The sequence below is a fragment of the Bombyx mori genome, chromosome 27 (genome assembly GCF_030269925.1).
Source record: "Bombyx mori chromosome 27, ASM3026992v2".
Lineage (NCBI taxonomy): Eukaryota > Metazoa > Arthropoda > Insecta > Lepidoptera > Bombycidae > Bombyx > Bombyx mori.
The window spans coordinates 9,180,690-9,291,294 of record NC_085133.1 but is presented as its reverse complement, the minus strand read 5'-3'; the positions used below and the strand labels follow the sequence as shown (position 1 = coordinate 9,291,294).

The window sequence follows — 110,605 nt, the reverse complement described above, 5'->3', positions numbered from 1 at the left end:
CACCCACCTTGAGATATAAGTTCTAAGGGTCTCAGTATAGTTACAACGGTTGCCTCACCCTTCAAACCGAAACGCATTACTGTTTCACGGCAGAAATAGGCAGGCTAGTGGTACCTATCTGCGCGGACTCACAAGAGGTCCTACCACCAGTAAAATGCATTAACCGGTGAACGAGCTCACGACCCGCTTGCTGTTAAGTGGTTACCGGAGCTCATAGACATCAACAATACTGCTATGTACCTAGAGAAATGAGTTTAAAGTCTCAGTTCTTTACCACGGCTGCCCTATTCTTTAAAGCAGAGCGTATTACTGCTTTGTGGCAAAAATAGGCAGGGTGGTGTTACGAGGACGCCCACCACTAGTAATAAGATACCACAGATGCAAATGCCTAAGTTTTAGTTTCAGTTATGCTTCGGTTGGCCTGTGCCATGGTTGTGGGATAACATTCGGTCTATCAACGACGTGTCAACATCAAAAACAATCAATCGATTTTATAATCGTATTTTTAAGCCCATCTATTTTTATTCCACGTTTAATTTTCCATTTCATTGGAACTCAATTCAAGTTTTTGGCAACGAAAATACGCAGGTTTTTCTTGAAGATTGTTAACTTCTCAACCGTGACCGCTCAGCTGTGATCCAAGATCAAGGACTTCTGTACTATAAATACAAAGTGAGAGACTGAAGTACTTTTACTGTATAAAAACAAGAATTTATTATTTAACTTTGATGATGATGGAATTTTTTTATTGGATTAGGAGATAAACGGGCCCAATCACATATCTGGCATTAATCAGTAAAAGTATTACGGCCACTATTCTCTCAATTATAGTCGTAAAAGGATATGATAAACGATGTAATGGAATATGAACCCAATGTTTTGAGAAGAGTAGCCTACACCTCCTACAAGTGGTCAGGAGCTATTTACACTACCCACCTACAGCACAGAAAACAAACACAGAACTACATAATATGTAAAAATAAAGAAGCGGGTATATAATCATTATTATGTGATTGATTTAATCTGCGTTGTGGATTATGGATAAAATTCATAAGCCAGTCGCATCCAAAATGTGGTCATGAGCACATGTATTGATTGCAATTCGCAATAAATACATAATAATTATTTTCATAAGATTTATTTTTCAAATAACAAATAAATAAATAAATTAAGTTAACAATAATATTTTACATGGTAAACTTCAAGCCACTGATAGCAAGTTCAAGTTCATTGTAATTAGTGCATTTATTGACAGTCCAGTCTTTGGTCATTGTTTTGCAATATTACGAACGCGGACTGTCAAGTCAATGTTGAATTGTCAATTTTTTGTCGTGTGTCAGTGTCGTCCGACTCACAGTCGGTCAGTGTACAACGGTTGAGCAGAACGTTCGTCCGTCGCTTGCGCACAAGCAATTTGCATGAAATCGCGTTTATTCAATTACAAATTATCTTATTACGGACGTTCGGCCCTTGTGTGTTCTGAACTGTTGTGTTGATACTAAGAAGATGGCTGTTCTAACGATCTGATTCGTAAATTGTTATAGAAAAAATTGTTTTAAAGTCAACGGTCTGTGTCTGTTATTTGCTAAGCTTACTTTTGTTTTGTTATTATTTTCGAAGAGCACTAAAGAATTCTCAAAATGAAGTCGATAGAGAATAAAGAAGAGGGATCGGACGAAGAATCGGGACTGGGATACCAGAACACATTGGTGAGTATTCGTGACTTTCTAATTTCCAGAATAGCTCAGACTAACCGAGCGCTGTTAGATCACCTAGGTTTCGTTGTCGGTGCAAGAAGACGATGGTTATGGTAGCGTAACGCGACGGGTTTCATTCATAAATCTCGTATTTTAAAGATTTAATTAAGTTAAAATATCGACTAAACTTTAACTATTTAGTAAGAGCAAAGCTCAAGAGGTGTATCGATATTATAATAATAATATAATAGATAAATTAACTTAAAACAGTCCGCGACTACGTAAGTATCGAAAACTTCGGAATAAAGACAGTAAAAATGCAAGATTAAACCATAAAAGTGCTTTTCATTCTATTATTTTATATTAAATATAACATTGTTAACATCAGTGTTGTGTAAAATATTTTTATTGATATAAGTAGGCACAAAAATAATTTGGTCAACTTACTATAAATTATTATAAAATTATAATTACTATTGTAAACTAACAGACTTAGATATTTTAATCTTTACGTATAGATTTCAAATGATTAACCTTTAGTGCATATGTTTATTATTAAGGGTACAATTAATATGAGGATTCTAATTCAGTTTGTTGTCAGCCTTATTAAGTTGCTATGAAACAAGTATAATGTAAACACAAAAAGAGCTCAAAAAAAGATTATCATGCATTGGCTACATTTTGGCTACATTATACACAAATAATTCAAACTAATAAATCAAATGAAATGTATTATCACTATCCCCACAAATATATAAATATAAAATTAAATTATCTAATATTTTATTCATTTAAATTATTTCTAATATTTTCTAAGATTTCAGTTAAAATTTATGAGATATTTAATTAAAACTGGGCAGGAATATGAAATAAATTGCCTAAAATAATTCTAAAATCTTTGAAATTCTTGAAAGAAATTCTAGGGTGCATAAAAAAGCTGTTATTTTAGAGTTTTTTTTATGCCGTTTACGGTTTCTACATGACAAAAATTAACTCCTGCTTATTTTATTAATTTCATAATTTTCAGTTACGCTTAACAACAATTTCTACTTCAATCGATTTTAAGGTTTTTAGTGAGTCGGCACAAGTAGCAACCAGCAGCCTGCCTACCGTGAATCATGCTTTCCTGTATGAAAGATGGCATATCTGTTATATATTAGTATTAAGGTAGGTAGTGACATATTATGGATATATATGTATGGATTCCACTAGCCACTTTTTACCAGAAGAACAGTCATCGGTCATTAATCTGACAAAATTTGTCTGGAGTAATTCATCATATACAGCTTCTCATAAACCACAGTACTATGCGTAGACTCAAAAACTAATAAAGCGATTTTTTTAATTGTTTTTTCTTATTCTGAACCTTACCATACATCTGTTGTTAAGGGGTAATAGACATCACTATGTCAATGCCGCCACCTACCTTGAGACATGGGCTTAAGTTTTAGCTAAGTTGAATCTAAGTATGTATAGTAAAACAGGTCTCTCATGTCCCAAATCGATACGCTATAGCTGCTTCATCAAAGAGATTTTAAGGATGTGGGATGTTCTACCGCGACTAGTTACGAAAGTTATTTTTTTTTTGAGTGTGCAATGAGTTTTGTCCGGTAGGCTGTGCCCTCTTTATACCCTCTCTCTTACTAACTACGCCCATGCGTGTAGCACGTGTTTTCTATAAAAAAAATGGTATTTCCTAACTCAAGATTTGACCTATGCCAGAATTCACGTCTCTAAATACGAGGACATCAGGTTTTTTTTTTATTGCTCAGATGGTTGCACGAGCTCACAGCCCACCTGGTGTTAAGTGGTTACTGGAGCCCATAGACATCCACAACGTAAATGCGGCGCCCACCTTGAGATATAAGTTCTGTCTCAAGTATAGTTAACAACGGCTGCCCCACCCTTCAAACCGAAACGCATTACTGCTTCACGGCAGAAATAGGCAGGGTGGTGGTACACACCCGCGCGGACTCACAAAAGGTCCAACCACCAGTAAGAAACCAGGCTCACCAGGTTTCTTACTCATTAGGTCGCGGACGTTTCAAGCTACATTTAGTATTTCCGAATTAAATTTCTATTTGCGCTCACTAATTTCCTTCTTGTTTTGATCAAAACTATACGGCCATGCTTTATAACATAGACAAACCTATAGCTTAGCTTCGTAAAATGTTTTGATAGTTTCTTTGAAAATAGAACGTACTCATGAATAATTTAATTGAATAGAAGATTAACAAATTAAATCGATTCGTTAGCGTAGTGGAAATTCTTGGAAGTGCCTGTTTTTACGTTAATGTATCCCATTGTATATTTAAATTTAAGTCTACACATATCTATTATTTCATGTTATATAACATGAAATAATAGATTAAAGCAAAAGTTAGTTCATTAAGCAAATTATTTTATTCAATGAACTATATCTGGTGGTAGGACCTCTTGTGAGTCCGCGCGGATAGGTACCACCACCCTGCCTATTTCTGCCGTGAAGCAGTAATGCGTTTCGGCTTGAAGGGTGGGGCAGCCGTTGTAACTATACTGAGACCCTTAGAACTTATATCTCAAGGTGGGTGGCGCATTTACGTTGTAGATGTCTATGGGCTCCAGTAACCACTTAACACCAGGTGGGCTGTGAGCTCGTCCAACCATCAAAGCAATAAAAAAAATTTAAAAAAAATGTATTATTCTATATTTTAAGATAACTTTCCGTATATAAAAATTCCGAACAATATTTGGACTGTCCATCTATGGAGCTAAAACTTGGATCGGGCAAACTTAAGACCGCGGCGTATTGGGCGAGTATGAAAAAAGATGTTGCTATTATGAGGATTATCGGTAATCGAAGGCAAGCTCTTCCACCGAGCGGTTATCATTTCATTTCATTTATCTATTTATGTACACACAAAAAAGAAGACAGTACAGAGTAATAGGAAAATTATGTACAAAGGCACTGTTTATTTCTTTAAAAAATCTCTTCCAGCAGACCTGCGAGAGGATTATGAGAATAATAATTAAAAGTGATGAGTGTGTGTAGAACAGCTAAAATAATAAATACAACATTAGAATTATAGTAATGCACCTACACATAGCAAATATTATTTAACTTGAATACAAAATATTATAAGTAACACAGTACAGTAACACGGTTGTCATTGTTGAGTAGAACAACGCTCGAGATTGGACCTAAAGTCCACCAGTAAATATATGCAGTCGACATTAGTGAGACATTTCGCGAAAGTGGAATGACACGAGAACCCTCTCATCATGGCCGCCGGTAACTGCATTCCCGATCCTGCGGACCAAATCACGTCATTTCGGATCCTCTTGATCCACTAACGGTGCTTTTAAGTACCTCAAGCACCGGTCATCGTTCTCGTCAAACCCGTCGCTTGCGACGAAGGGCTCAGCGAGTAAACTAACCCACAGACACAGCCCACTGAGTTTCTCGCCGGATCTGCTCTGTGGGTCGCGTTTCCGATCCGATGGTAGATTCTGGCGAAGCACCGCTCTTACTAGGGCTGGTGTTAGCAAATTTGCCAGGCTAAGCCCCGTGAGCTCATCTACTGGTTCGGTGCATCTGGCATAGCACCACGAAGTTACTAGAATGGGTAGGCAAAAAAAATGTATTAAAATACGTTAAAATAAATATATTAAAGTAATTTTAATATAATTATATTAAAGTAACTAGCGACACGCCCTCGCTTCGCTTCGGAAACATTAAATTTTCTTATTGATAGCTGAGTCCTGCGATGTAACCCGCGGTTATTGTCGTACCGCGGGTGAAGCCGCGAGGCGAAGCTAGTCTAAAGAAAGTTACCTAAGTTACTCCTTATATCATCAGCTACCTATCAGTGAAAGTCCCGTCAAAATCGGTCCAGCCGTTCCAGAGATTAGCCGGAACAAACAGACAGACAGACAAAAATTGTAAAAAATGTTATTTTGGTGTATGTACCGTATATATATTCATATGCATATATTAAAATGCGTTTCGGTTTGAAGGGTGGGGCAGCCGTTGTAACTATACTGAGATCTTAAAAAACTCATATCTCAAGGTGGGTGGTGGCATTTACGTAGTAGATGTTTATGGGCTCCGGTAATCACTTAAAACCATGTGGGCTGAGAGCTCATCCACCTATCTCTGCAATAAAAAAAAAAATCATTTCACGTTTAGGTAAAATTAATTAGACGATCCTTCACACACCAAAATGTTTTCGGTCAATTAAAGTTTTTATCAAACTGCACTTTGTACGGATTCATTGTTTGTTTGTTTGTTGCATTTAATATTTACAAGACGACAAATTAAAATTGTCAATGTTTCCTTTTATCTAATATGTTCGTTTAATTTTATATTATAACCAGCTGTACCCGTCCGCTTCGCTGGGCATTTAAAATTAACATTATTATTTCTCACTCCCCACAAACATTCTCATCATTAACGCCCCCGCAACTGGTGTAGGGAGTCCAACGCTCATATAAATATTAGCCTATCCATTAAGTACATGTATTTTCTACGTGGACACCAAATTTCAAGTCAATCGGATGAATGGTTCAATAGTTATAACGGAACATCCGTAAAAACCACTGTAGATTTATATATTAGTATAGATTAAACTTTACTGGTGGTATGATGTTTTGTTTCGTCTCTCCTATCTTCTCCGGTTCTGGGGTGGGCGACCTCAGGAGTGGTCTGATGGGACGTTTAACCTTTGATCATCGATGTCCCTCGCTTCTGTAGGAAGTAGGCCTAAGGCGCCGCACTCCTCTTTCCAATTTTTTTTATGATGAAACGTATTATTAAGCCGCACGATTCAATACCATAATCCTGCCTATTCCAGCCGTATAACAATGCTAATTTTTTTATTTTTTTTTATTGCTTAGACAAACTCACAGTTTGAGCGCATTGACGTTCTGATATTTGCGGGCTCTTAACCACTTAACACAATGTAGGCCGTGAGCTGGGTCAGCCATCTACGTCATACGCCGCGCTTTTGTAATTCATCCCCACTTTTAGCGATATCTCACACAGATGGCTTCTTTGTAATAATGCGGAAGAGATGTGTGTCGTTATTGCATCGAGCGCGTGACAGTGGCAGCAGTCTTCTGAATCGGTAACCGTAGTCGTCGAACCCGGCAAAGAGTTCGACGTGCAACCTAACCTAAACATTAGCCCGCTAAGTTTCTCGCCGGGTCTTCTCAGCGGGTTGCGATTTTGATCCGGTAGTAGATTCATTCGCGAAGCAGCTGCCCTTGAGTTGATAGGTCTCCTTCGGAGGCGCTCGGGCAGTTGTTAGCAAAACCCAACCCGCCTGGCTGAGCCTCTACTCGCCCACCTGTCCTGGTGAAACTGGAAAGGCCTCCGAGCCACCAGTTATACTTCAAACATTTAAAAAAGTCTTCTGAACATCATATCGAGCAGGATCGTGTGACTGCTAGTCAATAGCCTTTGCAACGGGCACTTATGAAAGACTCAAAGAATGTATGTCTTTTGCAGAGAAAAAAAACGTAATGCGTGACGTCATCTTAATTCTAATTCTATAAACAAAAAAGACATATTGTAATACGTCCCTACTAAAATATATATTTGTTCTGAACTCGAGGGCATATAGCTCTGTATTAAGGATTTCGTTCAATAACACGTATACTGTATTATGTAATGCTCTATCTTATCAGAAGTCGATAGATAAAATCATAGGAAGCGTAATTTTCAGTGTTACGGTCGCATTTTGTTTGTGAAATATCATGCGTAACGAAATCTTTGAATGTGCGTTCTCTGTTGAAGAGCTTACAGCGTTTACCTCATGATAAATGAGGCTAAAGATACCAGAAAGCGAATTCCGCTGCTCTTGGGGCTTGAGGTCTACGTTTTAATTGCATGAGAATAGTGTGGAACCTTTCAATCGAGAGGCACAGATGCGGTCCGCGCTGTGACCCTGCCCGCCTCGTCTTAATAATTCTCATACGAGCTTCGGAAGCGGATTGATAAGCGGCTTCAACTTTTACTAGATCCAACATGTCCTTTTCCCCTTATTTCCCCTACCTATTCACAGGTAGCCTAAGAGGCTATTCCAGCTACACCGGGACGGGTAGGTGAGCTCACGTGCTCAATATGAGACAATTTGCTAACACTAGCCCGTTTTTTTAACGCTAGGGAATCCATTTACGTATACCCGCGCCGAAAGCTAACACTCGCCCTAGCAAGAGCAGTGCTTCGCAGAATCTACCAGCGGATCGGAATTACGACCCACTCAGAAGACCCGGCGAGAAACTCAGTGGGCAATATACCTCACCTACAGATTACAACGCATAGCCGGAAGATAATTGCTTCCAAACCAAAAACACTTCATATCGGAATGCCTGCTTCGTGGTACATACTCGTATATGTAGAGATCCCATTCCACGAAGCCCTCCATGGGGCCAATGATCGAAGGCGCTGAAGGGACATTACAAGGAATAGAACCCTGTCGAAATATGATGGTCGCTACCCTCAGCAGTGAGGAAACGACGCCAGGAGGAAGCCTGCTCCTAGTGTTAGAGCTGAAGACGTCTAATGCAAGGGTTATTGGATCTGATGGAACTAGCACATAATATACCATATGATTAAGTACAGAAACAATACGCATAAAAGTTTTTAAATTCAGATGGCACAATTGTAAGGTACAAGTTGATTCAATGTTAAGGCCATAGAGTTCAGTGTCGCACAAAAAATATATTCAATTACATATTCAACTCGGAAAAACAAATCCGCATAACAATCGCGATGTTGATTGTTGATAATGTATAAAACAAAGATAAAACTCATAATAATATATGCTGTCCCTGTCTTTTCAAAATGAGAAGAGAGAGAGAGACGTATTACGTATCGAAATCAGCTGATTTCTACGCAATGTAAAATGTGATACATCTCACAATCGTACAGTCTTAACTTTAACTTAACAGTCGTTTACTGGTGGTAGGACCTCTGAAGTCCGCACGGGTAGGTACCACCACCCCGCCTATTTCTGCCGTGAAACAGTAATGCGTTTCGGTTTGAAGGGTGGGGCAGCCGTTGGAACTATATTGAGACATTAGAACTTATATCTCAAGGCGTGTGGCGCATTTACGTTGTAGATGTCTATGGGCTCCAGTAACCACTTAACACCAGGTGGGCTGTGAGCTCGTCCACCCATCTAAGCAATAAAAAAAATATAAGCAATAAAATGTCCTTATGTTGTTTCTTGTTTGCGGATTGTTTTTTAATTTTTTTTTGTTTCTATGCTTTTGTTTCTGTAATGTTTTTAATTTGTTTATATTGATAAGGACCTTAAATTGGCTTTTTGTTTCTATTATTTGTTATATTATTATACTATGTTAGTTGACTGTTGGTTCTCCTTGTGTTAAATAAAAAAAAAAAAACAGTATATAGCTCACGGACACTTGGATTTATTCTGAAAATACTCTGTTATTGAGTAACTTTTAAGTAACTGCTATTATTAAGTAACTTTATTTACTAGTGGTCCCACAGTAGTCGAAATTCGAGTTTAATCAATTGAAATTTTATATTTAAACATTATTATGGTTCTATTGTCAAATACTATTAGGTATACTTAAATGATATAATCACAGATTTCGCCAAAACTACAGTATACATAAATAATAATGAAGACAAACAATATTCATCTATTCTCAATTTGACCACAGACTTAAAACACTAACAAAAGTTTGACAATAATTGACAATAAACAAAGAGTATTTATATATATATGTGTTGTGTCAAATACATGGTAGTGTGTGTAATGTTTTCTTTAATGATTTAATGTATCTTTTATGCATTATTTAAAAAAAAATATTAGCATTGTGCGCTTCTTTTCTATATTCTCTATAAGTGTGGAAAATTTCATGCTCCTCCGTCCGCGCAATTTTCGTAAAAAGGGATACAAAGTTTTTGCTTCACGTATTAATATATATGTCGGCACTCGTCAGGGATGGCTGAGCGGTAGGTTCCGTCATCGCTCGTATTCGATTGAACTCAGTTTAGTCAATAAAACTTTCCAATAATAATTATTGAAACTCAACACACACAACTTTCACAATGTCAGGGTAAACCGACAGTTTCGTTGCATATGCCGACAGACCGACTGACCGACTGACTGACTGACTGACACTCACTGACTGAGACGGACGGAATTACTGTCTGACACGGAATGCCACGACTCTGTCCACGTACCGCCATTTTATACTGTGGCGTTACGGAGTCTACCCTTCGTTTTGTGATATTTATCAAAACAACATTTCATCATTTAAAATAATAATCAAAACCACCGTCTTAATATTACTAAAGTCGTTATCCACGACAACTAAAGTCGTTATCCACGACAACTAAAGTCGTTATCCACGACACGGCCATTCTGACATGTCACACGTCCCTGTGTGACGCTCCTGCAAGGAAAACAACCTTCTGCAATATCTAACAGGTTTCGTCTCGGCCACTCCTGATACATTCACGATTGAGGATTGGGGTTCGTTTCATTACAAACCATAACGTTAGCTTTCAACAAGATCTTTAACAGACTATGTTAACCTGTGTGAGTAGATAACTTAATTAATCAACTATTCGTGACACACTATACAACTGAAAAATTTCATTAATGCTCAATAAGCATTAGAAACCCGAGTTATTACAAAACAACTCAATCTGAGCAGTATTTCATCAGTATTATGTATCAACCACAAACTATCGTTACAATTACTTCCATCTAGTGAGAGTAACTCATGCCACCTATATCGAGTGACGATAACCCAATTCAAGTGCCACCTCCATCGAGTAGCTCTTGACTACTTATTGCCTCCATCCGGCAAATAAGTGGGACCTCCATCCGGTACCCAACTTCAACACAAAACACTAATGCCTCCATCCGGCACGCAAGTGGAACTTCCATCCAGTACCCACTTCAACCATAAAACACATCGCAATGCCTCCATCCGGTAATAAAACGAACACATCACCTAAATCGAGCGAGGTGTTCAATTACCAGTCATAAATAACACTGAATACTGTTCTTTACTAATCACACAAAATAGGACAACAAAATCCTTACTTTAATCAGTCAGTTGTATCGTGGTCATTTGATCCTACATCTTCTACATCACTAGTGTCAACAAAATCATATAGAACGCTCCTGGCCTGGCTGCCGGTGCAGCTAGTGACATTACCACCCACATTATCATTAAAACAAATGATAAAACCAATACACATCACTTCACAATATAGAGTCAAGGTCATTAGTAGACCAACACAACAATAGTCTCCATTGAGACCCAGGTCTCCGCTGTACCAATCGATGGAGATACTCTCACCTCACTGATCAGTCTCGTCAGTAGCACTACTTAGAGGCAACCCTATGTAATCATAGGTTCTATTACCAGTTAAAGCAATCTGTCTTCATTTCAACAAAATTCAACATCGAATTTTACTAAATTTCCAATGTTCTGGTCTCGTCAAAGTTAATCTCTTACTTTCAGTATCATTTTAAGTAAAAACCTTTTGGGATATGGCACGCGAACTATAAAGAATTCGAAGGGGCTCGCCTTTGTTATTCTTATGGTAGAACAATTTAAAAAAAACAAAATGTGTGCAATTCACACGTGGTAGAAGTGAAACCTTCCAAAATTAAAATACTATTATCCTAAACGTCTTAAGTAAATGTAAAATTTTGTCATTAGTAAATAATTGTAAGGTAGCGCCCTCTGTGAATTGATATTTTAATTTCACGTATAATCCTAAATTAAAATTCACTACAAGAGCTTTCATACACACGTTAGTATTAAAAAATCTCACAGATGGCGCTGTATTAAATAGTATGTTGTATATTTCTGTCTCATTCTTTGCTGGCTTCATCCTACACATTTTTGTATTTGTGTCTCTTACCTGTCGTTTTTTTTTTTTTTTCGTTGCATCCGGTTTGAAATCACAACGATTCTAAAGAAGTTTTCACTTCAAAAGATGTACGGCTTCTAGCACTTCTTGTCAAGAACAATTCCATGAGCTCATCGCGAGCTTGGTCATCAATAACGCAAGTCTGGGCTTCGAATAAGGACACTAGATTTAAGAGTTCTATTTCGCTGAATGCTCAATCTCACTGAACCGATTAAAACAACTATCAGGTAGTACATGACATACAATAGGTAAGCAATAAACCATCGCATAGGATTTGTTCCGTACATATTTGAGTCAAAACAACAGAAACCTTTTATGAGAACCATCGTATAAAATTGCTGAATTATGAAGCTACTACTAATAGATTTCTTGACAAGAGAGCATTCGGCACCAGAATCCAAATAAAAATAATACGACTCACCAGATTGTTCTTATTTACCAAAAATACCGATATTACGCAGCTACCGGCACGTCGCTCCGCTCGGCCGGTGAATAGTTGACCCATCGAGCGCCGACAGACTGTGCTTGCGTCCCATATCTCGTATTGGCTGCAGCAATCACGTGTTGATTGCGACATGGTCTTCCTGATTGTACATGTCCTCGTGTGATGGTTAACCTACAATCAAAAACATCCACGAGAACACTTGTTCCGCTCGATCACTCCTGACTACACTTTACGACTTATCGGAAACTTTAAAGTCATCAAAGCTTTAAACTGTTTTAATACCATTTTAACCAAATCAAACAATAGGGTATACAAAGTTCACTATTCAGCAGTCAGAGCACGTACCACAGTCGTTCATCAAACTTCAAATTTACTCTGTACAAATCAGGCATAGCTTACAGGAACTCAGATCAAACAAAACTTCCGAGTAAAAATATCTAACGCCACGGCTCTCCAGCCGACCAGCAATCGCAATTGCCCTCATGATGCGCATCCACCGCGTGGATCGCCCGTGTGCATCACCCGCTGACTACACACGATGGTCTTTACAGACCCCGACCTCCGCCAGAGCCAAACGCGCACCGCGCACCCACGGACTACTTGAGTTGCCTCAAGAGACACCGATTTCTACCGGGCTACGACTACGTAATAGCTACTGGTACGGTCGAACACAATACGGCCGATAGACTATCCTTACTCGAGTTTTCACCACAATTTAAGCTTGCTCTTCATCATTATCATTTACATCAACCTCGACTGGTATGTGTCATGCTGGCATTTTTCTTAGCCTATCATGTGGGTATTTGTAAGTACGTTTTGAATTCAAAGCTTTCAATGTGTAACGGTCACCATCCAATACTTCAACTACTTTAAGCGGCCCTTTAAACTTCGTATCTAATTTCGTTTGATTACGCTCTTCGATTTAATGTGTGGACGAGCTCACAGCCCACCTTGTGTTAAATGGTTACTGGAACCCATAGACATCCACAGCGTAAACGTACCACACACCTCGAGATAGAAGTTCTAAGGTCTCAGTATATTTATAACCGCTGTCCCACCCTTCAAACCGAAATACACCATTGCTTCACGGCAGAAATAGGCAGGGTGATGGTACCCGTGCGGTCGACGGCACTATACGGAGCACCCGTCTGGTGCCACGTCCTTACCCACGAGAACGTCACCGCGCTGCGACGCCGGCAGCGCGCGATCGCAGTCAGAGTCATTCAAGGATACCCCACAGTCTCCTACGAGGCGGCGCGCCCTAGCGCAAGTGCAGCCGGAGCGCGGGGGCTCCAATCTCGGCAGTCCGTGCTGGAGGCGTGGTCTCGTCGTTTGGCGGACCCGTCGGCCGGCCTCCGTACCGTCGAGGCGATCTGCCCGGTTCTCGCGGACTGGGTGGGCCGCGACCGCGGAAGTCTCACCTCCGGCTACCTGTGCAGACTCACAAGACATTTTACCACCATGCAAACTTCTTACCGCAACAAATCTTACCAGCCACCACGCAAACTACAATTTTACGGGTTCCACCTCTCCTACACGATGTTACTCCCACACTGAGGAAGCCAACCGCGAACACTTGTCAAGCACGCACAAGCACGCACTTCACCGGAAAAACCTGCATCCGCCAGCGGAACCCGAACACCGCCGCATCGCCAGACACGAACGCACCGGACGTCTTATCTTACAGGTCACGACGACTTCAGATGTGTCAATTTTTCTTCCCCACGGAAACTTGCTTGCTTTCTTGTTTGCTTGCTTGCTGGAGCCCGAAGTCATCGAACGTGTAGTGTTATTGGTATTGAATCTAGTAGATTCTAAAATTTCAGCGACAATTCACAGTCTCATGTCCTGGTTTACTGCACTAGTGCCATGTAACTCTAGCAGAAGTCAGCCGCTTAAAATAATTCTTGTCGGAACTACCCACTCGTCATGACAGATCCATTATTGCGTTCGAAGTTTCACTTGAGATTTGCACTTGCCTTAATTTCTTGCAATAGCTTGTTACGTGTTGTATTTCCGCTAGTAAATGCCATGTGATGAAGTCGAGTCAAACTGGGCAACATGAGCCAGAACGTAAGATGTGACGATTTCTTCGTGGCTCAGATCTTCCATCGAGGTAACAGAGACGTTATTACACGACTTACGTATGCTGCATTCACGCTCTTGTGGCGTACCACTACTAGTATTCTGATCTGCATCATGTTTTTTTGCTGTACTTCGAACATGTTCAAACACGTCACGCCAGTGAGAGTAGAGTCCTGATCCCACTTCTGATGTCGGCACTCGTCAGGGATGGCTGAGCGGTAGGTTCCGTCATCGCTCGTATTCGATTGAACTCAGTTTAGTCAATAAAACTTTCCAATAATAATTATTGAAACTCAACACACACAACTTTCACAATGACAGGGTAAACCGACAGTTTCGTTGCATATGCCGACAGACCGACTGACCGACTGACTGACTGACAGAGACTCACTGACTGAGACGGACGGAATTACTGTCTGACACGGAATGCCACGACTCTGTCCACGTACCGCCATTTTATACTGTGGCGTTACGGAGTCTACCCTTCGTTTTGTGATATTTATCAAAACAACATTTCATCATTTAAAATAATAATCAAAACCACCGTCTTAATATTACTAAAGTCGTTATCCACGACAACTAAAGTCGTTATCCACGACATATAGATATAGGGCGCAGCTCGCAAAAAATAATAATTAAGACGAGGAACTCAAAATTACAAATACAATCCTTTCCCTAACAACGTAAGCAATCGTATGCAATCGATCAAACTATAAATCATATCTGCTGATACAAGTGTGTACATTTCTACGTGAACAAAATTATACACAAGTAAATATCGAATTGACGATCTTCGAATGTCAATCTATGTCATAATATCTGAACTGCAAGATAGTGTTTTTGTCGGCTAAAACGGCTACCTGAATTTCCTGTTTGATAGTTGACATTAAATAAATTTAATACGCTTCGAATTATGTAATCACGGAATGTGTGTGTATATTTTTGGCACGATCCCAAACAACAATCCCAACATTGAAGTCGTCGTGGCCTAACGGATAAGACGTCCGGTGCATTCGTGTTGAAGCGATGCACCGGTGTTCGAATCCCGCATGCGGGTACCAATTTTTCTAATGAAATACGTACTTAACAATTGTTCACGATTGACTTCTACGGTGAAGGAATAACATCGTGTAATAAAAATGAAACCCGCAAAATTATAATTTGTGTAATTACTGGTGGTAGGACCTCTTGTGAGTCCGCGCAGGTGGGTACCACCACCCTGCCTATTTCTGCCGTGAAGCAGTAATGCGTTTCGGTTTGAACAGTAGGGCAGCCGTTGTAACTATACTTGAGATCTTAGAACTTATATCTCAAGGTGGGTGGCGCATTTACGTTGTAGATGTTTATGGGCTCCAGTAGCCACTTATACCAGGTGGGCTGTAAGCTCGTCCACCCATCTAAGCAATAAAAAAAAATCTACCTGAATTTCCTGTTTGATAGTTGACATTAAATAAATTTAATACGCTTATAAGTAATCACGGAACATGTGTGTATATTTTTGGCACGATCCCAAACAACATTAAATTCCTTACCCTTTTTTTTCTACATATTCGCTGGTAGCCTAAGAGACTATTCCAGGGCAGAAAATTAGCTCACGGACTATACCTATCTGAGAGAATTTGCTAACACTAGCCTCAGCAAGAGCAGTGCTTCGCAGAATCTACCACCGGATCGGATTCGCGACCCCTTGCTTGCCCGTTCATAGGTTAACACATCGGTTAACGAATGTTTGTACAACAAGGCGTATTCCAAAATTACCCATTCATTTTAGAATATGCACATTCTTTAATACCACTTCATAGGAGTGGAACACAGCTCGCTGAGTTTCTCGCCAGATCTTCTCAGTGGGTCGCGATTCTGATCCGGTAGTAGTCATTCGCGGAGCAGCTGCTCATGAGTTGTTAGGTCTCCTTTGGAGGCGCTCGACGAGGCGAGGACGAGCTCTCAGCCCACTGATGTTAAGTGGTTATTGGAGCCCATAGACATCTACAACGTAAACGCGCCACCCACCTTCAGATATAAGTTCTAAGGTCTCAATATAGTAACAACGGCTGCCCCACCCTTCAAACCGAAACGCATTACTGCTTCGCGGCAGAAATAGGCAGGGTGGCGGTACCTACCCGCGCGGACTCACAAGACGTCCTACTACCAGTAATGTAAAAACGTGTATGAAATAAAAGGCTTTTTATTTATTTATTTATTTATATAAACCTGCGGGATTAGAATCCCGGTGTAGATGTGTGTATGGCATCACTCGATACGAGCTAGCTGGGCCCATGAACTAGATCCCGACGACATCCAAACTGACTTGGAATCATTAAAGTTTCCATTAAATCTAAAACGAAATTGTGCCCGCGGTCGGATTAGCATATCTTATCCTTTTTGCTATCATCCAAATAAATATCTTGCGCGATAACGTCACAGTCGAGAGATAAAAAGGATTAAACTTATCACTTATCTGTCCTTACTAGAACATTGTGGTTTTTTTTTTTTTTTATTGCCTTTGTAGGCAGACGAGCGTACGGCCCACCTGATGGTAAGTGGTTACCGTCGCCCATGGACTTCAGCAATGCCAAGAGCAGAGCCAAGCCGCTGCCTACTGCTTAATACTCTCCACAAGCCTCGTTTGAAGAAGGACATGTCATAGTGCTCGGGAAACACCGTGGAGGTGAGCTCATTCCATAGCCGGATGGTACGTGGCAAAAAAGACCTCTGGAAATGCACTGTGGATGACCGCAGTGGCTCCAGGTAGTATGGATGAACTCTACTCCGGTGACGGGCGGTGCGATGGTAAAAACGAGACGTTGGTTGTGTGTTACTGTTCCAACCTATACAAATGTTATCGCCTTTAATGTTCCGAAGTAGTGATGTTTTTCTTTTTAGTGGATCAACATGATACCGCTAGTATTCCACAGTATGCGTTAGGAGCAGTAGGATATAATATAATAATCTATATATTAATACGTGAAGCAAAAACTTCGTACCCCTTTTTACGAAAATTGCGCGGAGGGAGGAGTATGAAATTTCCCACACTTGGAATATAGAGAAGGAGTGCAGAATCTTAATATTTTTTTTAAATTATGCATAAATACATTAAATCAATAAAAAAACATTACACACACTACCATGTATTTGACACACACACGCATGCACACTATCTGTTTATTGTCAAACTTTTCTTATTGCTTATAGTCTGTGCTCAAATTGAGAATAGATTAAATATTGTTTGTCCCAGTAAGAGACTAAAAAAAAAATAGGGGCGTTGTGTAGAGGCTTGGGAGGCGATTTGTAATTTCATCTAGGAGGACTCTTAGACACCAACTGAGCTCTCGCTATGGTGGTTTTTAAGTTGGTTAAAAAATGGAGGCGCTCAAAAATAATTCAAATTCTCAAGTCAATAGTCGATCTCAGTGAATTCAGTAGACAAAATAAGTTTAGGAATCCCTGCATTAAGCTCTATGATTCAAGTTTGACCTCATGTCTCAAGGTGGACGGTGACATTCTCGTTGTGATGTCCATGTGCCGAGAGCCACTTAACACTAAAGCCCCTTGTTCGTTGACGTTAAACCGAGTCAAGAACTCAAGGTCTCACCGCTTATTCCTCCCGCATTAGGAGGAGAAATATCACATCCCCGATCACCCTCTTCGGCCAACCTACACCCTGGACCAGGAAGCTCAAGTACCTGGGAGTCACCCTGGATGCATCCATGACATTCCGCCCGCATATAAAAACAACATAATTCTTCCCTTTCCTTATAGTGTTTTAAGGAATTTTAAAATAGACAGTGGCGTTTTTAATAGGCAAGACACACCCACAAAAACGTACAATGGTTTGATAATTATTGTGTTAGTCAAATTAATTCATATAACGCTTCCATTTGTCCCCGGAATCAAATCGATGCATTGTTCAATTATGACATTCGACAGATCGGAGGTTAAGCCCTGAATAACAAAATATTGCAAAAGGAAATTTTTGAACAGGAACCAAAGGTCTTAAGAGTTAATATGTGTTTAATATGTGCACTACGTTTGATTTGGCGTATTCGTCATTTCGGACGTGGTGCTGTGAAGGTTTTTTTTATGATAGTTCCCGGAAGATCTAACCTAACTAAACAAGATATAAACGCGAAATTATAAGTTTTGTTGGCCAATGTTCTTGGTTATTGGCCGGTCACCGAAGACATGTCAGTAATTGCTTTGACACAAAGAAGACCTCAGTTTGACAGGTGCCACAAACACGTCGATATCTAAATTAAAATCCTACTGTATTCAACCGGTGGTAGAGTTAACATGGTTATTTATATTTTGACATTCAACAAGTGTGTTATACTGACATCTAAGTTGAAATAAATGATTTTGAATTTGAATTTGAATTTAAGTCAACGCGCCAATGTCGAAACCGTTTTCGTCCAGATTATAATTTCGGCGCGCACTGCGGTACCGTAGGTCTGGTGTAGCCGGTGTGGTGGGCTATTATTAAAACATATGTACGCTCCGAAGGAATTCCGATGAGGGGACAAGCTTAACGAAATTTCAATTATGTAAGTACCAAAAAAGAACAAAAATCCCCCAAATTCTCTTATAACACGGTACTTCTTTAGAAGTCGTCGTGGCCTAACGGATAAGACGTCCGGTGCATTCGTGTTGAGCGATGCACCGGTGTTCGAATCCCGCAGGCGGGTACCAATTTTTCTAATGAAATACGTACTCAACAAATGTTCACGATTGACTTCCACGGTGAAGAAATAATATCGTGTAATAAAAATCAAACCCGCAAAATTATAATTTCCGTAATTACTGGTTGTAGGACCTCTTGTGAGTCCGCACGGGTAAGTACCACCACTCTGCCTATTTCTGCCGTGAATCAGTAATGCGTTTCGGTTTGAAGGGTGGGACAGCCGTTGTAACTATAATTGAGACCTTAGAACTTATATCTCAAGGTGGGTGGCGCATTTACGTAGATGTCTATGGGCTCCAGTAACCACTTAACACCAAGTGGGCTGTGAGCTCGTCCACTCACCTAAGCAATAAAAAAAAATAAAAAAAAGAATTCTACAAAACGATCACGAGATTTTTTATTTTTTAATTTAGATTAGAAAATGACATTATGCACTATGAACTCACAATATGTGGGAATAATCGAAATTTTACTGCTTATTTTTCACGTATAATAGGTAAAAAATACATACAGGGACAGTTGAGATGTTTCGTTTAGAAAAAATTATGCTCTCCTGTTTGTACTAGCTTCTAGTGTCAAATAACATGGTTTCGCAATATGGGACTTTGTAGGAACGTATCTACCATGCTACAGAAGGGCTACTTGTGTTTGAACTTGTCTGACTCGGTGATGCATTAAGCCTTCGTCAAACAGAACGCGTACTTAGCGCCGCGTACTTAACGTCGCGCTCTTCAAATTGACTAGATGAGTCTAACGCTCCTTGACGCAACGCATTCGCCAAATCATAGTGCCTTTCGATAGCAGTGTGAAAATTTAAAAGTATTAAGAAATCGAGTGATTCAGATGTGGCATTGTATAAGCATGGGTATTTTCTAACTATTTATATAATTTTTTCGGGCATTATCTAGTATTTTAATACAAATTCACTCGGACGCAAAAATAAAATTTGTAAAAAATTACAACGCCTGACGTCAAAGCGTCCTAACGCCGCGACAGAGCGCTGCGTACTTATAGCGCTGTGGGAACTATGTGATGGTATCATACCGTAGTAGTACAACACATCTCGGCGTCATAGCGCGGCGTTAGCTTAGCGCTCTGACGCCCGCTAAGTACGCGTTCTGTTTGACGAAGCCTTTAGTAAGCGCCTCTGATTGTGGGTCGAAAGTCGAACGTTCGATTCTTAAATCGGGCGAACGTTCGTTTGATTAACGGATTTGCTTGCATATATATATGTATATATATTTTATATTTCATGATATGGAGTATTTGAGGGTGAATGAAACAATAAAAGACTTAATTGAGTTTTCTGTTATATGTATAACAAGAAAACAAACCTTAACCTCTTTTAAAATTAATATTAAAAATTAAACAGTATTAATAACTGACGTCACTTTTATTGAAGGTTAATTATATAACGGCGCAACACTACTGTTTACTTGAATGGAATCCGTTGCACGTCGAACTCTTTGTCGAGTTCGACGAGTACGGTTACCGGGGTCCCTAAGCCTGCTAGTGTTAGAGTTGAAGGCGTCTAATGCAAAGGTTATCAGGATTCGGGGAGTAGGCGGCAACAATAAGGCGATTATTATAACGCATAGCTTATCGAAGTACCGTTCCGACGCTGAATTCATGAATTTCCGGATTGATTCGAGGCCCCGGTCGTCGTGTATGTCAACATTCCTCCCGAACCACCGAGCTCCAACCGGAGTAGGTTAGCGCCTGTAAAAGCGGGACTGTAGGGATTGGAGGGTGTCTATTATAGAAGAAGTGCGGGCCACGTGAGCGAACACCACACACACGTGAGTCATGACGTGGACTTATCCTTTAGACCAAGAAGACGACAATATCGTTATCAATTTGGCTACAAATTAAGCGCGCAAATTACCGCATAATTCATATTCATATTCAAAGTGAGTAATACACGTTTGTTCGCTAATTGTTTTAATTTCATTTAAAATTACTGTGTTTTTAGTAATTTAATAGAAATAATAATAACACACCCACACACACACAGTCACACACGATTATCTGACCCCAAACTAGGATTCCTTGTATTAAACATACATACGTTTAATTAAATATTAGAACGAACTTGTTCATCACACGAATGTTTGCCCGATAGTCGAACCCACGACTTTCCTTCCAGCAATTTTTGAAGTCGTCGTGGCCTAACGGATAAAACGTCCGATGCATTCGTGTTGAGTGATGCACCGGTGTTCGAATCTCGGGCGGGTAGCAGATACCTTATATATTAGGTTCGGCCCACCTACCCGAAAAAAAACCCTTAGACTATAAAACATTAGGTAGGGAACCAAAAGAACTAAGAAGAAAAATGTGGATTGTTCAATTATGTTTTGGACGGAGCTTCATTCCATAATTCATCATCATCATAATTCGCCTGCCCTTCTCCCAGTCACCTGGGGTCGGCACAACATGTTTTGTTCTTCCATACTCCTCTATCATATACCATTTCTTCGCTCACTCCTCTCTTACACATATCGTCTTTCACGAAATCTATCCATTTTTTCTTAGGTCTACCTCTTCTACACTTCCATACGTTCTACAATTCGATAGACCGATTTCTTAAAACTAATAAAAAAGTTACACCTCAATCTCGTCTCAGCGTCTACGGCAAAAAATGCTAATCGTTCCATTAATTTGGATTAGGATTTCGACGTGAGACGTCTTCAACTCGTTTTGCCAATCTATACATATAAATAAAATTGGAGTGTCTGTTTGTAATATTGAAATAACCGCTTTTTACTACACGCATATGAATATATATTTACGGTACATACACTAAAATAACATTTTTTACAATTTTTGTCTGTCTGTGTGTTTGTTCCGGCTAATCTCTGGAACGGCTGGACCGATTATGACGGGACTTTCACTGACAGGTAGCTGATGATATAAGGAGTAACTTAGGCTACTTTTTTTAGACTAGCTTTGCCCCGCGGCGTCACCCGCGGTACGACAATAACCGCGGGTAACATCGCGGGACTCAACTATCAATAATAAAATTTAATGTTTCCGAAGCGAAGCGAGGGCGGGTCGCTAGTCTTACATAAAATAAATTGGACTTAAGTAAAAATTCAAATTGTTTTCAATTATTTTTCGTTCAGCAAAATCATTCATTAGATTTAACAGCGCGTTATAAATCATAAAAATCCGAAAATTTATTTTAACCAGTCTTTCGAGGTTTTTTTTTTTCTCCTTTTTTTTCTTTTATCGACGTAACAAAAAAATGGAACACGTTTTCTCGTTGAAGTTTTAATAATTTTATTAACGTATAATTAAAAGATTTATCTAATCACCATCGTAACACGTGATACTACTTACCATAAATTAATTAATGTGAGATTTTCATATATTCACGTTTAGTTTTTGCACATTTCCTTTTAAAGCTTTTTTTTTCCCTACCTTAGCTGATAGTCTTGAGAGGCTATTTCAGCGTAACCGTGGCTAGTAGGTGAGCTCACGGGGCACAAACCTGATGACGTTGCTAACACGAACCCTAGCAAGAGCCGTGCTTCGCAGAATCTACCACCGCGACGCTACCACCGCGACACCGCAAGCGACGGGTTCGACGAGAACGGTGACCGGTGCTTGAAGTACCTAGAAGCACCGTTAGTGGATCGGGAGGATCCGAGATGACGTGTTTTGGCGTTTCGACGTCGACTGCTTTCCATTCTGTCCGCAGGATCGGGAATGTAGTTACCGGCGGCCACGATGAGAGGGTTCTCGTGTCGTGCCGCTTTATCGAAATGCTTTTAAAGCGAGTTTGAAATGAACAAGGGAATCCCCTTGGGAATTCTCTTGTTGTCCCCTATTGAGTCCCCTTGGGGAACAAGGGAATTTTTCTATTCTCTACAGATTTTCGGTTGCCGTTCAATTTGATGTTGGTAACTATAAGCCTTGCGTTCTTTTGGCTGTTGCTGTTAGTTGAAATCACGACCTGGTGTTCGGATACTGAAACCAACAAATAGAGGGAAAGAGACAGAGAGAGAACATACTTTATTGCACACTAAACACAATTAATATTAAACAACAGTCAATTACTGGTCTTAGGACCTATTGTGAGTCCGCACGGGTAGGTACCACCAACCTGCCTATTTCTGCCGAGAAGCAGTAATGCGTTTCGGTTTGAAGGGCGGGGTAGCTGTTGTACTGTTAAAAGTGAGACCTTAGAACTTATATCTCAAGGTGGGTGCCGGCATTTACGTTATCGATGTCTATGGACTCCGATCGCCACTTAAACACCAGGTGGGTCGTGAACTCGTCCACCAATCTTTTTTTCTATTTTTATTGCTTAGATGTGTGCATCTAAGCAATATATAATAATAAAATAGTGGAGACAGAGAGTATGATGGTAACCAAAGTTGCCAAGAATAATACCAATGCAATTAAGTATGCTGGGAAACAAGAATGTAGCGCAAACTCACCTGTGATCAGCGTTTTCGATCCTAGCGTTCAAGTTAGCGCCCCTATAATGTCTGGTTTTTAAAGCGTAAGCGTGATTGGCTCGTTCACCCATTTAAGCAATGAAAACAAATAAATAAAAACTTGAGACTATCTAAATACATATTTCTTACCTTTGAGCTTACTACGGGCAAAGGACGCTTAAAAAAATCGGTTGTCTGTAAAGTTGGTTTATTGACGATAGTTGAACGTGACAACGTCATAAGAAAATACTGATGGAATGGTTTCATTTTTCAAAAGAATATTTTAATTATATTTGTTTGATAGATATTTTGTATGGACAATTGTCACCACATTCACTTTTCACTGAACTTCATACTTGACGAAAACATGTAAATGTATTATTGTATAGCAGCTGTCCACGCGGATGCATCGCTCAATCAAGTAGGAGAGAGACAGATGTCGAACGCTGCCGAACGCGGAGGCCGTTTGTGCCTCTTTGTCGCTCGTTGCGCGCTCTCGCTTGCACTTCAAGCCTTAAATGGAACGCCTCAATGAGTCATGTTTTTTCGTGTGTGCAGCCGGCTCCATCGAATTATAAGACGTCACATCAAAAAGTGCATATCAAAGTTGACGGCATCACTTATCCGCGATCAATGAGCTAGTTTCGCCAGACTGCCGTCGAGTAGAATATTTGTGCTACGTAAGATCTGAATCGAGATGTGGTCATTGTGGTACGCGTCCCAAACGGCAAGGAGTGTGCTTAATGGGTAATTGTTTGCTCGTTTGATGCCTGGGGGAATGTCTTGTATGTTTCCGTTGCTACATACGACACGACAATAATGTTCTCGACTGAAGCTTACTACGTTCGATTACTTGTTATTTATGTTCATATTTAATCAAGGTATCAGATTGTTCTTTTAAATCTATTAATAATAATGCAATGACTTCAAGTATATTTTAAGAGTTCTTAATGCGATCTTTAGTTTTAATCAGTTCTTGATATTTCGTCGTTGTTGCAAGCGACAATAACGACATTTAGACCGAAGACTGCGGGTAGGATGTTAAGAGCAAACAAACCTTATTTCTAGTCCATTTTTGGGCGTTACCACTAATACTCGATAGCTCGCTCCGAAATATAGCGTGTCTAATTCTTGTGTCTTTTTTTTCCTACCTCTTCACTGGTAGCGTAAGAGGCTATTCTAGCTTCCCCCGGACGGGTAGGTGAGCTCACGGGCTCGACCTTAGAGTTTGCTAGCACTAGCCCTAGCAAGAGCAGCGCCTCGCAGAACCACCGGATCGTAACCGCGACCCACTGAGAAGATCCGGCGAGAAACTTAGTATGCTCGTGTCGTGTCATACAATGTAAGTCAATTCCTCAACCGGTATTGAAGAGCAACTGTGCGACGATTATTTCCGCACGTCATTGTTCACGGGTCCCAGGTGACGTTCCACCTGTCAGCTTAGGGCTCCTAAACTGTCTTCACGTATGAGGAAAACCTTGCATTCATTTGTTATGCGTGTTTAATCGAGAATCACGTTCGATTTCGAATTGTAAAATGAGTTGTTTTGGTTAAGGGTAAACTGTAAGATTATCGTCACTCCATTTTTTTTCCTTGCCTTGAGAGGCTATTTCAGCTTCTGCTTGACGTGTAGGTGAGCTCACGCGGCTCAAACCGGGAGTGTTGCTAACACTGGCCCTAGCAAGAGCAGTGCTTCGCAGAATCTATCACCGGATCGGAAACGCGACCCACTGAAAAGATCCGGCGAGAAACTCAGTGGGCTGTGTCTATGGGTTAACTCACTCGTCGAACCCTTCGTCGCAAGCGGCGGGTTCGACGAGGACGGTGACCGGAAAAACTAAGTCACTCCAACGTACTGTTAGGTTATGCCAGTCATTTTACTATTGTTTTTTTTTTTTTGGACTTCTACCTTCTTGTACGTAGTCACGTAATCTTTCAACTATGCGCGTTTGATAACAAAGCATATCACACACGAGCTAGCTACTTAATTGCGTATGTGAACTAGAAACCGCGTTTCATTGCTGAAAATTTCCATGAAATTAATTATTATTGTCCATCTTCACATGTGAACAGAGATAGTGAACCGTTTTTTCAGACGAACAATCTCGCGGATCAATTGACGATCACAGCCTTAATTTAAGTGCTAATTACATTGGCATAAAGGCTGTCCTACCCGCAAAACGCAAGGCTGCTAAGCTGCCTTATATAAAAATGCACTACCAGTGTGTGTTATTTATTTACACTCATTTGAATGCCGTATTAGGCAAATGAACAATGATATACGACCCACGCGATGGAAAAACGGTCACTGCTGGACAATGGTGGACAACGGTAATGGTAGATTCAGGGGCATGCTTACCGCTGCTTATCCTGAAATATTAAATTGAATCTTCATTTAAAAGCCATGCCGAAAGGCTTAGCAAATAACATTGGTTGGAAAATGGGCGGTGGGAATCTCTTTTCGTAGCTAGAGTAATCAGATATTCAGATCTAGTAATATCAAATGACCCTGTCTAGGCAGATAGACAGCACTCTGTACTAGTGAACAGACTGCCCGTCTTGTAAGTTGACGCGTTGAAACCTGTTGCTCCCAAGTCCTATCAGAGTAGTGACTCAACGAGGGTATCATTGTTGGGTTTTAAAAGTACGCTCAAAAGCTGTTGTATGGGCATTAGATAAAATGATTATCTAGTAGTTTATTGGCGTTCAACAGCTATACTCCTACATACCACTGCGCAGAAAGACAAAATTGCATCCCGGCCCAAAAAAGTCACGATTCAATGCCAGTTTCTGTCTTTTTTTTCTTTTTTATATTGCTTAGACAGGTGGACGAGCTCACAGCCCACCCGGTGTTAAGTGGTTAGTGGAAGCCCATAGACATCTACAACGTAAATGCGCCACCCACCTTGAGATATAAGTTCCAAGGTCTCAGTATCTACCTACCTGTACCTACCCGCGCGGACTTACAAGAGGTCCTACCACCAGTAACAAAAACCTGTCTTGACTACCAAGAGACATTCTATTCAGTGAAAAAAATATTTCTTCATTACTAGTTTTTCGATGCGAACTATTATTTTGATTGGACAAATAAATAAACCTTTGTGTTTTTTCCGTTTTGTAATTAATAAATCTAGTTTTCATTTCTTAACTAGGAAATGATAAACGTTACTCAAGCCGAAGATCACAATAGCGCGGAGACGAAGTAAACTATGTCTTTAGTTACATCGACGATTGAAATGTAATTGTTAGAGTATCGATTGTGATCACGCAAACCCGTGTTCCGGAGTGACTTACACCATAAGTGTTAATGGTGTTTTATATGGTATCCAATTGTGGGGTATCGCGTCAAACTCAAATATTGAAATTCTTTTTTTTTATTGTTTAGATAGGTGGACGAGCTCATGTCCCACCTGGTGTTAATGGTCACTGGAGCACATAGACATCTACAACTTAAATTCCGCTACCTTGAGACATGAGTTGTAAGGTCTCACTTTTAACAGTACAACGGCTGCCCCGCCATTCAAACCGAAACGCATTGATGCTTCACGGCAGAAATAGACAGGGTGGTGGTACCTACCCGTGCGGACTCACAAGACGTCCTACCACCAGTAAGTCAAATCCTTCGAAGGTTTCAATCAAAAACGCTCAGAATTATAGTGAACGCACCATGGTATGTTATAAATGAAGGAATCCAGTGTGATCTTGCCATAAGAAAAGTCAAAGATGAAATAATTCATAGAGATTCCTTCAGAGAGAAAACCTTCTCTGAAAGATTAGAAGCCCAACCAAATAACTTTGCTAAGCGTTTAATGGGCAACCGAAATAACTACAAGAAGGCCAGAAGAAGAGTGCTTCAAGATCTACTAGTCCCACTGTAGGCACAGCCCATGAAATTGTTTTTCTCAAAACTACGGTTGAATGTCTAACGACAGATTACGGTATAAAAAAAAAAGGCGATTAATAAAAAACAATCCCCTGAAAATTTCACATTTACGTTGTTACTGATCGTAGATTATAAGGACGGGTGGGTGCCGCCATTTTAGCGCGAAACGGTCATTGGTTAGAAGGTAAGAGCGCTTTTCTATACTAATCTATACTAATATATAAATCTACAGTGGTTTTTACGGATGTTCCGTTATAACTACTGAGCCATGCATCCGATCGACTTGAAACTTGGTATCCATGTAGAAAATACATGTACTTAATGGATAGGCTAATATTTATATGAGTGTTGGACCCCCTGCACCAGTTGTGGGGGCGTTAATGATGAGAATCTTTGTGAGACTGAGAAATAATAATGTTAATTTTAAATGCCCAACGAAGCGAGCGGGTACAGCTGGTACTATATAACTGTAATTTCAAACTCGTGTCTCCAGAGAGGTTTACGAACCACATACACGGCGGACCCTGACCTCCTCTATCCAATTAGTGCCAAATAAATAGAATAACAAAAGGATGTCTAACAAATAAATCGATATGGTAACGCAAAAATCACGTGAACCACTCGATCACTTCGCAATTATCGCCATATTAGTGTTGGGCAAGTCGATAAATATTAATATTATCGACGTTGGAGGACGTCGGACAAGAGTATTGGTTAAGGCTCTTTTAGAATGTTAAAAAGAAACGTACATATATTTTTTTTATTAATACATACTACTATAATAACTGAACACGTGTTATTAAGAAAATCCAAAAAAAAAATTTGGCCTTTTGCTATTTCGAAATTTAAAGTTTATTGTAATGAAAAATTAGAAGATACACAGAAATAAGAAACAGAAAAAGTTCTTCTCTGTGATACGCGTTACAATGGATTTATGTGGGTAGGAGAATAGGAGGACAGCTGGTTGTAATACTCGCCATGGTGCGTCGACCCCACATAACATGGCAAAAAGGCAAGATCAAGAAGAATATTAGTTGACCCATCCATATTATATAAATATACGAACAAAAATTAAGTTACTTTGGTTATAACTATTGTACAATGTAAGTTTCAATTTCAAGATCAGTCAAACTCGCAACAAACAAAAAATGGTTGGCGTGCAAATTGATGCAGCGTGAAAGAAGTGAAACTTCTTTTGTGGTATGTAGTATTATGGTAACCTTAATTTTTCGCCCTTAAATCAAATTTCTCTTGTCATAGGGAATGCTATGTATAAGAGAAATGACCTAGCTCCTTTAGCTTTGTCCTTTCCCTCTGTCCACGGTCAAGTGGTTAGCGAGACGCTCTGTCTATTTTCTCACTCTCGCTCTTCCTAAATTATATCTTTTCTCGCTAACCGTAACGAATCTGTCGCGAGTTACGCGCCTAGAGAAGTTTCACTTCAAAAAGGTAGCACCAAGCCTTTTTAATTTTAGGTCTTAAAGTCGGCCTGTTTATGTCGCGAATAAAACCTGCGGTTCAATTTCGAAGACCGAACAACTATTGAGTTTTCAATTTTGTATTTCATGAGAGGCAGCGGTATTAGTGCCTAAGGTCTCCCGTATATACAAGAAAAAATCTAATATTAATTTAATGACTACTATAATTTATAGTAGGTGGTAATAAACGACCTGTTGCAATAGGAACTGAAGTGTGTAAAAGCTGTAATCCTTTGGATGTTATTTCCTAAAACACTCTTAATAGTTAAATCCACGCGGGCAGTATCGCAAAATAATTACGATCTCTCAGGAGAGTCCTACTGTTTAAAATATAGATATAGCTCGTAGAATAAGTACTTACTGAAGGATTAGCCAATTAAATGAACAATGCTTTCAAAACAAAGGTGAATATGATGTGAAGATCTCCAACGATTCCAAACAGTCCTTTATATAACGCGTCCTTACAACGACCTATGGTATAATGACGATGCCTTTTTCTTTGGAGGCAGAAGCGATAGTCAGTAAGATAGTGACGTCACAATCGAAGCCAGCCGGAGCGCTAGTTAAGTTTTCAGATTTTCAGTTGGCGATGCGCGGGAGCGTCTCGCTTAGTCGATTAGTTGATGTGAACCGGCCGAACGTATCGCGGACCGGACTGTTTGCCGTAAAATACGAAAAACAAAAAAACAAAACAAAAAATACTCTCCCACGAAACACAATAGCTTTTAGGTAAAACAATAAAACAATTGCGTCTAAAATTTTATTTGACTTTCGGAGATTTTTTTCAAATTTCATTTAAATTCTGTGATTAAAAAAAAGTGTATCTCGGATACATACGTGAAATGAATATTTGATTTATTAAAACATCGACCGACCTACTTATACGATCGTTTTCCGCAGATACAGCAAAAAATAATAATAGTGGCGAGTAAGTTTTGTTTATTTTATCGAATACTCATAATATATCGACATATCGAAAAATCGCTTCACTAAAAGTGTTAGAATGAAGCTCAAAAGACAGACCCTGGTTTCGGGAGACACTTCCGAAGAGGAGATCGGACATAATTATCTGAGTACTTTGGTAAGTTTTCCATAGATCATTTTATTCGTTGATAATATAAACACACTAATATTAGAAGAATATAAATTCCATTATATTCCATATAAATGAACACCAGATCACTGAAACAATTAAAATGGCAAAATAAATAAATTAAATAGCTCACGGAAGAAAATGTATGTCAAACAACATTAGTTTATTTTGGTAACTTGAATATTTTTAAATCTTCATTTAGAAGCATAAGATATCCATGATCGGAACTATAAAAATTGGACATTGAATGTTCTTTCGAATCTCCTATCTATTTGTAGCGTCGGTTGTAAAAATCTTTATCACTGTTATCGGCTTAGAGTATTTCTATAATTTTTGTATTATATAGTATTTCACAAAGATTTCGCATTACTTAAATAACCACCTTAAAAATATAATAAAGCGCTGGCCAAAAATATATAAAAGTGATTTTTGCAAAAAAGTAATTCTCAATCTTACTGCTCTAAAATCGTGTATCAAGAAATCGGGTTTGATATCTGGAATGTAACTTTTTGGGGTATTTTGTATGATGTATATCACTAAGTGGGTGCGACAAGCTGACGGCTCACCAGTTTTTAACTAATCACTGAATCGAATGGAAATCAAAACATGAAGGCCCTTATTAATTTTTAGACGAAGCCTCGATTTTATTGTGGAACATTTTGTTACGTCTTTCAAACAGGAAACATTATTGTTTTACGGCATTATAGAAGTTCAAATTCAATTCAAATTCAAAATCATTTATTTCAACTTGGATGTCATCAAAAACACACTTGTTGAATGTCAAAATGTAAAAGAAAATGTTAACTCTACCACCGGTTCCAAAAAAAGCCACAGTCCTGAGAAGAACCGGCGAAACAAACTCAGCGGGTTTTTTTTTTTTTTGGATTTTATCAAATATTTTCTCACTCAAGAAGTAAAACTCACTGATAATTTAGCAAATATACATTCCCATTCAATAATTATAGAAAAAAAACATTGCTTTATTAGATTAAGTTAGTGCTAGCGTTCTGGTTGTCTATGGCATTGTTGAAGGTTATAAAAACAAAAATTCGCGGGTTTTTTTTTTAGATATTAGGTAATTTTACTTATCTGAAATTAAACCTGATTGATTAAGCATAGTAGTACGTATGCATCCACAACTGGGGTAAATACTTTAAATGTATAAAAGGTGTATTTCGTAAGATCATTTATTTTACTAGGTCATGTCGACTAAAATTCATAATATTAAGTGTTCGTATAGTGACTGACGTATTGTAAAACGCCTTGGAGAATTGTGGAATTATATTCGTAAACGAATTCTTATCATTTGTCCTCTTTTGTATCTATATATTAATACGTGAAGCAAAAACTTTGTATCCCTTTTTACGAAAATTGCGGGGACGGAGGAGTATGAAATTTTCCACACTTATAGAGAATATAGAGAAGAAGTGCACAATGCCAATATTTTTTTTAAATAATGCATAAAAGATACATTAAATCAATAAAGAAAACATTACACACACTACATACCGTTTATTTGACGCACACACGCATGCATACTATTTATTGTCAAACTTTTGTTCTTGACGTCTGTGGTCAAATTGAGAATAGATTAAATATTGTTTGTCTTTATTAATATTTTTTTATAGTGTAGCTTTAGCGAAATTTGTGATTATAGAAGTATAAAATACAATCATAATAGTGTACAAACTTACAATTCAAATTAATTATAGTCGAATTTCGACTACTGCGGGACCTCTAGTTTATATAAATAAGAAATCAACTGCAATTAATTTCGAAGGGTTCTGTAGTGAGAGTGAAAGTTATTTGCTGTTTTTCAATGTAATGTTCCCACGTAATCTATGTAATAATATCACGTTCAACCTAAAAAAAATTAATGTTAAAATGGAAGTTTTGTTGAAATTTTGTTGTTCACATACTTAAAATACGGCAGAAAACGTACGATCGATCAAAACGCCTAAAATGATTAGTGAGGCTAGATCATTTTCAATTTAAAAGTGAGCTACGACTATTTTCGGATACCTAAATAGAAGGTTGTCCATGCGATGGACCGGACAAGTCAAGTCGGCAGTTGGTGGTTTTTTGCATGAGTGTACCAGGCTCAACACAAACCGGGAGAAGTAGCGATAGCTCGTGAGGCGCATAACATCTGCCCACAGCAATGATACTGAATGACGACTTTTTTTTTCCTACCTAAGCTGATAGCCTTGAGATGCTATTTCGGCGTAACCTTAACTAGTAGGTGAGCTCATGGGGATCAAAGCTGACGACGTTGCTAACACGAAACCTAGCAAGAGCTATGCTTCGCAGAATCTACCACCGGATTGGAAACGCGACCCACTGAGAAGAACCGGCGAGAAACTCAGTGGGCTGTGTCTGAGGGTTAATTTACTCGTCGAGCCCTTCGTCGCAAGCAACGTGTTCGACGAGAACGATGACCGATGTGACGACCACGACCGCTCTGACAAGAGTGATATGAAAAAGAAAGGAAAGAATTTCGTAACCATAGTAAATAACATCAGAATTCACAAAAAAGGTTTTTTGTATAAAATATCCTCAAATTAAGCAAGTTTAGCCTCGTTAGAGGAGGTCGCCAAACAATTCGCACCAATATGAAACTTTCATTGTATTATATCATAACGTCTGTTCCACCACTCACCTAAAGTAGGCGTCACGAATAGATCCCACTTTATGGTACAAAAACATAGAAATTTGTGCAAATTCCCACACACGAGTTCAACGCACCCACCGCCTTCCGTCAGTATTTGATCACATTGGTAGCAATGTGATGATTTTTTTTTTTGAAGGAAACAGTCACGTTTGTAAACAAATAAACGTGGACAATAATTTCCTTGTGGTTTGCGTCAGTCGACGAATTTCGGTACGGGGCCTGTAGGGAACCGGTTTGGTGTCATGAGAGACCCGAGATATTTATGTGTTTTTTTGCGCAATCCCATCAGTGAGTTATTATTGAATACCTTTTTAGTTGGTTCTTTCGTATAGTCTAGTCTGTTTAGGTAATACTTGATTTGAATCGTAGGTGGTGGATAGATGAGCTAACCTAGAACACAGTCGAAGTCTCAATCTGTTTAAGAGATGTCCCAGTTTTTTTAACTACCCGCCCAAAACATCCTACCACCACCTTACTTTAGAATGTAATTGTCCAGTTTCTATTGCATCTTAAACAATGATTAGCAAATCGGCACACATGTTACTTGCCTAACTGAAAGAGATCCATCATGAAAATCTCAAGCTATGCAAGAACCAATACTGACAGCTTCCAAGTTAAACTTTCACGATTATATAGTACTAATATGTTGTTGAAATCCCTATTTTGTGTGGATAATCAAATTTTCTGAACTAAACTCCCGTTGTTGCACCTTACCAAGCTTTCCCGAGGGCATTCTGAAAAAGGGCAAAGGCGTCACGGTATTGTCTGAGAATGACGTTCCAATGATTCAAACAACCTTGAGCACTCGTCGTGACAGCCTAATTTCTCTTCAATTATAACTCGCGAATCGAATCCTGCAGACCGTACCATACTAAATTACCCTAATTACCAATTTGTACGTTTAGATTTCATGTGATGATTATTGATTCTGCTTCAATTCGTACTTAATTATTGTAATGATAATGATCCTTTTGTAGCTATGATTGATTGAACACGTTGAGTAAACTGAATAAGACTAAAGCCGATCACTTTGACTGGAAAAGTCCCAAGTCATCGTGACTATACCGGTTGGATATAGATTGGTTTTTCATTAGCTTTAGTTGACTGGCTGACGATTATCTGTGTACCGTTGTCTGATCTTGATTGATATTTGGAACAAACGTCAAACTTATTGGAAAAGAGGCTGTATTGTTCTTTTGATCGGTGGCTGTTTAGCAGGTCGGGATCCGTAGACATGTTGTTACTAGTTAGGTAACTTCGAAAAAATCTTCCTGCTTCTTATTCCGTACTTCTTGTCGCACCATTCTGGGTAGGTCTTCTGAATATGCATCAAATGCAGCTCTATTAGTAAAATTTCTGGTGAAAGATAACAGACATAAGGATTTCTATACTTCATATAGACGGATAGATGCGGACGAACCTGTTGATTCCCTTTTGTTGTGAAGGGATATTCATCATCTTCGTACATTACATATCTTATCACCTTATCGTCGAAGGTCTGCACGTATTTCCTGTAGATTTTTTTAACGCAAATCTGAAAATATTGAAACCATTCGGTATTTCAATTTACATGGTTTTGGGGGACTTATACCGTAGCGATAGGCAGTGGCTTGGCTAACATTACCGTCGTCCGTGAACGTCAGTGATGATGAGACGGTCTGTATGCATGTCTGCCTTCAGAGGCAATATTTTGCGCCTTTTTTTTATTTCTAAGGTATACTTAGATAGGTGGACGAGTTCACAGCCCACCTGGTGTTAAGTGGTTACTGGAGCCCATAAACATCTACAACGTAAATACGCCACCCACCTTGAGATATAAGTTCTAAGGTCTCAGTATGGTTACAATGGCTGCCCGACCCTTCAAACCGAAACGCATTACTGATTCACGGCAGAAATAGGCGGTACCTACCCGTGCGGACTCACAAGAGGTCCTACCACCAGTAATTACGCAAATGAAAATTTGCGGGTTTGATATTTATTACACGATGTTATTCCTTCACCGTGGAAGTCAATCGTGAACATTTGTTGAGTACGTATTTCATTAGAAAAATTGGTACCCGCCTGCGCGATGCGTACACCGTTGCATCGCTAGATACTAATGCACAGGATGTCTTATCCTGTAGGCCATGACGACTTGAACTACTATTTTATTTATTTTATTCTGCTGAGACCAAGATGGAGTAAGGCCCGTCTATCAAAGTCGGTCAGTTCAACTTGTCAACATTTATTAATTATATTTCCTACAAGGATACTGAATATTCCCAAGGTACATATTGTCTTTACCAAGATAATAATCATGTGATCCCTCCGACCTGCGAGTCACTGTACTCATCAATTAACATTGTATGTTTATGTTCTATTAATAATTATCAGTTATCAGTGTTTATTTTCTGCGGCGATTCCTTTTGCATTGTAGCGCTTTTTAAAATATTTTTATTGCACTAAATGGGCCGTCGATAGAGTCCAGACGTCACTCAGTTTTGGATATCAGAGGGGCGTGCACAAATGACTATCGGAAAAGTATTCGTATCGCTATCAAGTTTTTTTTTATTTATTGCTACATGGGTGGACGCGTTCACAGCCCACCTGGTGTTAAGTGGTTACTGGAGCCCATAGACATCTACAACGTAAATACGCCACCCATCTTGAGATATAAGTTCTAAGGTCTCAAGTATAGTTACAGTTACAACGGCTGCCCTACCCTTCAAGCCGAAACGCATTACTGCATCACGGCAAAAATAGGCAGGGTGGTAGTACTTACCCGCGCGGACTTACAAGAGGTCCTACCACCAGTAATTACGCAAATTATAATTTTGCGGGTTTGATTTTTATTACACGATGTTATTCCTTCACCGTGGAAGCCAATCGTGAACATTTGTTGAGTACGTATTTCATTAGAAAAATTGGTACCCGCCTCGAATTCGAACACCGGTGCATCGCTTCAACACGAATGCACCGGACGTCTTATCCTTTAGGCCACGACGACTTCAAGTATAGTTACAGGATAGGATCTATAGTATTGAAACAGCGCCCCTATCGTCCTTGAAAAGGATTAATTTCAGCAGCACAAATGAAGTTAATTACTTATACTCATAATCGTGAGTACGAAAATTGTTTCGACATGCGGTAACATTAATCTCGAAGGCTGACTATCGAGTGCTACCGTCTAATATAACGATCCGTTTTCGTATCGAGAACTCGATACATTTACGTTACGAATTCGATAGATTTTCGCGCTTGACGTTCAGTGTGCTTAGTGCGAGTTTTTTAACGTTCTCGATAGCGTAAAAGTTAACTCATATTTGTATGGAATGGGATCGTTTGCGTACAATACCCTCAGACACAGCCCACTGAGTTTCTCGCCGGATCTTCTCAGTGGGTCGCGTTTCCGATCCGGTGGTAGATTCTGCGTAGCACGGCTCTTGCTAGGGTTCGTGTTAGAAACGTCATCAGGTTTGAGCCCCGTGAGCTCACCTATCAGTTAAGGCGACGCTGATATAGCCTCTCAAGGCTATCAGCTTAGGAAGAAAAAAAAATGCGTACATTTGCCGCTACCGGGGCACTGTTACAATTGCATACAAAATTGGCTTAACTTTTACGCTATCGAGAAACTCGCACTAAACACACTAGCCCGTGTTATCTAACGCATGGCTTCTACGCGGCTGAGTTAGACGGTATCCATCATATTGTGTCAAATTTTCATGACGTCATGGAAGTCGTTCGTGAAATACGTGATACGTATTAGATAAAATTTGGTTTACAATATTTTGTAACTCTAGAAAACAGATAAAAGCCGAATATTAATCGAATCGCCATTTTGATGTCTATTAAAGTCACATAAGACGGGGCAGCGAGTTCTTTTGCTTATGTCTTCTCAAAAAAAAAAAATCGCTCTCATTTCCGCAATGTATGGCATATTTTAGAGAGAATAATTTTTTTATCACAACATTATCAATTTAACAACATTTTATAATTTAAAATAATAATCAAAACAATGTCTTAATATTGCTTAAGTCGTTATCCACGACACATACATATATGTATACAGTTCACACGCATTAAGTGAGAAAATTTCAGAAGTATGTATCTCATTCTCTCGCAGGCTAAATCTTATATAAAAGTGTTGGATTTTTTTTAGTGTCGCTATGAAGAGTCACTCACGTTGCAAGTCGGTACTAAAGACAATTCAAAAATTAATGAAGCTAAATAACTTAAAAATTAAGGGATAGTTTTTTAAAGTTTCAAAAAGTACATTAGAGTACATTTATAAGAAAATAGCCTTTTTTTCAATTTTTTTTATTGCTTATATGGGTGGATATTTATATCAGCGACGCACTCCACCGGGCTGCAGGGCGGGATTGATGGAGACAGTTGGTTGACGAAATCGGACGGAGTCACGATCCTCAGTCCACCTGGTGTGAAGTGGTTACTGGAGCCTATGGACATCTACAACGTAAATGCGCCACCCACCTTGAGATATAAGTTCTAAGATCTCAGTATAGTTACAACGGCTGCCCCACCCTTCAAACCGAAACGCATTACTGCTTCACGGCAGAAATAGGCAGGGTGGTGGTACCTACCCGCGCGGACTCACAAGAGGTCCTACCAAAAGCTTAAGGATATGATAACTTTATATTGTATGCTATAAATATTTGCTATAGTGCTATTAAGAACAAAAAACAAACAAGGGTATATAAGTTTGTATGGTCTAAAACAAGCTGCGATTTACTATGAAATCTTCAAGTATAATTTAATTATATTATTTAATTATACCACCGGGCTGCAGGGCGGGATCGATGGAGACAGTTGGTTGACGAAATCGGACGGAGTCACGATCCTCAGCATTGAGGAACCGATCGAAGAGAGAGAGAGAGAGATACTATTTTAATGTTTCGGCGTGCATGACATTCATTGAAACACGTTTGTTATAATATGATGAATTGCTGGAGGTAGGGGATCTTGTGAGACTGATCGCCTAAGTAGCACCCCCTTGCCTATTTCTGCCATGAAACTCGTCAAAAGCAAAAATAAAAAAGTAAAACTGCCATCAGGACCGACTATATTTATCCTACCTATTCGTTATGGTTCTGGTTTAGCGGGGTATTCCGTAGGATAGCTCACTCTAACCGGCGCCATCTAGGCGGGCTTCGGATAGCCTGCCGACCGAAAGGGCTGGTGGTCGTGGCGCCGACGACCGCCAGACCGGCGTCCCGAGGGGGAGGGTGATAGGAGAGATGTGCTCCGCACTAAACGCTTCACTTTCCCCCCTCTGCCTCTTCATGAGTTCTGTCTCATGCGAGGTTTGGACGTTGGTTGTTGAGCGACAGGAGGTTTTAGTCAGTTCGACTCTGACATGCCCCGCCCTCCATCCCCAGTGGAGGGTGAAAGACCGGCGATTTCCTCCTGACCAAAAAAAAAAACCTATTCGTTAGTGGTTTAAGGAACTATTCCAGCTACGTCTAGACGACCTCACGGGCTCAACCTGAGAGAAATTACTAACACTCGCCCTAGCAAGAGCAGTGCTTCTCAGAATCTACCACCGTATCGGAATCGCAACCCACTGAGAAGATCCGACGAGAAACTCAGACTATGTCTATGGATTAGTTCGCTCTGTTATATCTCTGTACTGAACCCTAAAATGCTGATACCCTCGAACCGCTGACTAGACGGTCCGAGGTGGAGACTAGAGGAGACCGGAGAACAGTCAGTAGAGAGTGGACTGCTTTAGAATACGGATGTGACTGCCGGGGTTCCTCTGAGAGTTACGTATATCATCCATATCCATTTATTTATTATAAAAAAAAGAACACAATATTCCTAACCTAAAAGTACATATTATTATCCGCAACATGCTTCGTCAGATTACAGAAATAAAGTTATCAGCAACATGCTTCGTCAAAAAGTACAATACTTACTTTCAGCTGCAAGCGTCGTCATATTGTATAAATCAAATAAAATAGTTCGTATCCTAAAAGTTTCATTTTTAAAAACGACCTCAGAGTAAATTCCCATAACAGCTCGACGAACTCTTCGTCGTAGTCGACGTGTTCAGGACAGACCCGAACACTTAGCTACGAGGCATTTTATGTCATAAGACACGTATCCTTAAATTCGAAAATGTACTTGGTAATTCAATTAAATAGCTGGAAGAATTCAACTGTGCAACTAATTTGTAAACGTCTGAGTCATGTGTTAGGGTTGGGAGTAACAAAAAAAAATAGTACACCCCTGCGTTCGTATTAACTGATAGGTCGTATTATAAGTACTCAAGCGTAGTTAGTTACCACTATAGTATTATTTTATGTTCGATTTTGGTCAGTCGCAGGCATAATTAACTATCAATATATACAAAATGGACATGTAGCGAGAATGTCTGACAGTAGGTGAAAGGAAATGCCCACTAGGCAAGAGAGAGAAGGAAGGGGAGAGCCTTAGCCCGCTGGGAAGATGTACTGTAAAGTACGGCTGGCATAAACTGGCATTTCATAGCACAAGACAGACAAAAAATGGCCATCTTTGGAGGAGCTCTTTGCCCAGACCGGGATTTCTTTTTAATCTATTATGCTAATAATTATTTTAATACACGTACTTATGTTACTAAAATAATTTAAGCTAACTTACTAACAAAAGTCCTATTTGTTGTTTAATGTTATATTATAATCCACCTAAGATTATAAAGCCAGAAAAAAGGGTTATTATTATTGTTATATAATCAAAACGCTGTTATTTCGTTCGTTCAAATGAAACGTACAAATCTAGAATTTATTTTTTATATAAAAATAGAGGGTAGTTAGAATAATATTCGAATATCGACGAATAAAACAACCACCACAACAATAAAACAACAACCACGAAAACTGCAAATTTTACGAAATGGCGGTAATAATAGGTATACTTAGTTACTATAAACAAAAACCTTACATTAATTTTAATTATAGTGAAATATCAGTACTGTAGTAATGCAGGGAGACTCGTCGGGTAGTTCAAAATCGATCTTGTGTGTTGATCTAAGAACGGTATTCACGCATTGGTGCCATGAACTCCGGTAACAGGTTAACGCGGCGGTCGTACAAGCGTACGTCTTGTCTGGTAGGGGCTTTTGTTGGCAGACGAGCATATGGTCCACCTGATGATAAGTAATCATCGTCGCTCACGGACGCAAGCAATGTCAGTGTCAAAGCCAAGCCGCTGCCTCTGTTAAGGACTCTTCGCAAACCCCGTTTGAAGAAGGACTTTAAATTTAATCCCAAGGTCAAGAGATATCCCTGAATCAGTGCAACAAATCGTAACAGCACGTAGGATTGTGTGTAATCATTCGCATGCACTTGGCATGCTGTTTCGATCTTATCTTTGTAGTGCATCGGTGCGTCTCTACTAATATCTACCCACTCGGTTTCCAGCCACGTGATTTTTGTGCCTACGTGAACTGTTCATTTGGTTAGATTTTCCACTACGATAAATAAATTCTGATCAGGATAGATCAAATATTACTAATTTATTGGTTCTCTAAAGAAATTACTGGTGGTAGGGCGTCCTATGACCCGGAACGGGTAGGTTCCACCACTCTGCCCATTTCTGCCACAAATTAGTATTGCGTTTCGTTTTCAAGGGTGGGTCAGCCGATATATTATATGTTCTTTACTTTTATAGGCTCCTAAAACCACTTAACAGTCTAACCAATACAAAAAGGAATTTACTCATTGTTAGTACTATGCAGTCTCTGCGTTGGGATCGCCTAAGGTTTTTTTAAGGAGAGACCAATCTTTCGGCACATGAAATTCTTTAAGAGCGATCCTTAAAACATCCCTAATATAGTCCTTCAAATGCAACACAACACCTTTTTAAATCTCCCGTTGTCATTACGCAATTGTGGTTTACTCGCGGTGTACATAACCCTGTGGGAGTGAGAGGAAATCCCGTCTAATGAGGTAAATTACAATTTGTCACAGCAAGAATTCTCGTATAACGCGAACCCGGGTAAATTACGCATAATTGCTGGACTCGTGTTCCGATTAAGTGGTTAATGATCTTGACTTCCACAGAGTTTTTAGTAGGGTATGGTCGGTTTTAGCGAATTTCTGTTTCAACCAAAGTTTCCGAGGAACGATATCTATACTAATATAATATTATAATCGATACTTCTATGCTAATATTATAAAGAGGAAACATTTGTTTGTTTGTTTGTATTGAATAGGCTCCGAAACTACTGAACCGATTTGAAAAATTCTTTCACTGTTTGGAAGTTACACTATTCCCGAGTGATATTGGCTATAATCTTTTTTGAAAAAAATTAGGGATCCTTACTAAAACTCCAATAAATAATTTAATTTTCTATTAGATGATAGAATAAAATAATGTACTACGACTTTGTAGAACACATTATTATTTATAAAAAGTGTCGCGACAGCATATGTCTAACTGTTATAGTTATGCCGCAATAAGTGTTCTTTTATCTTTAAAAATAAAACAACGTCAAATATCGTTGAAATTTTTGTTAAAGACCCGAGCGGAGCCGGAGCGGGCCGCTTGTATATAGTATAGACGTTCAGTGAATTCGTAGCAATGCGATAAACGCCAGATACTTTCCTTCATCAGATTACTCACCTATGGTAAGGGGCATTATGTGAGTCCATAGACGACGCCGCTATCTTGTCCTTCTTTGCCATACCCTAATCTAAATGGGGTCGGCGCAGTATATGTTTTTTCCATTCTGCCTATCATACGTCATCTCTGTCCTCACATCCTTTTTCAAGCCTTTTTAGAACATCCCCTCCTCACATTACCATCTACTTTCATACTCAAGTTTTTTTGGACTCATGATCGTTCTCTCTTGGCGTAACATACCCATACTATGATAACCTTTCTCTTTTTATTTTCTTTGTCATTGGCGCTAGCTTCAGACTTCCTTTTATGTAAAAATCGACCTCAACGTTCTCATTGCAGCTGCAAGGGTTCTTTCCATAACCAGCATTTTTTTTTTTTTATTTCTTAGATGGGTGGACGAACTTACAGCCCATCTGGTGTTAAGTGGTTACTGGAGCCCATAGAAATCTACAACGTGCCACCCACCTTGAGATATAAGTTTTAAGGTTTCAGTATAGTTACAACGGCTGCCCCACCCTTCAAACCGAAACGCATTACTGCTTAACGGTAGAAATAGGCGGAGCGGTGGTACGTACCCGTGCGGACTCACAAGAGGTCCTACCACCAGTAAAAAGTATTCCAACAGAATAAGTAGCCTAGCGCTTTGATCCATACAATACGACAACGCAATTAAGATAACACCTGAAACATCCATACTAATTAATAACTTGAGCTCGTCCACCTAAATTATAAATAATAAAAAACCAAGATTCGTCTTTCATGTGATGAGTGACTATAATCCTATTAAATTAATACAAAAAAGACTTTTGAATTTGACTAATATTTTTTAAAATCTTTAACAACAAATTTGAAAATATAATTAACGGTTTTTACAATAAGCTTACCGGTCACCGTCCAGATAGAGCGTAGCGTGCAACCAAATCTGTCTCGTGACCGGTTCAATTTGTTAATAAAATATGTTCTTTTAAGTAAATTCAAAACAATTCTTCCGTATTTATATCGTTTTAAGTCTGAAGATGATTCTTCCTGTGTTACTTAGTGACGAGGGGCACAAGAACTAAGAACCATTAGAACTCAACAAATTCTTCCTCCGTTTCCAGGTATTGAGCAAACACATTTTTAGGAGGCCGTCAACGGAAAAGTGGCCTAAGCTTACCATAGTTAGTATGGAGATATCGAGGTCTGAATTTACTTTTTTTTTTTTTTTTTTTATAACTTCATATACTAGAAAGTATAAAGGCGGACTTAATGCCATTACACTGCTTCGTAGGGAAAAACAAGACGCGCGAAAATAATGTTTACAAAGCCATTTGTTATCTATCGCTGAAACTGAGGATAGGCCGGTTTTGCGTAAAAATTTTGCAATTTTGAAGTAGCAATTTTGAAAAATTTTGTGTTAGGCCACTTTTACGCTGATGGCCTCATATATGGCGTAAAGGTGTAAACTTAGCCATTTCTCTTCTCTACTTCATTGTTCTTTAACTGCTGAAGATCGCGTATGACTTTCCTCCACAGCGTTCCGTCATAGGTGGCATGAACCGCATGGTATAGACTACCACTATCCGCTCTCTTAACCAGATCTGACCATCTGGCTGGTGTTATGTCCACGGCGCGCATGCCTTCTATACGACCCAAATTATGAGCTTCCATAATTCATGTCTGGGAGACCGCATGATGTGTCCGAAGAAGTTCATAACACGCTCTTGGCGTACTTAACTATGGCATGCCGGATATTAAGCGGTAACTAGAGTCTATTGACATCACAGCTTTAATGTTTCCACCTGACATGCCTTGAGACATCATGTCGAGTCCCAAGATAATGGGCAGTACTTATACCGCATATTTCTGCCACATACCTACCTTCCCGCTCATTTGAGACTTCGGCCAAATTCTAAAAAACACTGACAAAATGAATTTTCAGTAAGCCCTTAAGACCGATAACCTCGTCTCTCCCAAACTTCAGTTATAAAAAAATCAGTATTATCTTAGTAATCAACGCACAAACTATTCTACACTATTCTACACTATTGTTATGCGTTAAACACAGTAGTTAAATGTTGCTCATTAAATAAGTATTTGTCTTGTGATTTATTGTTTCTGATCTCGCGTGCTGATATGATAACAATATCTCAAGGTGTGCTGTATTTTTTAACCAAATTTAAAAAGAAGGAGGTTATTAATTAGATTGTATTTTTTTAAGTGTGTTACCTAAGAACCTTTTTCTAGGTGAACCGATTTTAATGTCTTTTACGGTTCTATTGGGAGGCTTAAGGAAGAAAGGGATGATCTTTCACCGAACGGGTGATATCGCTTGGCAGACCGACGATTTGAATGTTGTTGTTCGGAAGGTGTTGGTGGTAGGACCTCTTGTGAGTCCGCACGGGTAGGTACCCCCACCCCGCCTATTTCTGCCGGGAAGCAGTAATGCGTTTCGGTTTGAAGCGTTGGGCAGCCGTTGTTACTACACAGAGACCTTAGAATTGGTATCTCAAGGTGGGTGGTGGCATTTTCGTTGTAGATGTCTATGGGCTCCAGTAACCACTTAACAACAGGTGGGCTGTGAGCTCGTCCACCCATTTAAGCAATAATTTTTTTTTGTCTCTAAGCTGGTAAAAATCATATGTTACACGAAAATGAAGCCAACAAAACCGCGTTATTAATTCCAATGTTTGTTTATTTCTATCTGTAATCAACAACGGTGAATTTAGTTGTTTTTGATTTCGAACTATTATTCTACTCCGTCTTCAGTCATTTAAAGCAATAGGCGGCGATACGTGGGAATAGAAAAAAATAAAGCTAGCCCTAATATTGTTTGACAGACAGTCGTGCCAACATACCGATGCGAATATTAATTCGAATCTCGAATTGCAAGCTTATATCGCGTCGTGTCTCGCATATTAGGGCATGGCAGCATTGATTCACATGTGTGTTGAAATTGCGCAATCTCTGAAGACATTCATGTTTGTTGAAACTGTTAGCGCGGCAAGATTAACTGTGGCTGGTGTGAATTTTGAACGATATCTTTGTATGCCGTAGCCGTGATGTTCATGGTATAGGTATCAGACAATAATACTATTGTAATGTTGATCGACCTATATAGGTAAAAATTATAATAATAATAATATAGTAACTTTAAATAAGTCGTCGTGGCTTAAAAGATAAGACGTCCGGTGCATTCGTATCTATAGATGCAACGGTGTTCGAATCCTGCAGACGGGTACCAATTTTTCTAATGAAATACGTATTTATCAAATGTTCACGATTGACTTCCACGGTGAAGGAATAACATCGTGTAATAAAAATCAAACCCGCAAAATTATAATTTGCGTAATTACAAATTTTTTATTTGCGCAAGTGTAGGTACCACCACATTGGTTGTGACTTCGTCCACCCATCTAAGCAATAAGGATGACGGCTTCACAGCAATTAATATGGTGGTACCTACTCTTGTAAACTCATAATACCCACTCGATTTATCTACCACTGAATCATATACTGAACTATAGGTATATTTTGTGAACGCTGATACCCTTATTTAAAAAAAAAATGTATGTATTACAATGATATAAATTTTCGCTACCGGTCGACCTAGATTGATATGAGCGAATAACACTTGTAAACAAGACATTCAATTGTATTACAAGGATCGCACCAGCAATCTATTGTTTGCGCGAATAAAATACATGAAAATTATCTTTACAGTTTTTTTTTATTTTTCGGTTATCAAGTCGTGCCCAATATGTCCAGTGGAATCGTTCGGTGTTTTCGGACCGATTTCGCTAAGGTTATTTGGGCGTTCGACGGATTACACGTTTTTGTTGATCGAGATATCAATGCGCCGTTGTATCTAATCCAAATTTGCGTATTAGAACTCTCGTGGCGCCACCGTGTGCCCTCAATACGGGCAGATAATAAAATCCATTTATTTTGTAATGTAAAATATTTTTAGTAGTTTTGTTTTCTTCTTCTTTGTCTCCACCTTATCCCACTAGGTGGGGTCGGCACAGCGAATTTTGCTATTCAATTCTTCTCTATCAGCCGTCATCTCAACACTCACTCCTCTTTCTTTCATATCGTCATTCACACACTCCATCCTTGTCTTCTTCGGTCGACCTCTTCCCCCTCTACCTTGCACTACTATTTCCATACATCTCCTAGTCACATGCATCTCCCTTCTACAATTATATTTTAGTGCAGTTTTGTTTTGATTTAAATTAAAAAATAGCAAATATTTAAGTATTTTCTTCAGTTACGAGAGTTGAGTGGGCTGTTTTTATTCATGAATATCACAAGAATCAACTCTTGATTTTTCTTTAAAAGGTTTCTTGGTTTGGTTATCATTATAGCTACGCATATAGCATATTCTAGGCTTTTTATTCTTTCAATACTAACGTTAACGTTGATTACCTCGGAAGATAGTCAAGCATACGACTCATATACTGATGCATGGTCAATATTGATCAAGGACGTCAGCAACGCTCTGCCTTTTTCCCCCTACCTATTCCCTGGCAGCTTAAAGGGGCTATTCTAGCTACGCGCGGAGGGGTAGGTGAGCTCACAGGTTCAAACTAAAGAATTTATTAACACTAGCCCCAGCAAGAGCGGTGCTTCGCAGAATCTACCACCGGATCGGAATCGCGACCACCTGAGAAGATCCGACGAGAAACTCAGTGGGAGAAGAACACACATGCCCTATCTCGGCTAGATCTTCTCGACTAAGAGACTCCTGGCAGCACCGACGGTCCCCAAACGCGTCCTCCTCAGTACAATCTCGAGAGAGAACCAGTAACGATAAGTGATTACAGCCTCGAACCGAATCAAATAATAAACGTTCCGTTTTGTCGCAATTAATTAAAGTCCTCATCAATTATACGCGTACTACGTGTACGCGTGGGCATCGGATATTTTTAGATATTCAGTCTCGTTTTCCTGAGAGGGGATGTGCTTGTATTTGATTTCGCGGTGTCCCGTGATAATGTGATAATAAACAGTTTACTTAGTGATTTTAAAAGATTATTCGGTGGTGATAGATGTGGGAAACTATATGTTGAATGCTGTTTAGATTTTGCGAACGTGGCAACTTCAAAAGTTTCAGGTAATTTATTTATGAGTGTGTTCGTCGTATTAATCAATTGGAGTATTTTCTTTTGTTTTGTACTAGATATGATCCGCTGTTTCAGGACTAAGTCAGTGTTCGACTCCTAATTTGTAATACAATGTCCATTTCTGTTCGTGTTTGCTTTTTTAAGAACAGTTAATTGGACGCCAATTGTCGTCTCTTAAATATTATTACTATTCTGCAATACGGTTTCTTTTTTTATATTCCTAACTGATATCGGGACTATGGCGATAAGTTAATAATATAATATGACTGTATATATGATTATAATATAGTCATCTTATCTAATATAATATAACCTCTACGAGTTCTGGTCTGATAAATTTCAACTCGCGATGTCAGTTTAGTATTCTGCTTTGCCGCTGCCCAAACCAAACTCCTCGAGTTTGGGATAATATGTCATGTTTCTTCATATTTACTTATTTTAAAATAATTAACCAAACAATCGTATTGTGAGCTCACTCCAGCAGGTACCATTATCCTGCTCATACCTGGTGTGAAGCAGTATCATACATCTTAAGGCGAAATTTCACCTACAGATGTCTTTGAGCTACGGTGACCACCTAAAACAGGCAGTCCGTGAGCTCACATCTACTCACTCATCCACCGACAGAATCAATAATATTTATTTATTTATTTTTTATTGCTTAGTTGGGTGGACGAGCTCACAGCCAACCTAGTGTTAAGTGGTTACTGGAGCCCATAGACATCTACAACGTAAATACGCCACCCACCTTGAGATATAAGTTCCAAGGGCTCAGTATAGTTACACGGCTGTCCCACCCTTCAAACCGAAACGCATTACTGCTTCACGGCAGAAATGGGCGGGGTGGTGGTACCTACCCGTGCGAACTCACAAGAGGTCCTACCACCAGTAGATTAAAAAGAACTTGGATTATTTACTTCTTAATCCTCGTTATTGTGATAATCGCTGTAATTGTAGTAAAGTAATGGAATGTTTGTTTGAGTTCGTATGTACATTACTACGCGTGTTCGAAACAAATGATTGAATTTAATATAAAAACAATTGAAAGTTCTAATTGAGTTCGTACAATGACATCCCCTTCGAAGATGACCTAAATCGTTAGAGGTATCAATAGACCCATGCAATTGATTCTTGATTCGGGGCCTTATTTTCTGGATAATTCGAATACCTTAATTAACCTTCGATATAGATTCAATGTTTACTTTTTATCTAAACGCTTCGAAGGATTTAAGAGATTACATTAAGTGCTGTAAATTCAGTTAATCCTATCTCATATATGCTCTCTTCGTTGTTTGAGATAGCCGTTATTAAGATAGTGGGGTAAACCGCACGAAATAGTCGCTTAAATATTGATTTTGGAGCTTACGAAATTTGTGGGTTTTTATTTGCACATACAATAGAGGAATTTTATTTGACCCAGTGAAAACGCTGCGCACAGACTGCAAAATGACTTCTGTGCCCGTTTTTTATCTATCTATCTATATATATAAAAATGAATTGCTGTTCGTTAGTCTCGCTAAAACTCGAGAACGGATTATTTGTGGAAGTCCAGAGAAGGTTTAAAAGGTAGATAAACATGAAAATGCTCGGAATGAAATAAAAATAACAATTTTGTTTTTCCTTTGATGTTTTTTTTTTATTGCCTAGGTATGTGGACGAGCTCACAGCCCACCTGGTGTTAAGTGGTTACTGGAACCCATAGACATCTACAACGTAAATGCGCCACACACCTTGAGATATAGGTTCAAAGATCTCAGTAAAGTAACGACGGCTGCCCCACCCTTCAAACCGAAACGCATTACTGCTTCACGGCAGAAATGGGTGGGGTGGTGGTACCTACCCGTGCGGACTCACAAGAGGTCCTACCACCAGTAAATGTGTCCCCTTTTGTTTGTTTTAAGTTTATTTTATACAAAAGTTTAGGTATTTTATTTGTCGATTGAGGCACTACGAAGTCTGCCGGGTCAGCTAGTAATTAAATATATCTTTGTTTAGTTTCTGAATGTCAAAATGTGAGCGAGCGACGTCCGCCATGACACTTTTTCTCTTTCAAATCCAGTCGCCAAATCCAACGCATCAATTTTATATTTCTCTTATATTAAGTCTTTAATTTGTCATATAAAGGTACAATAAATATCTCAAAACAATAAATACAGTCCAAGCTCGTTCGACGTTCGAAAATTGAACAATGTTCCTTCTGAACGGCTGTGGCATAGACAAGCTTGTAGCGAATTGGTTGCTTTGAAATAATGGCTAATTTTTTATACGAACAATGTATCTCGCCCTAGAAATGACATTATGAGAGTGCTCTATGCGCGCACATACAATCAGAGCTCAAATTAGGAATTTAGGTAGGACATAATGTGAGGAGGCTTTTAGTATGGACGTATACGGAAGCTTGTGGAGCTTGCAGACCGAAATGGTCTTTGTTTAGAAACAAACAGAACGTCTTGTGAGTCTTCACGGTTAAGTACCGTCACCCTGCCTAAATCTGCCTTGAAGCAGTAATGCGTTTCGGTTTGAAGGGCGGGGCAACTATACTGAGATCTTAGAACTCATGGCAGAGGTGGGTGCGGGCATTTACGTTGTAAATGTCTATGGGCTCCGGTAACCTCTTAACACCAGGTGGACCATACACTCGTACACCCATCTAAGCAATAAAAAAAAACAACGTGATGGTAGAAGCAAAAAAGCCTAAGCTTAAATTTTGCTAACCAAAAAAACCTGTAAATATAGAAAAAAAATACATTGTTCACTTACCTATATTATCGGAAGGTTTACTTTGGCATAAATTAAACAAAAAAAAACTTGCAATAAGTTCATGATCTCAACCATATTAGTGAGGTAGGTCAAGAAGACAGTTAATTAAACCAGATTTCTTTAATGCATGTTTATATTCTGGGGTCACCCTTGAAACAAAACAATAAATTTGTTAAATATATATATTTGGATACGTTTGGAACATACTTTTCCCCGTCGAACCGGTAATAATATATTTTGACTGGCTTGACAATGAAAATTTCAAGATCGTGAAGGCTTAAAGTCATGTGACGGTGATTATTTTGTACGATGCGCGATGTAAACTAGATGCTTGCCTTACACCAAATGATTAACCTTGTCTTTTAGTTTTCTTCTATCGTTCTCGCCTTTGTTTAGTCTTAAGCTTTTTTAATACGCTTTTATTAGCGTCAGACGTATGTGTGTTAGCATATAACGGAATCTTTGAACATGATTTTGACCCCCTTCAAAACGTCTGATTAACTCGAAATTTGGAATACTTATTAAGGACCGATGACAATTCAATATTTAAAAAAAAAAAAATTCAACTAAAAAAAATTATTTTATTGTAAAAAAAGCGTGGTGTGCATGATATCAATCGTTATAAATATTTTATAAACAGATAAGAGTAGAAGGATTATTTTGATAATATCCTGAAAAGCACTATTTTTAATTCAAATTTATTAGAAAAAATATATATTTCTTAGTTGGATTTTCTATAAAAGCGTATTTTTTTAGTTATTTTAAACTATATTTTTTTATTGCCTTTGTAGGCAGCCGAGCATATGGCCCACCTGATGGTGAGTGGTTACCGTCACTCATGGACGTCAACAATCCCAGGGGCAGAGCCAAGCCGCTGCCGTCCAACCTTCGATGTCTTTTGATAATTCAAATTGAACTCATCAGAACCTGCTACTTGGAATATGAAAAGTCGTTATCCTTAACACCGCTTACAAAATAAAACCCGGTCCGCCAATAAATAACTCGGTCGGGCTAGCCTTTTTGTTTACAACTAATGCCGATTGTTTTCCCTACCTAAGCTGATAGCCTTGACAGGCCATATCAGCGTAACCTTAAGTAGTAGGTGAGCTCACGGAGCTCAAACTGGAGTGTTGCTAACACTTACCCTAGCAAGGGTAGTGCTTCGTAGAATCTACCACCGGATCGGAAACGCTACTCGCTGAGAAGATCCGACGAGAAATTCAGTCGGCCTAATACCGATTTTGTGTTCAGACCTTATATATGCCTGTCCATTGAAGGCAGGCGCTCTAGCAAGATGGCACTCTCTTAAGTTATTTATCTAATAATTTATGAGAAACTATGAATATCACTAAAAATTTACGTATTTTCGTTATTTCATTTTTTTCGTTTAATCATTGTTTCAATATCTTGTCATGTGCAAACAACACTTATGGAAACAATGAGGTTAATTTAGCCGAAGTAGCCTCGACTCTTACGGTTATTTATTTGGCCTCAACGCATACTAAGCGTGGACATAAGTTTGGCAACTTTTCTGGGAGCTCCGGAAAACATTCTGCATAAATGTTCGTATAAGACCTCGCGAACTGCCGGAAACGGAGTGGATCCTTCAACTTCTTCAAACGTATTTTTGTTTTTGTATTCGTCTAGTTTGCTCAAAGTGTTGATTTTCGAATTGATAGCGATCGCACAGATAAAGCTCTCGATTTCATCTTAATCGTCGATTAAGATGAAGAGTTCGACTTGCGAACTAGCCCATAGATACAACTCACTCAGTTTTTCGCCAGATCCTCTCAGATCTGGATCGTGATTCCTATTTGATGATAGATTCAGACAAGCACTGACCGCTCTTGCTGGGACCAATGGTTAGGTAGGGAAAAAATAGTAACAATTGACTTCAAAAACTAGATGGGCACGAAACACCGTTATATAAAATAAATATTCACATATTATTTTCATTAATTAATATATTATTATATGTATTATTGTAATTTACACTCAAGGGAGAAGCGCGCGAATACTTTGAATTATTTTGAAACAGAAATATGTAATGGTACCTCTTCGCGCGGACTTATTACACGCCCTATCAACGATAAAATTAGCCCGAATCGTGGGAGCCAGCATCGGGAAAATTTTGGGAGATGAGAATTTAGTTTGAAAGAAATATCCCTACTGCGAGAGATACAGTACAAGAATGAAGTAGCAGCGGTTAAAGGCTAAGATATATCCATATTCTTAATGTATAGTGAAATAGACTATATTCAGTGAAGAATCTGACTTTGAGTCTGACTGATACTATGAGTATTATTTTTATATACTGGGTTAGGAGACCGCTTCCGAAAATTGCAAGTAATTTTAGGTAGTTGTAGCAATACGTTTGATACGTACTCAATCCTTAAATTAATAATTTGAAAATGGTGCTGTGGGAACTGATTCCAGGAAAAAATATCACATGAGAAAAATTTTTAGAAGAATCAAAAAGAGAATTAATTACCTCGCTGAAACAAGACTCTTCCCAATATTATCTTAAACAAACAGACCACTGTATGATAATCTGATATCTTCAACAAACACGACAATTATTCAAGGGTATTTTAAGCTAATTAGGTTTTCAGTAGTACTCTTACTTTCTACGATGCCGCATGATTAATAAAATGGAAGAGGAGGAAGTTATTGAACGAGGAAAGAGAGTAGTGGTACGTAAGAGACTTAGGGAGTGACCAAATTAAAATGAACTTCGTTTTCAAGTATTATTAATTGTCTTGTATATTATGTTTATTTCAAGGAGACATGTTTTTGTAACAGAACTCTGTAGGTCGGCTTTTTGTTGATGCCAATGGACAGATAAGTTCACCTTCTATCTGCGTGGTTGTTTAGTTAGTGTTTAGTTACCGGAATACACAGACATTGCCGGCGCCAACTCTGATTTTGTCGAAAATCTGGTTATAGTGTACGATGGTTATTCCACCTAATCAGTGGTGGATTTACACTAGGGGCAGTCGGGGCAAGTGCCCAGGGCGGCAAATTTTTTAGGGCGGCAAAACTTAAAAAAAATAATTTTTTTTTAGTCTTATCACAAGATTTCTCAATATAATTAATTAATTCTAATAATTAATAATTTCCTTTTTAATTGATAATTCAAGAAATTCAATTCGTCCATCATTTGTGAATTATAATTTTGCCACTTTTTTATAAAAATTAATAACCAAAATGATTTAATAAATTTATTTCCTTGGAGATTTAAAATCATAATCGGTTTTTATATTTTCTGTAATTAAAGAAACTTAATTAGTTTTTTTTAAAATGTAATATGATAATTATGAGTCACCTTAGTCAAAATTTATAATTGTTAGAAAAAAAAACTAATATTTATTTATATTTTTGCAATATATGACATATGATAAATTTTCCGCTATAAATTACTTATTTTAATTTTGAAAATTAAAATACATAAACTATAAGTTTATGTAAAATTCCAGTATTGGGGCGGATTTTTTTTCGGTGCCCAGGAGCGGCATTAAGTTTAAATCCGGCCCTGCACCTAACTGAAACACATTATCACTATATACATAGTATAAAACAAAGTCGCTTTCTCTGTCCCTAAATATGCTTAAATCTTTAAAACTACGGAACGGATTTTGATGCGGCTTTCTTTAATAGATAGAGTGATTAAAAAGGCAGGTTTATATGTATAATAACATCCATTAAATAGTGGAGAAATCAATAATAAATTATAGTTTCCGAAGCGAAGCGAGGGCGGGTCGCTAGTTGCTACTAAACTGAGACTGCATCGATACGGTATTTTCGAATGACTATAATTTCACCTCTATGCTCTACTATTACTTAGTCAATAAGGTTTAATTTCCGGTCGGATATTACTAATTTTTTAAATTATTCAGTAGTTCTGAACTACGTGGGGGTAATTCCAGAGAAAATACCAATGTTGTGCATTTGGAACTTGTATCGAAGCGAAAACTTCTTAGGGGCCGTTGTTATTTGAAGCCCGTTGAAACGGAGATGACATTCTAGTGACGCTTGAAAGAGACAAGCATATATCGTCTTCTCGCATTAAAACTGTATAATCTCAAAACTTACTAATTTTACATACAGAAGAGTGTTTTGAAGGTTTAACATGTGATATTTTTAATAATAATCATATTTGCAATATTATTTTTTTCTTTTTTACCAGTTACATTATCTGTCTTTTAAAGTAAGATAAAATTATGTATTAATTTTGTTAATAGTAGTCAAAACGTAGGTAAACTAAAAAAAAGTGTGTGTGTCCGCTCCGACGCACGACTGGAGTTTACTGGATATAAAAAATTAAACGAAACAATACGAGAAATAGTTATATATTACGACAACACGATACACTACAGATTATTAACAAATTAACGAGACACAAAACAAACGACTAACAAATATATGAAAATACAATAATGAGAGAAACGCGCGATCAGTACGAGGCTTTGTGGCGGACTGCCGGCGCAGCAGCCCGGCGTCACCTGCGATAACGCATTTCGTGTGACATGCGCAATCAGGCGCATAACGCATTTCGTGTGACATGCTAGTACGATTTTGGTCCCCATAATTTTCATACCCCGGGCCTATATATGTAAATCGATTCTAAAGGAGTAAACTCCAAAAAAAAAAAAAAACTAAAACTAAACTACGCTCTTTTGACAGTATTTATGTCAAAAATATTGGTAATACCAAATGATTCCGCATATTAACTGAATTTCGGATATTTTTCGATATTGTACACTTTTAATGCGAAAAGACGATATAGATTTTAGGTTGCGAGAGAAAGAGATAGAATACTTCTAAATATTTCACTTTTACCGCGTGTGAAATGCACTTTTTAGCTTCCACGCTCAGGTTATCTTTACTTCTATACTAATATTATAAAGAGGAAAGATTTGTTTGTTTGTATTGAACAGGCTCCGAAGCTACTGAACCGATTTGAAAAATTCTTTCACTGTTTGGAAGCTACAATATTCCCGAGTGACATAGGCTATAATATTTTTTGTAAAAAATTAGGGATCCTTACTCAAGCTCTAATAGTGTAACCCAAGATCTAAAAATTACCTAAAATATTCTTTACATCGCGTGCCCTGACTAAATATTGAACTATTATACTACTATACTGAAACTATTGATTATAGAATAAAATAATGTACTACGACTTTGTAGAACACATTATTATGTACAAAAAGTATCGCGACTGCATATGTCTAACTATTATAGTTATGCTGCAATAAATGTTCTTTTATTTTAAAACATAAAACAACGTCACATATCGTTGAAATTTTTGTTAAAGATCCGAGCGGAGCCGGAGCGGCTGCTAGTCAATATTAAACTGATTTATCAAATTTACAGATGTATGGTCGCTATCAACGCGACCTCAGCGAAGCGGCAAGAGAAGAAGCAAGGAGACTCCGTAGACTGCGCAAGAAGAGACGCAGAGACGACAAACTCCGACAAAAGGAGCTGGCGGCTACCGGGAAACCGCGACCCAGGGGGAAGTTCTTTAAAGTTTTAGGTAAAAGAAATCCTTGGTTTTCGGCAGTCTTAAACATTTTTTCTTTTTTATTGCTTAGACGGATCGACTAGCTCACAGCCCACCTGATGTTAAGTGGTTACTGGAGCCCATAGACATTTACAACGTAAATGCGCCACCCACTTTGAGATATGAGTTCTAAGGTCTCAGTATAGTTACAACGGCTGCCCAGCCCTTCAAACCGAAACGCATTACTGCTTCACGGCAGAAATAGACAGGGTGGTGGTACCCACCCGTGCGGACTCACAAGAGGTCCTACCACCAGTAATTACGCAAATTATAATTTTGCAGTTTTGGTTTTTATTACACGATGTTATTCCTTCACCGTGAAAGTCAATCGTGAACATTTGTTAAGTACGTATTTCATTAGAAAAATTGGTACCCGCCTGCGGGACACCGGTGCATCGCAAGATACGATTGCGCCGGACGCATTAACCTCTATCCTTTTGCATTATCCTTTAGGCCACGACGACTTACTTGCGTAATTGCTATACAATTGAGATATAGACAATTGTGTAGTGGCATTTGCTCCGTTAGTCATATAATATGAGTTAGACCGTGAGCTTGTTCATCATTCTATACAATAAAAAGCATACATTCATGTCAAGAATGGTGGTAGGACCTCTTGTGAGTCCGCACGGGTAGGTACCACTACCCCACCTATTTCTGCCGTGAAGCAGTAATGCGTTTCGGTTTGAAGGGCGGGGGAGCCGTTGTAACTATACTGAGACCTTAGAACTTATATCTCAAGGTGGGTGGCGCATTTACGTTGTAGATGTCTACGGGCTCCAGTAACCACTCAACACCAGGTGGGCTGTTAGCTCGTCCACCCATCTAAGCAATAAAAAAATAAAAATTTCTTTAATAGAAAAGTTTTTTTTTCGTTGTTTTTGTTTTGTTTTTGTTTTTGTTTCGTAAGTTTTTCGTTGGTTGTTATATTGTTAGTTTTGTCTGCAGGCTACATATGGAGACACACGTTCGCTCGTTTAGGCGAAGACTGGATCTTTCTCGCCGTTCTCGGTATAATCACGGCTATACTTAATTTCGCTATGGACAGAGGGATCGCTATCTGCAATAATGGTGAGTTATTTATCTTCTTCAGCTAAGGGGCCCGGTCAGCGTGATCGCACGACCTCGGGTGGGATTAGACGGATCTGTGGCGAGACAATACGGTAGACGCCTACAGAAAATCCAAATTCAATAGCTTATTTTTTCCCCTACCTAATCGTTAGTAGCCTAAGGAATTATAAGGGTAGGCAGCGGCTTGGCTCTGCCACTGGCATTGCTAAAAACATAAGCTAACTATTGTATGTATGTATGTATATATGTATGTATGTATGTATGTACATGTATATGTGATTTTGTATATATGTAGATATACTTTTTTTGTATGTATTCGTAACCTAATATAAATTTCATTGCACCTACCACTATTTACTCTACCTTTGGTTGACTGGTAGAGAATGCCTTAGGTATTAAGTCCGCCAATGTAAATTTTACATGAAGTGTAATAAATAAATAAATAAAACAAAGCAGTACTTGTAAAATAATGTAATTCGAATGACAAATTTGACCTTCTTTATTTATTATTTGAACAATGATTAAAAATGTAATGTTTATTTTTTTTCATCACACCGAATGGGATTCAGAGTAAGTAATCAATCTAAAGATGTCGACACTCAAACATATATACGATTTAAATGATCTATTGATAAGTCCAAAGGGAGGTAACTAACTAATAAAGCCAGCCAAGGTTCGACCAGTTTAGGCAAATGTGTTTTATTCCCGGTCATCGTTCTCGTCAAACCCGTCGCTTGCGACGAAGGGCTCGACGAGTAAATTAACCCACAGACACAGCCCACTGAGTTTCTCGCCGGATCTTCTCAGTGGGTCGCGTTTCCGAACCGATGGTAGATTCTGCGAAGTACAGCTCTTGCTAGGGTTCGTGTTAGCAACGTCGTTAGGTTTGAGCCTCGTGAGCTCACCTACTAGTTAAGGTTACGCTGAAATAGCCTCTGAAGGCTCTCAGCTTAGGTAGGAAAAAAATTATTCTGAAAGCACTGTGTTATTAAAACAACTAACTTCACAGCTCGCATGTGGATGTACAATGACCTGGCAACGTCCACGTTCAGTCAGTATGTGGCTTGGGTGTCTCTGCCCGTATGCCTGATACTATTCGCTGCTGGCTTCGTGCATATTGTTGCTGCACAGAGCATAGGTAAGTGACAACAGGACCATATATGCAATTGTTAGATCGACAAAAAAAAAATATTTTTTTTGTTAGAAACACATACGAGAATGTTCTTACATAGTGTTACCACTAAAGTTTATATTTGGTGTTGCATACTGCAATTTATTGTCGTTCCTAAATTATATCGAATTAAATTGCTTATTCGTACCAACTGGAGTTCGTTATATAATTAAAAGTTTTTCATTGACATTTTGAAAAAAAAAAACCGACTGTTCCATGATTTTTCAATGATATTTTTTTTATTTTATTTCTTTTTTCTTTATTGTACACACAGTTAATACAATACAATAATTGCGAAAAGTTATAAAATGGCGAGCTTAACTCATCTTACCGTTTTTAAAGAGGGAGAGCTCGACCAACGACCCAAAAAAATGGAAATTGATCGAAAGGCAGAGGAGAGAGATTTATAATTAAACTCTGTCTTTTAAAAAAAAAAAAACTACGACCGCTATTTTTTTATTGATTACACTAAAACTGGCAAAAATAATAAATTTAAATCGTTTGACAAACTGATTCATCTTTGCTTCTGTATTTATGTAAAAACGGATTCTAAATATAAAATGCTTCATTGCCGTAGAGCTCATAAAAATAATTAATTAATTAAAACATTCGGCGACAGGTTCAGGCATACCGGAAATGAAGACGATTCTCCGAGGTGTCCACCTAAAAGAATATTTGACCTTCAGAGCACTCATATCCAAGCTCATCGGTCTCACTGCCACATTAGGATCTGGTCTTCCACTAGGGAAAGAAGTAAGTAATAACATTTTACCACCAATATTGCAATATAATCTATACTAATATATAAATCTACAGTGGTTTTTACGGATGTTCCGTTATAACTACTGAACCATGCATCCGATTGAATTAAAACTTGGTATCCATGTAGAAAATACATGTACTTAATGGATAGGCTAATATTTATATGAGTGTTGGACTTCCTAATAATAATGAAAATAAATAATAATGTTAATTTTAAATGCCCAGCGAAAAGCGGGCGAGTGCGGCTTTTTTTTTTTTGGTCAGGAGGAAATCGCCGGACTTCCGCCCTCCACTGGGGACGGCGGGCGGAGCATGTCGGAGTCGAACCGACTAAAACCTCCTGTCGCTCAACAACCAACGTTCAAACCTCACATGAGACAGAACTCATGAAAAGGCAAAGGGGGGAAAGTGAAGTGTTTAGTGCGGAGCACATCTCTCCCATCACCCTCCCCCAAGGGGCGAGTGCGGCTAGTAGTTAATATAATTTCGTTCATTAATTGTAAATGATCTACTATATTATAGTACTTAGAAATCGTCAATGTCAAAGTTAATAATGAAGAATAATTTAAAATGAGATACTAATTAACATCCCAATGGAGCTTAAACTCACCACTTTAGAATAGCAATAGCGTAATCAAAGGATAAAGTGACAACTTTGAAAAATTCCCAAAGCTATATTACTCAACTGCTTGCAACAGTTTATTTGATTAGCCAAACTTAAGGAACCTTCCATTTTTTAACCGTTCTAATTAATAAAAAAGCAAAGGCATTTTTATTCGTGCTACATTATGTGCAGTGTTAAAAATGTCGCAAGAGTCGCATTTTTCTGCTACAAAACAGACATGTTTTAGTTGAATTTAAATTTTTCTATTTTTTTTTTTTATTATTACATATTAAATTTTATTATTATTAAATTGTCATCGGTCCTTAATAAGTATACCAAATTTCGAGTTAATCCGAAGTTTTGAAGGGGGTCAAAATCATGTTCAAAGATTCCGTTACATACTAACATACATACGTCTGAGGCTAATAAAAGCGTATTAATAAAATAGCGATAATTCCAAAGTGGGTTTGTTGCTCATCGATCTAATAATTCTTAGGGACCGTCAGTTCACATAGCCTCAATGGTGGCCACACTGCTCTCCAAGCTGGTGACCACCTTCCAAGGGATCTACAGCAACGAGTCTCGGAACAGCGAGATGTTGGCCGCAGCTTGTGCTGTCGGCGTGGCCTCGTGCTTTGCCGCACCTGTTGGCGGTAAGATTCGCGTTCTATAACTTTTGTTGGCCCAATTTTATTTATTGCTTAGATGGGTGGACGAGCTCACAGCCCACCTGGTGTTAAGTGGTTACTGGAACCCATTAGACATCTACAACGTAAATGCGCCACCCACCTTGAGATATAAGTTTTAAGGTCTCACGTATAATTACAACGGCTGCCCTACCCTTCAAACTGTAACGCATTACTGCTTCACGGCAGAAATAGGCAGGGTGGTGGTACCCACCCGCGCGGACTCACAAGAGGTCCTACCACCAGTAATTACGCAAATTATAATATTGCGGATTTCATTTCTATTACACGATGCTATTTCTTCACCGTGGAAGTCAATCGTGAAAAATTTTTGAGTACGTATTTCATTAGAAAAATTGGTACCCGCCTGAGATTCGAACGCCGGTGCATCGCTCAACACGAATGCACCGGACGTCTTATCCATTAGGCCACGACGACTTCAAATCATTTTATCTTACTTTAAAAGACAGATATTGTAACTGGTAATAATAAAAAATAAATGTTGCAACACGAAACAACATGACTCATGAGGCGTTCCATTTAAGGCTTGAAGTGCAAGCGAGAGCGCGCAACGAGCGACAAAGAGGCACAATCGGCCTTCGCGTTCGGCAGCGTCCTACGTCTGTCTCTCTCCTAACTATCGTCAGTAAACCGACTTTACAGACAACCGATTTTTTTTGGCAGGCGTGCTCTTCTCCATAGAAGTCACGACGACGTACTTCGCTGTGAGGAACTATTGGAGGGGATTCTTTGCGGCTTGCTGCGGGGCTATCGTAAGTAATAATTGACCAGATCAGTACCAACGGTCGGTTAATAAATGCGACTATACAAATTTGATTGGCCAGTATTCATGTAGAATAGGGATCGCGGCGCATAAAATAAAACTTCCACTGTTCCTCTTAGGAATAGAATAGAAATAGGCAGGGTGGTGGTACCCACCCGCGCGGACTCACAAGAGGTCCTACCACCAGTAAATACGCAAATTATAATATTGCGGATTTCATTTTTATTACACGATTTTATTTCCTGCACCGTGGAAATCAATCGTGAACATTTGTTGAGTACATATTTCATTAGAAAAATTGGTACCCGCCTGCGGGACTCGAACACCGGTGCATCGCTCAACACGAATGCACCGGACGTCTTATCCCTTAGGCCAGGAGGACTTAATTATTATTATTAGTAAATTAAGAAAATGCAATCCTGATTTTAAATTATTCGTAGATGTTCAGGCTTCTGTCGGTTTGGTCTGGCGCTATGCCGACTATCAAACCTCTGTTCCCAACGAACCTACCGCAGGACTTTCCTTTCGACCCCCAGGAGTTTGCCGTCTTCGTTCTTCTTGGGTAAGTTGCTGAAAGATCTTCTTTGTCCACTTTAGTGCTATAACCACTTACAATTTATTTTGAAATCAAAACAATAATGTAATGTTACAATAGATTAACGTATGCCAAAGATATGTTGGAGGTACAAAGAAATTAAAAGGGAAAAACAAAAGTAACTTCTAAAGACAGCAAAATAAAGAAAATTATCAAAATACTCTTAAACTAAACTAAAGCGAAACACTAAAATAAATTATATGGATTTGCGAATAAAGATTATGTTGGAATCAATACAAAATTAATATAATACGCTATCACAACAATACCAATTGAAGACATGAGTGGATGATAGGGTTAAGTACAATTTTTAAGATTTTTGAGTTTTACATTGAATGATGGTGTCATGTGCCTATAAACCATATTAGACCTTAAAACTCCGGGCTTAAAGGCTCTTTTAGAAATTGCATGTGATGAAGGAGTTATGTACGAAGAAAAAGTACAAGTAACATAAGCTTGTTGCCCGTTTCCTCAAAATTCTCAAGTCTTTTGAGAATCATATCGAGATCGAGGGACTGCTGATCAATAGCCTTTGCAGTAGGCACTTAGAGAGAAAAATAAAAAAATAAAAAAATGTAATGGTATAAAATGTATATAATGATAGTTAAGTGTTAGATTTTTTAAGTTACTAACATAGATTATAAGTAATTACTACTAACAAAATGTTATGGTTTAAAAAAAAAAACTGAAATAAAGTATTAATAATAATAATAATAATAAAATTAACAAATTGTATCATATCCCCTTCATCCACTCGTGTCTTCAAATATGATTCTCTTGGTCTCATCCAGTGATTCATAAACAAGATCCTTTTGTACGTTTTCCAATTCTCTCGAACCGTTATGTTACCTGTGCACATACAAATAAGTACCATTTTTGACAGTGTGGTGTGCGGTCTCTTAGCCTCGTTATGGATCTGGTTGCATCGGCAGTACGTTTTGTTTATGCGGAACACAAAAACCTTAAGCAACTTCTTGCAGAAGAAGTAAGTACCTAATGATATATTAAGATCCTAGGGGTTGAAGTGTCCGGCGGCTGTTCGCTTGACCTCCAGTGCGTAATCGAGACATTTTGGCGAGAAAGTCTGGAGCTAAATTGTGTGAAGTGTTTTAGTTTTGTTAATTTAGTGTACTTTCAGGTTTAAACGTGTAATAATAGTAGCTTATTATGAAAGTGCAAAAGTTCTTCCAAAAAGTCCACTGAAGTTTCAGTAAATACCGCCATTGCACTGAGAATTTTTCTTTCATCCCATCTAATCTCGTTAGATTTAATTTTAGTCCTAATTTATGACAGTCTCAAATAAATTAACTTCAACACAATTCAACACAAGAAAAAGAAAGAAGTTCATACCCGATTAATATAAAATTAAGGTTTTCTATGTGTCTTCGTGTATACAACTTAAGAGATAGATTACATTTCTATGGTATAGTCAAAGAATTGGGAGAATTTTTGTTACCAACGTCTTATGGGCTTTAATAACAAAATTGTAAAAAATAATGGCACCACTTTGAGACAAAAGTTTGAAGTGCATTATATGATGTAATTACCGTACACATAATTTAAAACCGAACTCATAACGGCAGAATGGCGGTAACTTACCCGTGCTGACCCATCTAGTAAGAACTTTAACTTGATTCCAGCCGTTTCATATATCCCGGCTTCATAACTCTGGCCGTGATGTCGATACTGTTCCCGCCAGGCATCGGGAAGTACATGGCAGCAGTTCTAGGGAATCAGGAACAGGTATTATGGCGCTTCTTAATAAACGACCAGAAGACGTATGAGAGGTATATTTAGGTCAATAATTCTCGCATTCTGGTGTCTAGATCATGACTATACCCAGACCTATTAGGAAATGTTAATATTAATAGGAAAATATCAAAGTTTTATTAGAGTTGGCCTGCACACGCAGTTTCTGACCGTCATAGCTTAGCAACACTCACCACCTTGCTCAGAATGTATTGCATACAAATGTACACTACTCAAAATAATCGGCAAGGAAGTAAAGGTTTGCTTTTTCCTAATATAACATTGTTTTCATTACAACGAATTTGGAATTTATTTTAGATCGGCACTTAAATGACGATAGCGAGTAGGAGCAAGTCTAGTACTGAGCACTAGTCAGAGATCTGTTTAGGGTGACAATGTGAAGCACGATTACGAACCAACGCGATCTAGATTTTCATTAATTCGAAGCGTAGTCCAAAATGTTTCGACTGACTAATATCGAAGAGTAAAATAATAATGATTTTGTTATAAAATGTGTGCTATTCATAAAATACTCAAATGGTACAAGTCACCAAACGGGCCTTAGGGTCACAATTTCTGGTATTGCAAATGAAATACGTTAATAGATCTTGTGCCAAACTCTTCTAAATTTTCCAGGTGCTGTCCCTTTTCGCGAACTTCACTTGGTCCGATGAGTTGACCGCGGAACAAGCCTCAATAGTGTCTCATTGGAGGACACCCGAAGTTGAATATTGGGGGTGCCTCATCATCTTCTTCTTTTCTATTGTGAGTTTTTTTGTTGTTTTGCTGGTGAAGAGATAAAAGCATCGTACTGGTTAAAGGCGTTGGGGAGACTTTCAATAGGGCGTCACGTTTTATAGCCCAGGAGTAGACGAGACAAATGTCTGGACGAGTGGTCGATATCTCTATTTAATTGTAAATTAAGTGAAGGTATAAAATAGGCTAGTATTTAAGGTCCAGTTAGTGCTTTTTCGAATGAACTATTAAGGAATCGGATGCAATAACAATGATAAATCTATTCATTAATAACCTAACGCGTAAAAATTAGTGAGCTTATAATAAAAACCATATCGGTCATTAGGGTTTTTCCTTCTAATTTGGTCAATTGATAAGTAATCAAGGAAACACAATATATATATATTTCAAGGTGTGTGGCGCATTTACATTGTAGATGTCTATGGGTTCCAGTAACCACTTAACACCAGATGGGTTGCGAGCTCGTCCACACAAATAGGCAATAAAATTAAAAAAAAAAATTTTAATCACGCTCTTTGCACCAATTTGTAACCATATTTGTGCATTTCTTTGCACCTGTTTTTTGATTCTCCCTCCATAGTATTAACACTTTTCCTATTTATTATCTATTTAAATGCTAAGTCTCTCTTTGCTAGTAATAAAATATATTTCTACATATTTATGTTTTTATTGCTAATAATACTCGAATTAAAATAGATCATAATTACAGTTGGGTAAATAAACTTTCTTTTTACTTGAAAAAATAGGTAATTTTTGAATGATGTTACAACATGACGAGGTGGCCGAGTGGTTAAGGCGTTGGACTGCTAATCCAATGTGCTCTGCACGCGTGGGTTCGAATCCCATCCTCGTCGGATGTTTTTGTTTGTTCAAATACACATAATAATCACATTAATTAACAATTATAGATATTATTAATTTAAAAAAATTACTGTAGTTGTTATAGTACAAAATAAAAAACAATGAAAATAATGAAAATGAAGTGGCTTATTTTTGTCATAATTATACGCCGTGAAATGATAATTAAGAAAACCCCAGATTGTGCGGTTATATTGTGAACTCAGATATTAAGATACGTTTTTTGCTACAGCAAATACATCCTTGACACGTGCGCATACGGTTCATCATGTGTTGGCATCGCACCACTTCTCTTGTATACCGTATATATCATCCACGATATTTTTTTTGCTAGGATGGGTGGACGAGCTCACAGCCCACCTGGTGTTAAGTGGTTACTGGAGCCCATAGACATCTACGACGTAAATGCGCCACCCACCCACCTTGAGACATAAGTTTTAAGGCTTTTTTTATTTAATTTTTTTATTGCTTAGATGGATGGACGAGCTCACAGTCCACCTGGTGTTAAGTGGTTCTGGAGCCCATAGACATTTACAACGTAAATGCGCCACCCACCTTGAGACATAATTTTTAAGATCTCAGTATAGTTACAACGCCTGCCCCACCTTTCGGATCGAAACGCATTACTGCTTCACGGCAGAAATAGGCAGGGCGGTGGTACCTACCCGCGCGGACTCACAAGAGGTTCTTCCACCAGTTATTACGCAAATTATAATTTTTGCGGGTTTGATTTTTATTACACGATGTTGTTCCCTCACCGTGGAAGTCAATCGTGAACATTTGTCTCAAGTATAGTTACAACGGCTGCCCCCCACCCTTCAAATTTGCACGATCCTTAAACAGAATCTATTCGTTGATTTCCAGTTCTTCCTGAGTATGGTCTCTTGCACTCTGCCAGTTCCGGCGGGCATTTTCGTGCCGGCTTTCAAAATGGGAGCTTCGTTGGGACGGTTCACGGGCGAAGTGATGCACTACTTCTGTCCGCTCGGCGTGGCTTATGGAGGACACATCCAGAAGATTCTACCAGGTACATCACTACATAGTATAAAACAAAGTCGCTTTCTTTGTCCCTATATCCTGTCCCTATGTATGCTTAAATCTTTAAAACTACGCAACGGATTTTGATGCCGTTTTAATAGATCGATTGATTAAAGAGGAAGGTATATATGTATAATAACATTAAATAGTGGAGAAATCAATAATAAATTACAGTTTCCGAAGCGAAGCGAGGGCGGGTCGCTAGTAGACATATAAGGTGGGGAAAAAAGTTTCTTTGCATTTCTTGAGAAAATTCACAATATTTTTTAATATAGTTATTCACTTTTAATGAGTTCCCAATATTTCGCTACTGCTGCAAGCGCCGTGACCGTCGATCAATAAGTGACCATAAAAAAATAATAATGTTTGTAATGTTTGTAACTATACTTGAGACCTCAGAACTTATATCTCAAGGTGGGTGGCGCATTTTCGTCGTAGATGTCTATGATCGCTCCAGTAACCACTTAACATCAGGTGGGCTGTGAGCTCGTACACCCATCTAAGCAATAAAAAAATTAAGAATTCAAATACGAATTTTAAGTTCCATTTCGAGAAAGCGGCACGACACGGCTAGAACCCTCTCATCGTGGCCGCCGGTAACTAATATAGGTATACATAACATTATTAATATACTTTTATGGTTTCCTGGTAAACCGTTTGTAGGTCTTAGGCTTGAACGGTTATAGGTATTGTTTCGGTTGATCTAATTGATAATTAAAATAATTTAGAAGTACGTTCGGAAATTCAAATCTGATAAGTGGCTTATGACGTCATGGTTGAAGGGGAAGTCCTCGATTTTCGAAATGAAATCAAAGTTGACATAAAAGATTTTGACGATTTTGTAATTACCACCACCACCACCGACCGTGAGATACAGGGTCGAATCCTTCGATTGAAGCGTGGATCCTTCAATGTGGAAGCCATTCGTGAATATGATTTGAGACATATTGAGGCATACTCGACGTCTTGTCTTTTGGGCCGCGATGACGTCACATGTGAAGGCGCGGGCTTTTATTATTATTTTTAAACCGATCAGGAGGGTACGCGGTCGTCGGAGCCGCGGCCTTCACCGGCGCCGTCACTCACACTGTCTCCACCATTGTCATAGTCAGCGAAATGACCGGGCAGGTAAGTGTTTCGTTGTCGTAAGCAAACCAGGGGTTGCAAACCCAGCTGTTCTCTCAGAATACGTCTAGGGTTGTCCCCGTTAACTCCCGATCCTGCGAACCGAATGGTAAACAGTCTACGTCGCCCAAAACACGTCCGTTCATGGTTCTGGTTGAACCGTGCCGGCCGTTGTCGTGGCTGCTGGAAATTGCATACCCGATCCTGTAGACCGATGGTAAACAGTCGACGTCGCCCAAAACACGTCATCACGGATCCTCCCGATCCATTAACGGTGCTTTTAGGTACCACAAGCACCGGTCACCGTCCTCGTTGAACCCGTCGCTTGCAATGACGCTCTCGGCGAGTAAATTAACCCACAGATACAGCCCACTGAGCTTCTCGCCGGATCTTCTCAGTGGGTTGCATTTCCGATTTGGTGGTAGATTCTCCGAAGCACTGCTCTTACTAGGGCCAGTGTTAGCATCACCCCGGTTTGAGCCCCGTGAGCTCACCTACTAATTCGGTGAATAGAATAACCCCTCGAGGTTACTAGAATAGGTAGGGAAAAAAACCCGTTAAGTAGTCACTTGGACTTTCTGTCTTTTATTGCAACTGTAATTACTAACTGTTTTTAGAAATTTGGGTGGTGACAACCCTAGATGTACTTAAAAAATAAAAAATATTTATGGTATAAAATACTATCATAGTATAAATCAAATCAAATCAAAAAAAAAATAGATTTTCTATCACATATAATTTTTCTAGTTTGTTTACCTTGATTGCTTTTAATGCTTAAATAGATGAACGAGCTGTTACTGGAATCCATAGACATCAAATTTCCTAGGTCGAATCCTCAATTGTATAGTGTAACGCATTGTCTCATCCTGTAAATTGGAGTGCAAGACTGCTTCGCGCTAGAAAAGGCCCGACAGTAATACCAATCCAGGTGGGCCTATAATACTTACTCAATGCTAACATAGTTATATTTAATGAATACCATTTGTTCTGTGACAAATAGTAACAAGACGTTTTAAAATCATCAATCACAAACATTCACGTCAAATCAAACACGCAGTCACAACGCGTGACGTCATATGTGGCTAAACGCTTTCATATTAAGCCTATCGTATTTTGGCCCCAAATGACGTCACATGTAAGATGCGCTTAGCAAAGTATGGTAAAATTTGCTACGATTTTGAACTTTAGTATCATGTTGGGTACGAATTTCAAGGTAACTCATCTCCTTGGCATAATGGCGGCGGTTTTGGCGGCAAATGCAGTAGCGGCTCTGCTTGGACCTTCCTGCTTCGACAGTATCATCCTCATCAAGAAGCTACCCTACCTGCCCGATCTGCTTTCCTCTGCTAGTCGTGAGTATAGTTTTCCCTAAGTAGCCTAAGGGGTTATTCCAGCTACGCCCGGATGAGTAGGTGAGCTCACGGGCTCAACCTGAGAGAATTTGCTAACACTAGCCCTAGCAAGAGCAGTGCTTCGCAGAGTCTACCACCGGATCGGAAACGCGTCCCACTGAGAAGATCCGGCCAGAAACCCTGGCTTGAAAGTACAGTATACTAGTTACAAATACCTCAAAATAACCAGCCTCAGCATTTTTCACCTTGACCCTTGAAACCACCGCAGTCCATCTTGAGATATTAGGTCGACCTCTCGAATAGTATAGTCTGTTTCAACCTTCTAACCTAATTGCTTTACGGCAAAATAGAATCCGACCTCATGTCTCAAGTGGGTCGAGTTCACGTGTGCCCCGCTAACCATTTATCATCACGTGGCCTGTGAACGTATACTTGCCAACTATAATTTGCATATATATCTTTAAATATTAACACATGTGCATATTATTTATTTAATGCACATAAATAATTATTATTATGAATTCGTAAATAAAATGTCGTTGTTATCGTCTGTTTCGCTGCTTAAAGACAAGACGAGGTGGCCGAGTGGTTAAGGCGTTGGACTGCTAATCCAATGTGCTCTGCACGCGTGGGTTCGAATCCCATCCTCGTCGAATGTTTTTGTAAAAATGTAATATTTTAGGGGTCATGAAAATACGTGAAAACTCCTGACTATTTCTGCCACGAAGCAATCAGGAATAGGTATTTGGGCTATAGGAAAAACAAAAACCCGTTTAGAAGAGTTACAGCCTTTATTGGAGTTCATTTTCTCCCAACGTTTCAGAGGTCTTTGAGCCTCCTAGAAATTAACTCTAAGAGTTTCCATTTCCTTCTGTCTCCTGCGTTCCTCCAGTTAAGACCTGCAGTTGACTTTAGTTATTTGCCTTTGTCGTTTCATCCCTTGCATCTTTCCCTTTTTCTTTTGCCATCACCAGTACCATCAGGTGGGGTCTTACATAGAGAGGTGTGTGCTAGTCACACCCAATCAAGACTAGCTTAATTTTATCTACACCAAAAACAATACATAGGCTAACGATTTAATTAAACATGTGTGTCTAGCTAATTCTTTGGCAGGCTAAATCCACTGTCACATAAGTAACTTTTTCCTTTTCATGAATTGCATATTAAACAATATTTTTCATTTTATGTCATCAAAGCAAGAAGAAACTAATACTAAATTTTAATTAAACCAAAAACATCCGACGAGGATGGGATTCGAACCCACGCGTGCAGAGCACATTGGATTAGCAGTCCAACGCCTTAACCACTCGGCCACCTCGTCTTGTACGGGAAACGTGCTAATAATGCACCCATTTAAATTAACATCTTTTCCAACACAACTGTTCAAATAAAACTAATGAAAATTATGCGAACTATTCAAGCAATTGATCTAATATGATAGGCCACAACATGAACCTTGGTACCGACCGATTTTTTCTTCCCTACCTATACGCTGGTAGCTAAGGGGCTATTCCAACTTCGCCCGGAACAATAGATGAGCTCACGGGCTCAACCTGAGAGAATTACTGGTGGTACGACCTCTTGTGAGTCCGCACGTGTAGGTACCACCGCCCTACCTATTTCTGCCGTGAAGCAGTAATGCGCTTCGGTGCTCGGTTGCTTAGATGGGTGGACGAGCTCACAGCCCACCTGGTGTTAACTGGTTACCGGAGCCCATAGACATCTACAACGTAAATGCGCCACCCACCTTGAGATATAAGTTCCAAGGTCTCAAGTATAGTTACAACGGCTGCCCCACCCCTCAAACCGAAACGCATTACTCCTTCTCGGCAGAAATAGGCGAGGTGGTGGTACCTACCAATGCGGACTCACAAGAGGTCCCACCACCAGTAATTACGCAAATTATAATTTTGCGGGTTTGATTTTTATTACACGGTTATTATTCCTTCACCGTGGAAGTCAATCGTAAACATTTAGTACGTATTTCATTAGAAAAATTGGTACCCCGCCTGCGGGATTGGAACACTGTTACATCGCTAGGTACGAATGCACCGGACGTCTCATCCTTTGGGCCACGCCGACTTCAAGAATGTTATTACATTAGTTTTTTTTATGTTATCAGCTCTAATATACCATTTAAATCATAAGACATCACAACCCATTCTCCCATCCCATTCTCACGGATCGTTTGGAACCTCTGGGTCTGCGGAGGTATTTCGGTTCCCTCTGTATTTTGTACCTTATATTCTATGGGGAGTGCTCTGAGGAATTATTCAACATGATACCATCATTTCGTTTTTACCATCGCACTGCCCGCCACCGGAGTAGAGTTCATCCATACTACCTGGAGCCACTGCGGTCATCCACAGTACGTTTCCAGAGATCTTTTTGCCACGTACCATCCGGCTATGGAATGAGCTCACCTCCACGGTGTTTCCCGAGCACTATGACATGTCCTTCTTCAAACGAGGCTTGTGGAGAGTATTAAGCCGTAGGCAGCGGCTTGGTTCTGCCTCTGGCATTGCTGAAGTCCATGGACGACGGTAACCATTCACCATCAGGTGGGCCGTATGCTCGTCTGCTTTCAAGGGCAATAAGAAATAATAAAAAACTTGTGATCACCTCTTTTTAGTGTCGCTTAGGTGTGCCGTTTATGTTTCTCAACGGCGCTAAAGACGTTTTCGCTTTCTCTATTATCAATTGATTTATTTACACGTGTTTTTCTCGTTGTAGGTATGTATGACATTTGCGTGGAGGACTTCATGGTGCGTGAGGTCAAGTACATATGGAACAGAATGACCTTCCAACAACTGAAGGATCTCTTGAAAGAGAACAAGGTTCATGCTTAGTAGATCATTTAATATCTTTTTTACTGTTGGTAGGACCTCTTGTGAGTCCGCGCGGGTAGGTACAACCGCCCTGCCTATTTCTGCCGCGAAGCATTAATGCGTTTCGGTTTGAAGGGTGGGGCAGCCTTTGTAACTATACTGACATCTTAGAATTTATATCTCAAGGTGGGTGGCGCATTTACTTTGTAGATGTCTACGGGTTCCGGTAACCACTTAACACCAGGTGTGCTGTGAGCTCGTCCGCCCATCTAAGCAATAAAAAAAAATGTTTGTTATGATGAATGACGTTGTGGAAAGTCATACGACGAAAGGAAGATCTTCCACCGAGCGGGTGATATTGCTCGGTAGACCGATGGTTCAAATGTCCGGAACTTGTGTATATACATATGATTATTTTGCTTAGATTTGTGGACGAGCTCACGGCCAACCTGGTGTTAAGCGGTTATCGGACCCCATAGACACCTACAACGTAACGACCCCCCCCCCCCCCTCAGTCATGATTTCAGTTAATGCTTTATTAGTTTGTCAAGACCAAATGTGATATTTTTTTTAACGTCGCCCCAGTGCCATCCTCCTTGTCTTACCTCATACTTTACTCTGGAGCTTTTGCACCAAAATGTGTTTCTTACTATTAGAGTATTGTGAGTTCGCACGAATAGTCATAGTCGTCATCTTAATTATTATTAGGTTTGAGTTGTTAGACAGCCGTGTGCTTAATTGGAACTTCGATCTGATGTCTCAAGGCGGCGAGGTACACTCTTCACAATTTGAGCCCCTCTTCCGTCTCTTTCGCGGCGTAACACCGTAACGTAACGCGTAACACTAGACACGGCACAGATAATAAAATTGGTTCTAAACTTGGACGAGTCAATTTATCATATTAGACTCAATAATGCTACTAGTGTCCGTTTGTAGGCAGCAGCTTGGCTCTGCCCCTGGCATTGCTGACGTCCATGAGCGACGGTAACCACTTACCATCAGGTGGGCCGTATGATCGTCTGCCTACAAAGGCAATAAAAAAAAAAAGGATTAAATGGGCACTGCACTCTGTGGCGAGATGTGATTGGATCATGGTGATTTTAAATGTATTTAAGACGTTTCCCTCCGTTGCAGAGACAAGTTTTAGGACTTCAGGATCATAACTTGCTGTTCGGCTTTGCAGGCCATAAAGAGTTTCCCGCTGGTGGACAGTCCGGCGTCGATGGTGCTGCTGGGGTCCATCCACCGCTGGGAGCTGGTGCGCGTCATCGAGCGGCAGGTGGGGCGCTCGCGGCGGCTGCAGGTGGCCGCGCAGTGGCACCGCCGCGCGCTGCAGGACGAGGCCCGCGCCCGCACCAGGAGACCCTCCAGATTCGAGGTCACTCAGCGTTCCACTCATCTCACTTGGCTTCCTCATTCATCCTATACAAAACAGCACCCGCACCAGGAGACGCTCCAGATTCGAGGTCACTCAGTCAAACTCGTCAAACCTTACTCATTCATGCTATACAAAACAGAACCCCACCCACACCCCGACTGCTAATCATACTTTAGTTACATAAATAATAATATAAAGCTGATCACAACCGGTCCCCCGGGGGTCCCCGGGTCAGCAAGCGCTAGTCGGATAGGTCATCGATCAATCATCACAGGCTCAATAGAATGAAATACCGTAAAATGGGGGAAATCGGGACACTTTCTAAGTTCGACATTGATTTTTATAGTTTTTTTTTTTTGTAGTTACAGTAATAAAACGTAGATCATAATGGTTCCGGTAGTTTAAATTTTCATTTATAATGCATTAAGATAAATAGTTTATTAAAGAATAATCGTAAAAAGTTTCAAAAACTCACTTGTCCCTATTCACCTAGGCATTGGGTGAATCGGGTCGCATATGGGAACAATAGAGTTTTTCAATAGAGCTGGCACTCTTTAGTTGTTAGATAGGTATATAACTTTAGGTAATTAACATTTTTGTAACTCATATTTAAAATGAGTTACAAAATTTTTGACTAAATTAAACCATTTAATATTCTTAATCACTAAATAAAAGTAATTTTCAGTTCAACAAAGTCAAATCTCTAACAACTCAACAAAAGCATTGTGACATCCCAGATTTGTGCCTATTCTATCTCTAGTCCTTATTCCCCTAACCTACAAACAAACACAAATCACAACAAATAACCTGTCCTAACAATAAATAGAAAAAAATATATAACTAAATACAAATGAAACATTATATAATAAATAGATATAAAAAAAAAAAAAACTACATACAAATAAAACATTATATCGATGACAAACAAACGAGTAATAAAGTTATTGTTTGTAATATCTTCCAGGTGACTCCTGCTCCGGACATGCTACACGCGCCGGGGACCGGCATGACGCGAGGGTCCTCGCTCACCACCAAGGACCAAGGAGGACTACTGCCATGTACGTGTGGGGAGACTCTAAGTATTCTACACTGTGTCCACGTAGCAGTACTACAGCATTCTAGTAGAAGATACTACTGGTCGGTGCTAAGTGGTTACCGGAGCCCATAGACATCTACAACGTAAATGCCTCACCCACCTTGAGATATGAGTTTTAATTTCTCAAGTATAGTTACAACGGCTGCTCCACCCTTCAAACCGAAACGCATTACTGCTTCACGGTAGAAGTAGGCAAGGCGGTGGGTGGTACCTACCCGTACGACCTCACAAGATGTCCAGTAATTACGAAAATTATAATTTTGGGGGTTTCATTTTTATTACACGATGTTATTCCTTCACCGTGGAAGTCAATCGTGAACATTTGTTGAGTACGTATTTCATTAGAAAAATTGGTACCCGCCTGCGGGATTCGAACGCCGGTGCATCGCTACAACACGAATGCACTGGACGTCTTATCCTTTAGGCCACGACGACTTCCAAATTGTCGATTGTCGATTATCGATCACGATCGTGTTTTACACCACTGGCTCGTCCCCTAGTGTTCGTTGTGTGTTGTCGCCAGCTCCGGGTCAGCTGTTCCGGCCGAAGTCCATCCTGAAGAAGACGAACTCGTTCACGTTGACGCGCGGACTGGCCTCCCCGCCCCCGCAGGCGACCACCCCCTCCCCCGCGTCCTCCCCGGCGCAAGTGTACAGCACCGTCACCGGAGCCGAGACCAGGTATGACTGTAAAGCCTTATATTGAACTGTAGGTCGGTGTTTATATGAACGTAGCTTTGGGGGGTCGGCGTGCTGCGGTCCCAGGGCGCCGCGAGGGACCGGGCTGGTTGCAGCTGGTGTGGCTTGCGTACCTAACATTTAGATCAGAGGTATTGGCTGTGGCGTCCAGTTTTCATCTAACCTTTTGGACATTAGCTCTTGAAAATTTTCTGAATTGACTGAATTTTCTGCCTCAACACATTATGAAACAATCTCAAAGTACAGTAGATTAGGGGGCATAGAGACTAGAGTTAGAATAGGGACAAATCTGGGACGTCATAAAACATTTGTTGAATTTTTACATTTAACTTTGTTGAACTGAAAATGACTTTTATTTAGTGTTTAAGAATATTAAATAGTTTAATTTGGTCATCAAAGTTTTGTAACTCATTAAATATATTAAAAAGTAAATTACCTACGTACCAACTAAATAGCACCAGCCCTATCGAAAAACTCTAATGTCCCCATACGTAACCTGATTCACCCCAAAGCCAAGGTGAATCGGGTTAAGTTATTTTCTCAGTTTTTGTGTATATTTTGAAATAAATTGTGTATAATAACGCATTATATATTATATAAAAATTTAAGCCACCGGAACCATTTTAATCTCAATTTTATTAGTATTACCATAAGAAAAACCATTGAAAATTTGTGTTGGATTTGGAAAGAGTCCCCCCGATCTACGGTAACAAAGAAGTTACGTATAATAATAATAATATAATTAATAATAATTTATTTATTTCTCTCTTAAATCTTACAAATACAAATGGAAATTAACCTTATAATTTATTTTGTAAGCCTTTGAAAGAGTTGCAAGTCTGTACTAGGTTCAAAGACCTGTATTACTGATCTCCGGGCTCCCTCCTTCTTAAGATAGATTAGGTTAGGTTAAGTCGTGAACAAAAGCCGCGGACTAGTGTTGAGAGATCGTTAGGTGCTATCTATATATATAAAAATGAATTGCTATTCGTTAGTTTCGCTAAAACTCGAGAAAGGCTGGACCGATTTGGCTAATTTTGGTCATAAATTATTTGTGGAAGTCCAGAGAAGGCTTAAAAGGTAGATAAATATGAAAATGCTTGGAATTAAATAAAAGTTACAATTTTGTTTTTCCTTTGATGTGTCCCCCGTCGGACGGATTCCTTTTGTTTGTTTTGAGTTTACTTTATACAAAAGCTTAGGTCTTTTATTTATCGATTGAGAATCAGCTAGTGTGTGTATAATTTTACATATCAGTATTACTTATTGATCGTAGTTAGTATGAAGCAAGTATTTTCTATGTGTGCCCCGTGGAGAATCCAAACTGTATATCTGTACCCCGCCGGCGCAGGATCCGCGCGGCCTTCGAAGCCATCTTCAGGCGGTCGACGCTGCTGCAGGACGTGGAGGGAGGCCTCTCCGACCAGCTCACCCCCGGACTGCCGAGGAGTCCCTCCATCAACAAGAAAGTTCAACTGGTAATCATAGTTACATGTTCTATTCTCTCCTGATTTTTTTTATTGCTCTTATGAGTGGACGAGCTCACAGCCTACCAGGTGTTAAGTGGTTACTGGAACCCATAGACATCTACAACGGCTGCCCCACACTTCAAACCGAAAGGCGTTACTGTTTCACGGCAGGGTGGTGGTACCTACCCGCGCGGACTCACAAGAGGTCCTACCGCCAGTAATTACGCAAATTATAATTTTGCGAGTTTAATTTTTATTACACGATGTTATTCCTTCACCGTGAAAGTCAAAAAACTGGTACGCCCGGCCGCCTGGGGTTCGAACGCCGGTGCATCGCTCAACACGAATGCACCGGACGTCTTATCCTTTAGGCCACGACGACTTCACTGACTGAGGAGTTTCTGGTGAGCGAGCGACCACCTTTGACCTGGTACAAAACGTAGCCATTCCGTAGACTCCCCACTATCTGGTAAAATGCTCCTTGCCTAACCAGACCACAGTATAGCATTAAGAAATACTAGTATGCAAAGGAAAACAGAAATTGGTGTAAATAATTATCAAAAATGTTCGACGAGGATGGGATTCGAACCCACGCGTGCAGAGCACATTGGATTAGCAGTCCAACGCCTTAACCACTCGGCCACCTCGTCATGTCTGTAAGCGGCGAAACAGACGATAACAACGACATTTTATTTTTAATTTAATTAAATTTATATTTATTTAATTGCATTAAACTAACAGCGCGCAGATGTTTTATGCAAATTATAAAATAGAATATGACATATTATTTCTTAACATAATACTTATTGTCGACTAGCTGACCCGGCAGACTTGGTACTGCCTCAACCGATAAATAAAAGACCTAAACTTTTGTATAAAATAAACTTAAAACAAACAAAAGGAATCCGTCCGACGTGGGACAGATCAAAGGAAAATAGTACATTGGGCACCAAGGGAGAAAAGTAGGACTTTTCCTCCCGCGTGTAAAATTGCAAACACGCGGGATGGGATGTCCTACTGTTCTCCCGCGGTGCACATACTATTTTTTCTCCTACCAGGCCGAAAGTTCGTGGAGTACCGAGCCGGGGTTTAGGAGCGAAGCCCTGGCTGGGGGTAGGGGGGTGGAGCATACCCATAAAACAACAATTTGACTGTTTTTTTAATTTTTAAATAAACTACTACTAATTGAATAAGAACTGTCTGATGAACTCATCTTGGTTTAATACTTCACTATTAAATTTTATTGCCTTTTGTTTATTTCACTTTTACACTAAGCACAATATTGCAAATTACCCGAGCACAGCAATGGCGGAGAATTTTAGGTGCGTGAGAGCAGACGTAGACAATAACGCGCATGCGCACTTGTCAGTACCCAGGGAGGAAAAGTTAAACTTTCTTCCCTGTACAGCGGGAGGAAAACCGAACTTTCGACGTAGGTAGGAGAAAAACAAAATTGTTATTTTTATTTAAATCCGAGCATTTTCATATTTACCTTTTAAACCTTCTCTGGACTTCCACAAATAATTCAAGACCAAAATTAGCCAAATCGGTCCAGCCGTTCTCGAGTTTTAGCGAGACTAACGAACAGCAATTCATTTATATATATATATATATATATAAATTTAATTAAATTTATATTTATTTATTTGCATTAAACTAACAGTGCGCAGATGTTTAATGCAAATTATAAAACAAAATACGACATATTATTTCTTAACATATAACTTATTGTCAATGTATAACTGTACAAGTTGCTACTTATTTTGTATTTAATTGCATATTTTTAGTATTTATTTTTATTTAATCGTATGTAAGTCTATCTTATATTGTATTTATTTTTCACATGTGTATTTATGTATATATTTTTATGTAAGTTTATTATGATATAGCACCGTTCAGTCCACTTATTCCTCTCCCTGCAAGGTTGCCTGGAAGAGATCGCTTTCAGCGATAAGGCCGCCAATTTATGTCACCGACTATTATTTGTTTTATTTGCTCACTCTGTACATATGGTGTTAAATAAAGTGTTATTATTATTATTATGTATGAATATTTTAAAATAGAAATATTGATCTCTTGTTAATATGATTGCCTTACCGTCAACAGCCCCGCGAGCGAGTCTGCGACATGTCCCCCGAGGACCAGAAAGCCTGGGAGCAACTAGAGATGGCTAAAGAAATTGACTTCGATCGGATGCTTGGCATCGCCAGGAAACGAGATCTGGTATGAATACGTTTGTGTGTGTGTGTTTTTTTTATAGCTTAGATGAGTGGACGAGTTCACAGCCCACCTGGTGTTAAGTGGTTACTGGAGCCCATAGACATTTACAACCGTAAATGCGCCACCCACCTTGAGATATAAGTTCTAAGGTCTCAGTATAGTTACAACGGCTGCCCCACCCTTCAAACCGAAACGCATTACTGCTTCACGGCAGAAATAGGCAGGGTAGGTAGTGTCGCGGTAGGAGGGGACCCCGGTCCCTCCTCCCACTTTAAGCACTAGGATAAGTCCCGAAAGCGTCGCCCTCACAATAACCAAGACAACCATTAAGACACGAGATCTGTCCACAGCTGCCCGAGGACTCGGAGTACGAGGACGAGACGCTGTACATCTGCCACATCGACCCGGCGCCCTTCCAGCTGGTGGAGAGGACTTCTCTACTCAAGGTACTGCCTTCAACCAAGGAAGCCTAATAGCCAAGCTAAACAGAAATTACCAGATTTTCTTTCAGTTAACCACATAGCGTAGCCGGTCAGGAGTGCTGCCCACGGACAACATGGATCGTGAGGTCGGCCTCATTGACTAAGATAACAATTGCATAGGCATAACCACTATATTAGTCCTACCCTACAAAACCACCACCCGCTAATGACCAGCGGGCGGTGCTCTGAGGAACTGTTCGGGATATTGTCCTTCCGTCTCCTACCTCCATGATATTTCCCGACTGCTGTGTCGTGTTCCTCGAAGGTGGCTTGAGGCAAGCATTCCTAGGTCCACTGATCATGAGGTTTGGGCCCCGAGAGCTCACCTACTAGTTAAGGTTACGCTGACATAGCCTCTCAAGGCTGTCAGCTTAGGTAGGAGAAAAAAAAGGTCTACTGACGCGTCCCCGTGTCCACAGGTCCACTCACTGTTCTCCACGCTGGGGGTGAGCCGCGCTTACGTCACGGCCATCGGCAGACTCATCGGGGTCGTCGCGCTCAAAGAGGTACGTGTCTCGTGTGGGGGGCGGCCCACCCTACTGCCACCCCTTTTTTTGCCGCCCCCCCCCCCCCCCGTACATGGTATCAGTAATTATAAATATTTTATGAACAGATATGAGTAGAAGGATTATTTTAATAATATCCTGAAAAGCATCCCACGCTTTTTTACAATAAAAACATTTTTTCTTACACTATTTTTAATTCAAATTTATTAAAATCTATTTTCTATTTTTTAGTTGGATTTTCTGTAAAAGCGCATTTGTTAGTTTTTTTAAACTATTATTTATTATTTATACAGGTTTTATCTAGTAAACTATTGGTAATTTAACGGGCGCATTACGTTCCAGCTCCGAAAAGCGATCGAAGACGTGAACAGCGGCGTGCTGACGGTCGCCACCCGGCCCTCGCCTCCCACCACCCCGCTGCCCACCATCATTAAGGTGCCCTCCACGCAGCCCGCACCGCCCTCCGACAGCGAGACCGCCAAACTAACGACGTCGGAGAAGACATAAATTAATATAACGAAATTTGAGAGCCACTGGCTGTGAAATTGTTTGAGAAACATTGACCCTTTTGTTGTACTATACGTAGTACAGTGGATAGGGGAGAATCGGGACGCTTTTCAATTCCAAAAAAAATAATTTCAGCGGTTTTTCTTAGAGTAATACCAATAAAATTGATATTAAAATGCTTCCGGAGGCTAAAATTTTTATATACGATGCATTATTATTATAGATAGTTCATTAAAAATATACACAAAAACTTAACAAGCTAGCTTGACCTGATCCACCTTGGCTTTTGGGTGAATCGGGTCACGTATGGGAACAATAGAGTTTTTCGTTAGGGCTGGCACTGTTTAGTTGTTAGGTAGGTACTTACCTTCGGGTAATTAACTATTCAATATCATTAATCAGTTACAAAACTCTGATGACAAAATTAAACTATCTAATACCCTTAAACACTAAATAAAAGTTATTTTCAATTCAACAAATTTCAATCTCACAAAAGCGTTGTCACAACCCAGATTTGTCCCTATTCCCCCCAATCTGCGGTACAGACGTTATATTGTATAAAAAAGTAATTAGTTGACTGTTTCTCGTTAATTAACTGTATTTATTGCTTTAGTATTAACGTAGTGGCTATTTAGTTAAGCTAAAATAAATATGAGTGTACATGTGTATATATATATAGAAGACAATGATTTTTGTTTAGTGAATCTTAAAGTGCAGACTAAAATCTGTGATTGTTTGCGGAGGGCACCAGTGACGGTGTTGTTAACTAGAATTTTAATGATAAATCTTTTCCAGCAAAAAGATAAATATTCCTTCGTAGAAATATACAAATGTAGTGATTTTTTTTAAGTCAATTTTGTTTCTAGCCACATTTTAATGTTGATTCGAGTACAACTTATTAGTGTATATAAGCAATATACAGGCCTTTTCTGAGGAAAAAACAAAGAAAAATCGCTCAGAAAAAATCATATTGAGGGCATTTCGTTTTAAACCCGACATTTATATTTGTATTTAAAAGTCCGTTTTCTTTAGTATTATTAACATAAACAGATCGATTTTTTAATCGAAGTTCAATTATGCTTATACCAGTCAAATAGCTGAAAAAGTTTTTTTTTGTTTTCATGATATTTTTCCCTTATACACAGCATTCCCTATTCCAAGAGCAATCCGATTTAAGGATGAAAAATGAAGATAATCACAATACTACATATCTAAAAAGAAGTTTCACTTCTATCACGTGCACGAAGTTGCACGGGCATTTTTCTTTTTAAAATCAAATTGCAACGCCCTGTATACAAATCGCCAAATTATAATGAATCAAGGCTTGTGATCGTCCAAATCATTCCAACTTTATATATTTTATTAGTTAATAAGAGTGAAACACAATTATTATATACAGCGGTCATATAATTAGAAACACTTCTTATGAATAAAAGAAGTATAACTTCAACATACAAATTTTGCCCTATTTATTGTTTAATTTCAAAATAACTATTGCCGTGAAGTATCTCACATAAGGTCAAGGACCCTTGGTAGTGTTTCTAATTATACGACCATCACTGTATATTTATGAAATGCCATGTAAGTAAATTATTTAAAAAAAAAAAACAAAAACAACACAACAAAATAATAATTGCCAGAATAAATCCGTTGTATAATTATTGTTATATGAATAGTATGTTCTTAAATCAACAATAACAATATTAATGTAATTAGTCAATAGTATTGATTTCGCACCTTTAGAATTGAAGAGGCATAACTAAAAATTTTAAGAAAATCAGTTTTATATTTGGTACGACTTATAAACATGTAGTTATTCTATCAGATAATAAAATTAAAGTTTTTAAATTAAAAATTAAATTTATATTTTCCGTCTGTTTTAAATCAAGCGCATACTTTAAACTTTAAGGTAAGCGCTATAAGGCTTAAAGTATTTAAAATGGAAACTGAAAGAAATTACAATTCTCTAATAAAATTTTTGGGGTTTATCAAAAAAAAAAAAGAATTTTGTATTAAGCCACTTTAATTCTATAAGTACGATTTGCTGATCTAAGTGTGAATACTGTAATACAAAAATACCTTTTAATAATATTAGTCGATACTGACCTCTGTGTCCGGGGTCACTGAACCCTACGTACATATCTCGAGATACATCTTTTAACAATGTTCTCGCACTGTTGACACGTTAATTAAACCTGACTTTAGATAGTGAAACTAGTTGATAAATTTGTATTTCAAGACTTAAATGCGAACAAAATACATAATAATATATAATAAAAATAATTTAATTATTCAAACATAATGTAAGGTAAATGCTTTAATCAATACAAATAAATATAATTGCAGTCTCTGTTTGTAATAATAAAATAACCACTTTTTACTAAATGCGTAAATATGTACACCACAGTACATATACCAAAATCTGTATATTTTATTTATTTTTGTCTGTCTGTCTGTTTGTTGCGGCTAATGTCTGGAACGGCTGGACCGATTTTGACGAGACTTTCACTGATATATAGCTGATGATATAAGGAGTAACTTAGGCTACTTTTTTAGACTAGCTTCGCTCCGCGGCGTCACCCGCGATACGACAATAACCGCGGGTAACATCGCAGGACTCTGCTATCAATAATAAAATTTAATGTTTCCGAAGCGAAGCGGGGACAGGTCGCTAGTACTGAAATAAATCTACGGTTTCTCTACCTATTGTTGCCGAAAGGCGAAACTGTTATTTTTATATATTAGAAACTGTTATTTTTGTGTTGACAACACTGAACAATATGGCCGATTTGGCGTAACCATACAACGGGAAGTTCTTAACGCGTTTCTCCCTAAGTCAGTTGCTTATCTCGGTTTTATAAGTTATAATAGGCGCTTCGTAACACACAGACTTCGATAAATCCGCTGAGGAAAAGAACTGCTGTCATTTCTATGCCATTGAGACTGACCTCACACCCCAAGAAGCGCGGTGGATTCATCTGCCCAATCACGTACAGTAGCGCAATGGTCAACACAAAACAAAGCCAAAAGTAAATCGTACCCGAGTACTAACAAAATACTCCCTTAATGTAAACGGAATATGATTTATATTTAATTAACGACGGATATATTAATTATCAGTTCGTATTTCTCGTGTCACATACGCGGGTCGTTGACCTTGCTGATTTCCGTGTGCCCGACTTTGGGCGGTAGCTTTAAAAATCTTCTATTTCGAGATGAACTTATAATTAGTATTAAGTTATTTACGAAACGCCATTTTAGTATTATGATGTGCTTTTTTTTTTATTGTGATCTTGTTTTGTCGAACTATAAACGATATTTTTTGTGTCGTTGTCTGTTGTTTTATTTTTCGGGATTCCCCTGCAGTAGTTGGGCACCTATGAGTGTATTGCAGTTTAAATTGTAGAGGTGGTTTTCCAACTTACGTACTGCTTTCTCTTTTTCCTTGCCTATTCGGTGCTAAAGAGCTATTCCAGCTACGCTGTGAATCGTAGGTGAGCTCACGGGACTCAACCTGAGAGAGTTTGCACACGTCCTTACGGATACATCAGATCCAATAACTCTTGCATTAGATACCTTCAGCTCTAACACTAGGAGCAGGCTTAGGGACCCCGGTAACCGTACTCGTCGAACTTAACAAAGAGGTCGACGTGCAACCTAACCCATGCATCAGCCCGCTGAGTTTCTCGCCGGATCTTCTCAGCGGGTCGCGATTTTGATCCGGTGATAGATTCTGAGAAGCATTGCTCCTGCTAGGACTAGTGTTAGCAAGCTCTCTTTTTTTTATGATTGAAAATTTTCTAGGGGCCCGGAGGCCTTTCCAGTTTCACCAAGTGAAAAAAAGGCTGTGTTAGTAGCTATGGGTTAGTTCGCTCGTCGAACTCTTCGACGCATTCGACGAGTTGGAGGAGGACGGCGCCCGGTGCTTGAAGAACTTAAATGTACCAAGAGTGGATTCGGGGGATCCGACACGACATGTTTGGGTCGGTTAAAGTGATTAGCAGCGGCCACGATAAAATGGTTATCGTTCTGACGCTTAAGGTACAAATATCAACGGTGGGCCATTATTAATCTAAAAATTTCAAGAATAATGTTAAAGATTACAGTACTTTATAGCTTTTTCACTGTTAACTAAATGAAATTTACATTAAGATACTTTTTTATTGGTAGTAGAGGGTATCGTAAGCTTGAACGGGTAGTATCACCACCATACCTATTTCTGTCGCAAAACAGTTATATGGTTTCAAAGATGAACCAGACCAATCTGTTTCAAAGACTTGAGTAATAAAAAAATATGTTCCTACAAAACAATAAAGATGTTTATACCTCGCGCGTCAAGGTGGATAGTGATATTTAGGTTGTGATACACGGGTAGCTGATTGACTTCAAAACTAGTCGTTGACCGGCAAGCTTGGGGAAGTCCCATGTCGTCCAAAGTGTGCCGTGGCAAGACGAAAGCAGTGTGCTAAGTGTAAGTTTTCTTCTCGATCGCGTAAAAGCGACAAACGAAGGGGCGCTGTTCCAACTCCATACAAATTTGAGTTAATGAGTTAACTTTAACGCTATCTAGAAGTTATAAAACTCACACTAAGCACACAGAAAAATAATTTAAAACAAAACAACGAAATTGGTACAAATTCACCTTCAATTTTATTTCAATTATTAATATATTAATTCAATTTTATTTCACAAATTCAAAATATTTTATTTTTCTACTCCTCCCCTTTTCGTCCGAACTAAAAATACTTAAACTTAACATCTATAATACTTATCAACTGTACAAAATAAACTTAACAAATAATTAACTTTTAAGTACATAATAAGTTGATGCGCGGGTAACGAGATTTTAAGGTTATCTTTTGCATAAGTCTATGGGCTGCAACTCATTCAAGTAAGGCGAATTCTAACTTGAGCGTGGTGAAAAGTTGGCGCCGAAACTTCAGGTCTGATGCTGAGACCGATAAATAGACAAAAAGACACATTTGTTAGATTAACCTTGTGTCAGTGTAATCGCCGCGCGAGTGTTGCCATGCAAATAAATCAATAAATAAGCTACCCAATTACCGCATGTAATTTTTTCGGAAAATATCAATTTGCATATGTAAGTAGTTTTAGTTTTATTTAATCGAATGTTAAATTTCAGCTTCATCGTGAGAGAGTGTAATATTAAAATCTCAGGATGAGTTTTGGTGTAACCAATTGTCAATACAAAAAACGGCGGAAAAATTTATCTACATTTTGTTGATAAAACTTACAATAATTTCTTAAAGAAATTAAATCCTTAAAATCTGTCGTTTATAAATATAAATATAAATTATATTAAAGTAGATTTTACGAATTGTTTGTTGTCGAAATGGCCGTCAGCCAACACGGCATCAAGAACAATGCTTTGAGATTTAATTGTAAACGTTGTTTTACGATTAATTGCGTGTTTATTATTTCCAATATTACGAATATTTAAAAATAATAAACACCGAGATTAAGCCGTAAAAATAAATTTAATTATGTCTAGCATATTCGCAAACCCGTGAAAATAAAAATAATGTATTGAAGTTGTATTCAAAAGTTAGCATTTATAAACGCATGTTTGTTCAAACTTTAGTGTTTCGAAAAATCTGTTCTATCTTTATTCACCTTTAATAGCGACATATATTCAAAAGAGCTTTCAATACTCATTCTACAATTAAAAACAAAACAAAAAAAACTCGAAACAATAACAACATTCGGAAAACACGTTTAACCTAATTTTGATAATTTATCATACAAATATTTTACTTTAAATAAGTAAACAATTTTGTAAAACATCAAATTACAGTGCTTACATGTATAATGAAGGGTGTTTTTTTTTTTCTATTTCATTAACATTTGCGTACCTACGTTTCACATAAAACGTCTAGTCAACAACTTTAGATTTTTCTGTGTTAGAAACAAGATCACCGAGTCAAGAAAACACACAGAATTGAAAATATATGTTTTTGATAGTTTTTTTTTTTCTTCAGCCTCTGACATGTGATCAGCTGCCATCTACTATCAGGTGAGTTGCGAGAGGCTCAGGTATGGTGAGATACAGCCTCCACTCAGATAGCACATAGGCTCTTTTGAGTCGAATAGAAAAAATAGAAGTAAACTTTACACAATTAATAATAAATTTAAAATAAATCACTCGGTTTTAGCTTTTAGTCATTCCCCAATCAGACAGACACTGCGAAAAACCTAAAAGAGTACCTAGTAACTGAATTTAAAAACAAAATGGCGCTATATTGCCGCCAAAACACCCCTTCAATTTACATGAAGACCAAATTTTTTTCGAATATAAATTAATTAACCGAGAGCTAATTTCAAAATTACTAATCTTAAAATCATCACTGATAGCCTAAATTAATAATTAATCTATATAAATGCATTTTACAATTAAAAACTAAAGCAATAATAAAGGCTAATCTAAATTTTATTAAACACTGGATGCCATATCACAATTACGCTTAAATAAATTAAATCTAATATTTCATTTAACGAATGTCTCGAAACAACTTAAATTGGATTAATAAACGTATCCGACTTGAGAGGGAATAAAAAATATTGTAAAAGACCGTTTTTTTTTGCTATAATAAATTGGCAATTTCAATGAATTTCAGACTAACAAGTTCAATTAATTAAATGATGGTTCATTTGATGACTCGGCAAGCAACCGGTAGAAAGTGTTTGTTAAAAATTAAATCTTAGGTAAGTAGTCTTAAAACTCATTTTCACATGCAACCACACGATTCGACCACCATATTAGGCAGGGTCTTTTGCGTTACTGTATTCGTCGAGTCTATGTAAAGTAGCTGTAAGGAGCTGAAGGTCGTCGGGGCACAGCAAGGCTTGAACTCCGCCACTCGTTCCGACACAGTGTAGAAGTATTTCTGTTAAAGAAAATCCAGCGATCAGTGGATATTTGAGGAGTTTTATTTCTGTGTTTATTGGCTGACCAGATCCGCACTACCCTCGACACCACAGTTCACGATGCTCTACACTAGGCGGCAGATAGAGACAAGTCGTCGTGGCCTTTGGGATAAGACGTCCGGTGCATTCGTATCTATGCAACGGTGTTCGAATCCCGCCGGCGGGTACCAATTTTTCTAATGAAATACGTACTTAGCAAATGTTCACGATTGACTTCCACGGTGAAGGAATAACATCGTGTAATAAAAATCAAACCCGCAAAATTATAATTTGCGTAATCACTGGTGGTAGGACCTCTTGGGAGTCCACACGGGTAGGTACCACAACCCTGCCTATTTCTGCCGTGAAGAAGTAATGCGTTTTGGTTTGAAGGGTGGGGCAGCCGTTGTAACTATACTGAGACCTTAGAATTTATATCTCCAGGTGGGTGGTGCATTTACGTTGTAGATATCTATGGGCTCCATTAACCACTTAAAATCAGGTGGGCTGTGAGCTCGTTCACCCATCGAAGCATTAAAAAAAAAAAAGCTTCATCAGATTTTCACGAACGAAGATAACTGGCTGATTGGATCTAGCAACTCACCCTGATGATGTCGTGATGGTAGCTCTTGGAAGTTGTGACCGCAGATATAGGGGCGCAGCTTCCTTTGCAGAAATACGCGTGGTATCCAGCCGGTCTGATGATCCAGTAATCCCAGCCCAGGTCCTTGAAGCTGATGTATAGGGGCTCGCGACAACACTCGTTGGTGTTAGGATCACACTCCAAGGCTCTCCCTCGACGACGCTTGCCCGCGTATTTGGTATACAGCACAAGAAAAGGACGATGCTTCTCATGGAAGGAGAGCGGAGCGCGACGTAGCTGTTAGAACGTAATTAACAATCAAAAACCACAATCATTATACGGCCATCATTCAAACAATAAATAATAGTTTAAAAAAACTAACAAAGTACGCTTTTACAGAAAATCCAATTAACAAATAGAAAATATATTTTTTATAAATTTTAATTAAAAATAGTGTAAGAAAAAATGATTTTGTTATAAAAAAAGCGTGGGGTGCTTTTCAGGATATTATCAAAATTACCCTTCTACTCATATTTGTTCATAAAATATTTATAACTACAGATACCATGCACCCGACGCTTTTTTTTACAATATAATCATTTTTTCTTACTCTATTTTTAATTCAAATTTATTAAATTTTATTTTCTATTTTTAAGTTGAATTTTCTACAAAAGCGTATTTTGTTAGTTTTTTTAAACTATTATTTATTTTCCATTTTTAGTTGAGTTTCAATTTTTTCAATTTTTTTATTTATTGAATTGTCATAGGTCCTTAATAAGTATACCAATTTTGGAGTTAATCCGACGTCCGGGGTCAAAATCATGTTCAAAGATTCCGTTACAAACATACATACGTCTGAAGCTAATAAAAGCGTATTAAAAACTAGCGACCCGCCCTCGCTTCGCTTCGGAAACTTTAATTTATTATTGATTTCTCCACTATTTAATGGATGTTATTATACATATAAATCTTCCTCTTCAATCACTCTATCTATTTAAAAAAACCGCTTCAAAATCCGTTGCGTAGTTTTAAAGATTTAAGCATACATAGGGATATAGGGACAGAGAAAGCGACTTTATTTTATACTATGTAGTGATTGATCAATCTTGTCCGATCGAAACATTAATGATATTCACCTGACAAGTCCTGCACGCGACGTGTAATGTGTGCAATCTTTGGCGTCCTTCTAGCCAAACTCTGACCGCCCAGGCGAGTTCTACTCTCACCCAGCCTTCGCCCACATCAGTCTCCTTAATGGCTATCGGCTTAGTCTTCTTGAACTGCTGCTGGCTGTCCCAGTGAGCGGCTTCCGATATCACAAACGTCTGATTATATTCGTCAAAGGGATCCCGCTCCTAAAACGAAACAAATATATGAGAACCAAATTGTATAGTGGTGTCTACTGGATTAGTAACTACAGTTAGCTGGAAGGACACATGCTACCCATACTTGTCTTTTTTTTATTGCTTAGATGGGTGGACGAGCTCACAGCCCACCTGGTGTTAAGTGGTTACTACAGCTCATAGACATCTACGACGTATCTCTGGTATTGTCTGTCCATAAACTATGGCTACCGTATAATAACCAACTTTTTTTTTTAGTGCCTTTGTAGGCAGACGAGCATACGGCCCACCTGATGGTAAGTGGTGATCGTCCCTCATGGACGTCAGTAATGCCAGGGGCAGAGCCAAGCCGCTACCTACCATTAAGTAATAATAACTATAAATACCAGTAACTAATAAATAAAAAATAAAAAAAGTACTCTCCGCAAGCCTCTTTCATCATATAACGAGTATGCTGAACTTAATTACAGATTAGGTAGTGGTTCATTTACGTTGTAGATGTCTGTGGGCTCCAGTAACCACTTAACACCAGGTGGGCTGTGAGCTCGTCCATTCACCTAAGCAATAAAAAATAAATAAATAAAAAGATGATTAAGCTTTTGTCCAAGCCTCCTTACCTTATAAAACCAAAGTTCAACCACAGATACTTCTTCAGGTTCCACGTCCGGAGGTAACTCAAACTGCAAACACTTGAATGGGTACCGGCCTGACGTTAAGCATTCTCCTGGAACAACAATAGAATACAAAGGAGACGGAAAATCATGGGCCAAAAATGTAATAACTTGGAATGTAGTCTAAAAAATTTGTCATATTTTTCTATTTAAGAATATAAAAAATCACCTCAATCCTCTTTCTGGGACCGGAGAAAAATGAGAAAGTTAGTTTTTGTCGGTATAACGGTGTGATCGATTTAATTAATCGATTACAGGATTATAAAAAGAAAAACATTGCACTAGGTAATTAATACAAAGTAATTAAATGAGCGATTTATACTTGTTGTATACAAGTGCGGTATACGCCGGGTTTAATTGCGATTATATACATAAATGAAGAAAAGTATATTATTACTTAACAAAGTAATATGATTATCTATTTCAAATCGATTAAAATCGATTGTATTTTTGATGACAGCTTTGACAGTAAGCTGACATGACGTTTGTTCATAGATTATACAATTATTTTTTGGCGCTTGTTGGTTTTTTCTGCTCTACTCATTTTGTATCTTCGACGCATTTTGAGTATGTATCTATCGGGCTGTTTTTATATTTTCAACGATCACTGCTTTATTATTACGGATTCCAACTCTGACAGCCTTGTACGACAATTGCTTCTACACTGGACACCGAAGATCGCTCACACGTTTGACTTAAAATTGTTGCATTGGATACTATTGAAATTATGGATCGCTGTGTGAATTGTGGGATAGCAATTTCATATTCCATACCTGATATATATCATTGATATTCATTCATAATATGACATTTAAAAGAGTATCCAATGGATATAATAAACATTTACTTATGCTTAAATAAGTTATTATTCAGCTCTTTTAAAGAGATTGTAACATAACCTAACTTTTACTAAATCTTTATTAACTCGGCTCTCAGATTGAGAAAACTTTTATAATTTTCAGCAAGGTACTGATAAATCTGAATCTATTAATTCATATTAGTTTTATCACGTTACATTCGGGCCCAAAAATGTATGTAATCGTTTCAGTCTCCTTTATACCAAAATCAAGATATCTAAGTATAACTTTTTCAAAATGAATATTAAAAATTCAACAAAATCCACTCAATTCAAAACTAAATGATTCTCGATGCTACAGAAGATTCCTTAGAAACCGACCGTAAAACTTGGGTAGTAAGATTGTTTAATTCTTTAAAAACATTAAACAGAGAGAGCAAAAGTTACACTATTACCGCCAGAACAGGAAAAAACAACATTTTCTACGAACCAAAAGTAACACTAACCAATAAAGTTGCTTTTTTTCTCAGTTGTAGCGCTTAAAGTTTCATCAAACAGTACTTAAAGTCTAGCATGAGATATAATAATATAAAAAGATTTAAAAAAAAATTGAATTACGTGAAAACGTTTTTTTTTTTCAAAAATGCATTAAAATTCACGCGCTAAATGGTACTAGTACCGCAGTCATAAAAAAAACATTTTTCCGAATGCTAACAGTCTTTTTGTCAACGTGCGTATTGCGTACAAAGTGAGGGAGGGACGGGACACACACAAAAAAAAAACATACTGTTCCAACTGCATACAAAATTTAAGTTAACTTTTACATTATCGAGAACGTTAAGAAATTCGCACTAAGCACACGTAACGTCAAGCACGAAAGTCTATCGAATTCGTAATATAAATATCATAATATCACAACAAACAGAACTGATGTTGTATTTATTTAAATCCCGGATGGACCTGGACTTTGTTACGAAAATGTCAATGTTTTGCATACATACACACTTACATACACATTTACACACAGCGTATTCTCGTACTATACGTGTTTGACCCATTCGTAATTAGAGCAAGGATCGACCCCGACAAGATAACGTCTCACGAGGTGTTTGTTATCTTTTCACACGCCGCTCTTAAATATAAGTACGTCTTAAATTCAATATACGTAAAACACCTATCATTATTTTTATGTTTGCATCACACCAAAACCGAAGATTATTTATTATTTGTAATTTAAAAAAAACGTATTTATAGAAATTTGAATTTAATATACGTCTTAAATTCAATATTCGTAAAACAACTATAATTTTTATGTTTGCGTCAAACCAAAATCGAAGTTTATTTATTAATATCGACCCGCCCTCGCTTCGCTTCGGAAACTGTAATTTATTATTGATTTCTCCACTATTTAATGGATGTTATTATATATATAAACCTTCATCTTCAATCACTCTATCTATTAAAAAAAACCGCATCAAAATCCGTTGCGTAGTTTTAAATATTTAAGCATACATAGGGATATAGGGGCAAAGAAAGCGACTTTGTTTTATACTATGTAGTGATTTGTAATTAAAAAAAAAACGTATTTATGAAAATACTATGTATTCATTTAAAATGTTTACGGAAATAGATTTAGCTATGTTATTATATATCCGTTTCCAATTTGCATTCTAGTAAGGCTTTTTTTGTTTTGTTTATTCAAGTAAAAGCAACTAGGCAGATTATTACGAGACTATTTTCACTATTTATTGCTTAATCGGTAAATGAACGAGGTGACGCCCCAGTTGGTGTTATGTGAACTTATAAAAACACAACGGGAACAACGCCACCGTTCTTGAGACATGAGGTCTTTATCATTTAGTTGATGCTTAAACATCATAACATTCGATTGTATCTAGAGTTTTTCGAAAACTTCTAAATAACTTAAACCACTTACACGTACACAGCTTAGATAATTGACTATTAACACTGAGTTTCTCGCCGGAAGCTCTTGTTAGTGGGTCGCGTTTCCGATCCAGTGGTAGATTCAGCGAAGAACTGCCCTTGCTAGAGCTAGTGTTAGAAAAATCTTCAGACTAGTATAACCCTTCGCAGTTACTAGGATAGGTAGGAAAAGAAAGAGAAAAAGTCTATTAGATCTATACGATGATTGCACATCAAGTTCAGAAACAGTTTTCTTTATACATTGAACTAAAACAGCTCTTATAGCCAAAACACACTAACGTGTTATTACATTGGATATAATAACTACCATTTGTAAGGTTACATTATCTTTTATTTATTAAATATCAGCATTGGCGCCCTAAATCCACGACATAGCGGTTCCGTGTGAGAAGAAAGGGTAGTTAATTATTTATTAACAGCTGACTCACCCGTTTCAAACTATGTTCAACGCAATTATATCTTATCGCAAGCTGCTTGTGTTATGTCATTAATTGATGACGATAGTGTCAAGCTGATTCCGTTTTGCACGCGAGACTAGACGCATCGATATCCCTGTCATAATATTCGATTTGGTCGCTCGAAGCGTATTAAATAATCACAGAGATCTTTATAGAGACTAGAGGTCCAGCAGTAGTCGAAATTCGACTATAATTAATTGGAATTGTAAGTCTGTACATTATTATGATTGTATTTTATACTTCTATAATCACAAATTTCGCCAAGACTACAATATGAAAAATATTAACAAAGACAAACACTAATTAATCTCAATTTGACCACAGACGTCAAGAACGAAAGTTTGACAATAAATAGTATGCATGCGTGTGTGCGTCAAACACATGGTATGTAGTGTGTGTAATGTTTTCTTTATTGATTTAATGTATCTTTTGTGCATTATTTAAAAAAAAAATAAGCATTGTGCACTTCTTCTCTACATTCTCTATAAGTTTGGAAAATTTCATACTCCTCCGTCCGCGCAATTTTCGTAAAAAGGGATACAAAGTTTTTGCTTCACGTATTAATATATAGATATCTATGTTTGTAATAGGTTGGGCGATAAACAAAAATATACCTATGGATTGCTTAGTAGATCATTTAATATCTTTTTTACTGGTGGTAGGACCTCTTGTGAGTCCGCGCGAGTAGGTACCACCATACTGCCTATTTCTGCCGTGAAGCAGTAATGCGTTTCGGTTTGAAGGGTGGGACAGCCGTTGTAAGTATACTGAGATCTTAGAATTTTATATCTCAAGGTGGGTGGCGCATTTACGGTTTAGATGTCTATGGGCTCCAGTAACCACTTAACATCAGGTAGCCTGTGAGCTTGTCCACCCATCTAAGCAATAAAATAAAAAAGGTGGAATAGCTACTAGAGAATCGGTAGGGAATAAAAAAAATGTCTTCACAGCCCACCGAAAACGCGACATGCGTACAAATATAAAATCCACAAATAAATAATAATTGTTACAGGTATAGATTGACAATCAATAATTTTTCAATTACGATCCGATTCAATTTTTCAATTATATCCGAAACGAAATTTCATTTTTAATAAAACAATCTCATGATTTTTAACTTAAATTTAAATTTATCAAGTAGATTTGTAATCGCTCGAAGAAAAAATTATCACTACATTTCCTTGTTTTCGTGAACCCTGACCGTGTGGGAAGTGATACTGATTTTTTTTTTTACAATAAACGGACATTGTTTTATAAACAATAATTTTCTTATAATTAGATCGAATGTTTCTTGTCGTGTCTTATCAAATTACACGATTTTATTATATTATTCTTGTAGATTCGTATTTTATGCCTTTCTTAAAGAGAACGATAATGATAATGATGGGCAAAAGAGACGTGCTGGGCGAAGAAAGAAGTCATGGCTTCGGAATATCCGGGAGTGGACCGATATTGCCTCCGTCGAACAGCTGTTCCGGCTGGCTGCTGATAGAAATGAATACAGGAAGCTAACGGCCAAACTTCAAGATTGAAGAGGCACTGGAAGAAGAAGAAGAAAGAGAACGAAGAAAAAAGTTTTTTTTTATTGCTTACATGTGTGGACGAGCTCACAGCCGACCTGGTGTTAAGTAGTTACTGGAGCCCATAGACATCTACAACGTAAATGCGCCACACACCTTGAGATATAAGTTCTAAGGTCTCAGTATAGTTACAACGGCTGCCCCACCCTGTTTTTTATCGGCTACTAACACTTCAAGAGACTTAGAAAAATAACAATAGACACAATAACGTGCGCCAGCTTGGTAACTCTTCTTTAGGGTTTTGAGGACTGGCAAGGAGGACACCGAATAGCTGGGTATAAATCACACAATTAATTTGATTTCGAATATGATTCGGCTAAACTGATTGTTACCGTCATCACGCCACAACCCACCATCGAAACTCAAATACGAATTAATAAGGCAGAGAAGGCAAGCTCTAGCACAAAGTGCATCTTCCTCCGTCGCCTCAAGACCACGGAACGCTGGTTACATAATCGCCATTGACGAGGAAAATCGAACAACCGCTTTCTATTTCTGGAAGCTGTTTTATCGTTTTGACAACGCGCAAAGCGATATAGCATAGAGTAGTCGTGGCGTCCGGTGCATTCGTGGATAACGATGCATCGGTGTTCGAATCCCGCAGGCGGGTACCAATTTTTATTTATTGAAATACGTACTCAACAAATGTTCACGATTGACTTCCACGGTGAAGGAATAACATCGTGTAATAAACCCGCAAAATTATAATTTGCGTAATCACTGGTGGTAGCACCTCTTGGGAGCCGCATGGGTAGGTACCACCACCCTGCCTATTTCTGCCGTGAAGCAGTAATGCGTTTCGGTTTGAAGGGTGGTGCAGCCGTTGTAACTATATTGAGACCTTAGAACTTATATCTCAAGGTGGGTGGCGCATTTACGTTGTAGATGTCTATGGGCTCCAGTAACCACTTAACACCAGGTGGACTGTGAGCTGGTCCACCCATGTAAGCAATAAAATAAAATCCCTCCTCCTGCCCCTGGTACGGCAGCAACACGTCGTGTGGAGAGACATGAGCCCTCTATTTCATCCTTCCAGTATATTTGATTATAGTTTTACAAAACAAATGATTGCGCGCTGTTTACAACAACAAAAAATGTAACGTAGAAAGTTCAATGGATTAATTATGTATCTGTTTTGACATTAGCTTGTTTATTATTTTGTAGCATATAAGACCTATCGGCTATCATTGAGGAATTCCAGGACGTCGACCCGGGGGCCTGGGGGGGCGGGGTCTCGCCAGAATTCTGGCCCCCTAAGTGGAAACACCCGATAGGGTCGCCTCCGTATACTAGTTTGGGAACGAATAGCCTGCTCTACTCGCGGCTTCCATGAGTGTAGCCCCGGATACGCGGGGTGAGTACTAGTTGACAGTTCTGCTTAGGCGGGCTTTGGATAGCTCATCGATCGAGAGGCCCTCTGATGATTGTCCTTAGCCTTCCTGGGGATTCGTTATCTGATGTCTAAGGGCTGTGGTAAACTTAACATTAAACGGGCCAAGAGCTTTCCCGCACTTCTAACGCGGTACTTTTTTTTTTCCCTACCTAACGCGGTACGTTAAGCTTATTTTTCAAAGCTAACGATAGTTTTTTTTAGTAACTAGCAATGGACGACGTACAAAACGATAATTATTTTAACACACTCACTATCGATGTCTAAGTTTAATTAATATACGAAAATTAAAAATTTTTAGCTTACGAAACAGGAAGTCGAATATAAACAAACAAAAAAAACATAAATTACACGATATATATGCTAAATAAGAAAAGAATGACTTTGCTATACCTTAAACGAAAACTCATCACTAAATTCTTTAACCCAATTAATTCTCAGCAGACAGACAAGTTCTCGGTTAAATTAATGTGATGAATATGGCCGTTTTCCAAATACAGCCCAAGAGCGCATTATGCGGCATAATGTTCAACCAAGCTTCAGCATAATTCGGCATTGTGCGTCACTGAGTCGCATTATGCTCTGTAATTGGAAAACTACCATTAAGTAATGGTTAATTACAGAGCATAGTGACGCACAATGCCGAATTATGCTGAAGCTTGGTTGAGCATTATGCCGCATAATGCGCTCTTGTGCTGTATTTGGAAAACGGCCTTTGATCATATGGGCTCTAAATAGCTCTCAGTCCTCAAAAGAATATCGGCGAAGGAAAAGAGGTATTTGTTAACAATTATAAGGACATTATAATTATTATCGATAAGCAGCGGTTTGTTTGTGCCCCTTGCATTGTTGATGTCCATTAACGGTCGCCACTTACCATCAAATGGACTGTATTTGTATATCATTACCGGCAAAGTAGGAGAAAAGAGGCCAAAGGACATAGTCCTACGCGCTGGTCCAATCAAATTAAGACAACATTGGACTTCAGCATCAATGTCGCTATCCACTGCGCAAAGGGCAGGAATAAATGGAGGAACATAGTCCGTACTAAGGTACTCCGTAAAGGTCAGGACCCTCAGGGTTGAAGAACACGATACAAGGAGGAGTATATAGTGCTTGATATTAAACTCTTTCTTTTTTTAATAAGGCGAAAGAATGTTACTGGTGGTAGGACGTCTTGTGAGTCCGCGCGGGTAGGTACCACCACCCTGCCTACTTCTGCCGTGATGCAGTAATTCATTTCGGTTTTAAGGGTAGGGCAGCCGTTGTAACTATACTGAGACCTTAGAACTCATATCTCAAGGTGGGTGGCGCATTTATGTCATAGATTTCTATGGCTCCAGTAACCACTTAACTCCAGGTAAGCTCGTCCACCGATCTAAGCAATAAAAAAAAAAAAAAAAATTTAGACATTGTAAAAACACATAACGCCCGGTTTGTAGGAACTGTTTGTTGTACGAATTGTTTGCTAAGTCAGCGACCTATGCGGAAACCTACACAGGTCCTGATATAGTTGAATTGGTCCGACTGCATTTATGAAGATATAAAATAAAAAAATTCTAAAATTCAAAAAAAAAACCACTTTTTTTTTTATTGCTTAGATGAGTGGACGAGCTCACAGCCCACCTGGTGTTAAGTGGTTACTGGAGCCCATAGACATCTATAAAGTAAATGCGCCACCCATCTTGAGATATAAGTTCTATGGTCTCAAGTATAGTTACAACGGCTGCCCTACCCTTCAAACCGAAACGCATTACTGCTTCACGGCAGAAATAGGCAGGGCGGTGGTACCTACCCGCGCGAACTCACAATAGGTCCTACCATAAGTAGTAGGTCCAAGAGAGGTCCTACCATCAAACAGTTCCTACAAACCGGGCGTAATGTGTTTTTACAATGTCTAAATTGTTCACATTCTTTCGCCTTATTAAAAAAGAAAGAATTTAATATCAAGCACTCCTTGACTCGTGTTCTCCAGTCCTGAGGGTCCTGACTTTTACGGAGCACTTTTGTTCGGGCTACAAGAGGTCCTACCACCAGTAAAATACGCATGTGTATCGCTAAATAATGGTAGGTAATGGAGCGCTTCGGTAAAAACTAAGCCAAGCGATAAATTTGCATGCGCACTCATAATAAATAAAAATTCACTGTATTACCGTGCTACGCGACACGCGGTTATAGTATGATGCGTTCATTTACACCCGAGTCCAAAGTTCAAATCTCGGCATCTCACGAGCGCATGCTCTTACTGTGGTGAGCAGTCCGAGAACTTTATCAATTTCTTATTATTGTTTTTTTTTTTTCTCATAACAAACTTGAGACAATTAAACTGATAATGATTTCACTTTTAAAACAGTTTCACCCGGATCTATTGTAGCTAGCTTATTTGAAATATTGTATTTAGGTTGATATGGGAACCATTTTCGATCTTTATAGGATATTTATTTGAATGATTTATTCATAAATTAGATTATTAAATTAGCTTTGTATTCTCACAATAAATAATTACGGTAAACTGTGTAAGAAATAAGACAGAAACGAATGCCCAAATTCTTAGAAACACACATATGTGGTAAATAATATTTATGTGCACATACACATTTCTAGTTACAAAAAAATCATAACTCAATTGTAAAAAGCAAGTTATCTGAAAAGCAGCGAAACTAAAATGAGTTTTGTTCCCGCAACAAAAAAAAAAAAAATGTTCGCTGTTCAAAGATAAGACAATAACGTTACATCCATTCAATAAGTGTAATCAGAATACGCTGGTCAAATTATAATTAGCAAATTGACTTGTAAATAAATACGGAATTTGTTGGACTTTTTTCTCTTTCGAACTAAAGTAACGATTTGTCGTATGAAAGCAGTGGATGAGCGTCGTATAATATTAGTTGTTTCACGACAAAACAAAACGGGTTCCCAGGCTCAACTGGATGACATCCGCTAAGAACGATGCTATTACCACGTACATTGGCCGTGCAAAAAACAACGCAGCTTTATTTTTGGTAACATTACCGTTTATCGTAATGGCATTCAATGACACTTCATCCTTCGTTTTCAGATACGACATAGATTAATAGAACCCCGGGACTTACCCTCGACAGGGAAGATGATCTTTTGTTCGGTTCTGCCATAATAGTCGTCAAACTCGGGGGGCTTATCAGTGCCTTCACTGAGGGTCTGTCCTTGCGCCACCGGCATCGGTAAGCTATTGACGGGCAGCGCGACAGCCGGCTTCTTGGTCATGCGGAGCTTCTTCAATATCTGCTGCTTGACGAACTCGATCCGCGCCTCCGTCAGCTGGGTGACACTGAGGTCCGCGTTGGCACAATTGGCGCAGCTGCCCAGCATCTCGCCATCCAAACTTAAAAAATTACCGACTAGAATGAACACTAACGCGCTTGTGCTCCACGCGATCATGGTAAGTTTCTTCGGCGGAGGCAGTTGAAGTAGCTAAGAAGATCGAGCCGCATACGGGCGATCGGCTAGTGTCCCAGCTAGCGACTGATGCGCGCAGATATGCTCTACTCCTTATATTGGAGCGAGCGGGATCCCTGAAGCTTCCACCGTCCGGTGAATGATAGTGGACGATGATCTACGCGATACCCTTCGCCGAGGAATTTACACTTTATCGTTTTTTTTTTTTTAAACAAAAATTAAACTCGATAATTTAATGTCGATTTTCCGTAACATCTAAATATACAGTCTTCATTAAAACTACTTATGTGATTTAATGTCACGTATATTTCATCATCTTCCATCTTAGAATGTTTTATGTTTTTTTTTAGTTAATACGAAAGCATTGAGAGTCGTATTTAAATACAATTTTATTATTTTTACTTTTCTTATTTTAAGTTCGTTTCATATTATAATATAATATCATAATTGAGCTGTGTCCAAAAAAATGAAAAACTCAATAATCATTATTATGCTATTTAAACGGCAAAGTTCACATTCCGTTGACAAGGACTACTATTGGCTATGACACTCCATAACTTTCATGAGAGATGTTTTTTTTTAAAACTATACAACCTCTTTTTAACGTAAACCTACATTGAAGAATATTTTACCACAAACACATTTAAAAAAACTCTCTATGTTTTATTCACCTTATTTTTTGAAATGTTTTATGGAACAAAATCGTGGTTGTGTTTCGAAAATAAACAAAACAACCTAATAGTACATTATATGGCTCGACGTACATTTTAACCCCAAATGACGTCACCTTTATGTTTTAATTTTGATTTTTTTAAACACTCATTCTACTTTGGTCACTTTGAAGTCTTTGAACTATACAGTCAAAACAAAAACAAAAAATTGGATTTTTTTTTCTTTATTGCATATATGGGTGGACGGGCTCACAACTTACCCGGTGTTAAGTGGTTACCATAGACATTTACAGCGTAAATGCCGCCACCCACCTTGAGATATAAATTCTAGGGTCTCAGTATAGTTACAACGGCTGCCTCACCCTTCAAACCGAAACGCATTACCGCTTCACGGCTGAAATAGGCAGGGTGGTACCTATCCGTGTGGACTCACAAGAGGTCCTACCGCCAATAAAAAATCTGTGGGACTTTTCCTTTAAACACCTTCGTATTGCTTTGGTATCAGTAATACGTAGTGCAAGACTGGCGGCATGATCCACGTAATGATCTCCCAAGAGCTCCGGTCACAACTTAATAGCAGGCGAGCCGTGAACTTATTCTTGGGTACAACCAATAAAAAAAAATAAAAAAAGTTCACTATGTTTTCTGTTATTATTTTTCAGCCAACATGCGTTTTCTCCTTATATAGGTACCGTTAGTAATTGCCACGTGTCCAATGGCCCCTCTTTCAAGCTATTAATAACACACGCCGCTCTTAACGAATATTTGAAGAATTGCTAAAATGACTGCGTATGCTACATTTACCAAACAACATTCTCATTTTTTTTATTACCTCATTCTTTTTTATTTGGAGGCGACTTTTTTTATTTTTTTTTATTACTTAGATGTGTGGACGAGCTCACGGCCCACCTGGTGTTAAGTGGTTACTAGAGCCCATAGACATCTACAACGTCAATGCGCCACACATCTTGAGATATAGTTCTAAGGTCTCAGTATAGTCACAACGGCTGCCCCACCCTTCAAACCGAAACGCATTACTGCTTCACGGCAGAAATAGGCGGGGCGGTGGTACCTACCCGTGCGGACTCACAAGAAGGTCCTACCACCAGTAATTACGCTAATTATCATTTTACGGGTTTGATTTTTATTGCATGATGTTATTCCTTCACCGTGGAAGTCAATCGTGAACATTTGTTAAGTACGTATTTCATTAGAAAAATTGGTACCCGCCTGCGGGATTCGAACACCGGTGCATCGCTCAATACGAATGCACTGGACGTCTTATCCTTTTAGGCCACGACAACTTTACTACTTTACAACTTATATACTATACTACTTACTACTTTACTATATTTCTCTTAAATTACTTAAAATGATTGTACGCTGTAAGCTCACCTGTTGGAACATGAGTAGCTGTGCACGCAATCATAAGGTACAAAGTTCGAATTTCAGAATGCGTTTGGCGCGTGCTCCGCATTCTCTATTGAGAATATTAGCTGATTTTTTAAAATAAAACTAGTGTTTTCTTTTTAATGCGCTTTTATTAGCTTCAGCATTTATTAGCATCATATATATGTTAGTATGTTAGTATGTAACGGAATCTTTGAACATGATTTTGACCCCCTTCAAAACGTCGGATTAACTAGAAATTTGGTATACGCATTAAGTTCGATGACAATTCAATATTTAAACAAAATTTAAAAAATTGAAATTCAACCAAAAAATGAAAAATAAATAATAGTTTAAAAAAACTAACAAAATACGCCTTTATAGAAAATCCAACTAAAAAATAGAAAATAAATTTTAATAAATTTGAATTAAAAATAGTATAAGAAAAAATGATTTTATTGTAAAAAAAAAAGCGTGGGTGCATGGTATTGCATCCTGAAAAACACTACTTCTATACTTCTACTACTTCTATAAAAGTGTACATATCTTTTTTGTTTTTTTTTAAACTATTATTTATTTTTGGAATAATGGCCGTATTGTGGTTTTTGATTGTTAATTACGTTCTAACAGCTACGTCGCGCACCTCTCTCCTTCCACGAGAAGCATCGTCCTTTTCTTGTGCTGTACACCAAATACGCGGGCAAGCGTCGTCGAGGAAGAGCCTTGGAGTGTGATCCTAACACCAACGAGTGTTGTCGCGAGCCCCTATACATCAGCTTCAAGGACCTGAGCTGGGATTACTGGATCATCAGACCGGCTGGATTTAAACTATTATTTATTTGTTGTTCGGAACTGATGAACTGTTGTTTCTTCTGTGCGTGTGTTTGTCACTGAACTCCTCCTAAACAGCTGGACCGATTTGAATGATTTTTTTTTGTATGCGTTTGGGTGGCGCCCTGGATGGTTTAGATTCACAAATCAGCCCGGCAGATAGCGCTGCAGTCCGTATCTAGGTTATTTATCTATACTACAACTAAACGACTGGATCGACTTGAATTAATCTTTTCTGGACAACGTGTGTCGGGTCCACTAGTATAAATACAGTTTTGTTTTTCATGGCTCAGTTAGATGATCTCTCTCTAATACCAAAGGTTTCTTCAACAACTCTTGTTTGTTTCTTCTTTTTAATTCTAACGATCTAATAATCTTCCTGACAGTAAGTGGCTGCCGATGGTAACGGTCATTACTAATGCAAGGGTCATTGTCAAACTGCTTTCTAAGTTCTAAGGAGACACTGTAGAGGGAACTTTATTTCAGTGAGAACTTTTTTCATGGCGCGTGGAAAAATCATCTCTGACTATCTATTTTTCCTGTGAATTCTCCTCTCTAATATTCTCACATATTGCAAATAATTTCGTAAAAGAACAATGTATCTATTTTTTAATATCAAATGGTAGTAGAAGCGTCTATGTCTATAGAAGATTGTGATGCGCTGTTTAGAAGATAATAACTTACCGAGTCTTTTTGTCTGTATGTACAAATTTATGTGTATCTATTAATTCGAGAATCTAATACAACTACCATCAACATTTTAATTAAACTATCTCTGCTTAAAGCTTAGTAACAATTATAAAAAAATAATATTAAACTGTTTATCTCACCGTGATGAGAGTCGGAAAATCTGAATTAGGTATGGACCACGTAGTAAGACAAAGTTTACAGTAATATAATTTAATAAATTTGTTTCCTCTTCAAATGTCATCTATCTCAGGTCGTCCGGAGCTGAACTATGAAAAAATTACACACATTTAGCACGCCATTTGATCAGCCTCGTCACGCGAATATAAACAGCAATATACCTATCATAATTCGTTAGTTACATTGTACACAAAGAACGCAGTTAATTAATTCATTCCGATAGAGGCACCCGTCACGTGCGGACGTGCTCATCGTCCACTCGATCGCCCGGTCTTTGTTCGCCCGGCTTTTGTTAGCCCGGCCATTGTTCGCGCGGCCTGTGTTCGTGATACATCTGCCGACCAAGTGTGTTTCCTGGAAGCTTTTATTTTAGTTATTTTTGTGTTCGTGGAACATTTGCCGACAAAGTGGTTTCCTGCAAGTATTTATTTGTTTTGTTTCTTTTCGTAATTTCTGTTTTGTTGTGCTTTTTCTTTGTCCTGTAGTAATCGCGCCGCATTGCCACCTGTGTTCAATAGAACCGCTCAGGTCCGAGAAGTTGGGGCCTCGCCGCAAGGCGAGTGTTTTCAAGACCCGGGGCCGCCCCACCTGGGTACTCAGCGATCATGGACGCTGTATTCGCGGAATTCCTCCGACTTCGCCACCCACAGCTCGCCTCGGAGTTTCTGGCCTTCAAGGCCAATCACACTGCGAGCCCTCTCGAGGACTCCGCCGCGCTCGCTGCTCCTGCGTCGCCTGTACCTGCGTGCAGAGCTTCTGCATTGAGCACCGCAGCCTCTGTCGTGCCTGCCGCTCCCGTGTCGCCTATACTGGCGAGAAAAGCTGCTGCGTCGTCCGCCGTGACCATCGTTTCAGCTGAGCGATCATCCGCGGCCTCCGTCGCGCCCTCTAAAACACCTACACTTGCTCGTAGGTCGCCTGCACCCGCCTCCTCGTGCTCCGACTCTGACTCGGACATGGAGGTCGACCTCGCCCCCGCCTCATCGACGGATGGATTCACCCTGGTACAGAAGGGTAAGAAGCGTGCCGCGGAGTCTCGAGCTCCTGCGGCCGCTAAAATTAGCAAAGCCGTGAACGCGTCGCGCCCCCGCCCTCAGACTCCCGTTGCGCCCCCAGCCCGTGCCACTCCGTCGCCGCGTCCGGTGGCACAAAATAAAACCCAGACCCCTCCCCCGGTTATCCTTCAGGAGAAGGCAGCTTGGGATCGAGTTTGCCTGGCCCTTAAGGCCAAAAATATAAATTTCACGAATGCCCGTAACCTCGCGAACGGCATTCAAATTAAGGTTCAAACACCCGACGACCATAGGGCCCTCTCTTCTTACCTCCGTAAGGAACGTATAAGTTTCCATACTTATACGCTCCAGGAGGAGCGCGAACTCCGCGTTGTAATACGCGGAATCCCTAAAGAGTTAGATGTAGAGCTCGTCAAGGCCGATCTGTTAGAACAGGGCTTTCCAGTGAATTCTGTGCACCGTATGCACACCGGTCGCGGTAGGGAGCCATATAATATGGTTCTAGTCGCTCTCCAGCCTACCCCCGAGGGTAAGAAAATCTTCAACACACAGACCGTCTGTAGGCTCTCCGGTATCGCCATCGAAGCCCCCCATAAAAAAGGCACTCCTAGCCAGTGCCATAACTGTCAATTGTACGGGCACTCTTCCCGTAACTGTCACGCGCGCCCCCGATGTGTTAAGTGTTTGGGCGATCACGCCACGGCCCTCTGCGCTCGCGACCAAAAAACCGCGACGGAACCGCCTAGCTGCGTCCTGTGTCGAACACAGGGTCACCCCGCGAATTACCGCGGATGCCCCCGAGCCCCTAAAATAAATCGCCGCGTCGCCCGCCAAAACCGCCTCCGAGCTTCCGGCCCAGACATCAAAGCCTCGGCACCCTCTGCGTCGCAGGCTAAGCCAGCGTTCGTTCCGGCGGCGGTGCCCAGTGTCTCGGCCTGGGCAAAACCGCTGCCGTACACGAACACGGCTACAACTCCCTCCTCCGCGATTCGTCCCGCCCCCGCGACTCGTCCCTCTCCCGCGACTTGCCCTCCGACCGCGTCCGAAAATCTCGCTTTAGCGATCGACTTCTTTCAGTCGATCAACTTTGAGCGCGTTAACGCTTTGGGCGACGCCATTCGCGCTGCCTCCACTGCACAACACTTTATCGCCGTTGTGCAGGAATACGCCGACGTATACGCGTCATTAAATACGTACGTCCTCCCCTCACTCCGCCGGTAATCAATGGCGTATATAAGTAGAATAAAGCCCCTATCCGTAACGATAGGATTTTTTAACGCTTACGGTCTCGCAAATCAACGTGATCAGGTTTCTGACTTTTTGCGTGACCATCAAATTGATATCTTTTTAGTGCAGGAGACCCTACTTAAGCCCGCGCGCCGTGACCCTAAAATCGCGAACTATAACATGGTCAGGAACGACAGGCTCTCTGCCCGTGGTGGTGGTACCGTCATTTACTATAGAAGAGCCCTGCATTGCGTCCCGCTCGATCCTCCCGCGCTCGCTAATATCGAAGCATCAGTGTGCCGAATCTCACTGACGGGACACGCGCCGATCGTTATCGCGTCCGTTTATCTTCCACCGGATAAGATCGTTCTAAGCAGTGATATCGAGGCGCTGCTCGGTATGGGGAGCTCTGTCATTCTGGCGGGCGACCTAAATTGTAAACACATCAGGTGGAACTCACACACCACAACCCCGAATGGCAGGCGGCTTGACGCGTTAGTCGATGATCTCGCCTTCGATATCGTCGCTCCACTAACCCCGACTCACTACCCGCTAAATATCGCGCATCGCCCGGATATACTCGACATAGCGTTATTAAAAAACGTAACTCTGCGCTTACACTCGATCGAAGTAGTTTCAGAGTTAGATTCAGACCACCGTCCCGTCGTTATGAAGCTCGGTCGCGCTCCCGATTCCGTTCCCGTCACGAGGACTGTGGTGGATTGGCACACGCTGGGCATCAGCCTGGCTGAATCTGATCCACCATCGCTCCCGTTTAACCCGGACTCTATCCCGTCTCCTCAGGATACCGCTGAAGCCATAGACATCTTAACGTCACACATCACCTCGACATTAGATAGGTCATCGAAACAAGTTGTAGCGGAGGACTTCCTTCACCGCTTCAAATTGTCCGACGATATTAGGGAACTCCTTAGAGCTAAGAACGCCTCGATACGCGCCTACGACAGGTATCCTACCGCGGAAAATCGTATTCGAATGCGTGCCCTACAACGCGACGTAAAGTCTCGCATCGCCGAAGTCCGAGATGCCAGATGGTCTGATTTCTTAGAAGGACTCGCGCCCTCCCAAAGGTCTTACTACCGCTTAGCTCGTACTCTCAAATCGGATACGGTAGTAACTATGCCCCCCCTCGTAGGCCCCTCAGGCCGACTCGCGGCGTTCGATGATGACGAAAAAGCAGAGCTGCTGGCCGATACATTGCAAACCCAGTGCACGCCCAGCACTCAATCCGTGGACCCTGTTCATGTAGAATTAGTAGACAGTGAGGTAGAACGCAGAGCCTCCTTGCCACCATCGGATGCGTTACCACCCGTCACCCCGATAGAAGTTAAAGACTTGATCAAAGACCTACGTCCTCGCAAGGCTCCCGGTTCCGACGGTATATCTAACCGCGTTATTAAACTTCTACCCGTCCAACTCATCGTGATGTTGGCATCTATTTTCAATACCGCTATGGCGAACTGTATCTTTCCCGCGGTGTGGAAAGAAGCGGACGTTATCGGCATACATAAACCCGGTAAACCAAAAAATCATCCGACGAGCTACCGCCCGATTAGCCTCCTCATGTCTCTAGGCAAACTGTATGAGCGTCTGCTCTACAAACGCCTCAGAGACTTCGTCTCATCCAAGGGCATTCTCATCGATGAACAATTCGGATTCCGTACAAATCACTCATGCGTTCAACAGGTGCACCGCCTCACGGAGCACATTCTTGTGGGGCTTAATCGACCAAAACCGTTATACACGGGAGCTCTCTTCTTCGACGTCGCAAAAGCGTTCGACAAAGTCTGGCACAATGGTTTGATTTTCAAACTATTCAACATGGGCGTGCTGGATAGTCTCGTGCTCATCATACGGGACTTCTTGTCGAACCGCTCTTTTCGATATCGAGTCGAGGGAACCCGCTCCTCCCCACGACCTCTCACAGCTGGAGTCCCGCAAGGCTCTGTCCTCTCACCCCTCCTATTTAGCTTATTCGTCAACGATATTCCCCGGTCGCCGCCGACCCATTTAGCTTTATTCGCCGACGACACGACTGTTTACTATTCTAGTAGAAATAAGTCCCTAATCGCGAAGAAGCTTCAGAGCGCAGCCCTAGCCCTAGGACAGTGGTTCCGAAAATGGCGCATAGACATCAACCCAGCGAAAAGTACTGCGGTGCTATTTCAGAGGGGAAGCTCCACACGGATTTCCTCCCGGATTAGGAGGAGGAATCTCACACCCCCGATTACTCTCTTTAGACAACCCATACCCTGGGCCAGGAAGGTCAAGTACCTGGGCGTTACCCTGGATGCATCGATGACATTCCGCCCGCATATAAAATCAGTCCGTGACCGTGCCGCGTTTATTCTCGGTAGACTCTACCCCATGATCTGTAAGCGGAGTAAAATGTCCCTTCGGAACAAGGTGACACTTTACAAAACTTGCATAAGGCCCGTCATGACTTACGCGAGTGTGGTGTTCGCTCACGCGGCCCGCACACACATAGACACCCTCCAATCCCTACAATCCCGCTTTTGCAGGTTAGCTGTCGGGGCTCCGTGGTTCGTGAGGAACGTTGACCTACACGACGACCTAGACCTCGAATCAATTCGGAAATACATGAAGTCAGCGTCGGAACGATACTTCGATAAGGCTATGCGTCATGATAATCGCCTTATCGTTGCCGCCGCTGACTACTCCCCGAATCCTGATCATGCAGGAGCCAGTCACCGTCGACGCCCTAGACACGTCCTTACGGATCCATCAGATCCAATAACCTTTGCATTAGATGCCTTCAGCTCTAATACTAGGGGCAGGCTTAGGGACCCCGGTAACCGTACTCGTCGAACTCGACAAAGAGGTCGACGTGCAACCTAACCCATGCATCAGCCCGCTGAGTTTCTCGCCGGATCTTCTCAGCGGGTCGCGATTCCGATCCGGTAGTAGATTCATTCGCGAAACAATTGCTCTTGAGTTGTTAGGTCTCCTTCGGAGGTGCTCGGGCAGTTCTTAGCAAATCCCACCCCTCTTGGCTGAGCCTTTGCTCGCCCACCTGTCCTGGTGAAACTGGAAAGGCCTTCGGGCCACCAGTAAACATTCAATCATAAAAAAAAAAAAAAAAAAAAAAGTTAATTAATTATGTTAATTAATCGAAATGATATCGAGTTATCATCAGGGACGGTGTAAGAATAGCCTCTGATATATATTTGGTCATGGCTTTTCGGTGCAAAGTTCTTTTATTTGTACATTTTGTATGTCTCGTGCAATGCGTGATACATTAATCGCAAGCCGTGAGCGAATCTACGTCTGTTTCAAACAGTTTCTTTTCTTTAAAGAGATACGAATGTGAATTATCATCTCGTTTTTACCATCGCACCGCCCGCCATCGGAGTAGAGTTCATCCATACTACCTAAAGCCACTGCGTTCATCCACAGTGCGTTTCCAGATATTTTTTGCCACGTACCATCCGGCTTTGGAATGAGCTCCCCTCCACGGTGTTTCCCGAGCGCTATGACATGTCCTTCTTCAAACGAGGCTTGTGAAGAGTATCAAGCGGTAGGCAGCGGCTTGGCTCTGCCCCTGGCATGCTGAAGTCCATGGGCGACGGTAACCACTCACCATCAGGTGGGCCGTATGCTGCTCGTCTGCCTACAAGGGCAATAAAGATAAAATAAAAACATTAGATTGCACTTTCTTTAATTTACAGTAGTCTTAAACGTAAATAAAAATATTATTTTCTAAAAACCCATGTCAAAGAAGTTGTGTAGAGATAAACCTTTTATATAAATTAATAGGGTAATATTTTACGAGAAATATCGACGAAAAACATCTCCGTCGTTCGTGAGAATGATAATTGTAAAACAGGAACATCGGGAATAGAGTGAAATTGTAATAACAAAAGCGAGGTTCAAATCGAAAATGTATTTTTAATACGCTTTTATTAGCTTCAGACGTATGTATGTTAGTACCTATGTAAAGAAATCTTTGAATTTGATTTTGACCCTTCAAAACGTCGGATTTACTCGAAATTTGGTATACTTATTAACCGATGACAATTCAATACACAAAAAAAATATTGAAAAAAAATAATTGAAAAAATTGAAATTCAACTAAAAAATGAAAAATAAATAATAGTTTAAAAAACTAATAAATAAAAAAAAAATCATTTAATTCAGACCCTCTTAAGTCCATATGTTGTAAGTTGAATAATACTTAGAACTATGTTAGTAAAATTAAAATTAAAATTAGCAATTAAAACATTGAAACATTTAATTCATAAAATACGCTTTTATAGAAAATCCCACTAAAAAACAGAAAATAAATCTTAATAAATTTGAATTAAAAATAGAGTAAGAAAAAATGATTTTATTGTAAAAAAAGTGTGGGGTGCATGGTATCAGAAGTTATAAATATTTTATGAACAGATATGAGTAGAGGGGTTATTTTGATAATGTCCTGAAAAGGATCCTTTTAATTCAAATTTATTAACATAAATTTTCTATTTTTTAGTGGGATTTTCTATAAAAGCGAGATTTTATTAGTTTTTTAAACTATTATTTATTTAATTACTGATTGGTCAATTGAATTTATACTAAAACGTTTTACTGTAATTTATGATAGTATAGATATACGAGTATGATTCTATATATATTCCTAGTCTTGCCATAAATACTGAGACAAAGGAAAAAAAAATCTATTGCAAATAACATTTATTACTTTTACAGTGTGTTAGTTTAATACATAAATATAAAACAATTTAAAGTATAAAAAGCTTATTCGAAGTGGTCTCCATTGGCTGCAATACAGTCCTTTAAACGGTGAGGCCAGTTATCAATAGAAGCATGCACCCTTTCCATGGGAAAATTTTCACTGCCAATCGTACGGATTGTTTTAGGGACACCAAATTATCATGGTGTTTAGAGCAAGCCGTACTCTCTAAAACTGATCATAAATCATAACCCAGCGGATTAAGATCGGGACTAGACGACGGCCAGTCTTCAACTCTGGTGAAGTCCGAAACGTTCGTTTCCAACAAAGACTGCGTAGACCGAGCTTTATGACCTGGCGCCGAGTCTTGCTGGAAGGACCATTCTTGATTATTGAACATGGTGTTGTTAAGGGGCTTCACTACCTTCTCAAGAATGGTATCTTGATACACTTGTGCCAATGTTTTGATACCTTACACAAAAGTATGGCTCAGTCACTCCTTCATAGCTAATACCCCACCAAACCATCTCTGAAGTCGGATAATACCCACGTTGCACTCTGTCGACTAATTGGAAAGCTTCCTTAGAGCTTTGAGCATAAATACGGTCATTTTGTTTGTTAAAATGTTGCTCAATTGTAAAAAAATTCTCATCCGTAAACAATTTTTTTCTATGACCTTCCTTTGCGTACCGCTTCAGTAGTTGTTTCGATTTTACCACCCTATTCTCTTTTAAATTATCAGTCAAGAAATGACCAGTACGTCTCTTATAGGCTGCAAGTCCTAAGTCATCTTTTAAAATACGCGACATGGTTCTAGGTGCTATCTTCATCTCCCGAGATAAAATCTTTTGCTTTCGAACAGGATTTCTTCGAATTCTTTCCCTTACTGCTTTGACCACCTTTTTCGTACGGACACTACGTGGACGGCCAGATCTTTTTCTGTCACAAACAGAGGAGGTCTCATTGCACCTATTAATAGCCCGGTACACAAACATTTTACTAATACCAAGCGTACCTATGGGGAGTTTTAAAAATTGCATTTGGCTCCATACCTACTTTGTGTAATGCAATCACAGCGATTCGGTTCCCTTTATCACCCCACTCCATTTTAATATCGCAAAATATTGTACAATGTATTGGCGCCAATATGAGAAAACTCAATGAGCAATCATATAAAAATGACAGATTCCCAATTCAAATGTAATATTTTGTTTATTTTTAATTGTAACAGTATTTATGGCCAGACTAAGTATAAAAGGTATATAGAAACATTAATTAATGTTATGCTTGTTTTTCACCAAAATAACTTATTTCAAATCACAAATATTCTGACTTAATTTATTAATTTTTGACAAAAGACTTCAAACATGAATTAAAAATTAAAAAAATGTACTCATCATTCATCATCATTATCCTGCCCTTCTCCCTGGGGTCGGCGCAACATGCTTTCTCCTTGCATACTCTTCTAACATATACCATTTATTCGCTCACTCCCCTCTTACCCATATCGTCTTTCACGCAATCCATCCATTTCTTCTTAGGTCTACCTCTTCCTCTATATCCTTCCACATTCATAGTTAACATTTTCTTACCAACCTCATTTTCATTTCGTCTCATCACATGTACCATCCCAAAGGCGCACTTCTCAGCTTCTCTGTCACTTTCAGACTCTAACATATTCATTCCGTTTTCTATCCAACTCCACACATTCATCCCAACATTCGCATCTCAGCTGCATGCAATCGCCTTTCATCATTTAAAATCATCAATTAAAAAATGTACTTTTTTTTCCCTACCTATGCTGATAGCCTTGAGAGGCTATTTCAGCTTCACCCTAACGTTTGTAGGTGAGCTCACGGGGCTCAACCGGAGAGTTGCTAACACTGACCCTAGCAAGAGCAGTGCTTCGCAGAATCTACCACCGGTGCTTGTGGTGCCTAAAAGCACCGTTGATGGATCAGGAGGATCCGTAATGACGTGCTTTGGGCGACGTCGACGGTTTACCATTCGGTCTACTGGGTCGGGTATGTAGTTTCCAGCGGCTACGATGAGAGGGTTCTCATGTCGTACCGCCTTCTCAAAATGGCGCAGCGATGCCGACTGTAGATACTTACTAAACGAGTCGAGCTCCAGGTCATCGTGGAGATACCCCGTTCCTCAGGAACCATGGTGCTCCGACGGCTATCCTGCAGAATCGGGATTGATACATTTAATTTTGTGTTCAGCTAATTCCGATTAACTTAGCTTTATCAAACGCACATAGCTTTGTCGCTCGAAACAGTCTGAGTCATTTTCACACACGGATCTTGCTATTTCTCGAACATGACTTCAGTATTATATTAATTAAGCAGTGGATAAAATAACATTCGTTAATTAAGCATTAATTTAATATTGTATTCGATTCAATAGCTAACAATGTTTTACCTTATAATGAAATGGTTGTTGTGTGATTGAAAGTCCAACATGATGATAGCGTGATCACTATTGATTTAAAAATGAACTTTGTAACGTGCGATTTCTGTTTTCGACCCGTGTAAGGAGATTCGTTGATTTTCGGAGATTTATTTTTATTTTTATGCCCCTTCTTATTGGTATGTAATCGCAAAATAAAAATAAAACA

At 39.2% G+C, this 110,605-nt stretch overlaps 2 protein-coding genes and 4 non-coding genes across 8 annotated transcripts; 3 read left to right on the top strand and 3 right to left on the bottom strand.

Moving 5' to 3' along the window:
• Positions 1 to 1,063: 1,063 nt before the first annotated feature.
• Positions 1,064 to 81,484, top strand: LOC101747210 (chloride channel protein 2). 3 transcript variants are annotated; one of them, XM_021348492.3, is made up of 24 exons: positions 29,199 to 29,347; positions 29,519 to 29,699; positions 54,228 to 54,390; positions 55,366 to 55,488; positions 56,498 to 56,626; positions 57,279 to 57,412; positions 58,522 to 58,678; positions 59,396 to 59,484; positions 59,936 to 60,057; positions 60,974 to 61,075; positions 61,731 to 61,833; positions 62,476 to 62,604; positions 64,318 to 64,480; positions 65,528 to 65,619; positions 66,830 to 66,968; positions 69,702 to 69,805; positions 70,980 to 71,174; positions 72,139 to 72,232; positions 72,794 to 72,950; positions 74,320 to 74,446; positions 76,544 to 76,660; positions 77,008 to 77,103; positions 77,559 to 77,645; positions 77,988 to 81,484. In XM_021348492.3, exons 2-24 carry the CDS (start codon positions 29,622 to 29,624, stop codon positions 78,150 to 78,152), a joined length of 2,865 nt encoding a protein of 954 aa, XP_021204167.1. In that variant the 5' UTR covers positions 29,199 to 29,347; positions 29,519 to 29,621; the 3' UTR covers positions 78,153 to 81,484. The 3 variants fall into 3 exon arrangements, with proteins under 3 accessions (XP_021204168.1, XP_021204167.1, XP_021204169.1); XM_021348493.3 differs by lacking the exons at positions 29,199 to 29,347; positions 29,519 to 29,699 and adding an exon at positions 1,064 to 1,709; XM_021348494.3 differs by lacking the exons at positions 29,199 to 29,347; positions 29,519 to 29,699 and adding an exon at positions 51,477 to 51,544.
• Positions 63,368 to 63,449, top strand: TRNAS-GCU (transfer RNA serine (anticodon GCU)). The gene has a single exon. It is a non-coding gene; the product is annotated as a tRNA-Ser (tRNA).
• TRNAS-GCU (transfer RNA serine (anticodon GCU)) lies at positions 67,540 to 67,621 on the top strand. Its single transcript has one exon. It is a non-coding gene; the product is annotated as a tRNA-Ser (tRNA).
• Positions 68,208 to 68,289, bottom strand: TRNAS-GCU (transfer RNA serine (anticodon GCU)). Its single transcript has one exon. It is a non-coding gene; the product is annotated as a tRNA-Ser (tRNA).
• Positions 75,006 to 75,087, bottom strand: TRNAS-GCU (transfer RNA serine (anticodon GCU)). Its single transcript has one exon. It is a non-coding gene; the product is annotated as a tRNA-Ser (tRNA).
• A 3,414-nt stretch (positions 81,485 to 84,898) lies between the features above and the next one.
• On the bottom strand, positions 84,899 to 97,258 carry LOC101735420 (inhibin beta A chain-like). The gene is given in 5 exon segments (NM_001309635.1): positions 84,899 to 85,057; positions 85,681 to 85,956; positions 86,796 to 87,014; positions 87,620 to 87,726; positions 96,934 to 97,258. Coding segments are annotated over 5 exon segments (1,086 nt in total).
• Positions 97,259 to 110,605: the final 13,347 nt, after the last annotated feature.

Coding starts and splice junctions, on each gene's coding strand:
- LOC101747210 (XM_021348492.3), top strand. CDS start 29,622: ATGAAGCTCAAAAGACAGACCCTGGTTTCGGGAGACACTTCCGAAGAG. Junction 59,485..59,935: donor CGGCTTGCTGCGGGGCTATC/GTAAGTAATAAT, acceptor AATTATTCGTAG/ATGTTCAGGCTTCTGTCGGT. Junction 61,834..62,475: donor TTCTAGGGAATCAGGAACAG/GTATTATGGCGC, acceptor TAAATTTTCCAG/GTGCTGTCCCTTTTCGCGAA.